Genomic DNA, 120,327 nt, shown 5'->3' with positions numbered 1-120,327 from the left:
TTACATGGCCTTAAAATCAATGAAGTTGTTTTAACGTGGTTTTAAACCATGTGTAATCCTCAAAAGCAGCTCAATGGCAATAAAAGAACCATAAAGTTTTTAGGGCATCATTTATTCATTTGGATCACACAATGTTTGTCAAAAAGCTACTGACACTATTGATCGGTTCAGTTATGAAAAATTTACTCATGTCCTCACATAGATTTTCTATCAATACGGTTGTCACTACCTGCAATTTTCTGGAGTTAATAAGTATGCAATTGTTACTCAGTTGGATTAAGCACGGCAAGCCAAGGTGACAACCGAATTTAACTGCAGTGTTTAGGAGCCATTTGGAACTAGTTAGATTTCCAGCTATATGCATGATGGATGACCTAGTATGATTTTCCATTGCATTTATACAAAGATACTTTGGTCTGATGTCGAAAATTTATTACAGTTATTAAACTGGGTGGGTCACATATAATGATATATGTTAATGATTGTGGGGTAAAAAAGGATAAAGCATATATTATTCAATTACTGGTGGTAATGGGAAAGTTTCATAGACATAAAATGAAGTGGTCTGGTGGTAGGCCAATTTTTACATACAAATAAACCCACAACATTTATTTAAGGGGAGTTTCTTTTTTGTTCTCTCTGGCTATTTTTGTGTTATTGTTTTTATTTTGATTATGTAAATCATTTACATGTGTATAATGGCATTAACTTTCTTGTTGTTATGTTCATATGCAATAATAAAGGACATGGTATGAGTGCAGGCAAACAATATTAGCCAAAGTAATGACTTATTTCACCCTAACTCTTCCAGTGAGTTGAGCTAATGGATCTTTACTCAAATCCCATTGAATTCATAAAAAATCATGATAAAATCTCTCCTTTACAAGCATGGAAAACAATTAACAGAGATTTAAATGCTTTCATATTTAAACACAGTAACATTGTTCATTGATGTGCCTTTAACAATGTTAGCTAGAGAAATGAGCTGACAACATTGCAAGTCTTTTTGATCAATTTATTAACAAATGCACATTGTTTTCAGTCCAAACTGAAAACAACTTGCACTGACATATCTTAAAGCAGTAATTCTCAAAGTGTGGTCCGCCAAACCCCCCCAGTGGTCCGCCAAAAGATGACCTAAACTAGGCAAGTGTTTATACAATCGTCACTTATTTAAATAGATTTTTAATGCACTTGCAAAACTGTGATATCAGTTCTTGCCATTCTGTTTTAATAACGTAAAAATGGATCGGTGGCTAAACCAAAGAGGGGTCAAAAGAAAAGATCAAGCGTCAACTGAAAGCAGCTCAAATCCACAGATCTATTAGTTTTGTAATGTACTAGTTTTTGTTTCATGTGTAAAATCCCTGTAATTTCAGTGATTTTGGACATTAAGGGAAAAAAAATTTCAGCATTTTATTGTTACCATAGTTACAACCATAGACTTCATATACCCACCACCTCAGTTTTAAACTAATGGCTCTTTGGAATGACACTAAGTGGGACCTAGGCTGTTATAGTATGTTTAATTACAGTTCTTTTCATATGTGCAGTTTGTTGTTCATATTAAGCTGGAACTCATTTCACATTTACTTAAATGAAATAAAATTCATTATAATTATTATTATAATTTTATAATTTCTGAGCATAGCATTGCATTTGTGTTTAAAAAATTCGTTTTTGACTTAAAACGGTTGCATATTAAACTTAACTGGTTTAAGATAAGCCCTGTCCGGGAAACCACCCATGTAAGTTTGAAAATATTCATTGGCAGGACATTTTGTGTATGAAAAAAATAACACAAACAAATTAAAATTGTACTTAAAAAATATTCTATAATAATGTGGTATTTACCCACTATACAAATAAAATGAAAGCATCATCTACCTCCATATTGTAAAGTAAAACGCTAGTCTAATCGCTAGTTATTATCAAGGCTGTCTATCAAAACGGGTCCCGTTTGACAAACAGCCTTTTCATCCAATGACAGCCTTCCGCAAGCCACACGCGCATCCCTTGAGGCGGGGCAGCATGCACAGAGCAAGGAACAGAGGCCAGACAAACGGCGCATTTCCATATCCACCATCGTATTTTCACCAAAATATATAAACAAACCGGAGGTCGCGCGGAATAATACCGGTTTATTTCTGCGGGAAAAGCATTTTGAACACCAGAAAGCGTCCGCGAGGCAGTGGAGAGCCCACGAGGGATTGCCCAACGAGGAAAGCCTCGGAAACGGCTGAGGAAAGAAGGCCTCGCACAACGCTCTTAGACCTGCGGGGAAAAGTGAAGAGCGCCGCCTGACGACCGCCGTGCAGCGGGGTGACTCGATCAGGACACAGCGGTGCGCTCCAGAAGCTTTGACAAAATCTGAAGAGCGCCGCCGACTGTTCGCCACAGGGTAAGCACGACTAATTACAAAGTCCATGACAGTGGACTATTAGTTTTTGCCTTCAAGGCCTATTGAAGAGCTTAATATTAATAGAAATAAGTGTTTTTGGTATAAAAATAAAAAAAACACAGAAATAATTTAATTGATATTTTTCGTTTTAGTTTTTTTGTCATATTGAGGTCCCAACCAAGAGTTGAGGAACACTGTTTTAGGTATTTGCGCCTTTCTCTGTGAATCTTGACAGTGGTTCAGAAAAATGTGACCATATTTGCCTTACATAAGCTTTACTCTTTCTTTTCAGGTCATTTTGTGGCTAGAGATTCATATCTGGCACAAGAATGCATACTGAACCCTGTCATTGTAATTCATAACCTCTGCTTATGGTCACACACTGCGCAGCATCTGCTCTTAGCACACCAAGCATTTTGACATCTTAAGTATCACCCTCAGATTTAGTACTGTAACTACCGCAGTTACCATGAATGACCAGGAGTACGTAGAGCATCAGTATATGTGCAGTGAGTGTCAGCAGCTCTTTAATACATTAGAGGAGGTGCTAGTGCACCAACAGATACACACTGGAGGTGAGGGGGATGAGGTCCAGCCCACCCATGAGGATTTTGAAACTGGTGAGAGCCAGTATCAATGCCTGGAGTGTGGAGCCATCCTCAGGAACCCAGATGAACTGCTGCTTCATCAGGAGCTGCACATGAGGGAGGCAGGGCAGGGTGAGTCTGTGTATTTGAGGTTTTTTATATGATCGGTTAAGCTTAGAGATGGGAATCATCACAGTCAAAATCCTAATGCATTATTTTCAGAGATTTGTGAGGTCACAGAGGTGGGTGGAGCCAGTTCAGAAGTGCCAATCCAATACCAGTGTCTGGAATGCCTGGCTCTCTTTGACACACCTGATCTGTGGTTGGCACACAGGCAGACACACAGCAGAAGCAGTACCCATAGCACGTTAAGCACTGAAACAGTGAGTATATGCACATAAACACTTATTTGTTTGCCTTCTTTGCAGTGTCTTAATCTTTTTTGTGTTTTGATTCAGGAATTTGTTCTTCAGCCAGATGGCTCAGTCACTCAGGTTCAGTCGCACAATGTGCAAAATCTTGTTTTGGATGAGCAAAGGGCAGGCCAGATCCTAACCCTAGCCCAGGTCTGTTTTATCTTTAAATAGATGTCTGTATATATATGCACAGTTTACGTTCTTGTTAGTACCACCTTTGACCATGCCTTTATTTTTTTCAGGCTCTTCGAGATCAAGAAGCTCCATCCAAGTCTGCAGCCCCTGCCAGAGCTATGCTAGTTCCAGCAAATGCTTCCCTGTCTGGCTCCTCCTCTGCTATGCTCCGCCTACAGTTCTGCTCCGCCCAAGCTATCGCTGACGGTTCTGCCTCGAATGCTCTCCGAAAAGGCAAACTCTTCGCCCCCCTCTTACCTACCGATCCTATCAGGCTGGACAACGTGACCACTTTGAACCTTCTCCCATCCTCTGGCCAGATGAACGTGGTAAAGCGAGAAGAAGAGGAAATTTTAATTATCCATCCTTATGAGTGTTCCGAGTGTAATCTGCTATTCAGCACGCCAGAGGATTTTCTCCAACACCAGGGGGAGCACTTTTTAGCCCAGGACAAGGAGAGTGGGGGTACTGGGGTGATGGTAGGGTATGAAGACAGTTCTGCGACCAAGGAAGACGAAAGAAGAAATGACGGCTCAGAAGAGGGCAGAGTCACTGGTGGGAGACGTGTACAAGGCGCCCTTTCTGCCGGTCAGGGTTTGACATCTCCCATCTCTCCCAGCAGTCTTCAGTGTGAGGAGTGCAATAGAACGTTCACCACAGCCAATCGGCTCGCGGCACACATTCGTGTGCACGAACAAGGAACTCACGAGTGCCCGGAGTGTGATAAAGTGTTTAAGAAACTGGTGTCACTTCAGACACACATGCGTACACATTCTGGTGAGGCACGGTTTCTGTGTGTCGACTGTGGACATTGCTTCACCACAGAAATGACACTTATGATACACAGGTATTAACACACACACATGCGTGCACACACATTAATTTATATTCCATTCCCATTAACCTACCCCAGTCCCTAACCCCAACCATCACAAAAACCTGTTAGCAGTCTTTAATTTATGAAAAAGTACCATTTAGTATGTTTTTTTTTTCTTAAGTCGTTCAGTACCTCCTGTGTCTCCTGTAAACAGCATATATGAACCCCCACACACAAACACACCTCAACCCAATCCCAAGACCTAACAGTCACAGAAAATTTGCTACATTTTGATATAAACAGCAATTAGTTTCGATTATTAGCTGTTTTCCTTATGGAAACCAAAAAATGTCACCACGAGGTTAAAATTGACTGGTATTATCTGTCAGTCTCACACACACACACACACACACAAACTGATTGTGATTTGTATTCTGTTTTTCCTCTTATCAAATCTAGCATTCTTATCTGTCTTTCTCATTTCAGGAAATCTCATACATCTGAACCACTGCACAGTTGTCCGTTTTGTGCTAAAAGCTTCACCAACATGACCAAATTCCTTTACCATCGTCGCACCCACAGAATCCGTGAGCCGTTGGCACCAGAAACTCCGGTAATAGTTGACTTTTATGAAGAAAATGAAGAACTGTTTTTGTGTAAAGGAGCACTTTTTATTACCGTATTATAAATTATATAAATCGCACTGGACTGTACATGCCATTTATTTAGAAAATGATTTTACATAGTCCAAGCCCAAGAACAGATATTTCATCTGGAAAGGCAAGTTATTTAACTAAACAATGGCACACAGAACAGCAGGAAGAAGAGGTGTCCGTACATGTTAACGTAACATTACCATTTATTCACAGAATAAATAGCATACAGAACATACCTGGGAGGCTGAATAGGCTAAATTAACACAACAAGTCAAATCAAGTTCAAAAAGGTCCCAAAGTCATTCCACATCACTGAATCCATTGAATTACATAAATACAGGAGCAGCATAGTGGGGTTGGGAGATGTCCCCTAAATTAGCAGTTGACGATGGTTACGTTAACGATGGTTACGATGGACGATGATATCTTTAGGCGGGGGTATTGAATTTTTCGTTATTATTCGTTATTATATAATCATTATTCTTTATTTTACTTGATTACTTCCAATTAAGAAGAGTTGTGCACTTTTTTATTTTAATATATAAAGGTTATAATAGGTTGCACGTAAATATCTGTGCATATGTGCGACCAGTACTCCATCAGAGCGGGTCTTCAGCACCGCGGGGAGCAGCCAGCACTTCAATTGTCAGCTTATTAATACTAGACAAAGTTGGTATTTCTGGCCAGAAACATCAAAATTGAAACATGGTCATCAACCATCATGATGAATGATGATATCATCCATTGGCACAACCCTACAGCATAGAGCGGCTGTAGATGGTAATGGTTTCTCTTGGTTGCTATGAATTAATTTTGACATATAAGTCGCACCTGACTAAAAGTCGAAGGACCAGCCAAACTATGAAAAAAGTATGACTTATAGTCTGGAAAATATGGTAGGCTCTCATGTTTAGGTTCATGGCAATAAAAAGGTTATTAGACAGTAATTGAAATGCCATATTGTCTTAAAAGGGCATAACCGGTTATCGCCATCTTGGCAAACACGTCATTGCTTATCATTCCCGGATAACGGAAAATAGCCAAATGGGCGGAATGTGGGTTGGGCTGACTGGACAGCAGCGGCAATCCACCTATCACCTATCCACTCCCTTAATTATGCAGAACTTTAAGGTTTAATATAATGTGGGTTAAAATGAGTAACAAAAAGTATACCCTAACCCCCCTCAAAGTTGCCAAATTAGTTATATAGACCAAAAACACTTTTTGTACCAGGCTGTAAACATATTTATTTCTGCTGTAAAGTTGGGCATTTCAACATGGGTATCAATGGAGAGTTGCTTCCATAGAACCGCCCCACACATACCTAACCCAGGCAATGACGTTGGTTAGTAGACATGCCCCTTACTGCTGATTGGCTACAAGTGTTCTGGTAGTCGGCCCGACTCCCTTTTCCAAAGTGTTTTTCAAAAATCACACACCCTGCCTTTAATGGCCTGAGGCTGGGATTAAGCAAATTTTGAAGTGAAGGTATTTAATGAGCTTACAGTATGTGCCGAGAGCATTTGGTTAATATCATTTTCTCATTTTTGACAGGGGTGGCATTTAGCGGCTTTTGCATCTGAGCTTAAAGAAAATCTTTTTTTTTTATAAATTTCTGATTACATTAATGATCTGTCATTTACATGAATTGTCAAACCTAATCATTTTAGCTTTTGCACGTTAACGATAAATAAACGATGAGATTGATCACACTTTTGAAAATATGATTCTCCCATTTGTAGTTTGTTATGGCGAAGCAGTCATCGCTGTCAATCATTCAAAGAGCAAAAGAGCGAGAGGCTGCATGGAAGAAACAACGTCAGGAACCTTCAGTTTCCCCTTTGAAAGATCCCGATGAGACCGGTCCTGTTCTCATCGAAGGCATTGCTGTGGTCTCCCAGTCCGCAGAGCCAACCGAGAACGGATTTTATGCCGAGCAAACCCAAAATGGAGGAAGGATGCAAGCGTGTGACCCAAACCATTCAACTACTGGCAAAGTGGAAGGAAGCGAAAAGGAGGAAAGCAACTCCAAAATTCCTGTTGCAGGGGAAGAACAAAAATTCCCTTGCCCTACTTGTAAGAAAAGATTCTCCACGCAGGTTCGTTTGTTGCGTCATCGCAGAACCGCTCACACCGCTGAAAGACGCTTCAGTTGCACCATCTGCGGTAAACTCTTCAAGAAGCAGATCCACCTGCGCAATCACCTGCGCACTCACACGGGCGAGCGTCCATTCCAGTGCAGTGTGTGTGGAAAGACCTTCTCATCTCTCGCTAATCTGTCCCGCCACGGACTCACACACACCGGAGTTCGTCCGTACAGGTGTGACGTTTGCCACAAAGCCTTCAGCCAATCTTCAAATCTCCGTCAACACCGTCAGCATCTTCACGGCAATGCCATGCCCTCACCCTGTCCGGATTGCTCCGCCTCTTTTATCCGTCCTGCTAAACTCGTAGTGCACCGTTTTCTTCATCACCCAGGATCACCAGCACCGTACCCCTGCTCACACTGTTCTGAGGGGTTCTTGCGCAAACGCCAACGAGACTTGCATTGCCTGGAGCAACATACCAACCTTACAAACCCACACAACATTTCCCAGGATTCTCAGGTTGGCAGTCAGCAGGCAGATGTGACAGTCGAGCAACAGAATGTTCCATCAGTATTAAGAACCAATCTGGAGTGTAACATCTGCGGCAAGCGTTTAAACTCTTCTGCAAATCTTCGCCTGCACCAGCTAAGTCACGGACTTGGGCCAGGTAGACCACGAGGCTCCGCCGCCTCTGCTGCAAAGTCCCACCCTTGCCTGGTATGTGGAAAGCAATTTGTTTCGGCCTCGAGTGTTACACTACATCAAAGAGTTCATACGGGAGAGCGTCCGTATCCTTGCTCGATCTGCGGCAAGCGGTTTCGCCAAAACGCGCACCTGCGTGAGCACCTTCGCACGCATTCGGGGGAGCGTCCGTTTCGCTGCGAGTTCTGTGATAAAGCCTTCGTGCAGAGCATGCATCTGTCAGAACACCGGCGTACACACACGGGTGAGAGACCACACGCTTGCGTCGAATGTGGAAAGACTTTCAAGACCATCTCAAACCTTAGGAACCACCGCAAAACCCACAATCGCACCCAAAAGCAACAGGAGCCGGAGCAAAATGGAGACGCTAGTGCAGAAATCGACACGGCGACTTTTGCTGTTGTGGAGGCTTCTGAGATAGACCTGACAAATGCAGTCCCAGGTTTTTGCCAGCAGGAGGTGCAGCTTGGACAGTCCCAAGTCATTCAGATACAAACATCCAATCTGTCACAGGTAGGCAGCTGTTACTTATATAAAATATTTAGTATTTATATGTAGTTAATAAATGAAATAAGAGATTTTTTTTCCGTTTCAGACTCAAGGGATGCCCACTATTATGTGTAATGAGTTTGGAGAGCCAATTGCCATTATAGAGACGAGTGGAGACTTGGCGGAGGCCATTGAGCTGTACCATACTGCATTGGAGGGCGGCATCAACATGGAGGCCATCACTGTAGACAACCTGCAGTTAATGTGAGACCTATAAAACCCATGCAACATTCCAGTGGCCATTTTGGATCACCTCAAACTGGAAGATCACCGGGAGTCGAATAGACAATTGGTGTGATCTTTGAGAAATGTGTTGCTAATCTAAGACCGTTGAGTTCACATGCATTGAATTCTTATTTGTGCTAACAGGTGTATCACCAAACAGCCACTCTCTTAGATCAGTTTTATGTATTTTTACTTTACTCCCAAAAAAGGAAAATATGTGTGGCTTGTGATGGACATAAAATGAGGCTCAATGTAGAGGATGCAAGATCTAAAATAAAATTTTAGCCTGTAGTAGGATGGTTGATGACACAGTACATACTGTATACCACTGTTGTTCAGACTTTTATGACAAAGGCATGAATGCACAGCTTTTTACTCAGAAGTAAAAATGACACACATTGGTGTAGTGGTGCAAGGATGCTCGACTTGTTAGTTAATAACATCCCTTACAGAAAAAGCACATGTATTTCACATGTGCAAAACACATGTGCTCACATGTGCAAAACACATCTGCTCACATGTGCAATACACATGTGGGCACATGTGCAATACACATGCTCACATGTGCAATACACATGTGGCCACATGTGCAATACACATGCTCACATGTGCAATACACATGTGGCCACATGTGATCACATGTGTGTGATTTTGCACATGTGAAATTTAATGTGTGAACACATGTTAAAATCACATGTGACACATGAAAACATGTTAAAATCACATGTAGAACATGTGTTTTGCACATGGGAAATGTGTGCTTTTGGAACACTTTTGTGTGAATCACATGTGAATTCCCATGTGAAACACATGAGATCACATGTGAAACACATGCAAAATCCCATGTGAAACACATGCAAAATCCCATGTGAAACACATGCAGATTCACATGTGAAACACATGCAAATTCACATGTGAAACACATGCAAATTCTCATGTGAAACACATGCAAATTCACATGTGAAACACATGCAAATTTTCATGTGAAACACATGCAAATTCACATGTGAAACACATGCAAATTCTCATGTGAAACACATGCAAATTCACATGTGAAACACATGGGCTCACATGTGAAACACATGCAAATTCACATGTGAAACACATGCAAATTCTCATGTGAAACACATGCAAATTCACATGTGAAACACATGCAAATTCTCATGTGAAACACATGCAAATTCACATGTGAAACACATGGGCTCACATGTGAAGCACATGCAAATTCACATGTGAAGCACATACAAATTCACATGTGAAACACATGCAAATTCACATGTGAAACACATGCAAATTCACATGTGAATCACATGGGCTCACATGTGAAACACATGGGCTCACATGTGAAGCACATGCAAATTCACATGTGAAACACATGCAAATTCACATGTGAAACACATGGGCTCACATGTAAAACACATGGGCTCACATGTGAAGCACATGCAAATTCACATGTGAAATACATGTAAATTCCCTTTCAATTTCACATGTGAAATGTGTGCTTTTGGAACATTTTTGTGTGAATCCCATGTGAAACACATGTGAAATTAGTGGATCACATGTGGCACATGTAAAAAAAAATGGTCACCACATTATGCACATGTGATCACATGTGTTTCACATGGGATTCACACAAAAATGTTCCAAAAGCACATATTTCACATGTGAAATTTATTGTGTGAAAACATGTTAAAATCACATGTGACACATGAAAACATGTTAGAATCACATGCAGAACATGTGTTTTGCACATGGGAAATGTGTGCTTTTGGAACACTTTTGTGTGAATCACATGTGAATTTCCATGTGAAGCACAAAAAATTGTCATCACATTATGCACATGTGATCACATGGGTTTCTCATGTGATCACGTATTTTTTTACATGTGAACTTGAGAGTTAAAGTATATAAAGTAGGCCATACAATTGCTTATCATAACCCAGGACTCAAACTCACCCTTTGACCCCAAGGGTAAGCTATAATCTTGCTAAGATGTCGGTGTTATAAAATAAAGGCACCATGATGTGACTTTGACATAAGACACATTTTACTGTAAGGAAAAACTGATTCAAATGGAGAATTTATTTGCAAACATACAGAAAATTATAAGAAGTATCCAAACATATTCATAAAAAAACAAGTATCAATAAAATGCTGTCCATACAACAACAACTGTATATCTGAGTGTGTGTGTATGTGAGAGAGAGAGAGAGAGAGAGAGAGAGAGAGAGAGAGAGAGAGAGAGAAATGTGTCTTTATGCATGTCCATTGTTAGAGATGTGTCTTTATGCATGTCCATTGTTATATGTGCATCAGTCCTCAGATTCTCTTCCAGCAGGCTCCCTGTTTTAGGATAATAAAAATAAATAAAGATTAGAGCAATACAAGCATCAGTCTCTCTTGATAGCATTTACTTTTTCTTTTTGAATTTCAGGATTAGCTGTTTTTAGTTGTATGGTCTTTGTAGGAATGGCCACTTGAATGTGGCATCGACGATCGATTATGAAACCATGATCGTGTGGGTTTATTTATTTTTTGTGGTTATGGCAGCATTTGGTTAGCATTACAACTTTTAAATATTGATTATGATGAACTATGCATGTGCATAATGAAACACCTGTTCTTGTCGCAGGTCCTGGCATATACAGGTAGATACAACAATAAAATGCTCACTACTGTTTCACCATGCGAGAATGCATGAGAAAAGTCAGGAATCGATCAAAAGAATCAAAATGCGTGCATCGTAACGAATCCCCGGTTCTTTAAAGTTTTAATCGGTTCTAAAATGAAACTGATTCTTCATACCCAACCCTAGTAAGTATTGTTATTTGTATTGGTGTATGATCTTACTCTGCACTTATGGCGCTTTTCCATTGCATAGTACCCCACGGTTTAGTTTAGTTTGGGTCGGGTCAGCTCACCTCACTTTGGCGTGGTTAGCTTTTCCATCGAGTTTAGTATCACTTCCTAGTGGGAGGGATTATAGGGGTGTCGTTATATTTGCGCTGCAGACTGTGACATCATACAAGTGAGAGCATCATTGTACATTTCCATACATTTATTATTTTCTCAGTCCGCCACAAAATTAAAATTGGCCACCACAAATAGATGTTTGCACATCGCGTTTATCACTAACGTTACCTCTGTCTCACATGACAGTTTCTGTTCAAACACCGCGGCGTCAGTCGACGGCGCTCCGCTGAGCCTCAATGAAGTTGCATTTAAGCATATAATGCTGAAGTGCTCGATGTGAATGTTCTGCCAAAAACTGCAAGTTTGGAAAAAACTTTTATGGTGTTCCTGATTCTCAACTTGTGGATGTTTTTCATCGCTAAAAGGGAGTTTGGGAACTTATAGCAGAGCACAGATGACAACATGTTTGCTCGAGACAGTGCAAGCTAGCACAGGTAAAGCTAATCTACATTATAGGATGACGTGATTTTCTCAGACCAATCAGTGATCTACAGTGTTTTCGCATCACGTTTGGTATCAGCTCGGGTCGCTTTGAACCCCAACCGAGGTGGTACGAAAAAAAGTATCGGGTACTATGTACTGCACCCAATGGAAAAGCTCCAAAAAGTAAGCAGACCCGACCCAAACTAAACCAAACCGTGGGGTACTATGCAATAGGGCTGTCACTTTTTATTCGATATTCGAATATGCATTCAAACATGACGTGAAATATCCGTATTCGAACTATAAATAAACCATCCGGTTCTTAAAATGCCATGGGTTGCTAGATATTCTAATATATTCGGATACATTGCATAATATTCGAAACCGTTCGAATCTGATTTTTCTCAAAAGTGACAGCCCTACTATGCAATGGAAAAGCAACATTAGAATAGGAATGTAATAGTTAAAAAGAATAATATTTGTGTAAACAAGTTGGTAAACTATAATTTGCCCAAAACTCACAATATTGTAACATCCTTACCTATTACTAGCTTCACTTTCTCTGTCAGGACTCTGTCTTTGTTCACCAGTGGTCCCTTTTTTCCCTGTGACGGAGCATGTTGTCATTTTTTCTAAGGTGGAAATGGAGTCCATCACAGTTCTGGTGAGTTTCTTGTAATTCTCACACTTTTGGGCATAATCCAAGGTGACTGGGTTCAATTTAGTGACAGATGTGTTCTGTAAAGATAAAAAAAACATAATCCTATATTAACAGGCCAGCCCACCTTGGAAAAATATTTTAAATACAATAGTGTAACAACTAAAGGGACAGATGACCCCAAAATAAACATTATTTACCAATTTACCATTATGTCAATCTTCAATATTGTGAGTAAAACCTTACATTCTGTTCATCTTTCAATCTGTTTATATTACTAGGTATTATAGAAATACCTTTCTTTGTGTTCCACAGAGTAACATAAGTGTATGGAATTGAAACGACATAAGGGTGAGTAAATGACAACAGAATTTTCTTGTAAGGGTGGACTTTGCCCTTAAAGGCCTGGAGAACTTTGTAGAATCTTTTGTTGCCCTGAAAGTAATAAGAACAAAACCTATGCTTCTTTAATTTTGCTCAGTACAACTAAGAGACAAACAAAGAATTGTGTTTTGTTTTCTCTTAACTTTTACTGCCTGTCTAAAATATACTTTTTTGCACATTAAAGCAGGGGTGCCCAAACTTTTTTCTACCAAGGGCCAAAAATCCAACCTGACTAAGAGCCGAGAGTTTAAAGTAAATGTTGCTGTGTTATATATTAAAATTAAAGTTGCCCTGATTCTCCTAATTTATAAATTTCTAATATTTAAAAAATAAATAAGCCAACATTACTTTGTTGCCAACAATTTCCCGATACGGTACATATCCAGATACAAGGCCACGATACGATGCACATCACAATACTATAATATTTTGAATTACATTTTGTTCAGAATTTAGTTACATTATTATTATTATTATCTGTTTATTATACATTGAATAAGCAGTGTTGTAACTGTTGTGTGTTTGACATTCATTTATTAGCTTTTGGGGTAATTCGTAGAAATACTTTAAGTAATACTTAAATAAAGTTTTTTTTAAAGCAGATTTACAAATATAGTGCCTTACTCTAAGCATTATATTTGTCTCTCATTTAATTATTCTATATCTATGAATATATGTATACAAATGCAGTCAAACCTAATACTACTGTATTTAATAGAAGTTTGCAAGTTGTGCAGACCCGTGCGCCCTTTAACTTTAACTCTACATATTCCGCGAGTCATATGCGTATTTTCGATCAACAGCGATTCGTCATGCTACCTTCAAAAGTGCATCCGAATCGATACGGAAGGTGAGGTATATATGCGCGCATCGTCAGGCGTTCATGACGATGTATCTTCGTATCAATATTTTGAACACAGCACTACTGTTTATGCATAACTAATACAGTTTTATTTTCAAAGGTAACTGAGAAAATAATTTTGCCAATCATTTTTACATTTACATTTTCCTTTGTCTGTGTGCCACTCCCTCGACCTCCCCATTATTAGCCTATAGTGCAGGGTACCTGAGTTCGTTGAGTTTCGTGATGCACACCTTCAAGTATCCATGTACATTAAAAATAAATGTATTCATTTTAATTCCTTGCATTTAATTTCAATTTACATTTTTGTAATGTACAAATAAAACAAAAAAAATTACATTTTAAAAACTGTTTAATTAGAAATATGAACATCTGCGTCAATGATGTTTCCTTATCTCACGTGGCATGACATGCCAAATTAAAGGTCATTGGCCCTAGTTTGGGCACCTCTAAATTAAAGGGATAGTTCCCCCCAAAATGGTCATAATTTACTCACTTTAATGTTGTTACAAACCTGGATACATTTCTTTGTTCTGATGAACACAAAGGAAGATATTTTGAGTAATGTTTGTAACCAAACTGATCAGAGGCCCCATTGACTTCTAGTATTCTTTTTCCTATTATGGAAGTCAATGGGGCCTCTGATCAGTTTGGTTACAAACATTACTTAAGATATCTTCCTTTGTGTTCATCAGCACAAATAAATGATGCAAGTTTGTAACAACAGGAGAGTTGGTCAATTTCCCTAATTTTATTTTTGGGTGAACTATCCCTTTAAGCAAGTGAATGTAAACAAAACAGGTTCTGTTTTATTTGGCTTACCTTTCATTGCTTTGCAGTTGAGTGTGAATCATCCACTATCTGAAAAAGAAGTGTATGGAGTGTTGAGGTCAGCAGTATTTTAAATAATGATTATGAAAAATTGCACATCTATCAGCTGTTTACAAACCCAGGTATTGCTAGTGCAGGAGTTTTTTAACGGTATGATAGCTAGTACCCCATATGATAAAGTTTTAGCGAGAGACCCGTTTCCTAAAGTTTTTATCCATATTTTGTAAAGAAACATTGTAATTATGTTTTCAGCAATTTTTTTACAAACTCAAATACTTTGCTACTACTGTGTATACGTTTACCATTTTTGATTTGTCTTTTCCCTTGAAATTTGCTGGGGAATCTCTTACTGTACGTTCACACCGCCGCCGACTTGAGCTTCCAAAGTTACCGGAAGTCATTCATTTACAATGAAAGCTGACTTCTATCAGCTGCAAGGAGCGTCAAATCCATCGGCGTCGCGTTTTGAGCGACCAGAGCATCAATCAAAAAGTTGAAAGAAGCTCAACTTTATGGTAATGAGGTATGACGGGGTTCAGCGGCAAGCAGCAGCAAAACACCAGCAACCAATCGGAATATAGCCTAGACATTCTTCGCTAGCTGATTCCGAAGAAACATTTCATGGTGACAAAGACTTCATAGCGGCCAAAGCGTCAACAAGCTTCCGCGTACTTATTGACAAATGTCCTTGACCAGGCGGCCTGAGCTTTTTTGGAAGCTCAAGTCGGCAGCAGTGTTAACGTACAGTTAGACCACAACCTGAGGGACCCCAGTTTGAAAAAACCGTGCTCTAGTGGACCAAACTGTCTATTACACAATGGCTCTGTTTACATGCACAAAATTTTGTCAATCCGACAATACGATTGAAAGTTACGACGATACAGTTTACATGCACCCTAAACACTGCAATCTGATTTAAATGTTCGTTTACATGTACATTATATAGAATCCGAACCGACAGTCTGCACAAGCACACCGCCAGCGTTGCCAGACTCGCATATCAAAACCATCCGAATGGATGTTCAAAACTAGCCCAAAAGCCCACTGACTATTCACAGCCCAAATACCAAGAACTAAGCAACTAAATAATTTAATCTTTAACCCGCAGAAAAAACAACTGCTGGAAACAGTTTAAACAGTAGCCCAAATCTAAACTCGAAAAAAAGCAGAGGACTTGGCCACGCTACGCTGCGGACAGCATCTCTCGTCGAGTCCACGCTTTATCTCTGGATAAAAGTTAAAACTGAGTTAGAAAGTTGTTCTTAAGAAGTTTTCAGATATAGGTAATGAAAACACACATTTTAAAAGGCACAACGCTATATTAATTACTTTAAGTAGCCTAATGTTTTAAAAGTACACATAAACGCTGCAGAATTTAGTACATTGCGTGCACAGCGTGTGACCCTATTAACGTTACGTGATGCATTACCTTGTTGTTGCATGTTTCTGTGACGAGAATCATGTGATATAAGAGGTAAATATAATACGTGAACTTGGAGCACAAATGTTCAGCGCATTTGCACAATGTATTTTTGCATCCGATTTAGAAAATACTATGATTCACGCGTTTACATGCATACTTTTCTCCTGCTGATTGGATCACAGATCGGAGTACACCACTTCAATACGATCCAATTTGCATCCGAACGTCCTCAATCATATTGATTAAGGTGTTTACGACTTTTCAATACGATTGAGCCATCAATATGATTACAAACGGATTATTTGGTTGCATGTAAACGTACCTAATTTGGGGTGATACCGGGTTGCATATTCACCTTTTGGTTTGAAGGAGTCTCATCCTCTTCGTTATCATCTTCCTCACGAGCAAATGTAGCCTTACAAAACACCAAAGCACATTTAAAAGGACAGAGGACACATGAGAGTAATATATGAAAAGATATAAGAAAAGAGACAAAATGAGAGCATGACAAAGGAAATGTATTAAATATTTGATTTGAAGGACAATATCTCTCAATTATAGCATAACATACCATTTGTTTTGATGTCCACATTTTGTGTGTCTTTAACCACTGACTGGTACTCTGCCTTTTTTTACCCAAGGCTCTCTGTATTGAAGTAAAGCAAAAGTGATTATACAACAGTATCTTGCAGAGTATAAAATAATAACATAAATGAAAGCATCAAAATATTTATAGACTTTCCTTTTTAATAAAGGAAATTTATTTGTTAAAAATAAGTTAGCTGATTAACTTAAACCTATTTCTGTCAGATGAACTTTCCTGTCAGTAAGGAATCACCTCAAAAATACATTGTTGTAGATATTTTTGCTATCAAACGACATAGTTTTTTTACAACTTTACTCACAGGTTGTGGTTTTATCACGTGTATCAATTCGGAGATCGGTCCTATCAGACTGCTGTGCAAGCGCTGGTCTGAGTTCAGTTTAAGGCGCGAGGCGCGTTTTGTTATATTTCCCATTTATGTTAGCTCAACATTTAAAAATAGCAGTCTGCGTAGCATGTTAAACATGACTTATCAAATAAACATGTTTAACATGAGGCGACTTAAAACCTATAAAAGTTAATTAAACGAATTAAATGAAATTCACTTACCGTTCACGTTGAGTATTTGTGCTGGAAACGCTTTCCAACCGCCTTTAGGCGGTTTGTTCCTCGTTGTCCACAAGACCAACCGTCTTTGGGTCACTTAACATTTATTGTCCTTCGCATATTTATCCAAACCAACTCTTACATGGTTTTCTTTTATCCATTTAATGAGCAAGGTTCAACTTTCTCGTCTTATTTACCTCAGACAGCAAGTTGCAACGGATAAAGAGCGCGAATCACATTAAACCAGATCAACTGACAGACGTCAAAGTTCCGCGAGAGCGATTTGAAAGCAGACTCCTCGAATCGCTTTCGCGATACTTTGACGTCATCGTCAGCCTGTCAGTTCTTTTGGCGCCGTATGAAGTCGAAAAAGCCTTTTGACTGGATGATCTGGATGAATGAATACGACAGACTGTAAAAAAAAGATGAATACACAGAACAGATTGGAACCGCCTAGAAAAAAAGAGGAGTGTGTGCGCGTGTGTGCCTGCGTGCGTGTGTGCTTGCGCATGCTCACTGGGATTGGTTAAATGCGGATCAATATACCCCTTATTTGCACAGCAGAGCCATCAAATAATTCTGTGTTCCTTGGATATGCAAGTTTGCAATTAATGCATATTTTTTTCATGCATATTTTTTTCATGATAATGCACTGTAACTAACAGGGTGGCTTTTTTCCAGGTTGATGATGACAAGGTGATGACACAAAGGAGCTTCCATTGCCTTTATTGCAACTAGGACTGACAATAATGTCTGCAAACCCTTCTCCAAATATTAAGTCTTATTCTATTACAACATTGCCACCTGCCAGCAACCAAATATCTGTTTAAAAATATGTTGTCAATTTTTGTAAATAGATCATTTTGTCAAAATAAAGATTAAAAAAATCTGCCACCACATTTGTGTGTATATTGCCTTTATGCAGATTTCAAATGTATTTATATAATTTATCATTGGAACCAAAGTACACATTATCACACTTGTTGATGCACAGTAAAGCCAAAAGTTGATGTTTACGCAAACATTAGCCTACTTGTGGTTTGGTAACATGTGATCCACATGTTGAAACTATTGCATTATATAAGACATTTCTCACATGTGCTTTATGTTATAACATGTTCCACATGTGCGCTATTATGTTGCAGCATGTGGTGAGATGTTGTTCACACGTGGTAATATTGTCCACATGTGAGCACATATTTTCCACATGTGAGCATAAATTGTCCACATGTGAGCACATATTGTCCACATGTGAGCACATATTGTACACATGTGAGCACATATTTTCCACATGTGAGCATAAATTGTCCACGTGTGAGCACATGTTGTCCACATGTGATAACATGTGGTCACATGTGACCACATGTGAACAACATGTGAAAAACATGTGAAATGCATGTGCTTTTTCTGTAAGGGATGACATGCTCACTGATGCCCCATGAACATTCTGACCTTCTTGTGTGGTACCAGAGACAGCAGATTATACTTCAAAGATGCTGAGCTAAAGAATCACTTTGAGAAGAACAAGATGAATGACATGGAAAAGTGGGTACAAAAACAAATCTGCATTATGCGTCAGGTCATTACTGCGATGGTGAAAGGAAGTATGTTTCATTCAGTATTACATGTCTCTCTGTCTATACACTGAATGTTATTTGTAGCATTTTTTTATCCTTATGCCAATTTGGAGAGATGTTAATAAACTTAACAGTTTGTCTCTTGCCTCCACTGGAATTGGTTTATGAACATGCAGGTGTAGTAACGCATTATACTGCCCTGCAATAATTTTAATTATTAATGTTATGATATTTTAGATCAAGGTTGGAGCTAAACTCTGCAGGACACCGGCACTCCAGGTCCAAGTTTGGGAACCCCTGAGAAGGTGTTTAGATAAAGGCAGTGTTAGTTGATAACTTGGAGTGGGTGTGGGACGCAAACAAGGATTTCTTAAAGAGTTAGTTACCCATAAATAAAAATTCTGAATTATACCTTTAAATTATGTGTAAGTCATTTTAGAGAGTTGTTACACAGTTAAACAGTTTATCCACATTTCTGTGATTAGGATTATTTGGGTGTGGCTAAAATGTTGGTTCCATGACACACAGGAGGCACCAGGCATAGCCCGGCCTCTTAAAGGGACACTACACTTTTTTGAAGATATGCTCATTTTTCAGCTCCCCTAGAGTTAAACATTTGATTCTTATCGTTTTTGAATCCATTCAGCTGATCTCCAGGTCTGGCGCTAGCACCACAATCTGATTAGACCATTAGCTTCACGCTAAAAATGACCAAAGAGTTTCGGTATTTTTCCTATTTAAAACTTGACTCTTCTGTAGTTACATCGTGTACTAAGACAGACGAAAAATGGAAAGTTGTGATTTTTCTAGGCAGATATGGCTAAGAACTATACTCTCAAACTGGCGTAATAATCAATGACTTTGCTGATGTAAGCTGCAGCAGGTGCAGTGATATTACACACTGCCCAAAACTAGTCCCCTGCTTTTGAAATAACCAAGGTGACTATTTTCGGGCAGTGCGTAATATCACTACGCCTGCTGCAGCCATGTTACAGCAGCAAAGTCACTTTGATATCTGAAAGAGTTTTGATATCTTTCCTATTTGAAACTTGTTGTGTACGTTTTGAGAAGACCAGCAGTGATGGTAGTAAATAAACAGCAACTTATGTTACAGTTTGAGTTAAATCACTCCTCAACTTGGCCTATCTTTGTTTTCTCCGTCGCAAACCGAAATACCTATGATGCAGTTTTTGTATCTGACAGGAGGGGTTCTGGTGGACCAATCACAGCACTTGCGGTCTGCGTAGAACTGACGCGCTGATAAAAAGTTTGTGAGGGGCACGTCAGGCTATGCAGAGCTACACAGGCTGCAGATAACCTACGCCGTAGAGCTTACGCAAAACTTTAAATCGGGCTTAAGGGGACTATTTCCAGCTGCTGCGTAATATCATTGCGCCTACTTCAATAGATTGTGCTAAGGTATACTAAAAGTGGTACCGCCAGACCCGGAGATCAGCAAAATTAATTCCAAAATGAGAATATTTTCAAAAAAGTGGAGTGTCCCTTTAACACAATCACAAACATTCCACAGATGCAAGGCTGCCTCCTCCAGAGGTCACATTTGTAGGCTGCATACGTCATAAAGACTTTCTTATTTCTAAATAGCCTATTTACAATTACAAAGTGGACAATTATTTGTAATTAATCGTAAATTTTTGTCATATCCTTATGACTTGCGAACAGCCACTGCTTTCACTAGAGTCAAGCTAGTTGGGAGTGGTTTCAGCAACCAGCCACCTCAGCTTCACCCACGTCCAAGTTGGAATGTCATTCATTCTGGACGACAAGTGCAGTGACTGTAACATCAAGTGTATTTCACAGTATTAAACATAACAATTTCATCAGGTCCCGGAAACATTTAAAAAAAAGAACACAAAGATTGGCCTTCTCAGCTGCTGTAGTTGCAACTCTTGCATCATCAAAACAGGGTGTTCAACGTATCACCGTTTCAGTTTAAAAAACGTTTTGCAACATTTCGTCAGGGCTACAAAGACGTAGCAGAATGTAGAAGGTGGAATGCTGGACAGGACATTTTATAAAAGCTGAAGTGTAGGATGATCTCATAAAAAATCTAGACTTTTTGGGACTTGTGCCAAACTCTACACTGTAAAAAAAATCCGTAGAAATTTCAGCTGAGTTGCCGGTAATTTTCCGTAGATTTAAATTCATGTTATTTACTGGCAACATTTTGTTCAAAGTTAAATGAACATTTAACATTTACAAGTCTTTGTCTTTACAGAGTAAAACTAAAAAAACAGCATCAAGCAAAACATTTTGGGAAACAAAATCTGAAGCAAAAAACAGAAAAAGGTTGATGATGATTTCTGGTTCCCAAAATGCTTTGCATGAGGCTATTATTGTATAGTTTTATTCTGTAAAGATAAAGACTTGTTAAAATATAAAATTTATTTAACTTTGAACAAAACTCTTGCCAGTAAATAACATACATTTAAATCTACGGTAAATTACCGGCAACCCAGCTGCAATAACATTGTAATTTCTACTGATTTTTTTTTACAGTGTAGGTATTGAATAATTATATCTTTTGTACGAGAATTTTGTCAGTGTTTTGGACCATACCAGTTTAAGAATAAATATAAGCCTGTCATCATTTACTCACTCGCATGTTGTTACAAATGTGTATAAATTATTTTGTTCTGATGAAAGATATTTTGTGGCATGTTTGTAACCCAACTGTTCGTGAGCCCCTCAATATATCTTTCTTCGTGTTCATTAGAACAAAAACATTTATACAGGTTTGTAACAACATGAGAATGAGTAAATGATGATATAATTTTTATTTTTGGGTGAACTATCCCTTTAACTTAAACCAGGCTTGGTAAAGTATGCAGCCTGCATATGCGACCTCCGGAGGTCGCCAGCTTTCCCCCCAAGTGGGCATGATTTCAGTGCCGACAGTAGGCACGTCCCCAGCATGCCCTTATTTTTCTCAGTTTTTGATCACTTTTTTATTTATTGGGGGGTTCTATCATTTAAATTTGTCTGGGGGGTTAATAACGGATTTTTCTGTTGTGTGACAAACTCAGAATAAATATTTAATATTACTAAACAGACTTTAAAGATGCAACAACTAAACAACACTGTTTAATTTAAGAAGGGATCAATTTGTGAACTATTTGGAACAAAAAAGACAATACCCTTTAGTCATAGTTTAGTCATTCACTTAATCATTCATACATACAAATTCAGGTACATTCTACTGCCGTATCCCACACCCCATTACTGTAAGTACGGCTCAATTCATCTAACTTAAGTCATTAAGCCATTACATTTTAATTAAAAGGCGGTTTTTTGAACATCTATTTATTGTATACTGAGAGATACAGTTACAAATTCAGAGCTTATCAGTATAAATTCTTTCTTAAAATATGTAAATCAACAAAACAAGGTAACACAGTATGAAAAGTTTATAACCATATTTATTTCTCTTTTGTTTAACAATGTCATTTTCTGTACTGGCTTTGTTTCTTTCAATTATGGTTTTTTTGAGTCTTTTAATTTATGTACAACTAAGACCAGCGCTGCAGATCACCACTGATGGCCCCCGGTCCCACCTCATAGCCTAAAGTGATTGAGGAAAGAATCATAATAAAGTGACAGAGAGGAATGAGGAAGGGGAGGAATGTAAGTGGTGAATAAAAAATAACTAGTATAACTACCAGAATGAGAATTGGAGTGACTGACATAAAAGCCTATGTAATTACTTTCTGGTAAGAAACATATAAAGAAATGAAGAAAATGTTAAAGAAAGTAGTGGAAGTGCCTCTAGGAGGGAAGGTTGAGGGTGGAGAATTATTTCTTCACACCTAAACTCATCTCTGTTTCTGCTAAAAAAAAAAAGAGTGTATACTATAATAATAGGAATACAGTATTATATCGATTATAAGGATCTGATCCACAAGAACAACAAAACATTAATAAGAACAGTAATAATGAGAAATTTGATAACATAATGACCTGTAAAAGTGTGCTGAAAATCAAGTGTCTTTCTCTAAAACATTAATAACAATTCTTAAGATGTAAATTCTTAATATATTCCAGACATTCTCCTTGCTCCGTGGTTCACCAGCTCATGAAAAGTAAAATACAAAAATGGTAGGTAGAGAAATGTTTAAATACGTGGAATCTCTTAATATATGGAAAAACATAAATCAAGGGCAATAATGTGCCTGTTGACTTCCCTTCCTTTACCTTTTTCCTTCATGGCTAGCCAATCACAGGCTTTGGAATGAATCCAGTTTGACTGACAACCACTCGCGCCAATCATAGGATGCAAAGGTTTGTGAATGGCAGCACACGGTTCAAAACGAGTCCCTCATCAAAGGTATTCAGTGCCTTAACAAAGCTTTCCGTGAAAAGTCAAAAATCAAACAAAATATCAAAAATTAAAGTCTTCATTATCACTTAAACTCAGTCAATGGAGGCCAGCCTCACAATGACCGGCAGCAACCCGTGAGCCAATAAAAAACCAGTGGCCAAGCTACTGCCAATCAGGCCATAAAAACACGACTCAGTCTTAAAAGGGATTGGGTGCCCTCACATGTCCCGCCTTCTAGACGCATCAACGGCGTGACATCACTGGCTTAGGACGTGCCCACAATCCTTTATTCTCAAAGTCCAAAGGAAGCCTAAAGACTAATATAATGCTGTAAATTCAAGTGTGTATATTTAGGACGATGCACAGAGGTGTATGCAAATGTCTTTATGTATATCAATGTAACTTATTTGAAATTGTTTGTTTAGCAACATAAAATACTGAGGAATTAAGGTTCAACACCCCAATCTTCTCCCCTTATCTGCTCCATTAAATTTTGCACGTCTGTAGCGCATCCTTCTGAGCAGAGACAAGACAACAAATGTGGATTATGCAGATGTTGAGGGGAGAGTTCTGCTCTTCAATCTCTCTTTTCAGCTGTCCATCAACCTCATCTGGTGGAGTCCTGTGAATCGCCAGCGTTTCTGGGCTCCTCTTGGCTGTTCAGCTCCCCCTCTCTCTCTGCTTCTTTCTCCTGAGGCTCAGTCCCTCCCCCTCTTTCACTGGGCATTGCCCCGGAAGGTCCCGGTAACGACAAGGGGTCTGAAATGCCAGGCGATTCCGACGGAGCTGCCGTCTGCATGATCTTCTGTCGGACCTCGCGAATCTTGAGCTGTAAGCACACCTTAGTGGGGAAGATATCTGCATATCTCGCCTGGAACGCAGAAGTAGCTTGAGCTGTTGATTGACAGATAGGGGCAGAAGAATGAGGGCGTTAGTGACGCTACATACATACTTTTTGTTGTCTAATGTAGGGTATTTAACCTTTACGGATCCATGGACACCCAATTCATGTTTACCATTTTTGACAAACTTACTTTAAAAAAATATTTATTTTAATTTTGAATTATCCTAAGATTTTTTGAACCAGATTTAGTCTCCGGTCTCCTAGCTGCCAACCCTAAATACAGATTAAAGTTCTCTAAAAACATTATAACATCAGTTTTCATTTGGATATGTATTGTGACTGGATAATTGTTACTTTTTTTTCATTTTAGTAACAGTGCTACATGGGTATGGGTGTTACCTGAGGGGAAAAAGCCATGTTCCTGGAATAGCTGCATAACAAGAGCTCTTCTTTGATCAAGAGTCCTCCTAAGAGAGGAATAGGGCACCTTATCAAACTCCAACTCCCCCAGTATATCCTCTCCATCTGCACCAGAGAATAGAGATAAAGCGAGTGAATAAAGAAACAATAAAGCATAAATCATTGCTGTGAAACGTACAATTATGGTTTAAATGAGAGGTTATGGGAAAGAAAATTACCTGGCCTTTCAAAGGTGAAAATGTCCCCCTCACACTTGGCAGCGCTTTTAGGTGTGCTGGGCTCTGAGCTGCAGCTAGATCTGCGACGGCTTTTTCTTTTAGGAGAGATTGGATCTTCGGTGGATGAGTCCAAGTCTGCATACAGGAATGGGTTTGAAGGTTTGTTAAGTATCGAACACAAAAGATGCACAGTAATCATTTAAACTTGATAAGTGCGCAGGTCTGCGTTTACTCTCACCGGTGGAGTTTTTTCTCTTCCTGCGGTAGCTGCCCAATATGGCTCGTGGGGAGGTGGCGAGACTCTGCAGGGTCGGAGAGGGCAGAACCTCCTCTGGACGGAATTCAGGCAGCTCTGCGAAGCGCTCCTCAAAGTACACATCTGACAGGACCCTGCACACATGACCATCATGATGAGATGTTATTTTTACAAGCAACCAATCAGAATCCATCCTCTATCTATGAACGCATGTAGGCATACAGGTGGCTCAATAGACGTACATAGATAGGAACATAAGGATAAAACGCATAACAATGAAACACACCTGTCAACAGAATCAAATGGTCGTTTGAGAGGTGGGGGGCGAGCCTTGACTTTTTTAGCAGGTGGTGCATCTTTATCACTGTGAGGCTGAGCAGGATCTGATCCAGATGGAGGAGGTAATGGGGAGGAAGGACAGGAGTCCTGAAAAAACGAGAACATTGGTTAAAATATTTTCCTTGTAGCAGATTTACATGTTTTTTGGTAACTGCTTTAAAAATACTTTTATCCCTATAACTAATATAGTAATAATAAACTTACAGCACTATTATGTTAAAACTGTTACAATGAATTATTTTTGGTGAATCAAAGCAGTTTATGCAAAATATAACTATGTATAAACCAGTATTTAAATCCCTGGTTATAGATATCAGAATTAAATGGACACTTCCACAATTCCTATTTTTCAGCTCCCCTAGAGTTAAACACTTGATTTTTATCGTTTTGGAATCCATTCAGCTGATCTCCGGGTCTGGCACTAGCACTGTTAGCATAGCTTAGCACAATCCATTAAATCTGATTAGACCATTAGCATTACGCTAAAAAATAACCAAAGAGTTTTGATGTTTTTCCTATTTAAACCTTGACTCTTCTGTAGTTACATCGTGTACTAAGACCGACACAGAAAATTAAAAGTTGCCATTTTCTAGGCAGATATGGCTAGGAACTATACTCTCATTCTGGCGTAATAATCAAGGACTTTGCTGCCGTAACATGGCTCCAGCAGGCGCAATGATATTACGCAGTGCCCGAAAATAGTCCCCTGCTATTGAAAGATACTAAAGGGAACTATTTTCAGGTGCTGCATAATATCATGCGCGATGCTAATGGTCTAATCAAATTCAACGGATTATGCTAAGCTATGCTAAAGTGGTAACGCCAGACACGAAGATCGTCTGAATGGATTTCAAAACAATAAAAATCAAACGTTTAATTCTAGGGGAGCTGGAAAAATAGCCTATTTTCAAAAAAAGTGGAGTGTCCCTTTAAATAACACCATAATCACCATTAAATCTTTTTATAATATTGTTGACCTAACCTCTTTGGCGCTTGCCTCTTTGCCACGCCCACTGGCAGGACCGCTCTCCGCTACAGAGTGAGAAGTGCCTTCTGCGGTCCCCTCCTCTGGTGGGAGGGCTGCAGGGGAGCTGGTCTCACTCGCCTTGTCCACCTCGAATGAGAATCGACTCCCACCATCTTTGTCCTTATCTTGTTCTCTATCTTTCTCCCGATCCCTCTCCTTTTCCCTCTCTTTTCCTCTTCCCCCTCCATCATAGCTGCCCACAGGAATGTTGGCCACTGTGGCTTTCACCTTCTGAGGAGGCCTTGCTGTGATAAGTTTGGGAGTGCCAGGAGCACTGCCTGTTTAAAGAGAGATGACAGTTATGAAGAATAAGCGGTATTATTTAGACAAGGACTGGTTGTGAAATGTTTTGAATTATTAACAAAGGATGTCTGTAATTTCATGAATTTATTCAGAATGGACTGGGATCTTTCGTCACGAGTGTCTATTGTCTTTGTGTCCATAAAAACTCGTCAGCAAAAACCAGTCCAGTCTAAATATGAATTACAACTGAAGATAGCAGCTTTAGTTTATTTATTTCTAATGCAGACTCATACCAGGATGAGAGGGTGGAGCAGGGCTCCCAGGCTGCAATGGCACTGAAGATCCTGGCGGGGGAGCAGTTGAGCTGCTGCTGCTTTTACTGGGGGCCTGGAACTGTTTGTCCATCTGAGAGACTGAGATCTTCTCCGACTGCCTGTCAGAGGATTGTGAATACATGCCGTCGGCATGCTGCCGGTCAGGTGCTCTATCCTGGTGCAGCTGACGCTCAGAGTGTGATGGCACGTTCCCCTGCCTATCTGAGGTCACAGAGTTTGTTGTGGTGTGTTTAGGAAGGATGTGGGGAGACAGGCTAGAAGGACTGGACACGGTGTACACCACACTGGGTGACACCGTCGCCATAGACACCACCCCGGATGCCAAAGTCACATTTGTTGGGGTGTATATGGTGGTGATGGCTGAAGCGTGAGGGGCACTGGGTGACTGGGCTGGGGCAAGCAGAGATGGCTGACCTGGTGGAGGAGAACACAGGAGCAATGCAATAAACTTGACAGACATCTTTCAATATTAACACTTGCAAAGTGATTTTAGGTAAAAAAGCTTCATTTGTATTTAAATACATTTTTTAAATTATATATGACAATGATCAGGCCATTCTAAACCCAGTAAGGCTTCAACTGACCTGCAATCAGTGGCTGCACCATAGCCTGTCCTGGATGAGCAATCGCTGCAAACGTTGGCAAAGGCGATGGCACATAAGCAGATCCAGGTGTTGCTGAAGCTGCCTGAGAGGAGGAGCCTGTTGTCATGGGAACTAATGGCAAAGGAGAGGGAACCCCAGGAGTGGACTGTACATAAGTGATTCTGTGAGAGAGAAAGTTACATTCACAAGATAAAAAAACAGGCACAAGATAAAAAAGTCAGGGCTATTTTCAAGTGGCGCAGAGCTTCAGGAGTGTGGGAGTTGAGTGGGGGAGATGTTTGTGTGCGCTGCTAGGTGAGTTTAAGTGAGTGGATGTTATACCTTGTAGGTGGGGGTGGTAGCAGCACCGTCTGAGACGGGGTAGAGCCTGGGGCGACCACTGTAGCTGTTCCCATAGTAACAGAAAACGGGCTCCCGGGTTGCACTGGTCCAGCAGATGGGAGCTGAGACTGGACGACAGGCATGGGAGCAATCTGTATAATCTGGATGGAGAGATAAGAGGTGAGACTTAGTAATCACTGCTTGAAATATCAATTCCACATGAGATATGATTGTTAGATGAAAGTTTAACAATTGAGATCACACCTTGCTTCCCGCCTGTGCTCCATTCTGTACAGGAAGAGGAGGGGCTACCAAGGGAAACTGCTGAGAAGGGGCAGGAGCAGCCCTCACTGTTGCCATGGGAACCAGCATCTTGCCCTGCAAGACTGGTGACTGTGTTTGCACTGCAGGCAGAAAAAAGAACAGTGTTAAAAAAAATAAATGGGTCTTGCGCACATTGTTCTATCTGGCACAGCACAAAACAATAGAGAACAGTACCTGGATATATCCCAAAGCCAAACAATAAAGCTCTGAGACACAATACAATGAAAGAAATTGTTTTCACATTAACCCCAATTAGCATTTAAAGAAACAGTTCAACAGAAAATGCAAGGCAAAGTGATACGTTTTAAGTGCTGCAACTAACGGTTATTTTCATAATCGATTAATCTGGCAATTCTTTTTTTATTTAATCGACTAATCGGATAAAAACCTAAATATTTACTCCAATAGATTTTTTTACTTATTATAGCTAAGTAAGGCACTAAATTAGGGTATTATTCACAAGGGGTGTAACAAACACAGAAGTCACGGTTTGGTGCGTAACTCAGTTCAAGGGTCACGTTTGGTACAAACGAAAAAAGCATCAAATACCAGGAATCTTTTTATTCATTAATAGTTAAAAAGGGCTTAATTATCATTTAACAAGAAAACTACTGAAATGAAATAAAATGTTTCATACAATGATTAAGAGAATGTTGTTTAATTTAGATGAACTCTCATATTAAAAAGTTTGTTTTGCTTTATTGTCAGAAGTATCCTTTATGAAAATCAAACATGGTTTTACTATAGTAGAAAAATAGTTAGCCTATCTTGTTTTTGGTGAATTTTCATTACCTTATATATTTACTGGACATACCTTGGTTAAAATATGTTATATAGTTCTTAATAGTGAGTGAATCGGTTATGTATGGTTACTGTGGTTTTCCTAAAAATACCATAGTAAAACTATGGTGAATTTTCCTAATATGTGTTTTTTAAGCAAACCACCATTTCTCAGCACTTACTTAGCGCTTGTTTCTACGACAGAAGTGACTGTGAGTTTAAACATGTTTCATACGTTTTGGGAGGTGTGCATGCACTAATTTGAGACTCGCCCTGTTGGGACCGCGTCACCTGCTTTTACAACACCAGCCGACACACGTCCTATCTACCCCTCTTGGATCACCTGTGACTGACTTAGATGCAAGCTGTTTGCAGCACTGTGCAGACCGATCGGCACATCCAATCAAATTAACTTGAAAGCGACTTGAGCGATCGCTCCTTGAAGTGCACTTCTCGTCAGCGCACGACCAGGCTTATTATTAGGCTTTCGAATGGCTCTCAAAAAACTCAAAACTCAACTTAAATGAATGTATTAGTCGTCAAACTGTGCGCACCAAACCATGACATACATACCGCAACGGATGGTGACGAATACATGTACGTTAAACTCCTAGGATTTACATGTAAAAGTGTACTTTAAAAGTGCTATACACTATCACAGTGTTTTACTAATATAATCTTTTTGATTTAGATATTTTAAACCTTTAATAATAAAAGTGTTTGTGCAGCTTTTAAATAGTAAAACATCTTTAAATGTCAATATATAAATAAACAGAATGTATTAATTTGTAATCTTCAAGGATGTACTGGTGAGGATATTTTGCCACAGATTAATAAACTCAGTTTAATCTTTAATTTTAGACCAACTTTGTTGAGAATTAACATTATTAATAAATAAGCCATATGATATGTAAGTGATACTATTAGGTTATAATATTATAACCTAATATTATTATGAAATGTTTAAACACATCAGTTTATGAATTCTTACCTCTGGCTCCTGGGTTAACCACTCCCACGGCAGGATTGGAGACATATCCTGACTGTTTCCCATTTGCCAAGGAAGCATGAGTGGGTAGAGCTGTGGGTAGGGTGAAGATACTGGTTGGCTGACTGGTTTGATGAGGGGAGGGGCTCTTGGGATTGTTGGTTGAGAGGGTTGGGAGAATGTACTGGACTTGCGTTATCTGTTTTTGGCCTGATGAGGGCGCTAATGAGGCAGAGGGCAGAACGTGAGGCTGCAGCACAGACAGAGGCAGTGGACCATTACTATGAGTAAGTGGAGCCGATGCAGGGGAGGCCGGGTTTTGTGAAGGAGGTGTGACGAGCTGTACAGTGGGTGGGGCTTGAAATGTGCCTCCCAAAACTAAATTGGTCACCAGACCGCCTTGACCCGCTGATGCAACAGGATTGGGCGATGATGAAGAATAGTACCCACCCCCTCCAGCAGCAGCTGCCTGGACATTTCCTGTGGCACCAGGTCCGATGAGAAGTTGCGTTTGGGGCGGGGCGAGTTTCCTGTCGTGTGGGGACTTGCTGGCGATCGGCACTGGCGTGCTGATGACTGGACGCACCACATTGGTAACAACGGTGGATGCCACTCTCACTGCTCCAAGTACTGACGACACTCCCCCGCCAGAGCTGACCAGGATGGACTGACCCATAGAGGACTGGGGGAGAGACTGTGACATACCATCACCTTCCCTTCGTTCTCCATCACCTCCCTCTATTGTCCGCTTCCTCTTTGAGGAAACATCGCTAAAGGGTCTGGAGGTGGGGTACGAGGACAGAGATATGCTTCGACCACTACCAGGGCCGTAAGATGAGGAGCAAATCACTGGAGCAAAAACCCTCTGATGCGGCACACGTGAGAAATTATGAAAAATAACAGCAGGAAAAGAGAGAGAAAAAATGTACAGTTAAAAATACATAAATCAGCCAAAGACAGCAGTCATTTGCAATAATACAGATCCTTTACCAGCTAATGAAAATGGTATAGCTTTTTGTAAACCTCATTAATAATTAACTTAAGAAAAGCTAAAGAACCACAAGCAATTTACTTGCCATCAAAAATCATCATCCAATGGCAGATTTTTCAGACTTGGATGAACATGCTTCCTTACAAACACTACATAAGCACTTTAAAAACCGACTTCAAATCTGATACCTTGCGTTCTCCTTCATCTCCAGATCCATTTTCACTGTCGCTATCCGTCACCCTCTCCTTACACTTCAAGTCAATAGAGCTTCCTGGGTATGAGTCCTCTAAATACAACATGATGATAAAAAAATAAGCCAGAATTATATACATGGCGATTAAAAACATGTGGTGGCCTCGTATTACATAAGTACTTTGATTTAAGAAGCTTTAAAACTTCCCAGATGAAATATGACTCACCAATGACATCATCATCTCCCTCTTCCTCACAGATGACCATGCGCTCTTCGTCACTAGTCATGTCTTCACTTACCCCCCTCTGCGTCTGAGAGAGAGCACCCCGCCCAGAAACTTGACCACCATCACCACACATCTACCAAAACAAGAGGAAGTAGTTGAGTAAGAATCTCTGTAAATGAACGAGTGAACTATTATATGAGTTTGTGTGTCCCTTACCTGTGCGAGCTCAGCTAAAGCCTGTGGATTGCCTCTCTCGCTCCTCTCCAGAGTATGCATGGCGCTCTGAGAGAAGGCTCGGGGCCGGGTCAGTTGACTGTGTCCCTCACCTCCACTTCGCTCTGACACCATTCCGGGTCCCACCCCTTTAAGCTCCACCCCTATTGACACAGCTGGTGGTTCTGAAATAGTCACAACAGCATTTAATAGAAAAATGTAATATGATCTTTTAGATTTATAAATTACAAATGAAATAAAATATCAATAAATTCAAAATCCACAACATATTCAAAGTATTTCTGCTAAAAATACAAATAATATTTAATATTTATTATAGACATGAAAATGCATGGACACATTGTACAGTAATAAACTTGTCACTTTATATCTTGTTCCATACCTGTGGTTTCTGACATGCTTCGCTCACGGATCTCTTTTCCCCCTGGAATGCCACGCCCCTCACTGCTGGATTTCTTCCTGTCCTTATTACACCACTTCCAGTCAGGATGTGCCTTAAAGTGTGCCTCCTTCACCTGTAAACGGAAACAAAACCGGACACAAACTTTAATGGACGTAATAAATGACCCTAAAGGCTAAATGAAAGTTATTAAGTGTGTCTAACATGCATCTAGCAAGTATACGGTTGTTCCACTAACCTGAAATGCAAGGTCGTGGTACTTTTGTTTTTCTTTGGGTCCCAAGGCATACCACCATTCTCCTAGTATCTTGCTGACTGTGCGGTTGTCCTGGTTTGGGTGTCTCTGATGAACCAGCGCACGATGGCGTTTGCTGAATATCATGAAAGCGTTCATGGGCCTGCGGATGTGATCTTTTTCCCTCTGTAATATACGCAAACGGATGGATGAATGAGTTTATGTGTCTACGTGAGATAGAGAAACTGTGCATGTCTATATGTGTGTGAGTGTAAATGTGTACCTTGCCAGGGCTGTTTTTGTCATCTTTGGGCAGTGCACTGAGGGACTGAGATCTACGCTTTCCAGGAGATGCAGAGATTGGCGGATCAGGAAGAACACCCGGGAAAAACCTGGAGAAACAAAAACAGAAAAGAAGAATCAGTGGGGATTCAGCTGAACGGTTCAATATTTCGCATTTTTAGTTCTATTTTGACCAAAATCTAAATTCAGAATTAGCTACTATACAAAGATCACAATATATCACGATTTTAAATAAATACACACATAACAGAAAAAAAAATCACAATATCAGCATATCATGACGCAGAAATCAAAGTAATATTGTACTGCTAGATCCCTGCCGATTCCCACCCACAGCAAAGGTTATCGTCATATTACATTACATTGATTTTTTTCCACATCTACCTCTATTAATCATACATAACAGCTTGCGCTCTCAATCTCTGATCTTTACTTACAAAAAGCTGTATTTTTTCTCACACGCACTCCTCTCTTTAATGCACACAATGATTTAGTCCCGAGTACATATACGTTTATTTATTCATAGCTGATACAAACACACTCACTCTTAAATGTAGCAGTACTACATATAGGACTACAAAGGATGCATTTTCACTGTTGTCAGTCGATCGCAGCAGACTGCTTTATCCAATTTGTTAAGATTCGACCTATGGTTGAATGCACACGATCATGGTGCCGAGTGGTTTTCGGTTTTACATTCTGATACTATTTAACTGAGAATTATTACACTGTAACAAAATGTACAGCATAGCTGCTGTGGCCAAAAACAGACCCAAAAGATCCACTGATTTCTCTCACAGAAAACCCTTAGGGCCCTTCACTGTGCCGTGAAACAATACAGCAAAAGACTGGAGCCAATTACTGAAAACTGCAATGCACTGTGGTGTACTGCTTTGCAGCTTACCGCAGAAACAAAAAGCACATTGCTTAAACATATCTGTAAAATATAGAGGGATTGATGCTTCACGAGATCAATAACACCCTAATACAAAAACGATACAGTAAGGATAATAGGAAAAATACATTTTGCTGGAATTGTACTTCGTTGTTATGAAATGGAAAATTATTTAGATACAGGGTAAATGAAAGAGATGAAAGAGTTTATTAATGTAAACAGCCTCTGGTTCACTTCTGTCATTTAAACACATGCTTTTGTTCTCTCTTTCTATGTGATGTCATTATGCAGCTTTTTCAGAGGATAAGAGCAACAAAACACATTGAACCAGAAAGACAGATCACATCACACACAAGACTACTTACGCATCATCCACGTCACTTTCAGTTTCACTGTCGGGTCTCTCCCGCTCCACATCCTTCTCCCTCTCTGGGGGCAGTTCATCGACAGAGGGAGCGGGGCGTGAGGAAGGATTTGGTGCCCCCTCTATAATCTCCTTTAGCACTGAGCCACTCTGAGACTCTGAACAAGAAAGATAGGTTATTCATTACAGTATCTTTAATAAATCCCTCTTAAATCTGGCCACCTTTGAGGTCGAAAGTTGGATTGGGTAATGGCTAAATTACACTAGATAGAGTTACAAAGTCTCCAGATATCCGTCTTAATTGTTTAATATTAAACTTTTATATTTTAATAATCCAACCAAAATATTTACCAACCCTGCTAAGATCATTTTGGATTAAGACAATGGATGCCAGGTATATTACCCTTTTTCAGAGAGGCTGTCTGCGGATGACTGACAGTTTGTTGGCCCTCACCAGGTTGAGCCGATGGATCTGATTGGGTGGGTGCCAGGAAAGGAACCAATGAATGCCAAGGAAAAACTGGAACCGATCTGGGCTCAACATTAGTCCACACTACAGAAGAAAATACCAGAGCACTCTTTTTATATAGCATTTATGCCAGGTAATAAAGAATAACAGCAGTAAGATCAAAGACTGATGATGAGTAATAATATAACTGACAAGATGCATACAGGAAAAATATTAGGCTGTAAAAAGTATCAAAATGTTATGGAAATACAGACAGGATTTACACAACGCACCATGACTCTGTAACATCTAAATAAAAAGTGAGCATACAAGTCATCAATCAAATAAATGAAGAAGAGCCATCATGTTACTTTTTTAAATTAAGGAGGAAACATTTCAAAATATTTCAGACAACTAACTACATAATGTCTTACATTTTCACTTAAGAAGCACAATACAAGTCTGTTGTTGTTTATTAAAGCTATATCTAATAGTATCAGTATAAGAGTAAACTCGTGTTGCTGGAACACAGTGTTGTGAGTGTCATCCTTTACCAATAATATTGCAGAAAGATCAGACATAAACCCTTTCAACATCACTGTTGAATCAGTAATGCAGCAAATTAGATAAACAGATTGTTCATGAGTCATATGAGGCAAACGATCCTTTCAAATCAATCATTACCAATATGAATCATAAACAATAACGTTTATGCACGTTGCGATACCGTTACTACGGCATTATTTATTAGCACGATATTACGGTTCTTACAAGATATAGTTCAGGCTATTATGGAAAACACAATAAGATACATTAAGTAATGAAGACTGACCAAACATGCTGAGTCCTTGGCGAAGATACTGCGGGCTTTCCGATGAAAACATGATTGAGAGAGGTCCTCAATGACTTTTTACAAAAAAAGCTTCACGTGTAATATGTCCATTAAATAAATAGAGGTACTATTTCAAATGTTCATCTGGTATGAAATAACACACGTTCTTGCGATTACAAATGAAGTATCCACATGATGCTTTTCCCAGACAGGTGATGTTGAGTCCAGCGATGAAAATAAGCGGCCATAATCGATGCAGTCAGCATCCGTCTAACGTTACTAGAGTTTCTTCGTGTTGGTACTAAACAATATTCTGCCTCACAATGACATAAACACTTAATGATCTTAAATATATTGGCCCAGACAACAGATATTTCTGTGAATTGATGACAGTGTGCTATCAGAAACCGCAAAGAAGAGTCGAGCGACGTTCCACCTCCAGGAACGCGCCAGATTAATACCAAATGACAGTGTTAAAACACTTTAATGTACACCAGTTGGTATTAATATACACGCTGTTGTGGTTAGATATGCGATTACGGGTATGGATATTATTTAGGTTATGTGCTTTATTTTTGGTCCTGCTTGCCCCCCTCCACGTCTGAGCTTGTTTACATTTACGGATGGCTGCGGTCAATAAAGGGTTAAGTAGGCCTCTCAGTCATCCTCGGTCTCGAGTAGTGCAACAACCGCGACCTGAGCTCACCTCAGCCCAGGGGGATTAATATAAACAACGACACGATTAATTACTCATTTGGTGACGATATAAAATTCCGCTATAAAAAGATAACAGCACACACTGGCACAAAATAAGAAATGTTTTAAACTATGAAAATGGTTATCGTTAAAAAGGGAAGCCCAGATCTGATTAGCAGGTTAGCATGGTGATTTGCACGAGTGCTACTACACCGCAGTGCGAGGGTTCTTTATTCTTTGGGTTGCGACACGAATCGGTAGCGAGTTATTAATCGCAATATTATAAAGGATAATGCCCATCAGACGGGAAACGATACGTATCAAATGATCGATAAAAGGCCACATGTGATACACATCTGTCTTTTTCACGTGGTCACTATCATTCCATCTAACTGTCAGTGCGCGACTTTATCATATCCACATCCTGTTTCAAATGAAATTTAAATGTATCAGTTTGGTGTACAACGCATCGTTTTCCTACTAATGATTGAATAACGCAAAATCACATCCTGCCCAGTAAACAAGCACCAACCGGACTTTTATATTGCCACTTTGGTTGGATGGTTTAGGGGCTGCATTAAAGATCCGGACCTGGTTTTAGCAGCGCAGTTTCAGATGAGTCCGTCCCCTCGGGAACGCCCCTGGTCTCGCATCCGCACCTTCGAGAGCTACCACAAAACCTGTCCTCATGTCACGCTTTAAAACTGTAACACTACACGGAAAACAAACCGGTTAAAAAGAGGAACAAACGACCGCCTCTGCCCGCTTGAAACTACTAAAGCAAGGGTCTCGGCTAAAAACAACCTACTTAAAACCTAATATCCACCTGTGCAATGTTCCAGATTAACAATCATTAGTTACACCGTTGTTACGTTGTAGCTGTGGTGTGCAGAATAAAAAAACCTTTCTTTTTCAAATGTTGTATGATGGTCCCAGTGATGGTGTTTGAAATGGTCTATGTTAGTTAATAATACTACTTTGCCTCACAGTCACACTTGCACCACTGCAACAAACAGGATAATAGCAGCATATCATATCATGTCAAAGAAAATGAAACCCTTGTAGATTGTACAACCGCACGCTGGTCATCTTCTTGTGTTCCTTCTCTTTATCCTACATTACAATTTCGCTTTTTCAAAGCTTATTAAACAATCTAGTGAAGTATAAAACTCGCAGCAATTTGATATTAAACTGAATTTTAATCGCAAGTCAAACAAATGCTATGACTTCTCTTTTTTAAATGCCTTCTGCGACTCCCCTCTCTCGTAACGTTACACAGTCCAGCCTCATCCGAAAGCTAATCGACCACTAAACTCCTCGCCTTCAGCTCTGACACAGTCGTAAAACTAGTTAAAATAGATAATTGCGCGGAACGGTCCGACTCCACCGTGTGCGGACAACAAGGGAAATACAAAACAGAGAAGAAAAGCTGCACAGAGAGGATCCGGCGCAGTGCTGTTGTGATGAAATGACGGGTCTGGATTGTAATAATAGCCCCCGTAAAGTCCAGTGCGGTTCTCCTGCAGCAGGGTCACTTTTCTGATCAGATGCGACCCGCGGCGCCTAACGTGCTCCTCCCAGCTTGCCCCGAGGTGAACGTAGTAAAAAAGTCGTTGTATCATAACATCATGCAATTGGCCACGACTCTTCCCTCGAGTTCTCGCTTCGCAAACCCTTTCTTTCTCTTTCCCTCCCTCTTCCTCCTGTTGTATAGTAGGCTGCCCTCTTTCGTTCTCTCAGCGTGTCAACCTCGCCCAGCCCGTGACCCGCCTTTTACTCCTCGAATGCTCTGATTGGTGAACGAGCAGACCTATCGTAACGCTGATTGGTGCCAGCGAGCGTTGGAATGTCAGTCATATGCAAATCTGGCATCGTCTTTCGGGATCTCACTGGTCAAAGCTGAAAACGAGCTCATGAATAATTAACACTCAAAGAATCTGGGTCATAACTGTACGTGGGTTCTCGTGATATTTGTCCCACTGTGACGTCGAGCCGCCAAAAAAGAACAGCTTGTCACATCAGGTATTTGATATATCTCGGGATTTGGGTTTATTATGGGACACAGCCGCATTATTTTGGGATTGAACTTAATATGAATAACAACAAATGTTCACAAACGTCCTTATTCCTTGAAAGATTGCGCCCCTTGAGAGAAATGTGGGCCATATACATTAGTTATTATTAAACATTTTTTTTATTATACTTTATATAGCCAAGTGTTATTGAGTAATGCACAAAGAAATAAAAAATACAGATACAAGTGAAACAAATTTTAAGAAAAAATTAAAGATGCAAAAATTAATTTAAAATGGGAACAATATTGGGGATTTGCTGTGACACAAAGCCAAACACACACTCACAAGACACCACGAATAACTTTGCACACATTTTGACATCCACTGGACTTAAGGGTTTTTAAACGTTATGATGGCCAATGACCCCCAAATATGATGAACCTTTTGTGAGGGACCCCCTACCTAAAATATATATGTAGCAATTTATATATTTTAATGTAAAAAAATATATAATTGGCTACACTGTAGAGTAATGCTGGATGTATAAACATAAAAAAAGATTCATTATCAATTCAAATGTATTTGACAATAAATCTTGTTTCATAGCAGCTTTACTAGGAATCCTGCGTTATAAACCCCAATAAGTGAGATAAAGGGGACTGTAATAAGAAAACACACTAGAAAGATACAAAGAAAATATAAATGATTCTGAAATGTAGCAAGAAATGAGAGATAAACATCTAATAAATACTCTTCCCCCTAGAACAGGTGTGCCCAAGCTTGGTCTTAAAGGGCCGGTGTCCTGCAGAGTTTAGCTCCAACCCAAATCAAACTGACCTGAAGCAGCTAATTAAGGTCTTACTATGCATACCAGAAACTTCCAGGCAGGTGTGCTAAGGCAAGCTGGAGCTAAACTCTGCAGGACACCGGACCTCCAGGACCGAGTTTGGGCACCTGCCCTAGAACCTCTTGGAGCCCCCCCCCCAGATGTCCCCGGACCCCAGTTTGCAACCCCCTACCTTACACTGCACATTTTACACACTCCCTGATTTAAAACACTTTAGTGCACATTATAACCTAAAGCCATGAACACCTGCCTGCTGTAGATGATTTTGGTCTTTAATTGTTAATGTGGTGGATTAACAAATGAGATTTGTCATTAGTTGTGTTTTTCTTGGAAGCCATGCAGCTGTTCATGAACCCACAAACATTTTAACAACCCAGCTGTAAACAAAACCAAATTAAGTAAAAGGAGTAGCAAAAAAAGGCTATATTTGTGTCTCTATCTTCTTAACCGTTTACTTTTTAATATTCATTCATATGATTACCCTGCGTGCTGAATTTAATTTTTTGTTAAGGAGAGTAATATAAGGCAGAGAGATGAAACTGGATGACCACTGTTTAACCGTGATGACCACATAGGCAAAGGTGACTGTTTAAAACCATTATTATCAGTGCATACAGCACTAAGGCAGCATGATAGGGGCATGCTCACAGCGTATAGTATCAGTCTATCTGTGTAGGTTTATGTGTATGTGTGCTAAACATGAGAGAGCTCAGTGACTGGTTTGTTTGTATGGGTCAGAGGGGTATTGGCTTTGCGCCCAGTATCAGCCAGTCCCCTCACAAACAGTCACGCTACAATGAGAAAGATTTGTGTGTGAGAGAAAGAGGAACAAATGTCGCCAAACTGTAGTAATACATGCCTCACGGAGCAGTATCTAACCTAACCACATCATATATCTCAGTTAAACTCTCCAATGAATATTTGTTTAAAGACAAGACTGTTAGCCAACATTACATGTGCGTACAGAAAGAAACTCAGATTTGATGAATAAAATCACTTAATGTTGAATGTTTGAGAAAAGAGTGGGAAAATGGGTGGGATGGGGAAAGTGTGCAAGTCAGCGGTGTAAAAATAGAATGAGAGTCATTCTATGGAGGGGAGGAGGGAGTTGTGAAAGTTGTGAAAACAAGGCCCCACTCACTGTATGTGGGAAGATGGTAACAGAAAGACAAAAATCTATGAATAGATTAAAAGAGACAGATCATGCAGCGTACAAGTGATTTTTTTGGCCCGCACACATATTAACCACCCTCAACTCATACATTTAAGTCCACACACATTGAACTGATTTAAGATTGTGTCAACATACATGTCTCTTCTGTATAACACAATGTGTCATAACAGTGGGAGGGGCTAAGTTCTATTTTACCCAATGAGCTTGCACTGAGCTCTTGGCAACAGCCAATAAGGTGTGGCTGAGAACCCCCAGCTCAGAGTACGATTGTAGTAAACAAGTTTTTAACTCTTTCCATGCTGAATCTTTTAAAATTACTCATGCACCAATAACTTTAAAAAAATATTGAACAGGAACATACTCCAGCCTAAACAAATAAACAAAGAGTCGTCAGTAAATATTATTATTCAATGGAAAGCGACAGTGCTGTCATGCAGAGATGAGTTAGGAACAGTGTGCTATCCTGCACGCCCCATCCTCATCACCCCTTCTGTCTAATCATTGTTTTTACATAATTACAAAAGCATACTCCTGTTGCCATGGTAACAGCTTTATAAGTAATGTTACTCATCATGGCACTTCAATGACCACTGACCATAGTACAAATTCCTCCACACACAGAAACACTTTTTGCACAATATTTATATCACTGCTGCCATCTGCCAGTACTAGCATTCTAGCTACTTGGAGGACATATGAAGGAGAACAGAAATGAAGAATCAAGGCTAAACAACAATTTATCTACGTCGGCTGTTTTTTAGCCTGACAAAGTCTGACAGACTGTTTTCCAGGTGCATGGCATGCACAACAGGAAAAAAAACATGAAGTCATGAAACTCTTTCTCTCTCTTTCTTCAGTGTTTGTAATGGCACATTTTGTTCACATGGGGGCAGCACTGCCCTATTTAACAACTGAAACGGACCACGCAGTGAGAGATAACAGTTTGAGGCTCCTATGTGAATGTAAGTGCAAGATACATTTAACAGATCCTGTGATCTCCATTGAGATAGCATTGAATTGATACATTTAATGAAAACTAGCATGAGACAAATGATGAAAAATAGCACTCAAATTTAAATACTATCATATGCAACACTCACGTACAAATAGAAAACATATCATGCTGTCAATTTATCTATGTGTGTTTGTGTGTGTGTGTGTGTGTGTGTGTGTGTGTGTGTGTGTGTGTGTGTGTGTGTGTGTGTGTGTGTGTGTGTGTGTGTGTGTGCACGCACATGTGTTTGTGTGTGTGTGGTCCTGGTAAGATAGTAATACCAGTCATTTTTGACCTTGTGGGGACATTTTTTCATTACCGTGAGGAAAGCAGCTTATAAATTTACTAAATGATATTCATTTGAAAATCTAAAAATGCAGAAAGTTTTTAGGGTAGGTTTACATAAAATATAGTGTGTACAGTATAAAAATATAAATATAATTACATCTACAAACAGTCCCCATAAAACATGGAAATACAACGTGTGTGTGTGTGTGTGTGTGTGTGTGTGTGTGTGTGTGTGTGTGTGTGTGTGTGTGTGTGTGTGTGTGTGTGTGTGTGTGTGTGTGTGTACCTGGCAATCCCTACTGTGTGGGGACCAAACGTCCCCACAAAAATAGTGATACCAGTCATTTTTTTGATCTGGTGCGGGCGTTTTCTAGACCCATGAGGAAACAAGCTTATAAATCCAACAGAATTATGTTTTTTTGAAAATCTAAAATAGTAGAAAAATATCTCTGAGAGGGTTATGTTTAGGGATTAAATATAGTTTCTACAGTATAAAAGTCATGGCATTTGTGGAAAGTCCCCATAAAACATGGAAACACAAACGTGTGTGTTGTCATGGTGAAACTCTACACTACACGGATGGCATTCCCAGGAACACTTTATGATCAGAGGAAATACAGAGACTTCTGCACTGCACCAGAGAGAGAGAGAGAGAGAGAGAAAGAGAAAGAGAAAGAAACAGGTGAGGATAAAGTTGAAAATACTGACTCACAGATATGAAGATAAAGAAACTTAAAGAGTTCAAATGACATTACGTATAAGGCAGGGATGAAAGGGGAGAAATAATTTTTGGATCTAAGGATTTGCTGCAAAGACACATACAACAGATGGCAAAATTAAGGCTAACAAATATATAGAAGATCTCAATTGCTCAATTAAGGTAGAAGCTTATTTATTATAAAAGCTAAAAATACATCTATATTAAATATAAACAAAAGTCTATAGGCCAAAATAAAATCATGTTCAATGTGTAATTAAAGTAATGCTTTGATGTTTTAAAAAATAATTCTAGAGGTGCTGTAAATACTTTTTAGAGACATTAAAAAGCAAACACAAACCTTTTCAAAATGGTATCAGTTAAAATATATGCAGTAAGTTTATACATTTGATATTTGCTGCTCTTATTCTAATGTGTTATTGCACTACATTAAAACAAGACCTGCAAATTGTGCTTGTTGTTACCACTGTGAACAACAATTAATATAAGCTCAGAAAAAACAACAACTGCGATTCCAGAATGATATAAATGCACTGTATAAAGTGTCTTTTTAGTAAATAAGTATTTTTTAGTATACTCACATTTTAACATGCATATCTCAGCTTGCTTAGAAAACACAGCACTTTTGAAAAAATAAGTGATTTCTCTTGAGACACAATGAATTTAAATATGTATTTAACAAAAAAGTATAAACTATATCTATAAGACGTGTGTCCTTGTGTGTATTAGTATTAAAGCATAGGCTACAGTATGCACATGTGCATGTACACAATACAATATGATTAAAATTAAGACAGCTGCTTTTTTGCATGTCTGCAAGTTTGTTCCCTATTTACGTCCATTTCTTTTTTTACAAGACTGCGTGTCAAGGCAGGCCTACAGGATCAGGCCTAAATTTTAACAAAGGCCTTCGTGCCATTTCAGAGGACACGCTCTCTTCTCTTCTTGTTACAAAATATACACTCTTGATCACAGCAAATCACATACCACCACACATGCATAAATACTCTATGAATAGACACAAGACCGACAAGTGATATTTTTATCACACTAGCATACAAGCTACAAAACGTACTTTTAATACATATTGTTATTATTTCTGTACTGTCAACACATACACCGAGAACACACTTTGACACAAGTCCAAAACGTCAATGAATGACTTCCTGACATTATTCAGACACACAAAATTAGACATAAATAACTGTGAAATCAAAGCGAAAAAGAACTGTGCCTTAACAACACACATACATTGTATGAGAAAAACAAACTTAAAAGACTTTAGTGTTTTCTTATTGGTTTTGAATGTGAACACATGTAACTGATATTAAAACTCATATTATACATAATGTTATAAGCAAATCTAACCATTTTTAAAGCAGCTGATGATGGCATCCACATTGCAAAATGATTCCCTTTTAATGCCAAAGCACAGATTCCTGATGAAGAACAAATGTCACTGTTTTAAGCTGAATTATAAGACACTATAAGATACTAACTTAAATTCCACAAGTATATAAAAGTGGGCTTTTTTCTATGCAGATAGGCTACAAAACATCTATTTTGATGTGCCATTTACTTATGGTAGACCGATTCTTCATTTTAATACTAAAATGTTGTTTAGCATTTTGGTCTTGTGAAGCAGAATTTGCGTGCACACTTGAAAACTTTTATTCTAATAAAAATAAAATTGCCATAGTCTGTACCTTAAAATAACTACAATGTTTTCTGGATAAAGAGGTCATTGTGCAATTTGTGACTCTCCAGCTTGGAAAATAAAGAGCATTTCAAAGATGTTACATAAGGAAAACAACTGCTTTTGGAATACAAAAATTAAAACCAGTTTGTACTGTTGACTATCTTATTAGAAAGTTACAACAAACTATACAAACACTAAACTAAAAAAATGTTCACATAAAAGGGATTTATAAGAGCAACACTTGAACTAGCTCAAACTAATACAGTAGCTGAGAAGGGGTCAACCATGTCAAGATCTCTGCATATCACTGAACTGTATTACATCTGGAGTTTGTCAGATTAGACCGCGACAGAGATTTTAAGACATAATTTAAAGAGATATTAGAGATATGTGGTCGCATTAAACTGTGGGCTGCCTTTCATCAGCAGGGACAGAGCATCGTGTTAAATGAAAAGAAGGAATGGTTTATGAAAATGTAGAAAATTCAAGGAAATTTTGTTTTAGTCAATTAAAACTATGTTAAACTAAAGCAAAAACCTGCTTGTAAGAGCGCAAAACATTTACATAATTATCAATATAATGATCAGTATTTAAGATTTTTAAATGGAATCTTAGGTAACACTTCACAACAATGCTGTATTTGTTAACAATTAGTTAATGCATTAGTAAACATAAACTAACATTGAAAAAAAACTTCTACAGCATTTATCAATCTTTGTGCATGTTAATTTCAGCATTTACTAATACAATCATAAAATCAAGCATCATAACTGTTAACATTAGTTAACATGAATAACTGTATTGACATTAACTAACATTAACAAGAATTAAGACATATGCTGAAAACGATATTTTTTGTTCATGTTAGTTCATGCATTTACTAATACAACCTTATTGTAAAGTGTTACTGAATCTTCATACATAATTTTAAGATTTGAAAAGCTGCATCTGATAAAATAAAATATCACAAATAAAAATGATACTGAATTTGATAAAATAAGATAACTGGTCAAAGGCCAGAATACCAGTTTTTTTTGTCAAAAACAGACTGTTTTGTTATACTAGAGCACACTATTCTAATCTATAATACATAGTACAAATTGTGCATGCCTTGTTCTTAACATAACTTCTTTGATCAACAGTCTGTCCTTAGCAAATATGATAAATAAATGGAAAGCTACCTAGCATAGATAAATGATTTTAAATATTGATTTGACAATATTTTTATTATGAAAGGAAAAGGTCTGGAGAATGATATGGGAAACAGTTATGTTGGAAATTGTTTGCCTGGAAGAATGGTCAGTTAATGGTCATAGCTAGGAATTTTTGGCCCCTTTATAGTACACAAAATGTGACCTAGCAAACATTTGCTTTGATAAAGTCATGTGTGCAATATATTTTTCTGCACTTTTTTACTGAGTGTATTTACTGTTTACCTGACAGGTAAACAGGTCATTCTTTGTTATTCATTTTTCTTTCTTTTCTGACAATTTCACTTGCTCAACACATTTCACCTCTTCAGTTTCAGATTGTGCAGCACCGCAGGGGATTATGTTTAAGAGATGGTAAAAGGGAGAGTATATTAAAATATTTAAACTATTTGATTTTAATGACTTATTTTAAAATTAAAAACACTGAATACTGTAAAATGATTGGGGTGAATTAAATATATTTGTTTGTGCCCAACATTGCATTGTAACAAAATGTTGATCTCACGGTCCCTTAATGATATTATGCTTAGCATTGTCTCAACTGTTACCATATGGTTTGCATATATACAAAGCATGTTATTTCCTTCATGCTTTAAATAGATGTCAAGCTTTTCAGTATTGATTTGTCTAACAATTCATACTCACCAATGCTCATATTTTAAAGAATTCTTTCAAAAAATAATTTAATGATCTAAAATGTATCTTCATCGTCTAAATGACATGGAATCTGCTTTGACATTCGTGATGAGGGGACCAAAACTAGAAAAAAAGACGTATCCTTTCTCTCCGAAATGTATTTTTTTTAACCATTTATTGAATGGCATGTTCTTTTATGTTGGTAATATCAAACCAAAACAACAATCTGCCTAGAGGATCACAATTTGAATACTGGCGTTTGCATTAAATGTAAATATAGAATTCTCTTACCAGTTCCAGGTCGCCCCATGATGATTTCTTTGCAGGGCACAGGATGCAGGGTCTCCGTGGGAAGTATGAGTGGCAGCAAAGCAGTGGGAGCAGGATGACAAGGGACAGGCTGCTGCACCATCACTGGACCACTCGTATCCTGTCCTCCTCCACAATCTGCACCAATGAGACCAGGCCCTGGGGCAGGGCTAGGCACTGAAATGCAGGCCAAGGTGGCGCTGGAATGCGTAGGTAGACCTGCAGGGTTTGGGTTTAGAATGGAAGAGGTAGTAGACACTAGAACAAGAGTTGAGGAGGGGTTTTGCAGTAAGACTGGTCCATTAGTGGAAGAAGCGTTAATTGGTACAGGAACCTGTAATCCTGTCATTGACTGTACACCATTTTGGTTATTTTCTGTGGAAATGGTCCTGTCCACCTCTGCAACTCTAGCCAGTGGAAGTTCTGTAAACTTTATTAGAGGAACCTCGGGATTTCTCACTATTACCGGAGAATCTCTCAAAGGTTGCTGAGAGACTGTACACTGTGAACCTGACTCTACGATCAAGGGTGAAGCTGGTGGGGAAGAGGCAGTGGTTGAAGGAAGTCTTTGTGGGAGTGTGACAGTCGTTGTGTGAGGAGTGATAATGCAGACATTTGTTACAAGAGAAGGATCATGATTGATTTGTTCCTGATCAGGTTTGGCACATTCCTGTGAAAGTGAAGTCGGGGGAGGTGGGGCATCCGTCCGGCGTCTGCCCGGGCTCATGGGTACAGTGAAAGTTAGACTGGTGTGAAAGGATGGCACAATACCAGACACGTGTCTGTCTTTTTCTCTCTCTAGACCTCCTGTTCCATGTTTTGCGGCACAACTGTTTGTACCACTGGGCTGTCTGTGGCGGCGGGGAGGTAGGACTGGTGAGGCAGTGATGGGGCTGAAGTTTGCAGGGCGAAAACCAAAAAGTGGTGAAGGAGATGGAGAAGGTGTGGGTGAGAATGGGGACTGATTGGAAATTGGTGAGAATGAGGGTGTTACAGACCTTGAGCTGCCCAGGGATACCAGCATAGTTGCAGCTTCGCACTCATCAAAGTCAAAGCGAGAGAAATCCTGAGGAAGCAGTGATGGCAATCCAAGACGTGGGCGAGAGTCGGTACCTCGGCTGCTTGTTTCACTGCTGTCCCGAGAAGTCTCATCCCAATCAAATTCACTGCTAGCACGACCCCGCAGATCTGAAGGGGTGACAGTCCCTGAGCTGCTCCCTCCACCACCTCCAATCCCTCTCTCTCCAGCTGCTCCCTCCATTTCTTTGGTACGCATGGAAAGATGGCGAGAACAGTAACCACGACGTTGGGACTCTTTCATGCAACCTTCCCGTGAACACAAGCGCCTCCACTGTTTCCCGTTGAACTTCTTACGTATTCCATTAGGCGTACAGACCACATCACCTTTTTTGTATTTCTGTTGGTTAGCTGACAAAGGTGTCCTTGATCTTGAGGAAGAAGCAGAAGATGAGGCAGAACTCCCTGGAATTGGGGTGGAGGTCTGTGACTGTGTAGGAGTCTTTTCCAGAGGTGTCAAAGACCCCCTAGAGTTAGGGGAAGGAGGCACAGAGGGTGGCATATGATGAGCGATCCCTCCATCAGACCCTAAAATTACAGGTAAAGGGGTTGGCTGTGGACTTACTAAAGATGTCCCAGAGGTGCCTCGCATCACTGTAATGGGACTTGGATACCCAGGAGGTTTGGAAAGAATGTGTCTGTGGTTATTAGGCCCACTTTTTGGCTCCCCTGAGACTAAGGGTCCTCCAACTCTAAGAGGTGTCATGTTAAGCTGCAAAACTTCCATGTCCACCTCTGGGGTCTGCAATTGTTTTCGCTCATGCTCTCTGTCTCTAACTCTTTCTCTATTCCCTGTTTCTTCACACACTTTTCTAGCTGCTATATTAAAAATATTTTTTGCTACCATCACAACTGCTGGTGAAGTGGAAGATGAAAGATGTGTGCTTTCATAGCGATGAACCCCTGGAGATGGGAATCTGCAGTTTTCCCTGAGAGGACCTGCAGTTTCCAAATCCAATCCCTCACTTAACTGACATAGCTCCCTCTCTACTTCCATCTCCTCCATGTGCTCTCTTTCCTCTCGCTCTTTCTCCCTCATAACCCCATCCCATGGTGGAACAAGGAGGCGCAGGTTTTGGCGGGCCACCCAAACAGTCTGATTACTTGATGTCTGTTGTGACTCCTCACTGGTGCACTTCTCTTTCTTTTGCTCCGGCTCCTCCTGTAAAAGCACCATGTAGGGGAATGCAACAGCTGAATGAGAGTCTACCTGAGCCACCACACCTTCTCTGAAGCACTCTTTACCTTTATCTCCTCTGTAAGGCACACAAACACGCGTCCCAACCTCCACAAGTTCATTTCCTGGGGGTGGGGCGTCTAAAATGAGGTCAATGGGTTGGTGTGGGCGACTAACTAATGTATGAAATGGATATGAGAGCAGCATCCTCTCCCCATTAACCTGCAACTCTACATTCAGCTGCTCTTTATTGGACCCACGCACCACACCGCAAAAAAATACACATTCCTTGTTTAGGGTCCCGCATTCTTTTTCATTAGTTCTTGGACGTCTACGTGCTAGCACTCTTTGGTTTTTCAGTCCTTTAGCTAGTGCTTCTGATATTGCTGCAGATCCTCTCTGTGCGTTCTGTTGGTCAGGCAGGGTTGAATTGTTAGGCAGCAGTCTTTCTGATACCCTTACATGACTCCCTGAATTTTGTTGCACGCCGGAGTGCTCTAGCACCTCTAGATCCAAAGAATGTTCACTGGCTGTGTCTGTAGATGAAGAACGCACAGAATTTGGGGCTTGCTCCCCATATCCATCCGCTTCTGCTGTTTGCACAACTTTCTCTCCGGCAGATGCCACCTTGCTTTTCATCAAATTACCCATAGATTCATTTACTTTTTGAGATTCTGTGCTTGCAATTTTGCAAATTTCTTTACTGCTATTTCTACTAATTTCCAGATCAGAACTCTCTGTTTTAACCAAATCAGTTACAGTACTGTTCTGAGGAATTGAGGTGTGTGAGGAACCTAGATGGTTGCTATAAAAAGTGTGTGAGGGAAAGTCAGGGGTTAAACTGATGGGAGAGATAACGGAAGCCTGATGTTCATACATGTATTTCTTCTTGGGCACCCTGGCTTTGAAAGTGGCTGTTTTTCGACTTGAGAGTGTTGTAGTAGTGTGGTTGGCACTGAAAGAGTTGCTTTTATTTAAACCACTGGCTACAGAGTTTGTATTTTGTGTGTTGCCAGCAGTGCTGCTTGCATGTTGGTTGCTACCTTTACTGATTGTGCTAGAAGAGTTTTGTGTATTTGTACTAGATATGTCTGTGCTATTATTGTATACATTTTCATGTGCATTGCTGGCTATCTTAATTGAGTCTGTATTTTCTGCTAAATTCTTTGTGATAATGTTCCTTGGGCTTCTTGCTTTATTTACTATAACTATGTTTTCCTCGGCTTTTGATGTTCCCACTGTTCTTTCTCTTGATTGTTCTCTAAGCCCATCCCTGTTTGGGATGTTGTTACTCTTGATTTGCTTGTCCTGAGCGCTGTCTGCTTTAGATGTTTGTTTCTGGGGTGAAAGTGCAGGCTGTGTTGTTCTTGAATGTCCATCAAGCTTGCTGGCACGTTTTCTCGCTCCTTTTGCTCTTGCTGATAAAGGAGAGCGTCCTCTCTGTTTCTTTGGTGGCCTCATTTTTTCGTTTCGACAACTTTAGGATATGTCTCCAATTTGTTGTCCTTCTGTCTTTTAATAGGCTCTTTTGAGGTTGTTTTTAGTACTGCTTTTCTTCACAACAACCTGAAACAATAAGAGAAATAAATCAGTAAAATACCTGTCAAAATACAATAGTTGTGAAGATACTACTTAATAGATAATTAAAAAAGACACATTACAAAAATGTGAATAAATCATAAAGAATAATTATATAAAAATTAAAAATTAATTAATCATGTAATTTAACCCATGCATAAATGAAAAGATTTTCCCAACTATCAAATTAACTAATAAACCACCTTTATATTTTTGCAAGACCACAGGTTATCCACGTTCCTCAACCATATTTAAAGGCAACACAGAATTATCACTGGCCAAATAGGTTAGTTTGATTAAATTAACATAAACGAAAAATTTAAAATACATACAAGAGCAAAAACAAAAAACGTGTTCTGTGTCCATATCAAACAGATTGACAAACTTGCTTGCAAACAGATTACAATGGACACAAGGCCAGGGTTAGATATGGACTTAAAAATGAAAATGTATTTACTGCAAAAGCCACTTTTAAATCCACTAAATGATTTACAAATGTGATGCCTATGAATCATCTTAATAAAAAAATACTGGAATGTCAACAAAAAGAAGAAACACGGAGAAAAGGTGAAACACATAAAGGACAGGGTACATATAGAAAGTAGGAAAAAAAGAAAAGAAAAACAAAAGCAAGCTGTGCATCAAACAGAATATAAAAATATGTTTACACTCCCTTCAGAAAAGGAAGTTCTTTCTACAATACACGGAGCAGAAGTCATTTTTGGAGTCAGATGATCAATGTGCCATTCTTCATATTAATATTTTTTTTATTAAATCTGTGCTTTTCCTTTTCCTATCCTTATGTTAGTACAAACACACACAAAAAATACATAATATTTTAGTATCCACTGTCAAATCTTAAATTTAATTAATCAATACTCATAAATTCATTTAATCTCCAACAAATGTATAAATTCACAGATTTCCTTACCCATAAACACGCTTTCCACCAGTCACTACTTACTCACCAGTCTTTATTCATTCATAGACAAACACATGTGTAAAAACACACTCCCCTTCACAAAATATCTCACTCTCTTTACTATTACACACTTCCACCCACTCACAAAAGATGTGCTAACAGAAAATCCCTTACAAACAAAACAGGCATAGCATTTTTCTTTAAGAGATGGCCTTAAAATCGGAGATTTGAAGGAATTAAGTAATTCCAAGACTAGGAACAACTGCTCTATAAGTAACACTACTTTATCCTGTACATTTCGGATGGACTCTTTTTCAAAGTGTTCACAACATGTTCTTTTGGAAACTCCTTTAAATAATTGAGGAGCTCAAATGCAAAAGCCGCTAAATGTCACCTTCATAAAAAGGAGATAATGATATTAACGTATTATACGTTCATCAAATTCTTTCGCTTCAAATCCACTTAATCCCAGCCTCAGGCCAGTCAGAAATACCAGTTTTTTGTAGGCAGAATCTATTAAGAGTCTGGTAATTTTTTTTTTATTTGACAAGAAAACATGTCAGATGCCTTTACTGTAGCGGGTTTTGCATCTGAGCTCTTCAATTTTATTTGCTTAGATGCACCAGATGCATCAGAACCAATTATGAGTCAGCCTATTCTCTATCAACAATCTGGGCACAATAAATTCCACTAGTATCAGTTATGTAACTACTGGTAAATTTACGATTTGTCTGTTTGACTGACAGCTGTTTTTGTCTTCCCTACATTCACTTAAAGTCAAAATGAAATTGAAATGAAAAACTGTCATTTGTTTTGCAATATTGTGGAATTTTTTTACAAATGACTTATCTGTATCATCATTTAAAAAAAATGTATGTGGCCTCATAATCTTTAATCAAAAATGCAAATCTGCTCCTCGAAACGATCTCTCTTTACTTCCGGTCATATGGTAGGGCAGGTGGGCGGTGTCCGGGAAAAGATTGCAGTGATTAGAAATTAGCAACATGACCCAACTTCAAACGATCCAATTAATTCTCGATGAACGAATTCAAGTCCAGCCCTACCTTTTCTCATTTCATAAGCCGTTTCACTCGAGTATACGTCACCACAGGGAAAATAAGACAATCGCTGCTTCCGTTTCATGGCGACTTTAATAGCCATTGTTATAACCAAAAGGTGTGTTTTCATTTGGACAGGAAGGTCTAAAAAAATTTGTATTAATGACTCACTTTAATTTCCTGTTCGGTGTTAATAACAACCACAAACGCGTTCTATGCTCATTAACAAAATATATCAAAATCAGTCCAAAAACAACTATTTTTATTTGTATTGCATGCTTTATTTGAACTTGAAGTGTGTCAGCAACAAGATGTTACAGTCACACACATGAAAAAAAAAAATGCAACAGAAGAAAGTCAAGTGACGAACGTAAAACAATGAGTTCAGGGACACATATCGAACATAATGGTTTCATAAAACTATCTGGCTTAGGTTTGAGACACAGTCACACAGTGTATTGCAATGTGTTTACATTATCAGTTGCTATTTGGTTATATTCATAGTTAACTACTGTATGTACAACATTTTGGATTAAATTAACTAAAACAAGTAACAATAATAGGCAATTTTTTTAGGTATAATCAAAACTGAAGAATACAAAACATGTATGTTAAATATATTTTCTTTAAACACATGACTCTTTAAAAAATTGTTGGTTATATATATCTGATCTTGCCAACATGACCCTTAAATGTGCCTCAAGTAATTTGTTAATAGTAAAATGTGTTAATTTTTTTATAACATGATAAGAAGTCATGTATCACAGCAATTTAGAATATGCCATGATCACATAACCTTGTCTGCCACGAAGCTAAAACATTCTGTTAAAATGTGTTGCCAAGTTTGCATACATTTACAAATCCCTGCTTCTAGAAATTCCTACTCAGGAAACTGAAACACCACGGACGACGTCAAACAGCACAACCCACAATCTTGAAAACGTGATTTGTTTAATCTATTAATCATGCAAACCACAAAATCCCTATTCAGCTGCTTATATACTTGAACCACTGATAATTGACAGGAAATGACATTGATTATTAAATATGAAGCTATAACCTAGATTTAGTTTTTATCTTTGGTTTTCATTCTTTATTTCACAAAGATGAAGTTTGCTTTTCAAATATGCATCCACTAGATTAAATGCACTTGCTTGACCACTTGCCAAGTTGAAAGTGATACTAGATACCAATTCAATTACTTCAGTACTTCTCCACAACTAAAATGTAACTTTGCTATTCATTTACAGGACGTCATTCAGCTGTTTCCTTTGCAAAAAGTCTGTCATGTCTCAATTTATTATCGATTCAAGGTGGCGTCTATTAAATACTTGAATGGTGTTAATAGAAAAGCTTTCCAATGTTCTTTGATATTTAATTTTTCTAAATTTAGTATATAAGAGTTAAAATAAATAGTTATATGCCGCTGTAGTATGCTTGATTATTAACACTCTCAAACAAGTTATTATTTTTAAAATAATTTTATTTAAACTTTTTTTATAACACTTTACAATACACTGTAAAAAATTGCTGTAATTATGGAGCTGTTTGCCAGTAACTTAGTGTAGAAGATAAAGACTGAAAATGTTTCATGTTCATTTAACTTTGAACAAACTGTTGCCAGTAAATAACATAAATGTAAAATCTACAGTAAGTTACTGGCAGCTAGTTGCCAGTAATACCCAGTAATACTGTAATTTCTACAGACATTTTTTACAGTGTAGGGTTGTATTTGTTAACATTAGTAAAGTAACTAACACTAACAACCAATAAACAATATAGTTTTCATCATTTATTTTATTCTTATTGATGTTAGTTAATGTCAGTACAGTTATTCGTTAGTTCATAGTGCATTCCAACATTTGATGTATTAGTAAATGCTAATATTAACATGAACTAAGATTAATAAATGCTTTACTGTTCATTGATAGTTAATATTAGATAATGCATTTACTACTAAATGTTAACAAATATGACCTTATTGTAATTTTTTTTTAAACCTTGATGAATTTAATTTGTGCATCCATGTAGGCATGCAAAACTCACACATTTCAGTCAACGTCTGCTTCATGTGACTGCGTCAGGTCTAACTCTTATAGATAAGACTATATCTGGTCAATTAAAGTCTTTTGGATATAAGCATGATACCTACATTAAAGGTACAAATAAAGCAAGAGAAACATCAGCCGTATGACAGAAGTCCAGTACCGACACTATAAGGAATGTGATTTCAGTTGATGGCTCTCGGTATTAAACAGGTCTCTGTGTTACAACACATCCCATCCTCAACCAGGGCAACTACTAAAACCCCTCACACATTAAAACCTTATTCTATTTAAAAAGCAACAGACACACACTGACAAACGAATGAGACGTTTCACTTGTCATTATATTACTTTATGCTAAAAGGTCAAATGATTTACTTGAGAATTATTAAAAGATGCTTCTTTATTTATATATCTGACAAAAGCGTTTTTCTTTTTCAATTATAGTCATTACCGTATACAAAGCCTATACATTTATTAAGGTGAATTAAATGAGCCAGAACATAATTCAGTTCACCCTGGATAAAATGTGATAACACTAAATTAAATATTGGTCTTGAGGACAATTTTATTAAAACTGATATGGCAGAATTATGATATTTTTTTTGTCAAAACCTACATGTCTATGTGCGTCACAAAGCAATGGAAAGCTCAAACACACCACAAGATCAAACATACGCATACACACGCTTCTCACCGAGCACCAGTTGTCATTACATTGAAGCAACTGCTTGCGTATTAGACTTTGCTCAAACCATAATGCAACCGAAAATCTCAATGTCTACTGAGGTGCAAACAAAAAGTAACAAAAAGGGGGACATGGATTGACACATGGTTGTGATGCCAGTATGCCAGCCTGTCACACTGCAAAGATTTAATTGGAGAATAAGTCTTACAGTGCACTGCCTCGCCGCAGTGTTACGAAGCAACATAAACAAAAACCCAACAAAAACCCAAAACATGCAGTGTAACATGCCATACACCACAATGCGATTTTTAAAAATAAAGCATCTGCCCACTCCGTGCAACACATTGCATATCCACACAGATTCTGTTATGGATGATGTGCTAATTCACAGATTGCTCTCCAAATGTGCATTCGGGGGCATGCAGGAGGGTGCAGGGCTGCAGCAGTGCAGTGCCGTGCAGCTCGGGGCATGCATGGGTGCTATGACTTCCTTCCCAAACCCGACCGTTTCCCACGAAATTACCTGCTTTATTTGGACATAAAGTGGGTCACCAAGGGGATGTTACAGTCACAAACATGAAACAGCAAAAACATGCAATACAAAAAAGTCAAGAGACAAGCGCACAACAGGGAGATCAGGGACACATGACGCACTCTTTAAAGATCAGCTGCCAAACACTTCACACACTTGAAAAAGCCTCTCCAAGAGTCCTCGGACACTTCGAAATCGGTGCCTTAAAATTTTACTGGCTGGGTTCTGCAAGTGTGTACCAAGTGCGTGCCAGCCATCAAGCTGTTTCGACGCTGAAGCAGTACATGGACTGAATGACGTAGGTACAATGCTGCCCAAAACAACATCCTATCCTTTAACACTCCACCACATCAGTCACACCAGAATCATATTACTCATTTATATGAAATGACTCAAAAGAGCAAAGGTCCTCAGTTGTACACACCATTTGCAAAACCATGCATAGTTGACCTGATAAAAAAACATAAATGGATGGATGTTTTCAATGCAGACAATCATTATGTAGACACTCTTTCACAACAAAGTGTATGAACTGCAGAGAGCACGTTTACATGCATTTCTGAAAATAACAGATCTGACAAAATCTTAGAATAAGGAAGATAAATAAATAAATAACTGGTGCCAGCACAGAAGCTCTGCTGAAGAAGGCCGTGAATGATACTTTTAAAATAATGCTTAATCAAATATACACAATTATTTGTAAGAAAAACTGCAGTTCGTATTAAATATTATTAGAGACAGCCTATACAGACGTATTTCGAAAATATACAGACTATGCGGTGGGTCGTTACAATAATGCACAAGACTGAAAATCATACCGTCAGACTGCGCACGAAACCCGCCGGTGTAGTTCGAGTACTCGCAGCGCTTCGCAATGTCACGCGAGTAGTACTATGCCAAGGACTCGCAACAGCCGGGGTTACGATACACAATGGCCTTACTACAGAGTAAAAGAAAGCTTTAAAACGTGTAAAAACACACTCACGCCAACGTGCAGAAACACTACGCATAGGTTGTTCGTGTCAATAAGGACGTACGAGCGGCAAAAGTTGCAAATGATCCACCGTCATGCGCCGTTCTAGTAGGTCACGGGAAAGTGTGCAGATGACAGCGCGTGAAGTAAGCCCAAGTATCGCTTATTGAGTGAAGTATTCGTTTGTTTGTTTTTACATTGGCGCCGTGACGTTATTATTGGGTAGTGCAATCCTTCCTCGAGCTCAACTCGCGTAATCCTGCCAGTGCGTAACGCGCGTAAGTGCCAATTTGCTCTGCTCAAGTTGCTCAAACTCATGCCATTCAGTCCAAACATTTCGAGAAGAAATGACTTGTTAAGTTACTGAAACGCTTGGTTTGAACAGTCTTTAAAACATTTGATAAAGTTTAACTCTGCATCCCCACCCCCTCCCTTTTTCTTGCTTCTTCCTTGATATTTATTTCAGTCAGCGATCACTTTTGCATAAAACACATCCGTCTGTAAAATACGATGTGTCATTAGTATTAGCAGTGGACCCAGCTGGTTGATAACAACTCACCAAAAACAGCAAAAATACGTGCTAACCGATGGATTTACGGTGCAAATTGCAGATGGGCTCTCCCGTTTAGTCCGAAGTGGCGTGCGACGTCCGTCCATGTCTTCTTTCTGTCGGGAATTTTACTTTCTGTCGGTCCTCCGTTAAAGATCTTTGCCCCCCTCCCAACACAAACTCAGACAGGGATTAAAAACTATATGAATCCTTTTTCACTACAGTCACAAAATGGTGAATGAACCACTAACAGCTGGCCCGCCTGACCAATCAGAGCGCGCTGACAGATACAGTAACCTATGGATGTGACAGCACAAACTAAGAGGCGTTTCTCAGCGGCAAATTCTCCTTGATTGACGTGTCCTGTCGACGAATCACGTTGGAAAAGACAGCAAGCCGGTTCACACTCCAAAAGTTACAGTACCCAATGAGAGCGCTGGGAACCATAGGAACAGGCCGTGGGCGGGCACTAGGGTAGTGTTCAAGATGCGCTGGCCAATAACGCAATACTAGTCTTCGCTCCCCAAATAAAAGTGCATGTTTACCACAAACAACAGTGCAATATACCACCCTCAGTTTTATATTTCCCATGAGATTTCTAAGTTAAACACACCCTACAAATTTGTGGTAATATTGTCTATAAAATACACATTTACTCGAATATCTTAAATAGAGTTTAAAGTTGACAATTAGATTGAATGGGGATCTCAAAAAATATATGGGTATGTCTCCGACAGAGCATTTCACTTTTCCACTACTATACTTGTAAATACGGGAACCTTCTACGACGGACACTGTTGACTTTCTCGCGTACAAATTTTTTCCCCACTCTGCCTCTCTTTTCTCTCAGCAACAGCCCCTCACCTCGTGCGCAAGAGCCAATCACCGTGGCCCATCCGGCTGTATCTAACGTATGTGCCGTTTCGCCACGCCCCTTCCATACAATCCTTGTAGGATTCAGGGGTGACGTCATCAGGTCGCCATGCGATTGGCCAGAAGGAGAGCGTCGACGAGCCAATGATCAAACTCAGCGATGAAGTCATCAACCATGTTGCCACCAGCTGGATGGTAGGGGCGTGGCCTGACGTACTCACATAACCCCATGCTTGATGCGTAGTAGGACAACAACATACTAGTGACTGAGGAAGGCAATTGAAACTACTGTTCCATGACACACTGCAAAACAAGGAGTGTACATTTTTTTTAAATAAAGAAATCAATTAAATATACTGAAAATTATATTTTGTTAAAATATTGTTTAAAAAGCAAATATTACCCCTTGTCGTTGCGTGTTTACTTTAGTTGAATATTGCTATTCATATTTCACACCCTTTGGCGCATATAAGCGATTGAAAAACGGTAAAGATGTCGTTACATAATCGCTGTTGTAGACACAATCAGATACTACGCACCATCCCAAAATCATAAAGGCAATGCACAGCGACACCTGTTGGTTTCATTTTGAAATGCATTTAAACTATTCACACACCACAACAGAGAATGGCCTCTACTTAAATTTATTCTAAACAAGGAAAAACTTTACCAAAATGCTAAGAAAAATAATAAGATGCACTAAAAAATACTAAACCTTGCACTACTCAAGTAGCTGTCTGCTTACAAAAGATGGTCATGCAAATTTGAAGTGTCTGTCCTCCCTCATTAACACTTCTTCCACTCCCCAGAGCCCCGGCCTTTGACCTGACCCCTACCATGATGACGACCTCTTTTATTTGGCTCTGTAATGCTGTGCCAATCAATTGTCATACGTCCATCCCTCTACCATACTCTCCCACTGCGCAAGAGTAAACGGCATTCCCTCATCCAGCTCCATGAAATGATTGTGGTGATAAAAGAAGTAAAAAAGGGACGACAGACAGAGTATGTGACAAAAACAAAACATGACAGAGATGATGAGATGAACCACAGGCAGAAATGTGATCAGATTTAAATCACATAACCCACTTCTCAACCAGAGTTGTTTTATGCAGCATGTGCTTATACTTACTGTAATGAATAGACGGAGCTGATGATCATTTATGATATTTATTTATTAATAGGTTAACCGCTTAAAAAAAACGATAGTTTGCTTTTGTCTGTATGCTCAATAAGATGTTGAAATATAATAAATATGAATTAAAAATTAATAAGACAATAACAGTTATATATGGATATGTAAGAGAACAAATGTATGCAATTTAGCAGACGCCTTTATCCAATGCGACTTAGATTGCATTCAGGCTGTACTGTGTTTTATCAGTAAGAGTGTTGCATGACCTATGCACTGCTAACACAATGCTCAATCAACTGAGCTATTTGAACATATAAGAACACATTTACTGCTCTTTAGTGAACATTACACATCTGTGCAATGGCTATATGCAACAAAAGCACAATAGTAAAACATTTGTTTTGTTTAGTGATGTAAACTCTAAAAACAAATGGTGCTATATAGCACCAAAAGTGGTTCTTTGCTCGTAATCATAGAAGAACCGTTTTTAGTGCCATATAGCACCGGTGAAGCACCTGTGTAGAACCAGATAGGGGCCATATAGCACCACATATGGTTCTACATAGCACTATATGGTTCTAAGGTGCTTCACCGGTGCTATATGACACTAAAAATGGTTCTTCTATGATTACGAGCAAAGAACCATTTTTGGTGCTATATAGCACCATTTGTTTTTAGAGTGTAAGCTGGGCTGTGAACATTTATTAAATGCCACGTTTTGTATGATTATGATATTTCTAGTCGAGAAAAAAACTAAATCTAGATACTTTACCTAAATTAAAAAAATATTAATTTATAATTAGCAGTATTGCATTAAATATAATTAATACATGTAACAGAAGTCAATAGTATGTGTGTGCAAAATTATTTTTAAGATGTCTCCAAAATAAATGTAAATGATGTAAACGCTTGTAATTCTACTCTTTAGACAGCAGAGGTCAGTCTTAAAGAATATATGCGAGATACATCAACAGGCTGTCTACTGTACTCAAAGTCTTTAGAGCACTTCGGAAGTGCGAAATGTTAAAAATGTCTCATTACTTTGCATTAAAATGTTTATTTATTTAGTTCTTACAGATATAGACTATAGTTTGCCCATTATGAAAAGAAGAAATCACTTGTTTGGTGTGAAGAGTCTCAAAAGTAACCCAGAAAGAATCAGATGGCTTTTAACCAGTTTAATTGACCCTGATTACATTTTAATTACAATTCTGAAAGAACACAAAAATGAATAAAGGAGGAATTAAAATGTTACATCATGGTATTAAAACCTGTTATTATGAGTTATGGAACCACAGAAATAAAATCTGAGATAGAAAGTGAGAAAGATAGAGACTTTTACACAATAAAACAATACACAATATATCTTTTTAAAATCATACAATCCCCCAATGAAAAAAAATTTACAAGAGCAAGAAATAAGTAACACTACAAAATAACAATTACATGACATGACTCGATTTCAAATTATACGCCCGATCCACCCAGAATGCCCTTCCTCCATCTGGTATCCGTATATCCGCCCATATTAAAGACACAGTTTTACGTTAATTTACATATTTTAAATGTTACACTAGACACACTGTTGCTCAGTGGGAAGGCATGGGTGGAGGGAAAACATTCTTTTACAGTAATGTATACAATGTTATCATGACTACAATGTGAGCAAAAACAAATTTGAACAAAAATAATAATAACTAATAATAATTATGATTAACAGCAACAACGACAACAGAAAAAAAGAGCAACTTGAGTGGAAAAAACAAACGACATGATGTTGGATTTTAAAAGAGTAACATCCTGGGATAACCTGTCACAGCACCCTAAATGAATGGGCTGCTGAGTCCATCTTAAATTTAACACCACCCCTTACATAAAAAAGTATACCGGGGCGTCAAAACAAGTGCACCATGGGTAAAGTCCAAATAATGTCCAATAATTCATTAGAAAGTAGAATGGGATATTTTAACAGAATCAAATCTGGTTGAAGAGGGAGTAAGGCAGCTAGAAAGGAGAAGGTTGACATTCGGTAAACATTAAACAGTCCGATTCTGTCAAATGTATCATTATAGCTATCCGAGACACTGAGATAACTTTTCCTGTCACTGGGAAACCATTGCACCTCACTTGATGTCACTTTACTTTCATTCCTGTGGTCAGTCCTCCAAGAGGCTTTAGTGCACACAGATTTATGAGGTTCATGAAGCAAAAACCTCTTGGATGTGGACCGACATACAGCCTGTCAAAATCTCTCACTCGATCACACACGCACACACACATATATACACACACGAGCACACAGACATCAGTTGTGGCAGTAAGAACAGGATGTCGGGGAAGTGCATGCTGGTTAAAGAACCCAATGTGCCACAAAATCCGTAGTGCGAAAGTCTCCTGCTTTGTTAAGTTTTGTCTAATTCTGCCTTTCGCTTCCCTACCCTACAATTTTTAAATAGTTAAAAAAATGTATTTTTCCCTCGCCCATAAAAAAAAACTTCCCTGAGGAGAGGAGTCAACTTTCCCCTCCAAACCGAATGTTACAAACCCTCTGAAATTGATACATCTGTTAATGCAAGTTCTGTTTACAGTATGGTTAACACACATTATATAAAGGTATATTAAAGGTGTATACTGGTCTTTTAAAGTTATTTTCCCTTAATCTTTTCTGACATGCTAATAAAACAAGGCATAGGAGGCTGTGTGTGTGTGTACGTGTGTAAAGGAGTGACTTTTAAGATCTTTAAGTTATGTATTGAACCACAGATTCTTTATTTCCCCAGCTCGCAATAAGATCTCATAGTGGTCCTGAGTCAGATCTGCTTTCGACTAAAAGACAGTGGAGGATAAACCAAGATGCAGAATGACCACATGAAGGGTACAAGCAAGCAAGATTCTTAAATGCATCAACAGTTCATTTATAGTATCACTGTACATGCGCTAATGTGTGTAATGCTGGTTAAGGACTGACACCTCAGAAGGTCAGCTGATTCAACGGCTAAGAGATTTAAAAGTGTAGTCTCTGAACTGTGTTTTTTGCCTGAGTAACATCACTTCAATGAAATTCAGGTATGGTCCCAGAGAAGAAGAGCAGAAAAAGAATGAAATGTGAGCTGGTTTGGATACAAAGGAGATGGATGGACAAATCCTGAGAACTTACAACACAGCTAAACTTTCAAAAAAAAACACACGCATTCACACTCGGACACACGTTTTCTGCACAAATGCTCAGTTGTGACATATACAGTTTCAACAATCTGTTCAGGGTTCATACAGGGAACAAGGAAGGGATTATATCTGTGTATGTGTGCGTGCGCGAGTGTGTGTTGGGGATTTGTCCCTGAGGGTTCTGACTTTTGACCAGGCTGGTTTTAAAACAGTGTCTTTCTGTTTGCGAGAGAAAGTTTGTGACTTCTGTGCATTTGTATACGATCACATCATATCATGACATGATCATAGTCTGTCACTGAGGAAAATAATGCTGGGCAGCTGAAAAATTAAGATCAAACCCATAAAACCATTCTAGTTAAGCTAGTCTTCCCTGCACTCTCTCTTTCTCTTTCTTTCTTTCTTTGTTCATGGGATTTTGAGGGATAGGCTCACAGGCACTTTGCAAAATAAAATTCTCTTTTAAAAATATAAAATTTTCTTTAGTGCCAAAGGTCAAAGTTCATGACTCCTGAGGGTCACTGGGGCACATGGGTGAATTCATTCCACATCATTGTTATACTGAGATGCACTGTATGTATGTACGTGTGCTGGCAAGACCCTCGGCTAAAGTCGAGTGACGCGGGGAGGAACAGGGTTTAAGCAGGGGTCAGTGTAGCTATGCTATAGCAGGTGTGTGTGTCAGTATCATTGTCCAGAAAGCCATTTGTCAGTATCAGCAGTCAATGATCTACAAAGTTTCACGCAAAGAGTCCATCAGCAGTGTTGCGCATTGACAGTCGTTGCGTATCAGCAGTCCTTGTTTTCCAGTGACAGCTGCGCGGTGGCGCGGTGGAGCTCGGCGCTGACCCGGTGGTTGGCGAGAGGAGGAGGGCTCTCTGCCTCTCCACTTCCACTCCCGCTCTCCTCCGCCTCTCCGTTCCTCCGCTCTTCTCCTCTCACTTTCTTGTCCTCTGCCTCCTCCATGTGCTGGTCCTGGTCCCAGCGCCGTTTGAACCTGAGCTTCAGCGGGATACACTGGGATGGTGTCTGCGGAAGCACGCCGGACCCTGACTGAGTCTCTGCGGGTTCTACGGGCTCGCTCTTCACAATGGTGTTGCCGCGCCGACCGTCACCTGAGAAAGAGGCGGGTGGGATGAAAAAGGGTGGAGGGGCAGGGGTTTTGAACACCTCCTCCTCTAAGTCATCATCTGGGTGGGCGTCAGTGCCGTTGGGCTGTTGGTGCTTTTGGCTTTGAGGATGATGATTGTGGTGGTGATGATGATGTTTATGAAAGCGGGGAGGGAAAACGTCAAACTCTTCGTCTCTTTCATCTTGCTCATCATCACTTATGTCAGTCACTTCAACCTCCTCCTCTGACTCAATGTCAGATATGGGCTCAACCTGTACAGAGAGAGAGAGAGAGGAAGCATGTAAGATATACGACAAAGGGCTATTATATCTAATTTAGAACACATTTTTTAACACAATGTCTTTCAATTCCTGCATACCTTAATTTTGGGCAGCCCTGCGCTGTTTAGCGAGCCGGTTGAAGAGGAGTTGGACACTAATCCCGATCCGCTGGCTGAGCTAAGGTCACTGCCAAACGACAAGGAGGATCCCAAACCAGATGTAGACGTGGAGGACAGTGACCCCGGTCTGCCCTGACCATCACGTTGCTTTCGGCCTAGCGGTGGAGGTTGTAGTTTAAACTTTAGGGAGGAATGGTGCTGGTCCTCCCCCAGGTGGTGGTGAATGGATGGAGCGTGCGGTGGGGGGAGGCTGGAGTGATGGCTGTTGAGCACTGTAGGCCTCTCGGCAGGGCCGCGGTCGCAGCCATGGGATCCAGGGATGCCTTTGTCGGCCCGTTGAGGATGAGGAACGATGATGTTCGGGTAATGGAAAAAGGCACGAGGGCTCAGGTGGTAATTGTAGACGCTCTGGTTGTGAGCCTGCAGGTAGCGCTGCATGTCTTCTGGGTTGAAGGAAAAGATGGAGCCAGGCATGGGTGACAGGTTTGGGGAGGGGGAGTAGGGCAGGTGAGAGCCAGAGGTCATGGAGAGCGCAGGGGAGAGGGGAGGCGCCAAAAGGCCTGACCCTCCTGGACCGGGTAGAGGCGAAACGGTAAAGGGCGAGAGAGGCTCAGTATGAACCCTGTGCCCGGTGACCTCTGAAAGCCGGTGACCTCGGTGACCCCCGTGTCCGCCATACATCCTGAACATAGCTTCGTGAGACAGACGCGGATGCACCGCACCGCGGAAACCACCTCCTCCTCGCTCGGCCACTCTTTCCGTCACTCTCTCTTCTGGGGCTCCTCCATTCCCCTCTTCAATTTCAGAGTTGACGGACGTACCGTCACTGCAGTCGGAGACGGACCCGCGGCCCATGCGACGGGACGTGCCAAAGATGCCGGGACTGCGCAGCTCTTCGCTGCTTGGAGACCGCAGCACATCTGACACCTGCATGTCTGACGGAGTAGATGGAGGGAAACGGAAATGGGGACCTGTAGGCACCGGTGGAGCACTCTGGGGAACAGACGCTCCTGTGGGAGGACAAAAAACAAATGGAAGGATGTGAGTCGAGTTTTATATTGTGTAAATACATGTGTGAAAACTGTGCTGTTTTTAGTTACCTCCAGACCCCATGTCAATGAAAGGGTAGTTGACCAAAACCAACTTGTTGAAATTGAACTTGTAGGTGAAGCGTTTTCCTTTAGTTTTATGCAGAATCCTCTTGTTGTAGTAATATCTGCAAACAGAAACACAGGACTCATTAGTATTACGCCTGGAGTATAGTCTGTTTTTTACATGTACGCAAACATACGTGCTCGATCGAACACACAGCCTGGCAAAGAATAGTTTTTTTTACTCGTACATGTACACAGACATTGTGTACATGTACAATTTCCTGGGCTACATACTATATTTTCCTGTCTGCGTGACTTACGCATACAAAGTGTGGTTACAAAAATCCGGCAGTGCGGACCTTTGCGTATGGTTAAAAAACGGGGAAAAAAGTCCACAAGGTAAAATTGTGATTCGTCATTTAATTTTAAACCTGACATTTAATACAGAAATATAAAAATGATTATGTAAAAGGTTAAAGAAATATTGCAGATTCAGTCACGCTCACAACATGCTTATTAAAACATTTAAACTTCATTGTGGAAGAAAGAACGACCTGAACGTGTCCTGTCATTCAAACTAAATTATAAAACAAATAAAAATATAAAAAATTAAATATAAAAAATATAAAACAAATAAAATAAATTCAATTTTAAAAACTAAAAATATTTAAATGAAACTTTTTTCAAAATAACTTGAAAAAATTACAGATTCACCGAATGTTCGGCAACTATTTGGCACAAAAATAGCAAATAAAGCATTTTTGTTTTCGGCCGAATAGGCGAAAATACAGAATACATTTTCCCTGAACAATAAAGTTTTTGATGAAGTTATCAAATAACCAGCATGGAGAGATAGGTGCGCATGCTTTATAAATGCAGCAAACGTCATCAGCCGGAAGCATTTTATAATGTTCAATTTGTTTCGGTTCACGAACATTCGGTGCATCCCTAAAAAATGCTAAATATCTAACCTAATAGTACCTTAAAGGGAAAGTTCACCCAAAAAAATAAAATTCTGTCTTCATTTACTCATGTTGTTTAAACCTCTATGCATTTCTTTATTTTGTTGAACACAAAAGAAAATGGTTTGATAAATGATGGTAAGCACACAGTAGACTGTACCCATTGAGTATTTGTTATTCCTACTATGGAAGTCAATGGGTACAGTCTACTGTGGTGTGCTTACCATCATTTATCAAAATATTTTCTTTTGTAATCAACAGAATAAAGAAACGCATACAGGTTTAAAACAGCATGAGGGTGAGTAAATGATAACTCATGAGTAAATGATTTTGGGTGAACTATCCCTTTAACAAGTGGTTGTCCAGACGACACTGTATACAAAGTTTATTCAATTCAAAGTCTATGCAGTTTAATACATTGTCAGATCATGGGGTTAAAGTGAATCATGAAAATGTTTTCATGTGTATATTTGTGCGACTGGAGGTCCTGTCAGGGCAGTTTAGGTCACTGAAGTGCATGTTTATATAACACTATAAACCACCGATAAATTCTCTTTTCTTAATCCTCTTATATAATCCCATTCTCTCTCTCTCTCTCTTCCTATCTATATATTAACCTTTGTCATTTCCCGGCTCTTTACATAACATTTCTCTCTTTGCCTCACAACCCTTTCATCCATTTATGTAACTCCAACAGCATTGCACTTCCTTACAGACCTGCAAAACAGTGTGTGTTTCAAATCCCATGTTACAATTCATCTTTATCTTGATAACCTGCAAGCCACAATTCTCAGTGAACCCATTGGAAAGACGCTGACGCATTGCTTTTTAAAAGCACAGATATGCAAACTTACCCTGCATGTGTGTGTCTACATTTAAAGTTCAGACAGCAGTGTCTGTAGAAGATTAAGTTGAGACAGACGGATACAGACTTGTGGTTAGAAAGAGACGCGTGTGTGTTTAAAATGTGGTCTGGACGATTTGAGAATGTTCAAACACGTTGTTTTTTTGGGCTCTGAGAAGAATTACATTTATAGGCCACTACTGTGTGCTGTCAACCGCCGAACAGGAAAAGCCTGCTGCTAAAGACACCACAGAATTCACAGATCGTACCTTACCTTAAATACAATTATTAACAAAAGCAGAGATGTAGACAGGTGATTGGCGATCATGTGACTCACGCGGTGAGATATAAATATACTTGAGACAGCTGTGGATTAGCATGCCAACCAAACAGACAACTAGCTCACACAATCCACTTACTTCTGCACTGTTTGGCTGGAGGCAATAACCTGAGCTATGGGACGAATGTTGAGTTGAGATGAAGGGATGCTCTAATGATGACATCCTGGACTGACATACAAATTCAACAGGCTGGGAAAGAGACCCTTTATTCAACTTATGAGTGTCAGAGACATCAGAGGATGAGATTGGCAAGGAATTTCACGGGTTCATTAAAGTAACATTTACGATTCTTAGTGCTTTAGCTCTGTCTTTTATGAATACATTTATATATGAAAAGCTCAGGCGCAAAAGCCGCTAAATGCCATCTCCGTCAAAAATGAGATAATGATATTAACCAAATGTGCTCGGGATGTATTATACTTTCACCTCATATCTGATTATTCCCAGCCTCAGGCTATTCAAAAATTGTTAAATCATCTGTTAAATTCATCTGTTAAATGCCACAATGATTTTTCAGCAAAGTCCTCTAAGTGCACGGATACCCAATTAAAAGAGGTTATATTGATTATATTATATTATATAAGGATATTGAAAGAATTTTCGAGGCATTTTACTTTCTTTTTGAAAGGTCAGTGAAGAGTGACTTTTAGAAGTGGAGATTTTTGCATCTACTTAGAGGGTTTTGCAGTGAAAGACAATTTAATGTGTTACATATCAATTAAATGACGAATAAGACATGGGGCCCTATCTTGCACCCAGTGCAATTGACTTTGTCAGTGACGCATGTATCATTCGTATTTTGCACCGGCGCACAGCGGGTTTTTCCCTCCACAGACGCACGTCGGCAAACTAGGGAATGAACTTGCGCTTCCTGGGCAGTTCAGCGCAAAAAAAGAGGCGTGTTGCGGCGCAAACCATCCCTGATGCTATTTTGCAGTTTCAAAAAACAATTGCGCCACTGACCAGAAAAAAAAGTTTAAAGTCAGTGGCGCATTGCGCGTTGTTCATTATGCTATTTTAAGGGCGCATGCTTGACCATAATGTATAGCGTGCACAACGCGCACACACTTTGCTTATCTAATCTACACAGATGCAACAGTTATTTTTGCAAATCATAAATTGTTACACTAAAAAATATTAATACACGAGATAAGGGGAATCATAGTGGTGAGCATTGTGGTGATAGTTTTTATTTACTGTGTGGCTGCGTTAAAAAATTCTCATGCAAATAACGATTAAAATATTTTCATAAGTTTGTTGTGTGGCTGTATTACGTTTATTTTTAAAATGTTTTCATAAGAAACTTTAATGTATGTGAACTTGATTTGTAGGAGTACTTTGGGGTTGGACCTTGCTTGCGTTTCTTGGGTCCGATTTCAAAGCCCCCAAACCCTTTCAGCGGTGGTTGGACCTCCCGTTACACGGCGTGCCCGATTTATGCTGGCAAGCTTGGGATTCCCCCGTCTCCTGACATCATTGTAGCGCTTGGCGCAACGATGGGGATGCCAGTTGATGAGACTGTGGCTATTTCCTCTCACGCCTGTTTAACCTACGCTGATTTGGGCAGGTTTCTCCTATCCCCATACAAAACAACTTCTCTGTCTTTGACTGCTCTTAAAAGAACGTGGGTCTCCTCCGCTGTAAACCGCTCCTGGCGTGCGCCTGGTAATTCCGTCATAATAATAGCAACCCACCATGGAACTTGCGCCCTTGCGTTTAAAGGGAATGTTGGATAGCGTTCTGATTGGTTTATTTGAAGTTACGCCCAAACCACACCTATGAATAATGAACCTACTTCAGACCAACCCCTTATTGATTTGCGCCCGGCGCAAGAGTTATTTCTCCTGCTGGGAAAATAGCAACAGCGCCCAAGATCCGCCCACAAACTCACTTGCGCGTTGCGCTTCGCACTTGCGTTTCAGATCGTTAAAATAGGGCCCATGAAGTGAAAATAAGGCATTCCAATTACTGACTAATAACTTTTTCATTCCCATTAAAGTGAAATTACTGAACCTTAACATAAGAGCTTGATAAAAATGGTTATTTACAAGAAAACATGACGCATTTAGAGGGATCTGCATCTGCGTTTTCATAAACTGCAAACAAAAATAGCTTTGGTGTAACAAATGGTATTTAAAAACTTCTCATTTTTTGGGTGTAATATCGCTTTAATATAGTAACAGTTCTTGGTTTATTTTCAGACGGACATGACCAAATGTAATGACCTATGGTTTAGTCAGTAAGCCAGATTTTAATTCAGTAACCACAATGACTGATTCTGTCAGTGTGTGAGCTATTTCAGACAGATGAGTTCATCTGTAAATCATTTGCGAGTCGTTGCGAACCAGTTCAGAAGAGCCATTTTCTTGAATTCCGGATTATCATTTCCGTTCCTAAAGAGAACTAGTGCAAAAATAAAGAAAAACACTGACACAAGCTACTTTCTAATTGTGTGGGCACAGGTTAAACACCGAACTGCATTGTCCTTTTACGGCAAAAACCAGTGTATAATTATCTAAGTGACTGCTATTGCATGCATTCGTTTTGCGCTTTCATGAGAGACAATCTTGAATAAAACCTCTCTACGACAACCCGCATAATTGTTTTCTTCCTGTAAATATGACAATTTTACAGGTCAATAATGTGATGCTCCATGACACAGAACAGCAACAGTGAAGGCAGTCAGTGCATTCCCCCCACACAACTGCATGTGGACCCAAACACACTTTAAAGAGCTTTTGACCTGACTTCAAAGCACAAGAAAGGATTCTTTGAGCAAGTGCATCTAGCGGCCACAACCCTTCTTCTGTCATACTCGCTTACACACTTGTGTTTAAACTGTGAACACACTCATGGACACACACACGCATACTGGACTGTCAAAAAGGGTACATTTTGACCAACATTATTAAAGGTTAGGAGAAAAATGATTAAACTGCAACATTCACAGGCAGGCACACACACTCACGTTGGTGACTAAATGACTATAGGTGGTACAGGCGAGCAGGTTTCCAGGAAACAAACAGATTTCACTGAAAATAGACTTGGATTAAACAGAGATTATTAAAAGCTCTCCGAGCACATATTCTGTAACTGATGGGAATACGGGAGCTGAACAAAAGCTACAGTAATTCCCGGTATTCACAAATCGGGTCCGAACAAGGGATAGAATAAGAAAAAGAGAGAGAGAGAGGATTATGAGTCAGAAGTATGATAAAGTGACGTTGTGAATGTGTATTTAAGCACTTGTTGCACTATGCCTATATGGTTAAAGTCAAAATATCTGAGAAAAAGGTCTGAAATATCCACAAAAATGTGTGGCAAATTTATGTCCTGATTAAATCATATACACACATACACTTTTCCTAATTTCTTTTACTTAGATAATACTTTAGGAACAAATGTGTTTCCAGCATTAGCTAAATATCACCATCAAGAATGATTGATTACTATTAAAAAAAAGTCTTTAAAATTGCTCTACATTGATAATGATACAAAATAGGGATGCACCTGACAGGTTTTTTTGCAGCCGATATCAATTACAGATTTGTTTGTCTTCGTGACCGGCCGATACCAATGCTGATTACAGATTCTTAAAGCTGATAAAGCTCTTTGATGACTGTAACTGTTAAAAATTTTTCTAGATAAAATAATACCACAGATGTTGCCTTTGTTATATTACTTGCAGTAATTAGATATATTATTGTTTTAAATAATCAAATAAATTAGCACGACAAATATTTCTTCTGCAAAGAGAAATTTAATATGCCTTTTAAAAGGCTTATGTCTGTTCAAGTACTGAAAATAAAACACTTCACAGTCTTGTCTACTGTATAAATTACATATAAACGCATTCGTATGAAGTACACCAGATCTTTAGTCAAGTGCAGAGAGTGATTTTATTGAGAGATGAATTAGGTTACTGTAGCTCCGGGTAAAATGAAGTCTTAAACTGTCAAAACTTTAAAATGCATAAAGGATACGATAGATATGTGTTGTATACGCCGTTTGATGGGGATGTAAATGCTCGCACTGCGTAAAAATCGTCTCTAATTGCAGACACATTCAGGAGCCTTATGATGACAAAAGCATACAGAAATATCGGTTCATGAGATCAGCAAATTTAGTGAGTACCGATCGAGTCATTTAATGGCGTTTTCGGCTGATACCGATATGCGGCCGATCGATCGGAGCATCCCTAATACAAAAGGAACACTATCTTTGTGATGATAAAGATAAAACATTGACAGCCAATCAGTATCCATTGAAATGTTTAAGGTTTGTGCATTTAATACTAGAATAAACAATGTTATTGTCTGTTGGTGTAGACACTTAAGGGCGATTTATATCCGTAGCCTGTGCGTAGCCTGACGCGCACCTCGCAAAAATTTTAACAGCGCGTCAGATCTACGCGGACCGCAAGCGATGTGATTGGTCCACCAGAACCCCTCCCGTCAGGTAAAAAAACTGCGTCATAGGTATTTCCGTTTGTGACGGTGAAAACAAAGATGAGCCAAGTTGAGGAGTGATTTAACTCAAACTGCATCAAAAGTTGCTGTTTATTTACTTCCATCATTGCTGCTCTTCTCAAAACATACACAACAAGTTGCTGTTTCTTCTTCGTTTGTGGGTTAACTTGCCAAGCTTCTTCTCTGACGGTCGCGCTGCTGCTGTTACACGCGTGGATACTGCCTACCACCGGTCGCGCGTGTGTTTGCACGTCGACGCGGACGACGACGCAAAAGTATAAATGAAAACCGACGCGGAACCTACGCCGTTGCTGCTATGCCATAGGACCTACGCACGACTATAACGAGCCCTTTATGTAGTTATCATTCTTATTCTTGCTTAAGGCCCGTTTAAGACCTTTTATGTCGTCATTTGGGAAAAACTTTTTATAAATTAAAGGTCCCGTTCTTCCTGTGTTGTTGAAGCTTTGATTGTGTTTACAGTGCACAATATAACGTGTTCATGTTTCACATTAAAAAAATCGCGGTATTTTTCACACAATTTACTTATATGTATAGCGCTGCTTTCACTGTCCTCAAAACGGGCTGAAGTCTACCTTGTTCTGTGAAGTGCCTCCTTCAGAAATACGTAACGAGTTCTGATTATGTAGCTTGTTTAGTGTGTTGTGATTCGATAGCAGCTTAGCTTGCCGTTACCTTAGCTTGGGACTGACATATTCCTGTGGGCGGAGTTTAGTCAAAAAATTGTTCTAGTGACGTCATTAAAGCAGGAAGTAGAGGACTGTAGTCCAAACCGGCCGTACACATTGAGGCTTTGAATGCAGGTTCTGGAAATTAAAGAAAATATATCACCTGGCAGTGAACTTTGAGCTTTATCATTTTACAGGTATTATTTATGCTATTTTAGCAACATTACACTAACTAGGGTTTAAAAGGAAGAATGTGACCTTTAAACAAAATAAAATGTTTCTCTTTTATTCAAATAAAGCTTAAAGTTTTTATAATCAGCTAAAAGCTTATACAAGTCTGTTAAAGTAGGCTACATGTGTGTGTGTGTGTGTGTGTGTGTGTAACGCAGGGAGGGAGAAGAAAGAGACAGAAAATGTTAAGTAATGGGGGGGGGGGCGGATGGACCTGCGTGGCTCTAGGGCGGATGGTGGATGTACAGTGTGATCCAGCCCATCCATAAGCTCTATTGAAAAGCCAGAGATAAACATCATGTTTTGTGCGCTGCGTGTAAGCGCGTGTCAGTGTAGCATGAGCGTGTGTGTGTATCTCCACCCACCGAGCTAATAAAGAGCTCATTCTGTCCCCGACAATAAGACACAAGGCTGCCCTCAAAAATACACACACATGTTCATGTCGTCATCCTCCTCCGAACAAAGAGAGCTGTTGTAGGACAAGGCCTCTGACACACACTTTCTACAAGTACACACACACACACACACACACACACACACAGTCAATCTTAATCAAATCTCCAAAGAGTGAAGAAGAAATCACGGTCAGCCACTTCAATCAACACTCGATCGGTCCTGATGCTGATGATTGCATTGAAAGTGTCTGACATCAAATAAAATCACATTATAAAATGACGGAGGAGTTGGTCGGGCAGCTCTGTGACTTCCTGTTGGTACCGGAATGGTTCGCATTGGTGAAAAGTGCACTGCATGTTTCTGAGAAGACACACATAAATTATTTTATTTGACCAAAGTTAAAAATATCCAAGTAGCCCAGAAAGTATCTCTGCCTATAATACATATTGAAGACAAAGCTTTCCCTGATATTCAATGTACAATTAAACCAAGCCGGTTTTTCCCTGACACTGATATGCCTGTGATCTAAACTATTTCAACGGCTTTATGATAAACAAAGATGTTCACCATTTGTTGAGCAAAGATGAATGGGAAACGAGTAAAAGATCACGATAAACAACAGTAGGAGAGAAAAACTGGCCACTTGCTGCATTTTAATGCATCACATGACTTCATTGCTCAGTGCCAAAGAAAAATCATTAACATAGGCACTGAGGGATTTAGCTCCAGTGATTTCTGTTTATTCCAGTCTGGGACAGCTTTAACGAGAGCTGGATGAGATAAGTCGAGGGAGGGGAGCGTGTGGCTGGGCGTCCGTCGCTCTTCGAGCCAGACGGGAAATTTGTAATGTTTCTGTGTCCTGATGTTCTGTGAAACATCAACAGTAGGACAATAGAGTCAATTTTTGTGGAATTTCCACACGCGTGTGGCAGGAAGGTGATGAGCCCAGGTCCCAGCGGGAAAACATAAATGAAACAACAACCCAACTAAGCCAACATCAAGTCAAATTTCAGGATTAGAAAGAACACAGTAGCATCAAACGCAAATTCAATACATGAAAAGCAGCACTTTTGTTGTGGTATAACGGTATGTCACAAGCGTGCTGGGTTGGTTCTGAAAGGTCTGTTGTGAGTTGAAGTGTCAGATTGAAGGTATGAATCAGATGGAGGAGTGCAGTGTGGGTTTGTGGAGTAAGGAGGCGGTGAAGATGTGGAGGAAAGGCAGTGAGTCACTGTTATCATGAAGAGAATGAAGCAGAGGAAATAAGATGGGGGAAGAAAGGAGAGGAGGAGAAGAGAAAAAAGAAACAATAGCAGATAACATAGTAGATGACTTATTTCATTTGACATTAAGAGGCTGCAGTCTGTTCAATATGTGCCGTTTTACAGGAATATTCAGAGTTCAAAACAAGTTAACATCTATTGACAGAAAGAAAATCACGTCGACTCGTCCTTGGGTAAAGAAATTTGGGTTTTACAGTAATGCACATATAATGAAAGTCTGGAATGGAATAAGCGTTTAAAGGTGCCAAAGAATGCATTGATACAATATGTTACATTATTCTCTAATATCTACATTATCCAGAAACGCTTTTACATGTCCATTTATAACCATAGGATTTGTCCCCAGAATGAAATGGTCTATTATTACCTCATTTGAAAGGTTCATGAATAATCTTGAGCTCTGCTCTGATTTGCTTTTTCTCAGAGCAGTATAGTTCAGTGTGTGTGCAAACAGATCTTATGTTTAAGCCTGTATCAGAAAAAGATACAGATTTTGAGTAATTATTGCCTACATCAATGGTAGACCATGGAGGCCTAAACACTAGCATACAGCATTAACTAGCATAAAGCGCTAACTATGTAACGACATTGTAATTAATTTAATGTGTAACTTAATGTTGGGGAGTACATCTCAACTATAACGTCACTGTCTGTGTTATGTTGAGATTGGACTGTTTTTCAGTTGTCTTTTGCATCCATGAGGTTTACATTACACAACACACACACACACGCACACACACACACACACAAACACAAAGCTCTTATTATTCATCTATGCCTTAGTTAAATACAGTTTTACATTCTACGGCACCTTTAAATAAGTGATGCACCGATCCGATACTTGGGATCCGTATCGGAGCCAAATCCGGACCTTCTTGCTGGACAGGATGATTTAAGTGGAACATTCTGCATGGAAAAAAGTGGTATCGGTGCACCCCTAGTTTAAATACACACTGTTTCAGAGTGTGTGTCAACATTATTGGTGTCAACATTTACATTAGTGTGATAAAATCACTTACAACGCCTGTGCACAATAATATCTTGCGTAATGATCATGTAAATGTGGGACGCCCTGTAACTTTCACATGATATTTACATGGAATTTAGAAACTTTAACTTCTAATCGGTAATGTCTGTATAATCTCACTAATAAAACGCTCACAACTAACTAATCTCTTACAAACCAAAAGAAGCAAAACACAACACAGAAACACTCGTAAACAAAATGATGTGAAATATAAGAAAATATGAGCCAGACTACATTAAATATGGATTTAGATCCAGCGAGGATAAATATGGTTTGTGCTGACCACAATGTGTTTTGTGCTGTGAATTATTGGTCTGTTGTTAAGTGCACTAAAATTCCATTGATATTGTAATGCAGGAACTGCTGTGCATTTCCCATATTCAGACTAATACTATATTTGGGTTTGTGTTAGTTCCATGTGCTATGCTAGCAAAAAACCTATAGACGGTTTTGTCAGAAGCACATGCGTTGATGTGGTTATGTGTCTGAACTTAACTTTCGGTCTCTGTTTGTTTAATGGTCTGGCTAATGGCTAAACTGAACTCTGGTACAAATACCTCATCGAAAATAACAAATGTTTTGTTTCCTTAAGACGAGGGAAGACGGCAATCATGAATCACCGCTATGTTAAGCGAGGTTTGGCAGCCGACCCGTAGTTAAGACTGCACATTATATAGTACACATTTTACACAGTAACATTAGATCAGTGTAGATTTTAATACGTTTTAGCTATGATTTAAACTGAGGTAATCTACTTGATGTTTATTTTGCTTGTCATCAGAAAAGAAATCCTCGAAAATGTTTTTATCGATTCTTTGCGAATTTCTTTCTAATAGACTGAAACAATGCAAGTGTATGACTGTATACATTCAAGTAAATCTCAGCATGAGATTTTGGGCAAGTCGGCAATTGCATGATGCCTAGTATTTTAAATCTGTTCAGATTTTAAAACTTGAGTAATAATCCAGCCTTATGGTTGCAAAATCTGTAAATCTGTGCAGGGAGTGATATGAGAATAGAGGACAACAAAAAATAAGACGTAATATGAGGCAAAGATCTGCATCCCAAAACACACTAAGAAACTCATACACAGATTTATCAAAGGATCACCTTTCTTCCTGACAGCAAATGATGTTTCACCCCAGTCCAACATTGTCCTGGTTCTGGTTTCCTAACTCACACTGTGTTTGGGATAGGGAAAGCCACATAAATTTAGGGCAACACGTGTCTTGGCTTCACAGCTACTTGTTTTCAAAGCACAACACATGGCAAAGTGATCAAAATAATGCCAACACTTCACACACAAACACAGACGGACGCTCACAAAGATAAAGGAGAATAGCATGGCATGGGCTGAACAGTTTACAGCTCACTTTCTTTTTGTAAAAGAATAAAAGAAATAACTTGGATTACTTGGAGTTTTAAATGCAGTGCTTATTTCTGGATAACATGCAGTTTATCCTTCTATATGGTTTTACCTCGTCTTAAGTCACATAAACAAGTTTCATATGTAGTGGTTTTTGAATTGCAATGGGATCAATAGTCTGTATGATTGATTTCATCCAGTGCAGCATCATTCAGTTGATATACGGTGAGGGTTGTCCTGAGAATACTCTAAAAATATAAACAGATCAGCCTCTATCCGCTTTGAGGATCAGCACTGACATGGCGAGGGACCAAAATAAAGATATAACAGAAACAAATGCAGATTAGGTCAGAACATGTAGTAAAACCATTATCTGCTCCCTGCCAGCCTGGGCTCAGAATACATTCACCTGTGTGACCTCTAATGACAACAGATACTGCGCAGGTAAACGGACTAGGATTACTTATGTCGCATTTACACTGCATATTTGAAGTGACTCAAGAGTTTTTCTCTCATGCGACACAGATCGGATATGACCCACGAACGTGTACGCAGGAAAAAAGTGCATAGGTCCTGATATTTTCAGGCTTTAATCATTAGTGGAAATAAATTGAATATAAATTGGACACAGGCATTAGCGTAAGCAATATAAGTGGGTTGTCAAAACATCAGATATAGTCAACAAATTGGAATCGGGCATCAAGTAAAATCCAGCCTTAAGTGCTCATTATAGTTCTGCGTAGGTCCTACGGCATAGATTTGTAGGGTTTGCATCGGTTTTCATATATACTCCTGCGATGTTGTCCGTCCGCATTGACGTGCAATTAAACATGCAGACAGCTAGTAGGAAATTTCCACAGTAGTAGTGCAACAGCTAGGATTAGTCTATTCTCTTAAAAAAAATCCAGACAATTTACTCACCACCCTGTCATCCAAAATGTTGATGTCTGTCTTTGTTTAGTCGAGAAGAAATTATGTTTTTTGAGGAAAACATTCCAGGATTTTTCTCATTTTAATGGACTTTAATGGACCCCAACACTTAACAGTTTTAATGCAGTTTAAAATTGCAGTTTTAAAGGGACTCAAAACGATCCCAAACGAGGCATAAGGGTCTTATCTAGTGAAACAATTGTCCTTATTGGCAAGAAAAAAATATGCACTTTTAAACCACAACTTCTCGTCTTTCTCTGTTCGTGTGATGCACTAGCGCGACCTCACGTAATTGCATAATGCCGTGGAAAGGTCACGTGTTACCTATATGAAACGCACATTTGCGCACCATTTTAAACAATAAACTGACACAAAAACATTAATTAGTATTATTCAACATACAACAACGTTGGAACGTTCCTCTTTCTCCACACTTGTAAACACTGGGGTGTAGTTTGATACGTCATCCGTGACCTCTCGACGTGATGACGTATTACGTGAGGTCGCGCTGGCGCGTCACATGAACGGAGGAAGACGAGAAGTTGTGATTTAAAAGTGCATTTCTCTTATTTTTCTTACCATAAATGACAATCGTTTCACTAGATAAGACCCTTATGCCTCGTTTGGGATCGTTTAGAGTCTTTTGAAACTGCAATTTTAAACTGCATTAAAACAGTGTTGGGGTCCATTAAAGTCCATTAAAATGAGAAAAATCCTGAAATGTTTTCCTCAAAAAACATACTTTCTTCTAGACTGAACAAAGAAAGACATACACATTTTGGATGACATGGTGGTGAGTAAATTATCAGAATTTTTTAAAGAAAATGGACTAATTCTTTAACTTGGCCCATAATTGTTCTTACTGTAGACTATAAATTACCTTTTAGAAATCAAACTGCACAGTAACAGCAAGGTCAATCCCATAACACAACACAAGAGCCGCTCAGTTTACCTGTTCTCCATTTAGATTGAGCAGAAATAGACTTTAGTCTTCTTTGGCCAAACTTAAACTGTGTTAAGGGGTTTTAGTTTTTTTTAAACAGTAAACGATTAAAGGGTTGGAAGTGTTTGCGATGGACAAGGTTTGTAATGATCAGCTTCTTTTGATACGGTGGGATAATCCAGCGAGTATTAGGAGGATCCACTTGTAGGGAAAATAAATGCGAGAAGTGTAGGAATAAAAGTCCAATATTTAAGTAAAAATCTCTTTATTTATAGTTTGCTTACTTTAGAAGATTTTAGCTTGAGAAGCAAATTCAAACACACTGCTGTTGTGAGATTTATTGCTTATTTAAAATATCAAATATTAAGTAAATAGTAACTGTATGTCAGTTTTCTATACAGAAAACAGCTGGCCATGGATGTTGCCAGGAACTTTGAACGGTTTGGTTTCGTAGTGGCAGGTTTAGTGGTTGCAAACTTGCATAAGGCAATCCACAAGCTATTTCCATTGTAAGGTCAAGATAGTTAAGTCCAGATTGCTCAAGAAGGATTGCGCCTGAAATAAGTGTACTATAAATCCTGTCAAATTAAATTGTCTGATAAATGATTTGCTCGCAACAAGTGAATGTTTACAGAAATAAACGTGGGAACACTGACATCTAGTATTGGATCAATACCAAAATTTTGTCTTTGTTACGATGCCAGCATTATATTGACATGAAACCAAACAATCACTCCGAGTCCCATCTCACTCCGGTAGCCTGAGGCAGTCAATAAATTCAACAATTTCAAATGATATCATTCAAATATCATCACTTTTAAAGAAAATACCTGAGGGCTCTGCTGAGTTTGTCGTAGTTCATCTGAGGTTTACACTTGCGGGCGCCCCACAGCCTGGCCACCTCATCGGGGTCTTTGATCACAAACTCCCCATAGTCTCCCTGCCAGGCGATCACATCGTGATACTCCTCCTTCCTCAGCAGCTCCAGGATAAAGTGCCACAGCTGGATCTGTCTGGAGCCGGGACTGGACTCAGGCTTATAGGCCCAGTCTGGGAACGCAAACCCTGTGGAGGCAGAGAGACAGAAGAGATCACACACTGGACTGAAGTGAAAGTAAGACATAATCTGACAAGTAAAACAACTTGTTTTTTTTATTTATAAGACAAGAGAAATCATTTGCAAGGACTGCAATGAAGATGTATGGTCACTGAGGGTAAAAGAGGATGAAATGGGGTCAGGTGAGGTTAAGGCTGAATGGGTTAATGGCAGAAGAGTTTCTTTACACCTGATCCTCTTAACACTGCTACAAGTGTCTCTCTCGCTCTCTCTCACTCGTATGGGTAAAATGTTGTATTTGCATTTTCGAGTTTCATTCAAATTTGTTCAGTTTTAGGTACTCGAAATAGTTTAGGTAGTTGGTAAAAAATGTATTTTTGATAAACCTAAACCACACACATCATGAATCATGTAATGACTTGATGTATGCTGGTGGTATATGTTGGACAATTGTCATCCTGGAAAACTTTTGATTGGACAAAACAACCTGTGTAGTGCAAGATGAGTCATCAGTATTTTAATGATTTCCTTGAAGATAAAGACTGTGCATTTAAAACGTGTCCATCTGCTAAAGATTAATTTTGTCAACTTGTTATGAGTGCATAAACTGTAGATAAACTCAAAGCTAACAGACGTGAATTAAAAGCCACAAAACTATTTTATGATGCATGTTTAATTACGTTTCCATTAGACATTATCGGAAGCACGTTACTCAAAAGACTTTATTCGACAACTCTTAGAAAACGGATGAATCATTTCCTGTTGCTGACTCATCGGATGTTAATAACAAACACAATCACCTGTTTTTCCGGTTTCTACCTGTCAACAGCCTGAACGACAGAAACCCTGTGAAAAACACAGTTGCGATTTATCATTTGGTTTCGAGAAGTAGTTTAAAATGTCCAGCTTTTACACCTGCATATGTAGAAAGGAATTTGATCTTTTTTGTCTGCAAATAAACATAATGCAATCAAATGAAGCATAGCCTATAACCTCAGCTGTCTCCCTATAGACAACAAACACACACAAGACAAAAACACGCACTTTAGAGGGCACATTGCTGCTTTAAGAGGTCAAATGTACTATGCACCACAGAGCGAAGTCTGACTTCAGAAACTGCAGACACGGATCTGGTTTCACAGCTCACATTCTCACACACGCATACACACAAACGCGCACACACTTGCACACGCATGAAAAGGATCCTTGCTAAGAAGTCTGAGCCAAATTCAATATGTCTGTCAAACTCCCTGATGAACAATGAAGTGGAGACTCCATGAGACACACACACACACACACGCGCACACACACAGGGGTAAAACAGATACAGTTACTGCTCTAAGGACACACACAAAAAAACTGATGTACATATCACAAATTCAGCTCATCCAGAAACATCTTGATTCAGGTTTTTGATGTCAATGAATTGGCATCGCTCATCTGCTGCTCACTGTACCATCTCAGGGTGGGCGGCTGTTATATATGCAGTGAAACTATAATGACAATAAGCTCATGTGTTGGGATGAAACCTCTTCAGGCACCGTGTGTATGTGATATTAATCTTTAGAGAAGGTTCCAGCTTAACAACGCTTTGTTTAGGCAGATATTTCACACTCACATGGTCAGTTTTGTGAAATTAAACACTAGCATTTCTCAGAAATACCAACCTGAGTATACAAACACACATGCTTCTATATACACATAATATACATGTACACACTCACAACCAGACACTGTGGCATTAGCTGTGCACAGTTGTTTACACTGTGTGTTCAAACCAGTGTGACGGGGTAAAGCAATAAACGTTTTCCATGTAAATCAGAAATTGGGATGTTTTGTTAACCGCTTGTCTTGGTTTTTGCAGCGTTGTCCTGGGTGGCCCCGCCCATAATGAAACTTTAATCCCAAATCTTTCTGGTTGAGTCACGTCTCCCCAAGTTCAATGATCACGTAAGTCACCTGATGTCTGACAGAACGCATTCTGTAGCACTGGCGTGTTACACCAAGTTGTGTTAGTGTGTTAGCGGCATGTTGGGTTGTGTGAGAGTGTATGACCTCATCCCCCACCCTACTTAACCTTTGTGACCTCCCCCCCACACATACACCTCTTTCTCTCCTTCTCTTTATCCACTCCCTCCCTCCCCCAGGGGGAGACACTAGATCCCCATTACAGAGGAGAGAAGATAGACCCACAAACACACACACACACACACACATCAATAATTCAACAATCTGACCGCCTTCGCATGTAGGGAGATACTCTCTGTCCTGGGACATCAGGGTGTAAGTGTGTCCCTGTGTGAGAGTTAAAAGGCACTTTCCAAGAATACGCTACGCTTGACACTTTTTTAAGAATTAGGAAGTACAAATTTGGTTGTTTGACTTTTAAGACATGATTGATTTACTGTTAACAAAATAGGTCAACGTGAAATGAGCTATTTTTAACAATATCAAATCATTTAAGTGTGATTTTAGGACATCCAAGTGTTGATGTTGTTTGTATTAATCAATTAAAAAAACACAATCATCATGTTGACAATCTGTTAATAGATATTCAACTACTTTAATAGTAACTAAGAAAGTAAAACATGATATTTAGTAAAGTAACTAACATTGTATTTCAGTATTTACTTTTAAGTATTTTAAAGTTACAAAAACCTCAGGTAAAACTAATATTAATAAAAAAAAATTCTATGAAACTGAATCTGACCTTGTGTTTTTCTCAAGGTTAAGCACACCGTTTCACTGAGTGATGATTTATTGAAAAAAGCTTAAGGCCCTGTATTGTACCCTATTCATGAAAGAGTGCCAAAAGAGAGGAAAAATTAAAAAGAAGAACTTGGAAAAAACAGAACGATGTGTAAAAGAGAAAAGAGACCAACAGAAGAGAAAGAAAGAAGAGAACAAGAAAGACAAGTAAAGAGGGGCCTGAGGAGGGAGTGGGATGGGGAGACAATAGAGAGAGGGAAAGGGGGATGGGGTGAGAGATAGAAAGAGAGAGAGGGATGAGATCATAGCTCCTCTAGTAGTCTGTTGTCACTCAGGTCAAATTGCCCCCCCTCTCTCTCTCTCTCTCTTTCTGGCATCGATTCCTCTTGTAAATCTTGTAAACTCTCCTGCACTTAAGTCTTTACAGAGGAAGTATTTAAAGAATTCAGAGTATGTGAGGAAGACTGCTGCTGCTGCATAAAGACATGTCTATACAGAGAGAGAGAGAAATGAGGTTTATCAGAAAGACATTTTTACCAACTACCTGAACTATTTCAAGTACCAGAAACTAAACAAATTTGAATTAAACAAAAAACATGCAACCCGAATACCTGCCAGATATGACAAGCGCGGTCACCATGTCTAAGGGAAAATATGCCTGTTTACACCAAGGATGAGAAACTTTTGAGTTTTGAAAGTCATTATAAATTTATAAGAATAGGTGCATTTACAAAACTATAAGGATACAGATTTTTCCAGCACATGAACAATGAAACCTGACAACCAAAACGAGAGGGCTCAGACATTTAAACGGAAGACTGCAGTGTACAAACTAGAATATAAACATAACATTATTGACTGTTATACAGGTCCGTTGAATGCTTGGGTTGGATGATGAAAGTTCTGATGTGTGCAATTATTTTCCTAGGAACGTAGTTCCAGGCAGCTCTCTTGACCGCATAACAGTTCCATATCACTTCACATAGTTAACTGTAATAACGTAGCCTAGAAATCTAGACGCACCCTAGCGGCCGCAAAATATATTTGCTGCCAGGGTTTAGTCTAGGCACTCTCAATACACTTAACCGGTCAAAAAACCAAAATTTGGTCAGGCCAATCACATCGTGTGTAGCGTCTGTGGGGCGGGCTTAACATGATGACGACAGAGCTGCAACGGTTCCTACTTGAAAACAGAGAATGGCTGCTGCTGGCGAACAGCTATCTTTTGAAGCGGCTTTGGCCGCGACTCTGGAGGACTTAGACTTATGTTTTTCTTTGAGAGAAGAGCAAATAAACCCTACTGAAGTCCTTTTTAAGCAAGAAAGATGTGTTTGGAGTTTTGCCGACTGGTTACGGTAACTACGTCACCTTCTTCGTTGCTCTGATCCGTCATAGCGCTATCCTATTGCGTGCAGAGGCATTTTGAGGGACAACCTTATATCCCGCCCCTTGCATTGAGCCGTTTGTGTGAAGAGTTGCCAGACCTTACATCTTGATGTAGGTCTGGCTAACCAGGCTAGTAATAACGGACTAACAAAAACAACATGACAGGCGATTTTCCAAGGCAATAACATGGCTGTTTAGAGACGCACACAGGTAGCCTCGTTCACAGAATGTCTCGCCCTCTCTCTCTCGCTTGCTCTTTCTCTCTCTTTCTAATAACTTTATTAATAACTGCATTAAAATGCTATTAATGGCTCAAGCCTCCATTGCCAGCTTTAAAAAGACGTTTTGGAAAAAGCAAAAGAGCCGTTGGATGAGACGCGAAAGAAATAGCCCTAATAACAATAGCGATTTAAGTACAAAAACCGGAAAAATCCCTTTAAATATATCATGTGATCGATGTCTTGAGGTGTGGTAACCATAATATAAGTGGAATAATTGACTCCGGTCTGTTAAATTATTGAAAAATAATGGACAATGTCGGGTCAATTCAACGGCCTGTAGTCAATTATTCCTTACTTATTACACGGCTCTCTGGAATGCTTGATTCTGATTGGTCAGTTGAGACATTTGCAGGTTCGTTCTTTTCAAATAATAACCGCTCCAAAGTAATAACGCATAGCCGGTACTACTTGTACGAGTAAAATCGCTCCGCGCCAATAAAGATCAATAAAGATTACTGTTTGGCGCCATCTTGTGACAAACACTGGACAACCACGACAAGACACAGACAGCTTACTGAGACTGAACTTGACAAAATAGAGCATGACAGCTACGAAGCCAACACACAGAAAAATACAGAATGGGCATTAAAACTTCTCAAAGACTGGCTAAAAGAGAAAAAATGGAGACAGACAAGTATGAAGCAGAGGATCTTAATAAGGCATTACGATCATTTTATGCATCTGTGCAAAGTTTCGCGGAAGGATAAAAATGTTAATTTAAAACAAATATGCCAATAAAATGTTTCAAATTCATATTCATGTCCGGTTTTTTTCTTATGTGACAAGTAGCCGTGTAATAAGCGGGATAATGTAGAGGCAGCCGGTAGTTATCGGGAAATAAGCCCCTTCAGTGTGATACAAGACCCTCCGCTTCGCGTCGGGTCCTGATCACACTGTCGGGGCTTATTTCCCGATAACTACCGGCTGCCTGTACATTATCCCTTACTTATACCACGGGGCTGTTGAATGCTTTATTCTGATTGGCTGAGAAATATTCCATGGGTGTTGATTATTTTTCTGTAAACCGCACACCTAACCTTTAAATGTCTTAAAAATAGGCACCAGAGCCATTTTTGTGGTAACCGTGGTATAAGAGGAATACATTTTTTTTAAATAATGCACACATTACCACCTTGGGTGTGCATTATTTTCAAATAATTCAACAGCACGTCGTCAATTATTAGTGTGGAGCTAATAAAGTTATTGATATCATTATAGTTACTGTACTTGGTGTACACTGGCCTAAATATTTGTATTATCATTTCTGCAAACATTTAAATTATGAAATATAAAAGCATAAGATATTTCATTTTAATATCAATAGATTAATCTTGTATATCCATCTCTAAACTTTCTCTGTTTAAAAAGTTGGACTAAAAAGAAAGAAACCCTAAATAACTTATTATCAAAAAGTTTTTGAAAAAGTTTCTGTCAGGCAGCACAGGGAACAGATTCAGTTCTTGGCTAGAAAAAGACACAATGACAGCTCTTCCCTATTTCGCCCAGACAGAGGCACTCAAAAAATAGAGTTTGGATGTGTATATATGATATGAATTGTAGTTTGGATGTGTGTATATGAATTGTAACTCTCTGTGGTTCTCTCCAAAACTATAACCACCTACCAAAGCCTTTTCTTCTGTTTCCAACAGAACTAATCCAGATGAGCAGAACCTCATTTCCTGTGGTTTCATTAGCACTTAATTTTTATATAACATAACCGGACAGAGTATAACTGGACCTGTGACTGTTCTCTGATCAGTTTCACACCTCTGCTAAGACTGTAGGCATGTTTGTGCTTACCGATGTAAATTCATAAAAAAATTGCTGCATCATGTAAGAAGAAAAGAGAGAAATTGTCAGTGGCTTAACACTAACATGCAGTGTTAGGGCTGATTTTAGCACAGAGATGATAAGATGTGTGTTCATGTGTGTCAGAAGTCCCTGACTTTGGTTGAGCATGCTGAGACTGATTTCTTCAGTGTGTAACACACACAGTTTGCTCACACATTCACAGAGTGCCTTTATTCTTGACTAAACTACTGCCTATTTAAATACTTTATTTCAGTGCCTTAATACCACCAGGAGTATCATCATCCTGAAGAAAACCATTTCCAGAACTCCAAACTTCATATCAAATGATTTAAAACAAATCCAAGTGAGCTTTAGCAAGAATCATGCAAATAATTAGTGACTGCGATGCATATTTTTCAACAGAAATGTGACAGGTAGCATTATTCAGCTTATACACAGAGCTATGGGCTTTTAGTGAGCACAGTTAAATCATATAGACAATGACAGAGAGAAATTAAAGTCCATCATATGAAATAAGAGTATTTTAACAACATAATGAGCATTTAAGGAGGGCACAATTTTTGTTATTGTGTTATTCTATGTTTCTTATTTCATAATGCTTTGGCCAGTAAAGTACCTTTAAATAAAAGAGAGTTAGAAAAAAAACAGAGAGGGAGGAGAGAGAGCAGTGTTGTACCTTGGAGAACTTAGAAATAAGACGTGAAGGTAAGCGGTGGCCTTGAAGCTCCAAAAATAGAAAAAAACACACTGGGGTTATTGTTCAAGAGAGAGAGCAAGAGAAGGAGAGAAAGAAAGAAAGAAGGAAAGAAAATAAAAAGCAAAATAACACGGTTTTACACTCTCACAACAATTCGCTTTCATGGACCAGAAAATCCTCACAACCAGTTGCAGCACTTTTCAGGAACTTTGCAAGAGAGAGGAAAATGCTATGAAAATACCCGTTGTTTGCATAATTTCACTTGAAATCCTTGACACAGAAAAGACACCTGCACACATCTGTGCATTCAACATCTGCAGAAAATAACATTTACCCCCTCAAAAACATCACAAAAACTCACTACTGCCTCAAAGGAGTAGCTTACCCCCCAAAAATTGTCTCATTGTAGCTCACACTCATGTTGTTCCAAACTCATACAACTGTATTTCTCTTATGGCGCTTTTCCATTGCATAGTACCCCACGGTTTGGTCTAGTTTGGGTCGGGTCAGCTTACTTTTGGGGGCTTTTCCATTAGGTGCAGTATGTGGTACCCGATACTTTTTTTCGTACCACCTCGGTTGGGTTTCCAACTTGTGACCTGAGCTGATACCAAACGTGACGCGAAAACACTGTAGATCACTGATTGGTCTGAGAGAATCGTCACTACCAGGCAGCGTCATCGCTATAAAGTTAGCTTTACATTTAGTGCTAGCTTGCACTGTCTCGAGCAGATATGTTGTCATCTGTGCTCTGCTATAAGTTCCCAAACTCCCTTTTAGCGATGATAAACATCCACAGGTTGAGAATCAGGAACATCATAACAGTTTTTTTCCAGACTTGCAGTTTGTGGAGGAACATTCGCGACGAGCACGTCAGCATTATATATGCTTAAATGCAAGCGGAGCACCGTCGGCTGACGCCACAGGTGTTTGAACAGAAACTGTCATGTGAGACAGAGGTAGTTATAAACGCAATGTGCAAAATAAATTTGTGGTGGCCATTTTTTATTTTGTGGCGGACTGAGAAAGAAATAAATGTATGGGAATATACAACAACGCTCTCACTTGTATGATGTCACAGCAGTAGGCAGCGTAAATATAACGACACGCCTATAATCCCTCCCACTCTGAAATGATACCAAACTCGATGGAAAAGCTAACCACGCCAAAGTGAGGTGAGCTGACCCGACCCAAACTAAACTAAACCGTGGGGTACTATGCAATGGAAAAGCGCCATTATACTCGAGTCTTCTGAAATCATACACTAGTTTTGTGTGAGAAACCAAGCAATAGCCCAAAAACTTGTGAGTGGGAAGTTTTAAACTAGCTGTGTCTAAAAGGTGTGCTTCAATGTGTGATGTCAAAGGCACCAAACACCATTAGCTGTCATTTATTTTCTCATGTAAGCAATGATGACATGGCAAGTTTAAATATTAATTAATTCTACATTTGTGTTCCATTATAGAGGTCATATGGCCTTTAAATGGCATAAAGATTACAATTCTTTATAACCGGATAAATATTAAGTTTGTTTCACCAAGTAATTGGATCACAGTCCTACTAACTATTTTGGATACAAAGTAAAAAATTATCTGCATTTTCTTTTTTACTACAGTACAACCTAAATTATTTATATAATTTTTTTTACTATATTTATAAATATAGTATTTCTAATATAGCCTATATTTCCAAGTATAGCCAAACCTGTAAACACACACTCCTTTTATGTGTGAGTGTTAAGTGCAAAATAGAAGTACTCAGAGGACATGCAGAGAGTCCCAAAGCTCAGAGTATATTTGGCTGTGTTTACACTTGGCATTAACATGCAACCTATATCCGGATTTTGTCCACATACACCTTTAAAAGACAAATGCTTTTGTGATCGGAATGTTATCCGATTTGTGTGTTCTGATAGTAGTTGAGAACGCTTGTGAATGGATCTCAGTGTAATGTAAACGCAATCCAGCCATTCTATCTGCTTTTACAGGTCAATGTCACACAAAACCCCACCCACTATTATTATCCCCCCTCTCACTCACAGCTGTCAAAAATAAAGGTTAGGTCCACGTTAGGCCATGGGGGCAGTTGAGATGCACAAATTCAAAGCAAAGCTAACATTCAAAGCTATTCAGAGCAAAGGTAACATTCAAGCTAAGTTTTAAATATAAACACACACACACATACATGTCATACACACAAACACACCATCCACTTTTCAGCTAGTGTTAATGTTCCAACAGGTAGGTGAGAAACTGATAGTTTAACCCTTCTAAGTCAACACATCACATGACCGGGTAAGTGTTTGTGTCAGTTTGTGCGGGCCCAGGACCCGCCCTTGCGGAACCCTTTTGCGAGGTCACAATGTTGAGGCCTGAGGTGAAATAAAAAAAGCACTGGGGTGAGTGACGTACCCCCTCTGGCTAAGATGACACATGAATGACACATAATATCACTCCTGTCTGTCTAAATTAATGAAGTTTTTCACCAGTGTGGATGAGTGCCGTGGTGGGTCTTGAAGTAAACTGTACTACAGGAGCACTAGGGTTAAATGCTCTAAAGAGTTACAGTAAAGCAAGCGGGTATGCTTGTGTATTTGTGTGTATTTGTACGTGTGACTGGGTGTTTCCTGGAATGTGTCACCAATGCGGTACAGGAAGTTAGCAACTGTTCTGCACCACAACAACATCTCTGTTTCCTGAACGTGTGTGACAGAGAGAGGGACAGATTTTGACATCTGTGCTCAAACATTTGTCACTTCCCCTCATTTCGAATCAGATTGGATGGAAGTCACAAACTTTTAAAAGAGTCACGCAGTTCGTACAATGAACAATAAGCTACACTGAGTAATAAATATAATAAAGAAAAACAAGCAACAGACAGCGAGTGTGTGTGTGAGTTTGCGTCAGCGCTGACTCAGTGCGTGAGCGTGTTTGTAATTCAGCCTTCACAACGCAAACAATCTCTCTCCTCCATTCCCTTGCTTTCTCCATCCTCTCTCCCTCCCTCTCTCTCTTGGACACCATCTCCTAGCAACCAGACACTTCAGGCCTAAAAATAAACCCCTAGAAATGAAGAGAACAAGAAATAAAACATAAACGACAATTAATCCTTTCACCAGAGTGCCGAATCTCAAATATAATAGGTAGGATCAAGAAAAGGGAATAGAGAAATAAGCGAAGCCCCTGGAGGGGAGGGAAAGCAAATGAAAGCGAGCAACAGGTATTTGTTAGTTTTCTTGTCAACTTTAACACTTTCCAGCTTGCTGGGAACAGAGCAGACTTTTCAGGGTCTACAACACACACAGGCAACTGTGACTCCGGTGGTACAAAGTTTTTACAGGTGTAGCAGGTGGGCTGATGGGTGTTTATTTTCCGTGTGTTTTTAATTTACAAAAAAGTGCGTATAGTATGAAAACATACAATATTATAGCAATGTAAGATTTGGTGGACCCCAAAAAGTATTCATGCACAGGATGCATTAATTTTATTGCATCAGAAACAAAGAAACATATTACGAGCACACCTATAAAACATTTAACACTCAATTTAACACTTGCTAAAACAAGTTGTTAATTTTATTGGATCCGGTCCACAGTTAATGTAAAACAATGTGCTAGTACACCTGTACTAACTTGATGAAAACTGACTTCACACAATCTAAAAATAACTGTGAAACATCTGACAAAAAACCACAGTAAATTATGACAGCCACCATATACACTTCAACTCATCTTGCGGTGTTTACAAATTATCTGCAGCAATGCACCATTCCCCACATTTTACGTTTTCACGCAATTATATGCCTAGAAAATGAAAATCTTGGTTGCTTTATTGGGTCATTATTAAAATGTATATTTAAAGGAATACCAATGTTGATAATTGTAATCACCTAAACAAACACGCCCCTACCCCAATAGAATCTGGACCTTCTTTTGCTAGACAAGCCCTACACATACACAACCCAGGCAATGTTGTCGGTTAGTAGACACGCCTCTTACTGCTGATTGGCTACAAGTGTGTTTTGGTACTCTGCCCAAAAGTTTTTTTTATAAAAATCATGCACCCCCCTCTTTTAAAGTCATACATTTACAAACTACCATACCACTGTATTGAATCTACCCAATTGGATAGTCGTTAAATTATGTCCTTTTGTCTGAGGAAGAAATGAAGTTGTGCTGCTTTATGCTGACCAAATAAAAATTTCTTAGCAAACAAATCCATTAATAAACACAATCGGACTCTTTTCAAAAACGACACCTCTGCACGAGTGTCCACACAAACGGCGCCCCCCTCCTGTCAGAGCACAGCGCTTTTATCACCCTTCTCATCTTTGTTTGTGTACGAGTCTGATTTGCGTCTGTGTGACGTGTAACCGGCCAAAAATACTCCCTCTTCTTTATCTCTATCACCTCATTCCTCACCCCCCTTCCTTCACCTCCATCAGTCCTGCTCTCCTTCTCTTCCTGCTATTCTTCTACCTCTCTAATTTTAGATATAGGGGGAAAGTCCACCACACATCTGCTAACAATCTGAGAGAGAGAGGCGCTTACAAGTATTTCTCTCCCACAGTTGTAATACTTTACGTTAGTAAGAAACTACAAAAAGAGTTATGGGAGAGCGTTCGTATGTGTGTGTGTGTGTGTGCGCCGTGTACAGGTTTGGCTATACTTCTGAGGGCCAACTCTTTAAAAACGCCCTCACAAATAAAGTGTCAAAAATGACCTGTGGTGGTTCTCACCATATGAAAGGCTCATAAATTGGCAAAGTCATGTTTTACTTTCAATCTAATAATGTCAGCAAGTTTGTGTGAGTTCATCGGTCAGCAATAGTAAATAGCATTGCCCTGGTGTGAAAACCACTGTGTCTAAAAGAAGTCTCAACATTAAAGCTTTTAAGATTTGTGCGTTTAGTGTATGTGTGGGAACGGGGAGACAGAGGACAGGACGCAGCATGCGTGTGTGTGTGTTTGCCCAATGGTAAACATATACAGGACCGAGAAACATGCAGAGATAGCGCCTGTCACCATCACACATACACACACATGCAGACGTGTCTCTACGTGACGGTGGCGTGGTGGTGAGCAGCAGGACGGCTGCAGTCTGTATCTGAGAGCTGCTTAAATGAATCTCCTCAAGCTGATTAAAGTCCTGCTGCTGGTCATTACATAACAGTCACCTCACTGACACCACAGGAGACCTGACATACAGACACTGCGTCTCTCTGTGTGTGTGTGTATGTGTGATCACACTATATAACTTCAGTATCTGTCCAGATATTCATTGTTTATCTTCTTCTGTGTATGTGTATGTGTGTGAAGAAACACACACAGCAGGGATAGATCTCATTGATGACTGGAGTGATTGAATTATCAGTGGTGAGTGTTTTGGGTCAAGATCTCACCACAGCTATCCATCTTCCTCTCATTCTGTTGTTTGTCTTTCACTCTTGATGGCTATCTGTCTCTCTCCCCATCCGACACAATCATCATGTCATTCTTTAGCCAGTTACCTGCCTTCTTTCCACGTCTCTATCCCTTTCTGTCCCAGTCCCCGATATATCTCTCTACTTCTCCCAGTCCCCCATCTGTCCCTCTCTTACTCTTTCTCTCTGTCCCAGTCAACTATAACCCTCTATCTGTCCCAGTCCCAACCCTATCTGTCCCAGACAGTCACCAGTCTCTTTCTCGCTGTCCTTGTCCGCTGTCTCTCTATTTTGTGTCCCAGTGACCGGTCTCTCTTCTCTTTTGCCCAGTCCTCTTGTGAGTCTCTCCACCTGTCCAAGTCCCCCTGTCTGACCCGCAAGAGTAAGTAAAGGCTGATGCATTAAGCAAGTCATTGATGATGTAACTGCGTTCACTCACTTGCAACACAATGTATATCGCCATCAACCATAAAGTATTGGAATCTAAAAAAAAATCGAATCTTCCTGATCACTGGAACTCCAACTGTAACATCAGCACTGTCACAAGATTCAACTTAAAGAGCACCAATGGTCCGATTACCAATTTTACATTTCCTTCGGTGTGTAAGTGTGTATTAAAGATATGCAAAGGTACATACCCCAATGTAAACGATGACGCGAGTCTTTTCTTGGACAACAACAAACACACGGATTGTAGGCAACAGTTTTCTTCCTGGGATTGGTGATGTAGAGAAGAATGACATTATCATAATTCCTCCTGCTACGGACTCACAGCCTGAAAGTTAACTCTAATCAGCATTGCATTGTGAGGGAATCTTTCAAACATGGTAAGGAGCGTCACTATTCCGGCTGACATCAGAGGTATTCAGACAAATCACAAAGAACCTATTAGCTGGCCAATCATGGACACAGAGCTTTTCAAATCCGTGTGTTCCAGGAAGAGAGTGAAATATGGAGCTACAAAAATGTACGGAATGTGGATAATAATTTAACTATAATCCCGCGAACACAATCCACAAAATAACGTTGTTTTTTAGCAATGAAATAGGTGCTCTTTACACATTTTGTATTACTCAAAATATAAAACCAAGGTTACACGGTTTCCAAGTTATTTTTTCAACATTATCCAAGTTTTCCTTTTTTAACCCTGTTAAACTCTAAAACTGCATCATCAAATAAAAAATAGTTTTAAATAAGTTGTGGAGGACCACGTTTTCTTTTAAATAAGACATTTTTTATCAATTTACCCCAAAGTATGTGGGTACATGACTAATTATAGTGCAGATCAACATTTTTACAAATTATCCAAATGGTGTGAATCCAGTTCTTCATTCATGGGAAAAACATAAAAAATTGAGACTCCACTACAAACAACATACACAAAAGCAAAGGACACCATTTGCACACACCATTACTTCTCCCAAGAACAGAAAGCTATGTGTAAGCTTCTTCTTGTTTGTTTTAAACTTTGTTTGCAATAGTGGATCCGCTACTTTTCTTCATCTATCCTGAATTTTTTAATGTAATGTAAATGTGGCAAATTAGTGCTGCCCTGACAGCCTGTTAGAGTAATAATTTGAATAAGAAATAATTTGTACTGCGTATGGGTAGAACACTGACATCCGTTCGCAGCTGCGGTTGAGTATACTTTAAAAACTGCAAGGACATGGAAAAAATATGCCAAGTAGAGCTGAATGATAAATCGCATGCGCAAGTCATGCGCATCTCGTCAGTAAAGCCGGTTTCTATGATTAGTATTAAATCGCCATCACCTGCTTTCAGATGGAGCAGCATTTACTACACAAAGCTGTAGTTCACAGAGAAGCTGGGCCATATCGCATACATAACGCATGCGATACGTCCGCCATAAATAATGCGAAACTGCCCCGATTTTCAGTGAACTACGGCTTTGTGTGAGAATGTGCCGCCACAAACTGCAAGTCTGAAAAAAAACTGTTATGGTGTTCCTGATTCTCAACTTGTGGATGTTTTTCATCGCTAAAAGGGAGTTTGGAAACTTACAGCAAAGCACAGATGACAACAGGTTTACTCGAGACAGCGCAAGCTAGCATGAAGGTAATTCTAATCTTTTACATTATAGCGATGACGCAGGTAGTGACGATTCTCTCAGTGATCTACAGTGTTTTCGCGTCAATTTTTGGTATCAGCTCGGGTTGCTTGGAACCCCAACCGAGGTGGTACTAAAAAAGTATGGGGTACTACGTACTGCACCCAGTGGAAAAGCCCCCAAAAGTAATCTGACCCCGCCCCAAACCAAACTGTGGGGTACGCCAAGAGAGTTGTTTTAACTCTCCAATGCTGCTGGTGATTATGTAACTGGATAAACACAACACATAAACCACAAACACAGGGAACAGATAAAAAACGAAACATCTACAATCACTGGCAGTAACACACAAGCACAATACAAAATGGAAAATGACAAGTCAGAACCCCACCCAAGGGAATCCGACCAAAAACATATCTGTCTTCACAGCTTGACACACACAGACTCAGCAGGAATAAAGTTACATTACCAGTGGTAAAGACACTTGATGTTCATGGTTTGAAGAACACACATCTCGCTTAGTCATTCAAACACACACACCGTAAACTTCACAGAAAATCCACATACATTTCTTTAATGAACTGTTACACATATAAAGTGGTAAAATGACCACCTGAGGTAACACAGAGAAAACATACAGTCCCTGAGAAGCTGGCCAAGGTAAACCTACAAACTCTCACTTCAGTCATACCAGCCAAACATGGCTGCCCAGTCGCCATCAACACCCTCAAGCTTTGTTTATACTCCGCACCGCGAGCCTCTGCTCAGCGCATGCGTGTCTCAACACACGGACGAGCTGTTTATAGTTGACGTGAACATGAATTAAACAACAATCTTTTAAATATATGTCTTTATTAAACATTATCATTAACGTTTTTACTAAACAACAATATAGAAATCTTGAAGTTTGTATTTTATTTCTGATTCAGTGTAACACATTCAACACAAATATAAGCCACTAACTCTGAGAATTTGAATTTATGTTTTTAATGAAAATGTTTACTTTAAGAGTTTAAGATAAATATTATATGCATTGTTTTGCATGGATTGATCAAAGAGATACGTCACAGCTTGTCTGCTCGGCCAGAATCGCCTAAAGGTCGGTCATTTTCAGATGTGTAGTCGCTCCCGCAGTTACAAAAATTGCCGCGCACACTTCAGCGCAAAATGAGGTCTCACACACCCAACGCGCACGACCGCCCACTCCGCATTGACGTCATTTTTGCCATGCGTACCAACGTGCTCATGCAGACGTGCCAAGTATAAACTAGGCTTTAGGTAGTCTGTGTATAAATTGTGGCAGCTGATTTTGTATATTATTGTAGTAGTGGCCTGTATCTCCATCTGTCGTGCGGGTTCAATTCCCTCTACTGGGAAATTTTCTTCTTTTATTATTTCCCACAAGGTATCCATAAAGGGATTAATCATTTATCTATTTATCTGGCTTTATCTGCAATGCTAAAGGTTTATGAAACTTGTGACATCTTTGCAGGTGAAGTGTGTATTTTTGTTCCACTATCAGCACAAAACATTAATAAAGCAGTAATAATAAATGTTTCCAATCAGGTTTCCCATTCATTCCAACTACCCTATATCTATTAATTGGATGAACGAACAGTTTCGACTCAACCCTATAAGAAAAATCACAGATGAGATTTTTTTACTATTTAAATCATTTCTCTAAGACATCAATGAGTTTAAATGGAGAGCTAATGGAGAGTCCTTCACGTTTCAAATATTTCTCCAAAGAAAGACCTAGAAATCTCACAAATGTCTCCATAAGATCTGAAAAAATGTCACAATTAAGCTCAGATTTGCAAAGTCTGCAAGTCAACATTTTTCATCAAATTTAACCAAATCTAGACTGTTTTACTTATACCATTTACAATCCACAGTTCTTTTTTTGTTCCTATTCATATTTCTCCGATTTTAGGAGTGTTTAAATTTTTTGGGGCAAAAAGCACCTAGAGTTGTCATTGCCTATTGCACTGAAATAGAGAAGTATTGAAAAACGACACATGTCACCTTTGAACTTGTAAAAGCTGAGACAGTGTGTGAGGCAGGGCAGGCGCTCCTGTGCGAGACAGAAAGCTGAAGCTGCACTGTGACTCTGCCACTGTTATGAACCCTAATCCCCTAAAACAACAATCACATGCTGTTATGATGTGTGAGCTGCCTTTGAATATGTGTGTGTGTGAGAAAGAGAGAGAGAGTAATAATAAAGTGTGTCTCTTAATATCTGGCCCACATGCACATAAGCATTGCATAATCAGCCGAACTATGTCTGAGGCTAAATATGGCACAGTTAAAACAATTATGAGGCAAGCACTTTGGCCAGAGATCACACACATAAGAAGCTTAAAGCTGATGTCATCTTCGGCCCAGAATATTAACATCGCCCAGAGCCACAGAAATAAGAGCAATGAGGAATGGATGTTTTGCATTTTACTCAATTGTGACAGCCAAACATTAACAATTGATGGGTCTCCTAAATACAGCACCTCTCAGTTCGATCAGATATGTATTATTCAACAGCGCAGACATTACATATCCATATGTTGAAAGAGGAGAACGAGCATTAGGAGCTTGAATGTTTGTTTGTTGGCGTACTCGGAGAGGTCACGCCAGTGAGATGGAAAACAAACTTGTGGCAAGTGAGAGATTTCTATGCGTTAATGTACAGAGATGATGAAACGGCACATACATCAGCAAGCACAGGCACATGCACACAAGCACAGGCGGGTGCAACCAACACCCGGCCTAAAAACAGGAGAAGGTCGGAGGGAAAAGACGAAGAGAAAGAGAGAGAGTGAGGGAAGATGAGATGCCACTGGGGTATTCCAGCATGGATTAGTGACAGAGAGGTTATGTGTGTGCGTATGTAAGAAGAGTGGCAAGATGGAGGTAAAATCGATGGTTTAAAAGGTTTTTCTACACAGGGAGGCACACGCGTGCACACACACACACACACACACACACACACACACACACACACTTTTCTTTTGTAGCTCACTATGAAACACAAAACTCATCTGAATCAATACATCACACACTTGCTCTCATGTTTCCTTTTCTATCTTGAAGACAACTTTCTGACTTCAATTGTTATTGTTGTGTAAGTTATATTTTTTGTTTTATTTTAACATATATTTAGTATGTTATTTAATGTACAGATTATGTATATGTCTATTATATGTTAGCAGGGCATAAGGTTTTGGGTTCGAGTCACATGGTACCCAAATACTGGAAAGACGAATGTATAGCTTGAATATACTTAAAGTCGTTTCGTATAAAAGCATCTGACAAATGCATAAATGTAATGTATCCACGTCATGGCAGGGTTTTCTATTTTAAAGAGCACGTATGGTCTGATTCACGATTTTACATTTCCTTTGGTGTGTAAGTGGTGTATTAGTACATTTTAGCGAAATGCAAAATGTACATACCCCAAAGTAAACAATGACGCGAATTATTGTCTTCAACGTAAATCTCTTTTCTTAGGCTACAACAAATACACGGATTGTAGGCCACAGTTTACTTCCTAGGATTGGTGACGTAGACAAGACCGACATTATCATAATTCCTCCGGCTTCGGACTCACAGTCTGTAAGCTAACTTCTGTTAGCATTGCATTGTGACCAAATCTTTCAAACATGGTAAGGAGTGTCAAATTTCCGGCTGAGGTCAGAGGTATTCAGACCAATCACAGTGTACAGATTAGCTGGCCAATCAGGGACACTGAGCTTTTCAAATCTGGAGCTACAAAAATTTTATGTATGTGGAAAATTATGTGTTTTTTTAACCATAAACCACGCAAACACATTCCGTGTGTCTCAATTCGTTCCCTAGCTCCCGAGGTCGTGAATCAGTATATCGTGTACACAGGTTCGGGCACTGGTAAGGACCCTAGCTCACTTCACATTGGGACAATGTTCACTTATTTTTCTGTCACGTGGCTGCTTAAGCGCGTTGTGATTATTCACAGCTGTTACTCATCAACAACCGGCAAAACCAACATCTCTCTGACTTAATTTTAAAAAACAGTACATTGTGGAAAATGCTGTCATTATTCTCTTACATATCTGTGCATAAAATTGGAGGCATATAATTACATTTTAAATGTAATAAATATATTTACAATTTTAAATAAATATTATTATGTTAAAAATTGAGTAGAGTGTGGTCCCTTACTGTGTAGCAATGTGTGTTTATATTTATAACTTAAATAAACGTTTGTCTTTATAAAAGTTCTGTTACATTTCATAAAGTTTATTGAGTTGGATCACGTGATGTTCGGGTGGCGAGCGTCAGAAAAGGTCACGTGATTTCCGGTTAGGGAACATAGGGAACATCGATGCTCACTGGTTTTTGCGTTGCATTGTGGGAATTTTTAGGGAACGAACGTTCCAGTGCACTGAACGGATTTTGCGATTGAGACAGCCCTTAAAATGGCCGACTCCCTGATCAGTGCCCTGACTACTGAACAAGGGAGCTGATTGAGACACACGGATTGTATTATACCAAATACACAAAATAACGTTGTTTTTAGCAATGAAATAGGTGCTCTTTAAATTTGATTCATTTTATTAAATAAATCCCACAGATACCAGAGAACACCTACAGAGATTTTATTTTCATATCACGCTAATGATATCTTTTAAACCTGAATCTAACCTCGAACAGGCCGTGGACATATAGGGGCAGTTTCAGGACAGGTTTTAGATGAATCCAGGACTATGTCTTAGTTATATAAGGACATTTAAGTAGTTTTACAAACATACCTTACAAAAAACAATACTGATGTGGCCCTAATGACAAAACAATTGCACTGAAATATGTTAAGACAGTGGTTCCCAAACTTTTTCAGCGTGTGGCCCCCCTTGTGTACGGTGCATTCCTTTGCAGCCCCCCAAAGAAAATTTGTGACAAAAAACTGTTCTAAAACTCAACATTATACAAAAATTTAATTATTTTTTAGGTTTAATTACACAGAATTCATGATAAATTAATGTATTTCATAAAATGTCATAAAACTGGGGCCCCCCTGGCACCATCTCGTGGCCCCCCTGGGGGCCCCGGCCCCCAGTTTGAAAACCACTGTGTAAAGATATGTCTGTCAGATGTTCTTAAATAAAGGCAGCTCAAAGTCTGGATATGCCCTGTCCAGGAGACCACACCATTATGTTTACAATAAAACATTAAATGACCAATGTATGAGCATTTTAGACTACTGAAAATGGCCACACAGGTCAGTGTTTGGTGTGCTGTACTCCATTTATGAGGACCTTTTTAAAACTTGGCCCTCGTAGGTATAGCCAAATCTGTGCCAACGCACACATTGCACATGTGCAGAGTTAACATCATCTCGTCTGGCTGTGAAAGTGCAAGTTGTGCGATTTGATGAAAGACAAACTGCTCTTTAAAACAGTGCTGAAACTTTGCAATGTTCTGAATTTAAACTGAATGGTGTCTTGTATCCAAATGACAGCATCATTTATAATCTCCTCATACAGAAGGTGTAAGGCCTGAAATCCAGTCAGCGATGTTAACACACAGCACGTGTAAGAGAATATCGCGACTCAAGCACAGCATCTACACAACCACGAGCGGATCGGCCGCTCTCTCCTCGCAATCTTGAAAATACTTTCCACCTGTTCTTCATCCTGGACGTAAAACTTAGTGCACAGGTGCGCACACATATACACTCCTGTTCATATCAAACACATACACAGACCATCCCTTGACAAAACAGAAAGTCAGGGTGTGCCTAACCGATGAATTACAAAGTGAGTGCGGTAAAAGCCGGTGACAAAGTGGTCCAAAGTTCAGATCAAACTCCTAAACAGGTTTAAACAAATGCGAACAGAGAGAGAGAGAGAGAAAGGGAGCGAACATGATCTTGCATTCCTAAGAAGAGAAGGAAAGGGGACGGGGTACGGTGGAGGGGGGACGGGTGTTAAAGTGGCGCCAGACAGCATTTGAATTCCCGGCAGTTGACCACACGAACACACACTCTCTCTCACACAGTTTTTTTGTATTTGTGTCATGAAATACAGTAAGTGAACAGAAGTGTGTGTGTGGTGACTTTTATTGTATCATTAACATTATCACAATCTCACAGGCATGCACATATAACACACACACATTTCTCAATATAATAGTGACTCTTATAGACCTCTATTGTTTTCAAACCAGGCTAAAAATATTTTTCATATTAATAATCCTTCAAACCGAAGCCTCACATGAACCTGTTGACCTGTCCTGTACATTTAAATGTATGTATTGGCAGACCCAAGTCGCGTTTATCCAAAGTGCATTCAAGTTAAACATTTATTTATCAGTGTAAATAAATGTGTGTTTCCTGGGAATTAACCCATGACCTTTGAACTGCCAACGCTATGCTCTACAACTAGCAACCATTTTTTTGTTAGTTTCCGCTTTGTTAGGCTTGCGTGTGTATTTGTGCGTGCACACTCGCATCATTATCTCACAGGTGTTACAATGAGTAATGCTCATGACAATGCAGGAACTGTAAACTACCTGTATTACATTTCTCGCTCTAAACACCCATGTGCACACATGCGGAGAGACATGCAATACAAGCATTCTTTCACGGCGGCCTGAATTTCATTAGGTTCAAACACGCTGTAAGTCCCGATGACAGTCTGAACCCGGCGAACAGAGGCGAGCGGCAGCTGAGAGCTAATGAGCAGCCGGATAACGGCGGAAAGACTAAATACAGTGTGACAGAGGCAAACACAGCCCACAAACACGGCTAAAGTCAAAGGCTTTAATCTCAATAGATTTGAAAACATGCTCAATGACCAAAAAGGTCATTAAAGGACCACTAAATGGTTGTGTTTGTGCGTGTACGGCATCTGTTATTGGAACAGACTTGTGCATCCGTCTACAGGAATGCTGCAAACAGCGAGAGTTACCAAGAATGTGATCCGACGTGTGAGAGTTGTGTTTGAGTAAATGAGCGAGCGCTTATGTGTGTTTGGCCGAATGCAATTCCTGGAATGAGTAATGCCACACATGCTGCAGTGATTTAAGCTTTGAGCTGGAATGTGGGAGGTCCACGTTTTTTTTCTGCAAAACAAACTAGTGTGAGAGAGTGTGTCAGCGATAAAAGAGGGAGTGTTTGCTGAACCATGAGAAGATTGCCCTATTATCGGTTGTCAATGGCTCGTCCGTCCAATATCAACACTTTGTCCATTATTCAAAATCAATAAACTTTACTCTCTATAAGTAGTCCGTAGGGCTATATGTAGTGTGTGCAACTCTATTGCATTGTCCTAAATGAGTGAAAACAGATGTCTGAACTCTCCTATGTGCGGTGCAATTATGAGTTGGTCTAATAACAGGCTAATGGAGGTTTCTCTGAAAGCACAATGGAGAGCTAGGGTATACAGCGGTCGCAGAGGCTTAAAAATCAGTAAAACAAATGCTTAACCTTTAGTGTCTCATAAAAAAACACACATTCACAGACATTAACAAAAACGTAATCTTTAGTTTGGGAATGATTGTTTATTTACTTGATTATGATTGTTTATAACTTCTGCTCCATTAAAACTATTGTTTGTGAAGAATTTTTTTCTCAAAAAAAGTAGTGACAGTCTGTGGATGTTTAGCCAAGATATATATATATACCAAAAAAAGTGACATTAAACCCTTTAACCCTCCCAGCACTCCCAGTCAGTTAAACCAGTCTAGTCACTCTGTTTTTAGTGTATTATTTAGTTTTCCTGGTTACATCTTGTGTGTTGTGACATAACATGCTTTCTTCATATTTAATGAGTTTACTTTAAAAAACACTTTTGTAAAGTATACGGTGTGGTATTAGTCACACAGAAATGCAATAACTATTACATTTTTTATTGGTTTGTAAAATTACATACCAAGATACATAAAAGTTCTCAAATCTCAAGTATTTTGAACTCACAGTGAGACAGACAATATAAAAATGTTGAGTTCAAGTACAAATCATGGGTAAGCAGTTCTGGGTAAACCATTAAAAAAAACTAGAAAACTTTAAATATCATTCTATTATGCCAAGTGAAAAAGTAGTACACTTCCACTTAAAGTGCTGTATTTTCAAGCACTAATTTTTGTACTTTATATACTAAATATTCTTCTTTAGTACTTCTTAAGATAATCTTAAGAACATCCAAGTGTACTTATCTGTGCTATTTTGAGATAACATAAATATGAACTAAAATTTGCTAAAATGTATAATATATATATAGGTAGCACTTGATCTCATCTTTGTATTCAAGTGTTAACTAAATAAATTTTCGAATACAGAGAAAGTCCCTAATCTGTGAAAGTCATGCTTCCTATATTTTAGATTTGTAAAATGTAAACATATATAAATGTGTAAAAACATGTAATGTGCACTTTTCTTTTTTAAATTATAAAAGTATTAAAGTCTAGGCTAGAATACTGCATGCGTTGTGATCTATGTGGCAGCCCCTAAGTGCAAACCAAAAATTCATTCAGGGAAATATAACATACACAAAAATAAACAACGACCACTGTGAGAACATGCTTTAAAAATATTAATAAATACTTCACTGTTAGATTTTAGGATATGTGATGCATTCTATTGCAAAAGACATGCAAATGTCCAACCACACAATGCACCCATGGTTAAACTACTCTTTCAAAATCCACCCTTCATAACCAACTGTAGCTGTCTGTGAGTAGAAAAAGAAAAGTTAGAAAACTAGGTTAGACATGTTTCTCTTAATGCTTGAAAGGACAAGTGAACAGACTAGTGAACACATCTGACCTTAGTTACTACATCAAACCATAGGTTTAAATTCTAGTATTTCTGATTTAAAGAAATGGGAAATTACATAAAAGAATTTAGGAAATTCGATAAGGAAATGAAACTGGGCTGACGTACTTTATACGCTCTCTAGAGTATCAATATATGCACGAAATGGAGAAGATGGCATCGGGCCCTCACGCCATTGGCTGCCTGGCATGTGACTGGCGGGGGCAGGGGCGTGTGCTGGAATGCAGGGTTAGGGGTGCAGCTATGGAAGGTCATTGGGTCAGGGTCATGCATACACATGTTCACCCTCCCCCCTTCATACACAGGGGTCTCTGTGCTTCTGTCAGTCCATAAATGACTCCAACACATGGACACTTTCGTTCGTATTCTACGCTGGCCCCCATAATTCACTGATATGGCAAACACACACAAACCACTGTGTTGCCCTGCCGGACCAGACACACTCTTATTGTTTTCACAGGGTAACAACAAACAAAATACTGTTCAACCCCAGAGGACCTCATTCATCCCTAGAAATATACTATCCCCACACTTACAGCGAACATGTATTCCCAATGCGGCCAAATCAAGGGACAATTTCTCCCAAGGGCGAGCGGGAGAAAAGTTTAAACCTTTTAATATCTACAACACCTGCAATATCGTCTCAGACGCACTTACACAACCAGCCTCCACGTGTGACATTTGTAGCATGACGAAGCACTTGTTTAAGAAGCCTGATGGGAAAGCAGGGAGCAGTGAAAATACAAAACACACACACACACACAGTTGAACAGGATACATAAGCATGTAAACACAGAGAGGTGCCTGTTGATGTTGAACTGGTTCCAGAGAGACCTGAACAACTCAGGCGGCTGCATAACACAACAACTAAAACAGAGCACATGGTCTCCTCTGTGACAATGTGAACAGGCGATAAAAGGCTGCTAATTATTCCAAATTAACAATCTATTGCAACTACATGGCAACCGGCTTACAGTGAGCGAGGCAACAACACGAACGCAAACACACCGTTATTATATGCATGCAACAAAAGAAAATGTGATTTCAGTTCTTGTGTGTAAACGCATAAAGTGTAAACGGCTGACACACACTTGTGTGAAAAAACAATAAGCAGATCTGGGGCACCATTGACTTCCATTGTATTTCCCCCCCTATTATAGAAGTCAATGGTGCCCCAGATCTTTTTGGTAACAAACCCCTTTTAAAAATATCTCCGTATTCAGAAAAACAAAGAAATTTAGATTTGAAGGCGAGTAAATGATGACAGAATTTTTGGGGGGGATGAACTATCCCTTTAATGGGGGTCTGATCATGACAAGAAATTCAACCAAAAGATTCTATTTAAATCTGTAAGCAGCTTTTCTCTTATATACCTAATGGGGTGGTCAGGCATATCGCCGATAGCCTGCATGATATATCCTGCCCTTGTGATAACAATGCACATTGCTAAGATAGAGCTTGTAAGAGCCAGCTTTGGACTATTGCAATGCACTTGCGTCCGAGACTTTTCCTTGCATGTGAGCTTGTAATGCACGGCTCAGACTTTTCCTCGTGCAAGTTTGCCTGCAATGCGCTCGCACTTTCCCTTGCACCTGAACTTGTAATTCCCTGCACTGACCTTTCCTTGCACTAGAGAGATTGTTATGCACGCAGGGGTTTAAACCAAATTGTGAGTTTTTCCCCTTTTCTGACACGCAAGTAATTGTTGCGACAATGTTGCCAGCTGCCCTTAAAGTAAAGCAGCTCCTGTTTTTGTCCACCAATCCAGTGACTTGTTACGAGTAAAAAAAAGAAGCAAAAATGAATAAGAAAACTATTACCCCAATACATCTTCCCACCTCACTTTCTTTCTCTGCACCCGTTATTAAACACTGTACACGAAAACCATGAAATTTCAGACAGGCCATTTAGTGAAAAACAGAAGAACCATTCTTGCAACTTACAGGGTTAACCATTCAGGATACAGCCTAAGACCTGCTGGATAAACCACAGTTAAAGTTAAACCACAGACACTTTCAGGTATTACAGAGGAAACGAGATCAGCCAGGGTCAGTTGAGGCCTATGTCTGTGTAGACACAAGAGTTACAAATCGCTCTCTGAATTCATGTAAAGTGGCAGTTGTAGAGGAACTGATAAAATCTCTTATCTAATGCGATTCATGTGGCGAGAGATTTTGATGAAGTCGATAGTGTCAAGTGTTATGGGGAATGACAGACATACACATGACTTTATCAAGATGCACATTATACCAACACTGCTCTCGCCTCCCGTTCTCATAACAAACCACAGCTTTCACAGAAAATACTCTCTCACTAGGTGTACACGCACATGCTATGTATTAACACGGCTGTGGCTGTTTGCAGGTAGGAATACAGACTAGAGAGATACTAAAATGCGATAAAGAATTAAGCACTCTCAAACCACATCCTATACTCAGTACTGTATCATTCTCTACCTCAAACACTTGCTCGCTCGCTCGTCTGCATACTCAGCAGCTGAGCTCACATCGTAACTATCGAGGTCAGAATGTGGCCCGCACTGCCGTAGACGGATCAAACCACAAGGAGCTTGTAGTAGTTATTGGCACGTGACGCGTGCAAAATTTCATCCTTTCTCTCTGCATTTCATTCCTAATGCTGTACATTAAAATAGCATTTCCATTTCACATCTATTGAAGTGCATGATATGACTAATTTGTTTTGAGAAATTTGAAAAAATGCAAAGCATTTGAAGAATATAAACATTTCTCGAGCAGGTCAAAAGGTCAGCAATACATTTTAGGTTTAATATGCACATAAATAGGATAATTTCATCTAAAGGGTTTTCCATTGATGTTTGTGCTTTTTAATGAATGTTGTACACAGAAAAATTTAACTAATTTCAATTTAAAGACTCTCTGCAGGCTTGTATGTAACAGTCTGTGAACTATACTTAATAATTTGCATTTTGCCCAAGGCTGTTACTCAAACTCAAAATCTCTAAAATAATTAATTGCGTACTGTTTAAATGTGAAAAAGAACACACCAGACAATTTAAATAAACACAACAAGCCTTGTGAGGGGCAGTTTTTAAGTCACCATGGTGTGCTCATATCGGGACACGCTTCCTCTGTTTACACTGCGAGGCAAAACTCATCACGCGCTTGCAAACTCTGTTGTTAATAATGGGACCCTTTTTGGGTTTAATGACGTCGTGCGCAAGCAGAATGAATGCAATGTAGTAGTTAAAGCCGATGAACTTCTCACACAGTGGGTGGCAGAGTAGAAACGCAGAGAAAATCGTGATGTGAGAGAAAATAACTGTGACTGGGAAAAGAGAGAGAGAGAGAGATACCAACATGGATTCCCAAACATACTACAATGGGCCTCCTGAACAACACAGCTACTGAAACTTCCTCTAGTTGGCGGGACAGCAGAAACTGGACAAGTGGATACATGTTACAAAATGAATACTCGGGGCAAGTAAGCTGATTAAACAGTTATGAAAGTTAATTAAAATTAACGGGCAACTGAAACAATTATAACAAAAGTAAGTTAAGTGATATGCTCACGCGCTGTTTGACGGGAAATGAGCACGCAATTTTGCAATATTATGCTTGATCGCACGTTATCTTCATTAAACTAATTTACTAACAGGCTAAAAACTGAAACACCGATATGATTGTAAAGTGCTTTATTTGTGAACCAAGTAATTAAAGGGTCAAATAAATGCGCTGATTAGACAGCGGGCTTCCATTTTGAAATGTGCCATGCTATCGAGTTCAAAGCTCGCGCTTGATCTGCACACAAACTGGCGCGGCGAAAACATTGTAGGGGGAGATGTTAAAAATGTGTGTGGATCCAGATCGGATCATTTAATCTAGCCTACTCCCGCAAATGGCAAGCACAAACATTGTTTTGAAAGTTGCAGCCATTCAACAGGTTTAGTGTGTTCCGAGAACTGAAATGAAGCAGTCATGTTTGAATGTGACTTTTAAAGGAAAACTGCATAAAAACGTGTTGGCATGAGAGTTACCAGAAAGGAAAAGCTGAGGTGGACAGTAGCCTACTTCCTATTATTCAAAGTAATCTTAATGGGTGATTTACCGCATTAGCCGTTATGATATGCAAAGTGCGATTAAAGACAATAAAATCAACGTTGAAAATTAACACGACCATGTAATCACAAAAATACACATAAACTTTAGAAAAGTACTATAGTAGTAAATCAGCTGGTGTGTCAAAGTAATAATTCCTGGGAAACACCTGATCATTAACTGTCCGCCACTCTGTCAACTCTTTTACAGCAGAAGTCAGTTGTCAAGGGATTAATACACCACATTCTCAAGCACATTTTTGACATTGCTCACTACAATGAAGATTACCAAAGTGAAATCCCTGGCTCAACAAGCCAAAGAAGTTGCGGTAGCTCGTGATAATGAATGGGTAAGTTAACTTACCCGAGTCCCCCGGGGTTTTCATGTTGAAAGTTATCTCAGCAAGCTGGGTTAAGTTGTCAGTTCAACAGTGGCGAGACTCGGCCTCTCCCTCACCCCCGTCTCCAAAAGGCCAAACTTTTGTCAAATGTTCAGCGCTCCTGTTGCTCCCTGCCGCACGAACACCAAGTGGATCGGCTGCCCTCTTTACGCGATCACTCCAGACCCCCCGACAGCTCTGAGTTTTGAGTGGTTCGGTACTTCCACGAGCCTTACGGGACGGGGTGCAACTGAGTTCCGTAACACCGCTTTCCTGTCTGTCCCGGGAACGATCGGTACAATCCCAAACACGGCGGAAAAGCGGCACACTCCGCGTTACATATGCGCTCTCTTACGGCAAGCGGATCATTTTCGCAACATTTTATCCTTGTGTTAGTTTGTCATCTGGTCTCCCGAGGTTCGCCATTCGCAGTATATCAGTCAGTTTCCCATTCTCTCTTTCACACCGACTTTTTTTCATTCCCCACTCTCCCTAGTCTGAAACTACTCGTTGTCTCCTCCCCCATTTCTCTCTCTCTCCCGGGTGTCGTGTTTCGCTCACTGCTGCCGCACGGGGCCGCCCACACGGACGGGTGAAGGAGGGAAGGGGGGGCTCGAGCATTGGCTGAGTCACGCCCCCTCACCACGAGCCGGGGCTGGCGTCACTGCAGCACGAGGCGTCGTTATGGAGACCGCCGTAGCCACTGTCCGTAATTACGTCACATCCGCGTCCAACGAGCTGCGATTCAGCGTCATCGCGTCCGTTAACGTCAGCAACAAGTGTTTTTCGATGTAATTGGCCATTTTCTCTTTCATTTAAGTATTTATCCACCCCCACGAAGAGGTAATTCTTGCTATGAATAATAACTTTTAGAAATTTACCCCACGATATAAAATGAGTAACAGGGATCTTCAGGCTACTCAGATAATTTGTATCAAAATAAAATATTACTTATTGTGTGCATTATAATCACATGTCTGTCGGTAAAAAATGTTTATTAGTAAGGAAAAATAAACAAAAAAATTAAAAGTCAAATAAACCAATGTATCTTTGCTTAACATATTAAAATATTTATAATATATATTATGAACGCTGAAATCTGATTAGATGAGTCCGATTTAAAAGCAGAACTTAATTAGGAACCACTTCCTTCTAACTTTTCATGTTCACAAAAAAAAATCACCAGGAACAAAATGTGTGGGGCTATGACCACAATCTAATGAGATTGAACAAGGATGCTTGCTGCCAGTGTGAGAAAGTGTGTAAATGTGTTTGTTTGTTTCCTGTATGATTTGAATGTAATCCATCTGCTCAAGCACACACATCCTGTTTTAAAGCTGAGCACCTGAACCATAAAAGGACCCCCCTCCCATTTCCTTGCCTCACTGATGAACAGTTCTTCAGTAAATGTGGTGTCACCCATGAGCAGTGTAGCATATCTCCTATTCTAGATCAGTGCATCCGATTGCCAGATAACAGGGGACTGGGGAAAGCTGGACATACAATTTCAATAAACAAAAAATTATGATACTGACAAAAATACAATGCAGCACTGATCCTCTTTTGGCTGTCATAAGGACTCATTTATCCATAAAGCTAAAAGATGCATATGGTTTCATTTTACCAACTTATCAAATGTATGAGTTGACATTTATGTAATGGATAAGTTGAGGGATGACATTTATGAGCTTTAACCTAATCAATTGTCCTGATAACCAGCATGTCCTTTGAGAGGAAACTGCAGTTATTGTGCGTTGACTTGTTATGGATGTTCTCATAATTGTGCTTCTTGTTGTTATTTGTGCTAGTTAAGCTGTAATGTGTCAGCAGTCATTTCTGGTCACAGGAAACAGACGTAGCTCAGATAAGCATCTCACCTCCATAATGCTGCTGCTGTGCTCCGTGTGATTGTGTGTGTGTGTGTACGTGTGTGTTTTGGAAATATCCAATGCTGTCACCTTTTTCTGAGACCCACCACCCTACCCCCAGGAAAGAAAACAGAGCAGTTATTGGGATGGGCAATTTCCTTTCACCATATGGACAATAACTACAATCTACTCTTGTGTTTACACACAATTTTGTACTTTTTTCCATTTCCTTTCTCTCACACTCTAGTCCGATTCTTCCCTTTCTCTTTATCTACTTCTGTCTCTGTTTCCCTGTGCACTAAAGGGTGTAGCAGAAACCATCACAACAGAGAGGGTGTTCGTATAGCTCAACAATGGAAAAATGAAAACAAAATTTTGGAAAGCTTTATGTCTCTGTAACTTACTTTTTTTTTTTTTAAATCATTCCATCCAGTTGCTTATTTCTAAGTGCTGTGTCGCCTCCACACACAAACACACATATGCAATATATTGTACTGACCAATAAACTATATTCATCTTCTGCTAGTTTTCTTCACTTGAGTTTTATTCATCCACACCATTATTTCATGCTATCGACCTCGACTTCTCCACATTCAGATTTTTTACTCATGAACTATTTTATGTCAAGTCTGTCAGCACAATAAACTCAAGGTTATCGGTTTCTCGGAAAAGTTTGTATTGTTCACATTCTCCCGCACTTTCGTGTCAACAAGAGTCTTTCACCCCTGCAGTTCTGATTATGTTCAGGCTTTACCAGCACGACTGTCACCAGATCCATGTTACACAACATACAGGAAAGGGGCTAAAACTATTTAGAAAGCACAGGTTTGCACACACCTATTTATTGTTTATTATTTATGACTACATAACTTGTTGGAATGCTTGATTCTGATTGCTGCTTGGAATCGGGTCCTGATCAATCTTTTTGGCTTATTTCTGCGATAACAACTTGGTGCCTATACATTTTCCCTTACTTATTATTTTTATTATTGACAATACATTTAAAGTCGCAATGAAATTGACTTGGTTTATGTTTTGAGTTTGTTTTGGTATATTGTGGTATCTTTTACAAATGACTTATCTGTGAGCTTCATTATTTTTTAAACATTCATATGCCTTCATAATCTGAAATCAAAAACACATCTCCTCCACTCCTCGAAACAATCTTTCTTTACTTGTGGTCTTATGGTATGGCAGGTGGGCGGGGAAAAGATTGCAGCGGTTGGCAAATAGCAACATAGCCCAAACGATGGCCAGATTCAGGTGCATCTTAATTAATTTCAGAAGCCATTTTACTCACGGGAAAATGATACAATCGCAAATTCCATTATAACGGCGACTTCAAAGAAACAAGAAGCAGTGTGGGAATTATGACTCTATAAAGGAAAACACCATAGTTTTTCACTATTTTACTATGTTCTTACCTCAACTTAGACGAAATAATACATCCCTATCTTTATTCAATGCGTGCACTTAATCTTTGTACAGCGCATCGTGAATGTGTTAGCATTTAGCCTAGCCTCATTCATTCCTTAGGATCCAAACAGGGATTCATTTAGAAGCCACCAAACACTTCCATGTTTTTCCTATTTAAAGACTGTTGAGTAAGTATGGTGGTAAAAAATTAAATGTGGCGATTATTTTTTAAGCGGATAAAAAATGAGAACTATATTCTATGGAGGAAGAGCTCTTAGTTTGCAGCACTTTGACCTCTGGCGCAGTAATATTTATGGAAGTCTGAGCGAGAGGGGGAGTAGTTAGGAGTGATGATGTTACTGCATGCCGAGGTCGAAGTGGTGCAAACTAAGTGTTCTTCTGCCATACAATATAGTTCTAATTTTTATCTGCTTAAAAAAAATCACCACATTGTGTTACTACTCATGTAACAGTCTTTAAATAGGAAAAACGTGGAAGTGTTTGGTGGCTTCTAAATTCATCCCTGTTTGGATCCTAAGGAATAAATGGGGCTAGGCTAAATGCAAACACATTAAAGACGTACTTCCACGTACAAAGATTAAATGCACGCATTGAAAAAAGATAGGGATGTATTCATTTATAATTAAGTTAAAGAACATAGTAAAATATTGAAAAAAGGTGATGTTTAGCAACTTGTAACAGCTCTGGGTGTTCATGAGGTTTCCTTCATATGATGCTATTTAAACTATTGAAGGGGTTGGCTTACCTTATTTTCCTGAAAGGTCTGCCAAACTAATTCATTACATTTTTTTCAACTTAAAAGTATATTTTTGTAAAAGAAATTCATCAGTAGGCACTATTTATATCTACAAATTATATATGTGTATAAAAAACAAATTTTTAAACAAACTCTAAGATCTCTAAGATTATAAGAAGGACTTTTTGTGTGTCCTTTCACTTTGTTTCATCCTCACATTCTGTAATGAGAACCCATAAAATTAACCATGTCCTTGTTTTTTTATATTGCAAGATGTGATTTCGTGATCGTTTTCTCGTGTGGTTGATTGTTTGTAATTTCTTTTTAGTGCAAAAGTCATATTGGCTTAACAGTTTTTGCAGTGGCTCATCTGCGACAAAAATGAAACCCGCCTTTTCTATCCCACCCCCACTCCACCCCTAATCATTTTCTCGGTTTCTTTTTACAAGATGATGAGCATTTAAATCAGAGTGACAGACAGATGCCCTAGCATACAGTGTTTCTTAACACCCTTCCTCCCTCCTCCCTCTGTTCTGCTGTTATGAGAGTGCACACCGACAACAATAAGTAATGTCCCGAGTGACACAAGTTGTTCTCAGAAGTCAAAGCTCTGAATATACGAAGGTGATGATAAAAACACACCCTAGCAAGAACTGTGGAAAACAAAGCACACATTTTACCTAAATAACAGAAACAAAAAGGCACACTATTAAAAAAAAGTACCAAAAGCTAGTAATCATAGGGGAACCATTTTCAATGCTATATAGCACCATAAGTGTAGAACCAAAAGTGGTGCTAAAGCATTACTATAGCACTACTTAAGGTTTAACATAGCACATTATGGTTCTGCACCGGTGTTTAGCACTAAAAATTGTTCCCCTATGATTACAATTTGTACAAAAAGTTGACCTAAAACAAAAAATATTGCCAGAAAGAAGTTTTCCAATGGGCGCTTATTTTCAAGTTTGGCGCCCTTACTGTCAGGAACCTCATCGTCTCCCTTTACGCCCCTCCTTTTTCTCCCTTTCTTCTTTGCCGGGTCTTTGAGGGTCATGTTCTGTAGTTGAAACCGCTTTTTTGTCTGCCCACCAGTGTAACACAGAACTGACAATCACCCTCCGCAGCCTCCTCTTTCTCTCTGTCTCGCTCTCTCTCTTTCTCTCTCAGTTGGTTTTCGCACAAGAGTAATAGGATTACCACACGCTGCTCTTCCAAGGACAGACACAGGAGGGAGAGACAGGAGAACAAGTCTGAGAGAGGGAGGGCAAGAGGGAGGTTTGTGTTGTGAGGAGGAGGAAACGAGGAGCAAAAGTTTGCAAGCTATGATGCACGAGTTAGACTGGATGATGGGCGAAACAGAATTAGATGTCAGCGTACACCCACCCTGAAATCCACCCGTCCGAGTAACAGGCCTGTGATATCTGAGCAGGGAGAGGCAGGGGTGAGAGAGCAAGAGATGTATGTCTTGCCCTGTCAGTTGCTATATTAGGCACACGCTGTGTGTTGATAGTGTCTCTGGTATCTTGCTTAGGAACAAACTCTTCCTATTGGCACAGTTTGCTGTTTCCACTATGGCTCATCTCTGAAGAAACCTTCATACCTTCATTCCAGAGCACTGGCTGCGAACGGGTCTGGATCCGGTACAGCTGTCATTTCAGAGGCGTGGAGTTAATCAGAGGTCCGTTTTAGCAGCGTGACGGGACTAAACCGGGTCATCCCAGTGCTGTTGCTGATTGACTGCCAGCTGACGCACTTCATGTAGTGATTTGAGATGGTGCTGGGGTATGACATACCATAGATTCATACACCAAAATGAGCCTTTGAATTTGTGTTTACTGAATAGCTTAGATTTTTTGCAAATAACTGGAACTAAAAGTGTAAATGAGCTTTGGAAAGTTTTGTTCATAAAGGGTTTTTGTTCATGGGGTGGTTTCCCGGACAGACCTTTTAGTCCGAGACTAAAATGAATGTTTGAGATGTCAACATCTGGCACTGACATATCTCAAAAGGCCACATTTGTAAAGGTATGTTTGTAAAAACTATTCGTCCTAAAATAACTAATGCCTACCTTTACACAACAAAAATATATTTCTCAATATATTACATGACAGTATATTTCATGTGTCTCCATATATTGTGAAATTTACATAGTAATATATCATGATATATTATATAATAATATTATATATATATGTAAGTGATAAATTGCAATATATTGGAAAACATAAATATTAAATTCCATATATGGGAATATATTGCCTAATATATTACATTATATTTTCCAATATACTGCAATATATTTTTGTTGTGTAAGGGTTGTCCTGGATTCATCTAAGCCCTGTCTAGGAAACTACCCCAAAATGCTCCAATTTCAGCTTTTTTTTAGTCCTGTAGATTTCTTTTTGGGAATATCAGTGTCCCTTCTACCTGACAGTCAGTATCTTATGAAACCACACCTGCCTCAGCCCTGGGCTCTGTAAACAGCACATAAACATTCAGAGTCAGCCCATGGTGCTTTTAGCCAATCACAAGGCTTTCTGCCCTTAAATAATTTTCCCTGTTCAGGTCTGCTGACATCGGATTGGCTGATATTCCTTCGGAGTGCGGGCTTTGGAGAAAGGACATGTGGTTGCAAAGTTAGCAAAACTCCCCTCTGGAAACAATGAACCGTTCAGAATACATCAGTAGCAGTCGGCATTGCTTTTATGGCATTAACAATGACCTGAGCCAGGTGTTATCATCATTTCTTTTTTCCCTCAAATTCACGCTGAAACACTGGCATATATGGCAAAACACATGTTGTCCATTTACTAGCAACTCCTGTTCACATTTAGTTGGCTGCTGGCTTTAGTAACTCTCCAGGACTCAGGCTGCTCAAAACTTAAAACCTATAGGGTCAGTTTCCTGGACTTGGCTTATCCGACTTAAATGCATGCTTCACCTGTCTTAATTTCAAAACACTTACTGACATACGTTAACATAGTGGTTCTCAAACTGGGAGCTGTGGCCCCCTGGGGGGCCCTGAGATGGTGATGGGAAATATTTAATAAAATACATTAATTTATCATGAATTCTGTATAATTAAACCTCAGAAAAATAAGGCTACATTGCATTACATTTTATATTTTAATAAGTTTTGGTTTATTCAAATTGTATGTTTTACAATGTTTTATGTCATACATTTTCTTTGGAGGTCACAAAGGGTACAAGTGGGGTCACCATACACAAGGGGGGCCGCACGGCGAAAAAGTTTGAGAACCACTGCCTTAACATACATCAGTGCCATTGTTTTGGCTCAAGATGCACACCAGAAATGTTTTTTTGTAAGGTATGTTTGTAAAAATATGTCCTAAATACCTAAGGCCTAGTCCTGGATTAATCTAAACCCTTTCCGGGAAACTGCCCCATACAAGTCCTTACTCAAACTACTATCGCATGTGATAACAACATATAATAGAAAGTTAATAGTACATACTAAATCTACAAAAACTATATACTACACTGTTCATCCAGAAATTGTCTTTACTTAAACAATCCAATAAACATCACTTAATATTTTCTGTTTTGAAGCCAAAGCTTAAAAAGTTTAGTTGATTTAACTTTTAAGCTTACAAAATCTATTAAACTAAAACATTAGTTAAAATTATTAGTTCATGTTGTGAGGAATACCCATAATCCTTTGCGCCTGAAATTTTTTTTTATTTTCTGCTTTTTCACAGAATAAAAACTGATAAGAACTTTCACTACTCAAATATTTGTTAATAAAATGTCATATAGGTTCAAGCTCTTATATTATTGATGTTGTTTTGTTGTAAATTATAATTTTGTAAAGTCACCGTTCAGTTGATCAGTGTTTCCGTACATGAACACTGTTCAGAACATTTCATTGTGTTTCTCTCCACAGCACTGACAATGTATGTCAAAAACACAGTTTTGTGTGTGTTTCTGTGGAGAATCACGTTTATTCAATGATTGACTTAAAGGTAGGGTTTCACATTTTGAAAAATGCTAACGGTAGCCGTCTAGCAATGAAATCACAATCCCACCCTCCAGTCAAATCGCCATCCAAAGTCACGCCTCTTTCAAAACACATGAACACGCAAAGATCAGACGGTCACATCTCATGTCTCATTAACCAGTGAGAAAACTTTGCAGTACAAAGTGAATAACATTTCCAAAATAACCAACATAAACAACTGGTTTACATCAGAATTAGTTTAAGCACACGTTCGATTGTGTAGACGTAGTAACTATATCGCAAAATAACACAATAACACAAATTTCATAAGCAACACAATGTTTCATCAAAGTAGAATATCTGAATCCATCTCAATACAAACATATTGCGTACCTACCTTACCAAAATAAACAGTGCAACGACCCTTTCAGACCTTTGGCCTCCTGCAGCTGTTTGCATCTCGTGGTAAAGCAGTAAAGTTACAGATGTTAATTTGGGTTTTTGCTCTTCGCTGATCCAGGCAGTTTTTGCTGTTGTTATTATAAAAGATGTCATTCGTTGTGTGGCTCCTGTGCAGGTTGTCAATTCAGCAGAAAAGTTTGCCATTCTCGGTGTTTATAGACAGGAGGTGAGCGCACATGAACGCGCCGATGACCTATGGTGTCTGCGTGGACTCGCTGTGCAGTGGGCATTCAAATTACGCTTACGTATGAGGGACTAAAAAGGCAACGTCTGGTCTGAAATCTGTGATTGGTTGAACATTTTTTGGTCCTACGCCTTTCACAGTTGACATAAATTTCTACGAATAAATTTAAACATCTTAACATAGTGATTGCTATCAGGATGTGAGGAGACTTTTAACCTGCATAACTAAAAATGTTTCAGGATCAAATCTGTTACCCTACCTTTAAAGTCAGTCATTAATTATTTTGTGTTATAATACCATTTATAACATCAAAAGTAATATAAAGTGATAAAAACTAAAGTTACATGCAACGGGTTTCCTCAGAAACTTCTAGTAATGTCAACTAATCTGGGTTAAGAGTGCAGGAATATTGGAAGAAATTAAAACATTAAGTTTATTCAACTTAAAATTGTTGTTAGAACAACTTATATGTTTAAGTAAACTTCACTTAAAGTTTTTAAATAATCATTACTTAATTTTTTAAGGCAACAAGCTACCTTAATTTTTTAAGTAAACTCAACTTATCCGGGCTTACAGTGTAGAATATTTTATAATGTTTCTAATAAAAAACATACAGTGTGAAATGTTTGCTAAATATATAGAAAATAATATATACACATGTGACCAATTTAGTAAAAGTCCAGCTGAAGTCATTTTTTTGTTGATTGACTGTTTACATAAAATCATCTTGTAAATAACTTTTTGTGAAAATAACCTTGATTTCTTTAAAGGGGACATTTCACAAGACTTTTTAAAATGTAAAATACATCTGTGGTGTCCCCAGAGTACATTTGTGAAATTCTAGCTCAAAATACCATACAGATAATTTATTATAGCATGTTAAAATTGCCATTGTCATTTTAAATGCAAATGAGCTGATCTCTGTACTAAATGGCAGTGTTGTGGTTGGATAGTGCAGATTAAGGCGTGGTATTATCCCCCTCTGACAAGGGGAACCAAATTTCAATTACCTATTTTTTCACATTCTTGCAGAGAATGGTTTACCAAACTTTTTTACATTTTCTATGTTGATACAAGCACTGCACTGGGGACGCAATTATAGCACTTAAACATGATAAAAAGTCTGATTTTGTCTCCTTTAATATGGTCAAAGCTGTATAATCAAACTTTGATACTCAAAATCTCATTTAGATTATGAGAATTTAGCTTGTATTTTGCAGACAGGATCACACATATTTTAGCTATTTGGGAGTGCTCATCTTGATATGGTCTGTAAAAGTAAAATTTCATCTGAAACATGCTATGACGGAACAGTAAGTTACTGTGTGTGTGGGCTAATCACAGAAATTGGAAATATGTGTAGGTATTAAATTCATACAGTGGGCACTAGATGTTCCTAATGACTCACCAAGTCCATGTGTGTTGTGGGACACCCCCATCATTTCTCAGTTTTGTTTGTGTATTCGCGTGCTGTATACTCATAGGATATGTATTGCCTTTAACTGAGGAAGAAGTGCTGGTATTGATGTTATTAATGATCTGGTAACCCAAAGCGCTTTGATTCATACCCTAGATAGGGATTACCTGAAGGGTTATTAGTAGAGAGCCCTTGACTCTTGAGCAAGACACAGGTGGACCTTTGGCAGCTGTCTTGATAGTATATGCTAGTGCTATCACGTACTAGTAAGTACTGTATGAACACATATATTTGGTGTTAGCAGCACAAAACATCATGGGTTTAGTCCCCAGGGAACAGACATCAGTACCCTGCTGGAAAAACCAGCAAGACCAGAATATGTTGTGTTTTGGTGCTGGTTTGCTAGTGAACACCAGCTAAACCAGCACCAAACTTCATAATTCTCATGCTGGTTTGATGCTGTTTATTCAGCAGGGTGACGACTTCGTTCCGGATCCACGATAGAATTCGGTGTGGATCCGGCCCAGAGTCGTCTGCTGTCTTGGATACTAATAAAATGTATAACTTGTATGCACTATGAGTCACTTTGGATAGGTGTCTGCCAAATGAATTATTTTGAAAGCATTAAATACTTTTATACAAAAAAGCGCAGGTCACAGGCATGACTGTGATTATTAACCATTTGTGTGTTCCGACTTCGAATAACAATAGCTGCTTAAGGTTTGACATGTGCTGAATACTTTTGTAAACCCATGTTTGCTTTGGGCAGGTGCGGCAGCTCAGGTCAGGGTGTGAAAGCAGACAGGTAGCGTAATGGAATTTCTTTGATAGTGTGAGAATATTCACCAAATCACGAACACTTCTTGTCGTTTTTGTCTTCAGTGGTGTGCATTTTCCTTTACTGTTAAATCACTATGGCATGATTTCATGACAGATACAGTGTTATGATTGATAGCCTAACATAAACAATGGAGCATATGCTCTCCCCCCATGTTTGTGGAATTTACCGTGCTCCTGTTACACACCTGAACTGTCGCCGTCATCTGTTTCATCCCGGTCCATCAGCGTACGCTCACACAAACACACACCTGTGCCGATGAAGTGACAGATTGACCCCCTGTCTTTGTGAGTGGGTGGGTAAAGTCTGACTGAGGCAGATTGTGAGTGGGAGCGGAGATGACTGACGCATCCTGTGACCAATCTGTAAACATCTCACTGCTTATGGAAACTAATGGTCAAATTTATTTTATGTGCCGAACTAACATCCTTTTTCATGGCTGTTGATGGACAGGTATACGTTGTATAGAACGGTATTATGTAGACCAATCATGTAACATTAAAGGGATAGTTCACCCAAAAATGAAAATAATGTCATTAATGACTCACCCTCATGTCGTTCTAAACTCATAAGTCCTTTGTTCATCTTCAAAACACAGTTTAAGATGTTTTAGATTTAACCGAGAGCTTGTTGACCTTTCATTGAAAATCTACGTACGGTATACTGTCCATGTCCAGAAAGGTAATAAAAACATCATCAAAGTAATCCATGTGACATCAGTGGGTCAGTTAGAATGTGTTGAAGCATCGAAAATACATTTTGGTCCAAAAATAACAAAAATTACGACTTTATTCAGCAGTGTCTTCTCTTCCGCTTCTGTTGTAAACAGCGTGCGCAAGACAAAAGTCGCGTGACTGCAGTGACGCGGATGACGTGTTACCCTCAGACATGTTTGCAAAGTTTGTTTTTTCAAACTTACAGCATGCGTCTCCCTCAGACTGTAAATGAAGCTCGGGCACACAAAAAAAAACAGCTGGGGTGCACCAGATAACACGTCAGCCGTGTCATCAGCGTCACGTGACTTTAGGCTCGCGCATGTGCTTCACAACAGAACCAAAAAAGAGGACAATGCTGAATAAAGTCATAATTTGTGTTATTTTTAGATCAAAATGTATTTTCGATGACCCACTGATGTCACACGGATTACTTCGATGATGTTTTTATTAACTTTCTGGACATGGACATTATACCGTACGTAGATTTAGCTCTCGGACTAAATATAAAACATCTTAAACTGTGTTATGAAAATGAACGGAGGTCTTACGAATTTAGAACAGTCCTTAATTAAATTATTTTCATTTTTGGGTGAACTATCCCTTTAAGGGGCGGTTTTCCTGACAGGGCTTATCCTAGTCCCAGATTTAAAAAGTGCATGTTTGAGCTGCCTTAAAAACACCTTTTACTGACATATCATTACATATATCAGTGCCATTGTTTTGTCTCAAGATACAGTGTTGTTTTTTTGTAAGCTTTGTTTGTAAAAACTACTTAAATGTCCTAATATAACTAAGGCCTAGTCCTGGATTAATATAAACCCTGTATGGGAAACTCCTCATAAACGTTGGAAAATGTAAACTACTCTTTTCTGAAAGAGAAGGATTATTAAAAATTTAAATAATATTTTTTATCCTATAGTATAGATTATATTTGTAAAGTTTGGGAACCCCTGCCATACAGTTTAACATGGGTGGGATAACAAAACTATTATTTTGACTCTGACTTGGTTTAAAGTTAACATTTTTGTTAAATAAAATTGGAAAAGGCTACATCTGGATCTATATAAACACATAGGAATATGACTTTTTTTAAAGTGTGATGTGTAGATGAGCAGAATTAAGGACACACTGCCTGGCAAAGACCAGATGTCCTATGAGTCAGATGAGCAAATGAGAACTGTGAAAAGAGGAAAAAGAGGGAGAAATGAGAGAAACTGATAGATGAAGAGAGTGAGGAAAGTGACTAAGTTGATGCGCCATGTGTGGAGGCAGAAACTCGTATGGATGAATCATACGTCCATGTATGAATCGTGCTGATGCTGCCACCCAGTGGTCAAATCCAAAAACGACACCATCACACCTGAATCCGTTTCACAATGAAAATACAACGTTTTCATGCGTTTTTCTCTCTACTGTTTTTTATTCAGATGAGTGAAACACACTTTCAGTTACAAAAATGACTTTAAATGAACAACACTGTACAATGAACAAGCAAGTTATTTGTCAACTATTTTTTGGTTTCAGAGATAATTACACCGAAAGGCTAACCATAGGGAGGAAAAGAGAGAGAGAGAGACAGTAGAAAAGGAAGAAGAAACTGTTCAACCCAGGAACAATTTAAACTGGAAAGTAAAGAAAACCAATAAAAAGGGTAAAAACGTGACAACACACATTAAAATAGACACCCACATTCATCCACACTACCAAAATAACTGCATTTGTCAACTAGGAGTCCAGTGTTAGAGTGTGTAACATGCATACATGAACATATGTACACACAGACAATGATGCACGCACATGTGGTGAGCAGGGAACGTAAATCACCATCACTGACCAAAAAAAAAAACAAATCTTTAAGATCATTATAATCATCATCATCATGACACTTCCCCCATATAATGGATAATTCAAAATATACATTTAATCATCATCATCATCATCATCATTATCATTGTATGTGTTGAGGTTATACTTCACCAGAAACTGGGTTGCTAGGTGACCAGGGAACGAGACAAAAAATAGGTGAGGATGTTAGTGTAGCTCTTTGGTTTAACTAGAAGTGTTTAAGTTCTTTGCTATTTATATATATATATATATATAAAAAACTTTTAAACACCTTTGGACTGAAGCTTTTCACGTTTATCTATACAGAGAAAGCAGGGTAAGAAAAAAAGAGTAAGCAAGGTATCTAACCTGCACTTCTCTTAACCTGGTCAGACTTTGCTCGTTGTTGTCTTTATGAGGAATGTTCTTTAATACCGTATTAGAGTCATATGTAGCAAATCCATCATAAACAGAAGTATCTGAGCATATTTTCAGAAAGTGTGTGTGTGTCGTGTTCGGTCTCAGAATGGGGTGTTGCTTTGGTATCATGCTCTGGGGATTCACACCATTAAGAGACTCCACACTTTAAATACACACTCCCTTACACTACAGTCATTGCTTGCATAACAACAGTTTTTCATTTTGAGATCCAATATAAAGGTGAACTAGACAGCGAGAGAAAGTTAAAGCAAGATTCA

At 39.2% G+C, this 120,327-nt stretch overlaps 4 protein-coding genes and 3 long non-coding RNA genes across 15 annotated transcripts in view; 2 read left to right on the top strand and 5 right to left on the bottom strand.

Moving 5' to 3' along the window:
- Nucleotides 1-2,001: 2,001 nt before the first annotated feature.
- znf526 (zinc finger protein 526) lies at nt 2,002-9,051 on the top strand. 2 transcript variants are annotated; one of them, XM_065261132.2, is made up of 9 exons: nt 2,002-2,401; nt 2,554-2,604; nt 2,694-3,120; nt 3,211-3,371; nt 3,447-3,554; nt 3,647-4,425; nt 4,882-5,008; nt 6,794-8,353; nt 8,436-9,051. In XM_065261132.2, exons 3-9 carry the CDS (start codon nt 2,871-2,873, stop codon nt 8,595-8,597), a joined length of 3,147 nt encoding a protein of 1,048 aa, XP_065117204.1. In that variant the 5' UTR covers nt 2,002-2,401; nt 2,554-2,604; nt 2,694-2,870; the 3' UTR covers nt 8,598-9,051. The 2 variants fall into 2 exon arrangements, with proteins under 2 accessions (XP_065117204.1, XP_065117205.1); XM_065261133.2 differs by lacking the exon at nt 2,554-2,604.
- A 1,073-nt stretch (nt 9,052-10,124) lies between these two features.
- LOC135743423 (uncharacterized) lies at nt 10,125-15,514 on the bottom strand. The gene is made up of 3 exons (XR_010530517.2): nt 14,737-15,514; nt 12,552-12,748; nt 10,125-10,957 (listed from the first exon to the last, which is right to left on the bottom strand). It is a non-coding gene; the product is annotated as an uncharacterized lncRNA (long non-coding RNA).
- Nucleotides 11,110-18,622, top strand: LOC135743425 (uncharacterized). 2 transcript variants are annotated; one of them, XR_010530520.2, is made up of 4 exons: nt 11,110-11,428; nt 12,580-12,674; nt 12,984-13,019; nt 18,000-18,622. It is a non-coding gene; the product is annotated as an uncharacterized lncRNA (long non-coding RNA). The 2 variants fall into 2 exon arrangements; XR_012334787.1 differs by lacking the exon at nt 11,110-11,428 and adding an exon at nt 14,754-14,803 and having other exon boundaries at nt 12,786-13,019.
- On the bottom strand, nt 16,510-18,001 carry LOC135743424 (uncharacterized). Its single transcript, XR_010530518.1, has 3 exons — nt 17,322-18,001; nt 16,740-16,814; nt 16,510-16,583 (listed from the first exon to the last, which is right to left on the bottom strand). It is a non-coding gene; the product is annotated as an uncharacterized lncRNA (long non-coding RNA).
- A 4,126-nt stretch (nt 18,623-22,748) lies between the features above and the next one.
- cicb (capicua transcriptional repressor b) lies at nt 22,749-56,487 on the bottom strand. Of its 4 annotated transcripts, none has more exons than XM_065261127.2 (21): nt 56,252-56,487; nt 45,625-49,462; nt 34,179-34,328; nt 33,777-33,933; nt 32,497-32,605; nt 32,217-32,399; nt 31,961-32,093; nt 31,561-31,742; nt 31,345-31,477; nt 31,114-31,211; nt 29,938-30,799; nt 28,107-28,246; nt 27,843-28,003; nt 27,501-27,682; nt 26,875-27,330; nt 26,294-26,616; nt 25,259-25,398; nt 24,955-25,106; nt 24,717-24,851; nt 24,478-24,603; nt 22,749-24,128 (listed from the first exon to the last, which is right to left on the bottom strand). In XM_065261127.2, exons 2-21 carry the CDS (start codon nt 49,355-49,357, stop codon nt 23,842-23,844), a joined length of 7,842 nt encoding a protein of 2,613 aa, XP_065117199.1. In that variant the 5' UTR covers nt 49,358-49,462; nt 56,252-56,487; the 3' UTR covers nt 22,749-23,841. The 4 variants fall into 4 exon arrangements, with proteins under 4 accessions (XP_065117199.1, XP_065117201.1, XP_065117202.1 ...); XM_065261129.2 differs by lacking the exon at nt 56,252-56,487 and adding an exon at nt 55,705-55,885; XM_065261130.2 differs by lacking the exon at nt 56,252-56,487 and adding an exon at nt 55,538-55,659.
- Nucleotides 56,488-59,413: 2,926 nt separating this feature from the next.
- On the bottom strand, nt 59,414-106,732 carry erfl3 (Ets2 repressor factor like 3). The gene is made up of 5 exons (XM_065245839.2): nt 106,174-106,732; nt 78,332-78,566; nt 64,027-64,142; nt 62,906-63,936; nt 59,414-62,798 (listed from the first exon to the last, which is right to left on the bottom strand). The coding sequence occupies exons 1-5, from the start codon at nt 106,193-106,195 to the stop codon at nt 62,205-62,207; spliced, it is 1,998 nt and encodes a 665-aa protein (XP_065101911.1). The 5' UTR covers nt 106,196-106,732; the 3' UTR covers nt 59,414-62,204.
- A 12,491-nt stretch (nt 106,733-119,223) lies between these two features.
- The window catches only part of pou2f2b (POU class 2 homeobox 2b), a 44,422-nt gene continuing 43,318 nt past the window's right edge, over nt 119,224-120,327 (bottom strand). For all 4 annotated transcript variants that reach the window (XM_065261121.2, XM_065261123.2, XM_065261122.1 and 1 more), the window contains one exon: nt 119,224-120,327. This exon is cut by the window's right edge and continues 3,524 nt beyond it. The gene's annotated coding sequence lies outside the window, so the exon portion shown is untranslated.

This window comes from Paramisgurnus dabryanus, chromosome 13 (assembly GCF_030506205.2).
Source record: "Paramisgurnus dabryanus chromosome 13, PD_genome_1.1, whole genome shotgun sequence".
NCBI lineage: Eukaryota > Metazoa > Chordata > Actinopteri > Cypriniformes > Cobitidae > Paramisgurnus > Paramisgurnus dabryanus.
This window is presented reverse-complemented; position numbering and strand designations above follow the sequence as displayed.

Excerpts from the sequence above, each read along its gene's own strand:
- cicb (XM_065261127.2), bottom strand. The coding sequence starts at position 49,357 with ATGAGGCCACCAAAGAAACAGAGAGGACGCTCTCCTTTATCAGCAAGA. Across the intron at positions 32,094-32,216 it reads ACCACGACCTTGCATTTCAG|GTGAAGGAGGCACACTTTAA; the intron begins GTTAGTGGAACA and ends TTCCGTTTACAG. Across the intron at positions 30,800-31,113 it reads GAGATGAAGGAGAACGCAAG|AGGGTTTTTGCTCCAGTGAT; the intron begins GTATCAGATTTG and ends GTGCCGCATCAG.
- znf526 (XM_065261133.2), top strand. The coding sequence starts at position 2,871 with ATGAATGACCAGGAGTACGTAGAGCATCAGTATATGTGCAGTGAGTGT. Across the intron at positions 3,372-3,446 it reads GCACGTTAAGCACTGAAACA|GAATTTGTTCTTCAGCCAGA; the intron begins GTGAGTATATGC and ends GTTTTGATTCAG. Across the intron at positions 8,354-8,435 it reads AAACATCCAATCTGTCACAG|ACTCAAGGGATGCCCACTAT; the intron begins GTAGGCAGCTGT and ends TTTCCGTTTCAG.
- erfl3 (XM_065245839.2), bottom strand. The coding sequence starts at position 106,195 with ATGAAAACCCCGGGGGACTCGG. Across the intron at positions 63,937-64,026 it reads CATTGACATGGGGTCTGGAG|GAGCGTCTGTTCCCCAGAGT; the intron begins GTAACTAAAAAC and ends GTCCTCCCACAG. Across the intron at positions 62,799-62,905 it reads CAGGGCTGCCCAAAATTAAG|GTTGAGCCCATATCTGACAT; the intron begins GTATGCAGGAAT and ends CTCTCTGTACAG.